At 38.3% G+C, this 144,179-nt stretch overlaps 1 protein-coding gene and 1 pseudogene across 4 annotated transcripts; both read right to left on the bottom strand.

Moving 5' to 3' along the window:
* Positions 1 to 22,150: 22,150 nt before the first annotated feature.
* PHF6 (PHD finger protein 6) lies at positions 22,151 to 78,319 on the bottom strand. 3 transcript variants are annotated; one of them, XM_003918301.4, is made up of 11 exons: positions 78,164 to 78,319; positions 73,867 to 74,050; positions 73,517 to 73,618; positions 58,415 to 58,548; positions 58,086 to 58,129; positions 38,259 to 38,425; positions 37,952 to 38,095; positions 36,796 to 36,900; positions 34,756 to 34,889; positions 25,628 to 25,757; positions 22,151 to 25,286 (listed from the first exon to the last, which is right to left on the bottom strand). In XM_003918301.4, the coding sequence occupies exons 2-10, from the start codon at positions 74,002 to 74,004 to the stop codon at positions 25,628 to 25,630; spliced, it is 1,098 nt and encodes a 365-aa protein (XP_003918350.1). In that variant the 5' UTR covers positions 74,005 to 74,050; positions 78,164 to 78,319; the 3' UTR covers positions 22,151 to 25,286. The 3 variants fall into 3 exon arrangements, with proteins under 3 accessions (XP_003918350.1, XP_009196541.1, XP_009196540.1); XM_009198277.3 differs by having other exon boundaries at positions 22,151 to 23,439; positions 38,259 to 38,428; positions 78,164 to 78,281; XM_009198276.3 differs by having other exon boundaries at positions 38,259 to 38,428; positions 78,164 to 78,281.
* A 39,672-nt stretch (positions 78,320 to 117,991) lies between these two features.
* Positions 117,992 to 118,550, bottom strand: LOC101021759 (annotated as a pseudogene). Its single transcript, XR_642187.3, has one exon. The product of XR_642187.3 is annotated as a 60S ribosomal protein L23a pseudogene (transcript).
* Between the last annotated feature and the right edge of the window lie 25,629 nt (positions 118,551 to 144,179).

Below are 144,179 nucleotides of genomic sequence, written 5' to 3' on the forward strand. Positions count from 1 at the left end.
CTCCCATAGCTTTTGTTTATCCTTCTTTCTAGTTTTTCCCCTTAGGCTTGTAAACAGACTCAAGTTTTTCCTATCCTAAAAATAAATAAGTAAACAAATAATTGAATAAATGAACATGTTTAAAGCCCTCCCTTGACGATGCATCTTCCTCTGGTTACAGCTAGCTTTTTAAGTTGTCCATACTTGCTCTATCCAATTCCTCATTTTCCATTTTCTCCTCAAACTATCTGTGATCTGTCTTCTGCACCCACCATTGTACAAAAACTGTTGGCAAAAGACACCATTGACTGCATGACTGCTTTCTTGCCAAATCCAGTGGACACTTTTTTGGCCTTATATAACTGTCCTTTCTATTGCATTTGATAAAATTTACCACTTTGATCTTGAATCTGTTTCTTTGGCTTCTGGAACGCCACCTTCCTGATCCTCCTTCTGAACTTCTCTATTTCTTCTTGCTCATGAGTTCTCACACTCGCTCGCTCTCAGACTTTTCAGTTTATCCTTCTTCAGTGTTGTTAACATCCAGTGTAAACGGGCCGGGTGCGGTGGCTCATGCCTGTAATCCCAGCACTTTGGGAGGCCGAGACAGGAAGATAAACTGAGGTCAGGAGTTCGAGACCAGCCTGGCCAACATGGTAAAGCCCCATCTCTACTAAAAATACAAAAAATTAGCCAGGCATGGTGGCACATGTCTGTAATCCCAGCTACTCAGGAGGCTGAGGCAGGAGAATTGCTTGAACCCAGGAGATGGAGGTTGCAGTGAGCCAAGATCGTGCCACTGCACTCCAACGTGGGTGACAGAGAGAGACTCTGTCTAAAAAAGAAAACAAAACAAACAAACAAAACAAATTTTCATGTGCTTCATTTTGGGCCAGAAATACAACAGTAGTAATGGTGTGCCTGTCCTTCACAGTGCTTCATATTAGGAGGCCCAAGATGTCAATTTATTTCATTAATGATGACGTTAATCTGGATTACTTTCTCAAGACAGCCTCTGCCAGATCTCTTCACTATAAACATACTATTTTTCCCTTTGTAATTAATATGAGGAATGACAGTTTGAAACTGTATAAATATTCTGTTCCTCATCAAACTTTGACCCACTAATTTTAGCATCCATTGATGAGTCTTTTTGTGTGTATACTTTTCAATTTAAGAAGTGAATTATAGGCCGGGCACAGTGGCTCATTCCTGTAATCCTAGCACTTTGGGAGGCCAAGGCAGGCAGATCATCTGAGGTCAGCAGTTTGAGACCAGCCTGGCCAACATGGTAAGGCTCCGTCTCTACTAAAAATACAAAAAATTAGCCAGGCATGGTGGCACATGTCTGTAATCCCAGCTACTCGGGAGGCTGAGGCAGGAGAATTGCTTGAACCCGGGAGGCAGAGGTTGCAGTGAGCTGAGATCATACCACTGCACAACTGCACTCCAGCCTGGGCGACAGAGTGAGACTCTGTCTCAAAAAAAAAAAAAAAAAAAAGGAAGAAGTGAACTGTAACAAAGTTGAATTCTGAAGCTGAGGTCATGAATTTGAGAGGAGAAATTGAGAAACAATGGAATGGACCATTTTTGTTTTTGTTGTTTTGTATTTTTTGGAATGCACCTTTAATCATTACATTTAGAATCCTTTACACCTGTAATCCCAATTACATGTAGAATCCTTTCTACATTTAGAACTCTACTGTGCACCAGGTAGTTTACTAGAAAGTATTTTAAATATTTTATTTTTACTTTTATTTTTTATTTTCCCATAAGTCTTTTGCACTCATATTTTTAATATTTGAAGCCAGAAGTTACTCCCTAATCTTTATATCTATGTTCACTGTTATTTTCCATGAAAATTCATTTTTTCCCATTTTATTTTGACAAATCATTGTATATATATTTATGGGGTGCAATGTGATGTTTTGATATATGTTTACATTATGGAATGATTAAACCGGTCTAACAAATCCATCAACTCACATGCTTCTCATTTCCATTGATGATTCTTGCCTGAAATAACTATTCCCGAAGTGTTTGTTGAATGTTGATTTTTCCATTATCATCATTCTTTCTTCACTTATTAGATGGGATGTTACTGCAATGAAGCGAATTCCCTTCTCCCCATGTATTTATTTATTTATTCATTTTTGAGATGGAGTCTCGTTCTTGTTGTCTAGACTCAAATGCAGTGGTGCAATCTCGGCTCATTGCAACCTCGGTCTTCTGGGTTCAAGCTATTCTCCTGCCTCAGCCTCCCGAGTAGCTGGGATTACAGGCATGCACCACCATGCCCGGCTAATTTTTATAATTTTAGTAGAGATGGGGTGTCACCATGTTGGCCAGGCTGGTCTCGAACTCCTGACCTCGTGATCTGCCCGCCTCGGCCTCCCAAAGTGCTGGGATTACAGGTCTCATTTATTTTTTTACGAAATTATTTACATCATCATGAACTCAGCGATTCTGATTTTATCCTATAGGGAATGATCCATTAGTAGTACTTAATACTTTGTTGCCCACGTTGTCTAATATTTGGCTACTGGGAGTCCCTTCATGTTGGCTCCTGTATCCTTTCAATATGTCCTCATCACTCTTTGAGCACTTAATTTCTGGCACCACAAGATATTCCAGGCTCATCTTTTACTTTTCCTGCCCTAGCCTTGGAATCAGCCATTTTTACAAAGAGCTCTGGGTTTTTTGTTTGTTTTTGTTTTTTTTTTCTGTTTAAATTATAAACGCTGATGCTATTATAAAAAATGGTGGCACACACTTTTTATTTTCTTTAATCAGAAAAATAAGCCCTGCGCTTCCGGGATGGAGGCCCCAGGTGAGCACCGGAGGAAGGGGCCTGGGTGGGCAGGGAGCAAGGGGACCAGGGGCCACAGCAGATGCTGCACCAGGAGCTCTGGTTTCTTATATTGGAGAATGGTATTATTAGAAACCAAGCTCTGGGCAGTAGTTATAACATTTAAATTATGATGTAAAAATTAACAGTGTCTTATAATAAGCTTTTTAAGAGTAACTGTATTTTTAAAACTAAGGTTAAAAGCTTAAATAATGCACCCTATCATTATTTAGTATGTGTATGTTGAAATTTGTATATTTAAATGTGTATATATTGAGGTATATTCAATAAATTCTTTTAGAAAAAGAGAAACATATGTACAATAAAGAAAACTAGTAGCTCATCAATAAAAATACTGAGACTGTATTGAATATACAGTTTTTTCTTGATGTAAGACAATAAAGAATTTCCTTTCTAAGGTGGTGGATATACCAATTACACTGATTTGATCTTTACAAATTATATGAATGGGCCAGGCACGGTAGCTCACGCCTGCAATCCCAGCACTTTGGGAGGCTGAGGCGGGTGGATCACCTGAGGTCAGGAGTTCGAGACCAGCTTGGCCAACACGGTGAAACCCCGTCTCAAAATACAAAAAATTAGCTGGGTGTGGTGGTGGGTACCTGTAATCCCAGCTACTCGGGAGACTGAGGCATGAGAATCGCTTGAACCTGGGAGGCAGAGGTTGCAGTGAGCCGAGATTGCCCCATTGCACTCTAGCCTGGGTGACAAGAGCGAAAACGCTGCCAAAAAAAAAAAAGAAAAAACAAACAAACAAACAAACAAAAAAACCCTCCAAAGAAAACAAATTATATGAACGTATTAAATTATCACATGAAGGCCAGGCACAGTGGCTCACACCTGTAATCCCAGCACTTTGGAAGGCTGAGGTGGGAGGACTGCTTGAGCCCAGGAGTTTGAGAGCAGGCTGGGAAACATAGCAAGACATCATCTCTGCAGAAAATAACAAATTAGCCGGGCGTGGTGGTGGGCACCTGTGGTCCCAGCTGCTTGGGTGGCTCAGGCAGAAGGATCACTTGAACTCAGGAGGTTGAGGCTGCAGTGAGCTATGATCCTGCCACTGTACTCCAGCCTAGGCAACAGAGTGAGACTCTATCTCAAAAACAACCAAAAAAAAATTATGACATGTACCCCGAAAATATGTACCTCTATTATGTATCAATTTTAAAAATTCCTGGTCAGGTGCAGTGGCTCATGCTTGTCGTCCTAGTACTTTGGGAGGCTGAGGCCAGAAGATCGCTTGAGGCCAGGAGTTCCAGACCAGCCTGGGCAACATAGAGAGACCCTGTCACTACAAAACAATTTTTTCTTTTTTTTTAAATTAGTGAAGCATGGTGGTGCACGCCTATAGTCCCAGTTACTTGGTAGGCTGAGTCAGGAAAATCGCTTGAGTCCAGGATGTCGAGGCTGCAGTGAGCTATGACTACACCACTGCACTCCAGCCTGGGTGACAGAGTGAGACTCTGTCAATCAGTCAATCAATTCGTAAAAAAAAAAAAAAAAAAAAATTACTGTCTTTTTTTTTCTTTTTTCCTTTGGAGGCAGGGCCTTGCTGTGTTGCCCATGCTGGTCTCAAACTCCTTGGCTCAAGCCATCCTCCCACCTCAGCCTTCTAAGTAGCTTGGACTACAGGGGCACACCACCTACCCCCAACAGAATTCACTTTCCACGTAGAAGGCTGAGAGGTTTTACCTCCCATAACTTAAATGTGTACTCTTTAAAAGGTCTGCATTCTGCCGAGAAGTCTAGGGAAAAAGAAAAATCTAAAACCTTAAAAAATTAAAAAAAAAAATTCTGCTAGTTTTCATGTTTACATGCTGCATTTGAGTGCTTCTGCTATAGACAACTATAGAAGAATCAGCAAACAAAACAATAGGGTTCCTAACTTCTAGAGGAGCTAAAATCCTTAAGGTTATGTTACCTTCTCTTGTGGTTTTCAGAAAGCATCGTCACTTTGGTTATTAATATAGATAAGGCTGTGGCTACTTGGAGTTCTCAGATATCTGTATTCTGATCAGACATCTCTTTTTCAGGATCAGGCCCCAAATTCAGAATAAAACTGACAAGGTATCTGTAGTATGAGAAATATATTTGGTCTTTGTCCCTAGTTCCTGACAGAGTACCCCAAACCCTTAGGATTTCCTACTGATAGGAATGACTTTTCTTATTCATGAGCCCCGCCCCCGCCACCCCGTTTTTCAGACAGTCTCACTCTGTCACCCAGTCTCACTCTGTTGCAGTGGTGCGATCTTGGCTCACTGCAACTTCCGCTTCCTGGGCTCATGGAATTCTCCTGCCTCAGCCTCCCAAGTATGGGACTACAGGTGTGCGCCAGTATGCTGGGCTAATTTTTGTATTTCTAGTGGAGACAAGGTTTCATCATGTTGTCCAGGCTGGTCTCGAACTCCTGACCTCAGGTGATCTGCCAGCCTCAGCCTCCCAAAGTGCTGAGATTATAGGCTTCAGCCACTGCGCCTGGCCTCATGAGCCCTTTTTGATCATACCTGAGTTTAGGCTAAAAGATGACTTTGCATAGAGCTCCTAGATAATCTCAGGATAAGGCTGGTCACCTGAAAGACCAAGTGATTAGAGGGTTGGAATTTTCAGCCCCACCCCTGGCAGGTGCAGAGGGGTGGGCTAGAGATCAAGCTCTACAAAAACTGAAAGATTTGATAAGCATCTGGGTTGCTGAACACGTGGAGGCACCAGAGGGTAGCACCAGTTGAGGGCATGGAGCTTCCATGCCCTTCCCTGACACCTTGCCCTGTGCACCTCTTCCATCTGGCTGTTCATTTGTACCCTTTGAAATATCCTGGTAAATGTTAAGTAATGCTTCACTGAGTTCTGTAAGCTGTCCTAGCAAATTAATTGAATGGGAACTCCCCAGTTTACAGCTGGTTGGTCAGAAGTAAAGGTCACAACCTGGGACTTGCAATTGGCGTCTGAAGTGGGGTGGGGGCAGTCTTGTGGGACTGAGCCCTTACCTTGTGGCATCTGATGCTATCTCCAGGTAGTGTCAGAATGGAACTGAACTGAATTATAGGGCATCTAGCTGGTGTTTGCTGCAGAATAGCTTGGTGTGTGGGGAAAACCCCAACATATCTTGTCACAGATGTGTTCTGTGCTGAGTAAGAGTAGAGAGTAGGAGAACAGGTTTTTTTTTTTTTTTTTCCTATTACAGTATCTTACACCCAAACCATCTTTTGCATTCTCCTAGATGGCTGCTTGCTTCCTCATCCTGTGACCCACAATGGCATCACAAGCAAAAATGGGGGTAGGACGTCTATTAGAAATAATTAGGGGCCAGGCCGGTGGCTCACGCCTGTAATCCCAGCACTTTGGGAGGCCGAGGCGGGCAGATCACTTGAGGGCAGGAGTTCGAGACCAGCCTGGCCAACATGGTGAAACCCATCTCTACTAAAAATACAAAAATTAGCTGGGTGTGGTGGCGTTGCCTGTAATCCCAGCTACTTGGCGGACTAAGGCAGAATAATTGCTTGAACCCAGGTGGAGGTTGCAGTGAACTGAGATTGTGCCACTGCACTCCAGCCTGAGTGATAGAACAAGATTCCATCTCAAAATAAATAAATAGGTATGATAGGTATGTGTGTGTATATCTATATCTATAGATATAGATATATATATATATATGTGTGTGTGTGTGTGTGTGTATATATATATATAGAGAGAGAGAGAGGGTCTCGCTGTGTCACCCAGGCTGGGATGCAGTGGGGTGATCATGGCTCACTGCAGCCTCCACCTCCTGGGCTCAAGTGATCCTCCCACCTCAGCCTCCTGAGTAGCTAGGACTATAGGCATGCCCCACCACACCCAGGTACTTTTAAAAAGATTTTTTTTTTTTTTTTTTTGTAGAGATGGGGTCTTGCTTTGTTGCCCAGGCTGGTCTCGAGATCCTGGACTCAAGCAATCCTCCTGCCTCGGCCTCCCAAAGTGTTAGGATTACAGGTGTGAGCCACTTCACCCGGCCGCTTCATTTTCTTTATGAACTCTATAGTAAACTTTTATATTTCAGGCTCACAATATAGGGAAAGCTGTCAAATAAAAAAAAAATTCAACTTTCTTTAGGTTAATTTTGTGTAGGTAAAATATTATAATGAAATTACATCTTTTCAAGCAGGGTAGGACAAACTCACTGTTCACATGTAAGGGCTAACAAAGTAACTTAACAAATCAACTTGTAAAGATTTGACTGCTAAGTTTAAAATACTTCTATTGTTTGCTACTGATTATAGTACACTCTGTACAGGACAGTTTCTAACACCCTGAAGATTTCACTAGGCCTTCTCTGTTCCCTTGTTCTTGCCCCCATTGTTATCATAGACTAAATAGTTACAGGTAGACCCATTCATTGCCTGCATTTGGATACTTTTGGTTACTATAAGCAAGGAGCCAGAACAATCTGGCCTTTCAGTAGGCAGTCTCTGCTTTCTCTTCACAATGGTCTAAATGTCCTTGCTAGAAAATTAGAGCTGTGCTGCCCAATATAGCAGCCACTAGCCACATACATGCTTATTTAAATCTAAGTTTAAATTAATTAAAATTAAAATGTTAAATTTGGTTCCTCAGTCCTACTGGCCACATTTTAAATGTTCAATAGACACTTGTAGCTAGTGGCTACTGCATCGGACAGCACAGACATAGAGCATTTTCATCATTGTGGAAAATCCTGTGCAGCAGCCCTGGGCCAGAGAGTCGGTCTTCTGGAAAGAATGAAAAAGAATAGTCTCAGAGCCTCAGGAGGAAGGACTATACTAGAAACAGGCTTCTCAGTGTAAGCTGATACTGCTACCAGGTGCATACAACTGACAGACCATTCCAGTGCACCTAAGACTCAGGATTTCCAGAACTATTTTAGCCTAGAGGCAGATGGCTTCATGAAGGTAGACTGCTACTAAAATTGGAAGACGAAGTAGGGCTGAGTAAATCAGTAACAGAAATCTAGCTGTGGTTGCCTGGGAATTGGTTTTTATGTTCTATTTTCTGACAGACATAGACAAAGCCCCCTTCTTGCTCCGCTTCTTTGTTGTTGTTTTGAGAGGGTCTCATTCTGTCGTCCAGGCTGGAGGGCAGCTGTACAATCACGGTTCACTGCAGTCTCTACCTCCCGGGCTCAAGCAATCCTTCCACCTCAGTCCCCCAAGTAGCTGGGACTACAGGTGTGCACCACTTACGCCCAGCTAATTTTTCTAATTTTTGTAGAGACGGGGTTTCACCACGTTACCTAAGCTGTTCTTTCTCAATTTCTAGCGCTCAGTTTCATAGTCTGTATCAATGCCACTGGGACGAACACATTCTCTCAAAAATTCATTACCAGTAGACCTCCAACGTAAACTTAAACTTCTAAACTAAAAGCACAATTCCTTCCTTGGTTGGCGTGATATTTCTGTTATCTGATTTTTGGAAGGGGTGCACTTAAAACTTCTGAGGGAGGACGTGAAGTGGGATAGGGAACGGGAGAGAACTGAGCAAGGACATGGTCTTAGATACAGTTTAGCCTTGGCGTCCACAGCGGGAAACATTTGCAGTAGTCCTGCTTGAAGCAGGGGCCAGGGATTTTGTATCCTAGAATCATTCGTTGGCTGTAAGGGGAGTATAGCTTCCTAGGTTCCCATCAGGCAAGGGCAGATAATCAGAGGTCGCAGGGGTAAGCTGCACTTGAAATAGATGTGGGATGGGGTGCTAGCTGGTGAAGAGAGCCGGGCAGGGCACCAATAGCATCTACTACACCCAGGTCCACAGGCTACATCAAATGGATACCACTGAACATAAGTCACCATGGATTATATTTGGAAATACCTTCATAATATAAGAAACCAGTTTAAAGGAATAATATCTGCATGAATATAATGCTAATAAAGAATATGTGCACTGTATAATTAAGATTATGCCTATTTTCCACCATTTTTAAGAAATTTATTTATTTATTTATTTATTTATTTAGAGACGGAGTTTCACTCTTGTTGCCCAGGCTAGAGTGCAGTGGCGCAAATTCGACTTGCTGCAACCTATGCATCCTGGGTTCAAGCGATTCTCTTGCCTCAGTCTCTCAAGTAGCTGGGATTACAGGTGTGTGCCACCACGCCCAGCTAATTTTTGTATTTTTAGTAGACACGGGGTTTCGCCATGTTGGCCAGGCTGGTCTCGAACTCCTGACCTCAGCTGATCTGCCCACCTTGGTCTCTCAAAGTGCTGGGATTACAGGCGTGAGCCACCGCGCCTGGCCCATTTGTTAGAAATTTTAAAAGCCTTGGCTGGGCTCAGTGGCTCATGCCTGTAATCTCAGCACTTTGGAAGGCCGAGGCTGGTAGATCATTTGAGGTCAGGAGTTCGACACCAGCCTTGCCACCATGGTGAAACACCATCTCCACTAGAAATACAAAAATTTGCCAGGCGTGGTGGCAGGCGCCTGTTATCCCAGCTACTTGGGAGGCTGAAGCAGAAGAATCACTTGAATCTGGGAGGCAGAGGTTTCAATGAGCCAAGATCATGCCACTGCACTCTAGCCTGGACAACAGAGCAAGATTCCATATATATAAAAAAAAGGGAAATTAAAAAACCTTTTAAAATAGTTTATTTTAATAGGTGAATCTAGATAAAACTATAAAAACTACATGATATAGAAATGTTTATACTTCCACTTTGTGTGTGGACTTTTAAAGGTTTAATACCTGACATCTTTTTCTTTTTCTTTTTTGGAGATGGAGTCTCACTCTGTGGCCCAGGCTGGAGTGCAGTGGCACAACCTCAGCTCACTGCAACCTCCGCCTCCTGGGTTCAAGCGATTCTCCTGCCTCAGCCTCCTGGGTAGCTGGGACTACAGGCACGTGCCACCATGCCTGGCTAATATTTGTATTTTTAGTAGAGATGGGGTTTTACCATGTTGGCCAGGCTGGTCACGAACTCCTGACCTCAAGTGATCCACCTGCCTTGGCCTCCCAAAGTGCTGGAATTATAGCCATAAGCCATCCCGCCGGGCCTCCTGACATCTTTTTCTAATGATTATTTAGCAATTGTCTTTTATCTGTTATTTTGATTGCATCTCCTAATATTCTTAAGTGTCTTTGGGAAGTTTAAGTTAGTATAAAACTAGAATAATGAGCATTTGATTTGATACAGTCTACCAGAATTGCCTGTAGTATATGCCTATATTCATACATATCTTTACATATATAAATTGTAATGTTACGACAAATAATATGTATATAGTAAATATAATGTGAATTTTCACCTCGATTTCAAACAAAACTCCAAGAACATGCATTTGCTCCTCCCACCATCTGCAGAGATTTCCATAACAATGGCAAACACTTAATAGCATTCACCATTGGAGAAATTTAAACACCGGATGTTTGAAGACAACCAGAGATGATTGTTTAAAATTGGTGGGGAAGGGGTGTTCAATAATAGTATTGTGATTGCATTTTTTAAAAGTATGCATCTTAGAGACATATAATGTTATATATGAGGATGAAATGATGTCTTTGGAATTAGCTTCAAAATAAACCATGGTGTGTGGGGACAGGGGATTAGGAGGAATGTACGAAACCAGATGGGAAATTAGTTCATAATTGTTGAAGCTGGGTAATGTGTTCATGGTAAAAACTTTCTGCAGGGCATTTAGTGATATGAATCAATGGACTTTAAAAAATATGTATAAAACTTTGGTGGCTGGCCATGGTGGCTCACGCCTGTAATCCCAGCACTTTGGGAGGCCAAGGCAGGTGGATCATTTGAAGTTAGGAGTTCGAGACCAGCCTGACCAACATGGTGAAACCCCGTCTCTACTAAAAATACAAAAATTAGCCAGGCGTGGTGGTACATGCCTGTAGTTCCAACTACTCAGGAGGTTGAGGCAGGAGAATCGCTTGAACCCGGGAGGCAGAGACTGCAGTGAGCAGAGATCATGACACTGCACTCCAGCCTGGGTGACAAAGTGAGACTCCGTCTCAAAACAACAACAACAACAACAACAACAAAACAAAACAAAACAAAAAAAACTCTTTGACTTGGGAATTTTCTGTTCTAGAAATTTATCTTAAGGGAAAAAATCAGACAAGGGCAACAAGCTCTATGTGCAAGAATGTTCATCTCACATTGTTTATTTTTAGATGTTTATTACCCATGTGTCCTATAAGAAAAAAAGAAGTGTTACTTCAGCAAAATGAAAAAGGAATCTAAGATAGATGAGGACAGGAGATACAAACAAAACCAAACAGTCACAAGTTAAGGGTGAAAACAGTGCAGAAGGTCAATTTCCTCTATTTTGAGTGCACTTCGGTGGAAAAGGTTGAGAATCATTCTGAGTACTGGGGAAGAAGAATGTACTCTCTAGCTCATCTGAACCAAATAGTTTGTACTCTTTCCTTCAGATGGCTCTTTAGGTTAAATATCCTGATGCCCTCCCTGAGGCTTATTCCTCTTATTCCTATTCCTTGAGTTTGCTCACCCTAGTTTTGAACCTTCTTCAGACTCCCTTGGAAAGAGCTGCTGTTTCTGCTGGTGTGTTTAACTTTTAAGCAAAATTGGAAAATTGTAATTCACCAACTTGTGACATTTTGCCCCATTTGCTTTATCTTTTCATATATACACACACATTTTTTCCTGAACCAGTTAAATTGTAGACATGATACCTCATTACTCCTAAATACTTCAGTATGTATTTTCTAATAAGGATATTCTCTTACATAACTACAGTACAATGATTAGAATCAAGAAACTAATACTGACACAGTATTATGTAATAGTCAATCCATATTTACATTTAGCCAATAGTCCCCAAAATGTCCTTCAGAGCAAGGGTTCCCCCCACCCCAAATCGGCATCCAATTCAGGATGAAGCATTACTTTTAGTTGTCATGTGTCTTCAGTCACCTTTAGTTTGGAACAGTTCCTTAGCCTTTCTTTGTTTCTCAGGAGATATATATATATATATGTATATGTGTAGATATATATATGTGTATATGTGTGTGTGTGTGTGTGTGTGTGTATATATATATATATATTTTTTTTTTTTTTTTTTTTTTTGGAGGGGGGGTTTCTCTTTGTTCTTCGGTGTGGTGTTGATGTCTTGAGGAGTACAGGCCAGTCGTTCTGTAGAATGTTTTTCAATCGGGAGTCTCGGCTATTTCTTGGTGATTAGATCAGCACTACTTGCAACAACAAAATGGCAACCGTAAAACCTGGAAAGAACCGTCCAATGATAGAGAAATGGTTAAGTAAACCATGATACATCCACAGAATGGACTATTATGCAGCCAATAAGAATGACAGAGTATAATCACCTGGGAAGACATTTCCAATTTTTAAGTGAAAAAAGTAGATTATAACTTAGTAGGTATGAACCTATTTTTTGTAGAAATGTCTGAAAGATTTTACAAAACATACAATTGTGGCCTATGGGTACTAGAATTACAGGAGATTTAAAATTTTTATTTTTACTTATCTGTATAATTTATGTGTAATAAACATCAATTCACCTGTTAATAGTGAAAAAAATACACTTAAAATCAGGCTAGCTTCTTGATTTTATATGTGAAGGATCATGGTGTGGAAAAGGGAATACAAATTTCTGTTAAAAAAAAAAAGAAAAAAAGGACTATTATGAACCAGCTAATTTCACTTACAATCACTTTATCTTCTATACTCCTTAAGACAATGCAGTGGTTTAAGGGATATCACTCCCATTTTGACAGACGGGGTGGTGGCTGAGGCTGAGAGAAGGGGAATGGTACCTTGCTCAGAGTTACCAGTTATGAGTGGCCAATCTAGTTTTCAAACCCAGGTGTTTCAGACCATAAAACCGTTATTTTTCTCCACCTCACATTGCTCCCGTGTAGCCCTTCTGAAAGGTAGGACTAGGAGAATCAACAGGTGGAACTTGCAAGAAGTTGATTTTTTTTTTTTTTTTTTTTTGAGACAGGGTCTTGCTCTGCTGCCCAGGCTGGAGTGCAGTGGTGTGATCATGGCTTACTGCAGCCTCGACCTCCCAGGCTTAAGCGATTCTCCCACCTCAGCCTCCCCAGTAGATGAGACTACAGGCACGTGCTGCCATTCTCCACTAATTTTTTTTTTTGAGATAGGATCTCGCTTTGTTTTCCAGGCAGGAATGCAGTGGCATGGTCTTGGCTCACTGCAGTCTCAACCTCCTGGGCTTAAGCAATCCTCCCACCTCAGCTGCCCAAGTAGCTGGGGCTACAGATGCATGCCACCACGCTTTGCTGATTTTTGTATTTCTTGTAGAGACATGGTTTTGCCATGTTGCCCAGGCTAATTTTTTAATTTTTTGTAGAGATGAGGCCTCACTATGTTGCCCATGCTGGTCTCAAATTCCTGGGCTCAAACGATCCTCCTGCCTCAGCCTCCCAAAGTGCTGGGATTACAGGCATAAGGAGGCAACTCTTTGAACAGCAGAATTGAAGAACTGTGAAATGGGCTGAACTCTACCTAGAAATGTTGCAGTAGAAGGCAGATGTCATTGAGGGACGTGGCAGAAAGGGCTCCTGGAGAAGAATGGCAGCACCATTTTTCAGCTGTCTGCTGCCTGACTCCATCTGGATATGGGGCTTGGAATCTTGACTAGAATTCTCTTTTGGTCTCACAACCTTTCATCTGGTGATTTTCACAGTTTCATAAGAAGGTATGTGTTTCAACTATTCTTTTCCTGACTAGACAATAATTACATATGTCTACATATGTACACAAATGCATTTTGGTTTCCCAGTGCGCCTTGAGCTTTGAGTTGTCTCTACCATGTGGCATTTTTCATAAGCAAATTGGTTAATCACCTCCATTACCCCTGGATGTTACTGGTCCCCAAACTCCCACTTTTCTCAATTCTCTTCTACCCTTTCACCTCCCTGTATAGTTCACCCCACCCTTCATCTAGACATTTTACCTTTGCCAAGGAAACAGCAGAATTTATGTAGATTCCTATTAAATCTCTGCGAGCAGGGAAGGGGGTGGGTAGATAGTCCATGGAGGGTCCCAGCCAGTGAACTTTGCAATGTTGGTTTTATTATTAAATGTGTTACTTCTATTGTTGGGTCACCTGCAAGAGCAGATTAGCAGAGGACCAAGTGACAGCACTTGGATTGTCAGGAACATTAAGTAGAGTCAAGATGTAAGAAAACTGGCTGGGCGCAGTAGCTCATGCCTGTAAACCCAGCACTTTGGGAGGCCGAGGCGAGAGGACTGCTTGAGCTCGAGTTTGAGACCAGTCTGGGCAACACACCAAAACCTCATCTCTACAAAAATTAAAAAAAAAAAAAAAAGCAGGCTGGGCGCGGTGGCTCACGCCTGTAATCCTAGCACTTTGGGATACTGAGGTGGGAGGATCACAAGGTCAGGAGTTCAAGACTAGCCTGGCCAATATGGTGAAACCTTGCCTCTACTAAAAATATAAAAATTAGCCAGGTGTGGTGGCGCGTGCCTGTAGTCCCAGCTACTCAGGAGGCTGAGGCAGGAGAATCACTTGAACCCAGGAGGTGGAGGTTGCAGCAAGCCGAGATCACACCATTACACTCCAGCCTGGGCGACAAGAGTGAGACTCTGTCTCAAAAAAAAAAAAAAAAAAAAAAGCTAGGTGTGGTGGTACATGCCTGTAGTCCTAGCTACTTGGGAGGCTGAATCAGGAGGATTGTTTGAGCCCAGGAAGTTGAGGCTGCAGTGAGCTGTGATTGTACACTGCACTCCAGCCTCGGTGACAAAGCAAAACCCTGTCTCAAAAAACAAAAACAAAAAAAAAGGACTGGAAAAACACCTATTGGTTTTCGCAACAGTCATTGGTAAACTTTGCTGGGGCAGTTTTTCTGTAGTTGAGAGAAATGAAGGTGGGGAGACAGAAGCGAGTGCAGTGGGTTGACGAACAAATAATAAAAATACAAAAATGGAGACATCAAGTGGTAACTTGACTTTCAAGAAAATTATATGAGGAGAGAAATGGGAATTATATGAGAAGAGGAGAAAAGCTAGACTTGGGAACACAGGTACAAGGGCCAATGTATTGGGGGATGGGAGAGTCTTGGGTCTATGCTCAACTTCGTTAATCCTCACAAGTCTGTGAGTGAAGTATGATTCCTACCTGCATTTTATTTATTTATTTATTTAGAGATATTTATTTATTTATTACTTTGAGCTCTGTCGCCCAGGTTGGAGTGCAGTGGTGCAGCATCCGCCTCCCTGGTTCAAGCAATTCTCCTGCCTCTGCCTCCCGAGTAGCTGGGATAACAGGCACTCACCACCATGCCTGGCTAATTTCTGTATTTTTAGTAGAGACAGGGTTTCACCATGTTGCCCCGGCTGGTCTCAAACTCCTGACCTCAAGTAATCCACCCACCTCAGCCTCCCAAAGTGCTGGGATTACAGGCATGAGCCACCGTGCCTGGCCCCCTGAATTATTTTCAAGGAAATCTCAAGATATCCCACCACTTTACAGTAAGTATTTCAGTATGTATATCTAAAAGATAAAGACTCTTATTTCTAGTGTTTTCCTCATGATCTTTAAAATCTCTACTACATCTATAGTAATGTTTTATTTTTAATATTGTTTATGCCTTCTCTTTCTTATTTCCTTTTAAAACTTTAAATTTTGATGTAAGGTCAAACTTACAAAAATGTTGCAACAGTAGTACAAAGAATTCCTGAGTACCCTTTACTCAGATTCACCAGTTTTAAAAAATCTTGTCCCACTTGCTTTATCATTTGCCTTCTCACTCTGTCTCTCTATTTGTATGTGTGTGTATATATATTTTTTCAGAACCATTTGTAAATTGGAGCTATTGTTCTCCTTGACCTGTATTTCAGTGTGTATTTTCTAACAAAGACATTCTTTTACACACCACAGTACAATCAGAAAATTTAGCCTTGATTTGTTACTACTATACTCCAATCTTGACAACTGTTTCAATACCATCCTTTATAGTTACTTTTTTCACAGTCCAGGATCACACATTGACTCCTGAACCAGGAAGAGTTCCCCAGACTTTGCCTTTCCTGACATTGGCATTTTTGACGTATATAGGCCAGTTGTTTGGTGGAATGTCCCTCAATTTGGGTTTGTCTGATGCTTCCCCATGAACAGACTCAGGTTATGCATTTTTGGAGGACTACCACAGAAATTATACTTGTTCTAAGAGTAGCACAGCAGGAGGTAAGTAGCGTCATTTTTTTCCCATTACTGATGTTCTTTCATTGTCCATTTACAGTAAGTGTCTTGCCATTGTAAAATCACTACTTTCTCCTTTGTAATTAACAATTTGTGGCTTAGTTCGGGGGTAAGTATCCTATTCCTCATCGAGCCTTCACCCACTAGTTTTAGCACCCATTGATGACTCTTGCCCAAATCAGTTATTACTACGATTACATGTGTGAGCCACCGTGCCTTGCCTCTATCTGCATTTTAAAGATGAGATAATGGAAGTGGAGAGAGGCTTAATAAATTAAGCAAGCTTACATGGAATTTGAACCTGGGCCACCAAAATCTAGAGTCTGCATGCTTATGTTTGTCATAGTTTCTAGGTACTATAATGGGAAAGACAAGTAGGTAAAAAGGATAGAAGACTGATGTGGAGAACCTGAGACCAAATGCCAAATATCTGCAGTGGCATCAGTCTGCACTGTTGTGGTGTTCTTTAGCAGGTCATCTTCCCCAGATATAAGAGTGGGGTGAATTCTAGGCATGGGGAGGTGAAATGAGAGAAGTGGGGAAGCTGAGGTCAGTGGTATCAAGATGTAATTAATGGACAGCTGGGCGCGGTGGCTCACGTCTGTAATCCCAGCACTTTGGGAGGCCAAGGCAGGCAGATCACCTGAGGTCAGGAGTTCGAGACCAGCCTGGCTAACATGGTGAAACCCTGCCTTGAATGAAAATACAAAATTAGCCAGGTGTGGTGGCGCACACCTGTAATCTCAGCTACTCGGGAGGCTGAGGGAGGAGAATGGCTTGAACTCAGGAGGTGGAGGTTGCAGTGAGCTGAGATTACATCATTGCACTGCAGCCTCGGCAACAAGAGTGAGACTCCATCTCAGAAAAAAAAAAAAAAAAGGTAGAAACCACACTAGCTTATCAGCAATAAGAATGGAGAGAATGGATCCAAAAGGCAGAGTGGTAGATTTTATGGAACTTAGCAAGTGGATGTGGAAATCCAAGTAGACCAATTGTAACCCTACTGACTGATGGTGTCATTAACAGATAAAATTTAGGTCAGGACAACCTAGTTTGGGACTCACATTTGGGTAGCCACCAGATTGGGTAGACATGTCCAGAAGAAGTGTTGAGACTTAGCATGAAGCTGCAGTGAGTGGAAGATAATCATGTGGAACACACAGGTGGCACCTGTAAGCAGATCGTGGTGATAGGGAAGAATAATCCAAGATGGCAAAGACCAGAACCAGGTGACACTTATGTTAGGGGTAGGGAGAAGAGTCAAAAAAGGAGTGGTCTTGAAGGGGTGGTACAGATACGGGAACTAAGAAAAGAGGGTTTCCCAGAGGGCATCAAGGGAAAAAAAGAATAAAGTTGTGACTGTTTGAAGTTTTGCATAAATCTTTCTAGGAAGTGGCCTATAAACTGTAGGGTGCATTTCCAAGTTTCATGCAATGGTGTGTCCCCAGTTATTAAATGCTCCAAAGACCACAGTAGAGGCTGCCTAAAGTTTTTCTCTCCTACCCTGCCTCTTTGCTAAGCAACATATGTTTTCTTTAACGCTTTTTTCTCCCCCGGCATCCCCAGCACACTGGCTAGCTGCCCTAAGCTGTTTGGGCACATGGAATAGGTTGAAGCGCTTAATAACAATTCTTCTAAGGGATGTCCAGAAAGAATGCTGTATTTGAGGATAATGCCAAAATTCCAGCTCTTTGATCTGTTAACTTTCAGAAACTGCTTATCTTTCGTGCTTGCTCTCTAACCAGGAACATATGAGAACAGGGTCCAAAGAATTATTGCTTCCTGGTAATACTAAATCAATACTAAATATAGAACATAAGCCTATTGGGCTTAAGGATCAGGAACGTTTGAAAATAAGCCTTTGTGTTAAATTGTCTGGCTAGCCTCTGAAATAAAAATAACAGCAGTCTCCATGATTGCTACAGTTCTAAGTTACAAACCTTTTTCAATAAAATTGTTGTTTGGCTAATGTTATAAATACTAATTAGCATCAAATGTGATTTTGAGAATTAGAAAAAACTAATTTTCATGTAGCATTAATTCATCCTTCACTACATTCAATTTATTCTTTATTTTAAAACTTCCATGCTGACTGACCAGCATAATTCAGTATCCATGTTATTTTTACCAATTTATTTTCAGACATGCAGGTAACTGTTGCTTGAAATTGCTAAATGATAAAAATAATAGCTCATTTTTGGCAAATGAGCTAAAAGCATCATGACAATTTTTCTGATTAGGCTTAGATTTTATTAATAAAAGGACAAAACAACTACTTGAAGTGAAAACTTCAGATGATTTCATCTTGTTTCACGTACTGACCACTTGTTAGGCACAGTCATAATTTTGGGAATAAGAATCATCACATGACAGATAAAGGTCATAGCAGTTCTTCAACAAAACAGTGCACAGCCCCTTCAGGTGTCCTGAACTGAGCTACATATGACTGTGGACACAGGACAGGTCCATCTGGAAACAATAGACAGTGATGAGCAATCTGTTACTTTTCAGAAAGCAGGAAGGGAAGTGATTCACCAGCTACTGCTGTTAATACATATGAAATAAAGTTTTCAATTTAGCCTTTTCACAAACGAAATGTAGTGCTCCATTTCCCGAAGATGATTCATATGTCACTTTCAGATATAGTCTATATGGGTTTTACAATACAATCAAACCCCATAGAATTTTCTGGAGTGTGTGTTTTTTTCTTAAAAAACACTTAAAGGCACCACACTTAAAAGCACTCTTCTGGAGTGGAGAAGTGGACACAGCTTAATCCCTAGAATGGATGGGTAATTTTTTTTTTTTTTGATATAGAGTCTTGCTCTGTTGCCCAGGTTGGCATGCCATGGAGCCAACACGGCTCACTGTAACCTTGACTCCCCAGGCTTAAGGGATCCTCCCACCTGAGCCTCCTGAACAGCTGAGACTACAGGCACATGCCACCACGTGCGGCTATTTTTTCTGTTTTTTTGTAGAGATGGGGTTCTCACTATGTTGCCCAGGCTGCTCTTGAACTCCTGGTAGATCTTCCCGCCTCAGCCTCCTAAAGTGCTGGGATTACAGATGTGAGCCAAAAAGGGCTGGCTGGCAACTTTTTTTTTTTTTTTTTTTGAGATGCAGTCTCACTCTGTCACCCAGGCTGGAGTGCAGTGGCGTGACCTCGGCTCTCTGCAAGCTCCGCCTCCTGGGTTCACACCATTCTCCTGCCTCAGCCTCCCAAGTGGCTGGGACTACAGGTGCCCGCCACCACGCCCGGCGAATTTTTTGTATTTTTAGTAGAGACGGGGTTTCACCGTGTTAGCCAGGATGGTCTCAATCTCCTGACCCCGTGATCCGCCCACCTTGGCCTCCTGAAGTGCTGGGATTACAGGCGTGAGCCACCGTGACCGGCCCTGGTTGGCAATTTTTATCAAAACTTTAAATGTACATACCCTTGACTTAGCAGTTCTACTTCTGGAAATTTATTCTAAGAAATTACTTGCATAAAGGATATATGTAAGGCTGGAGAGAACAATTCCAGTTCATCCATACACTGAAATACCATGGAGCTACTAAAAAAAAAAAAAAAAAAAAATTGAGAAATCTAGATGTACTGACACCTTGTAATATTGTTCAAGTAAAAAAGATGAGGTGCAGAACTGTAGGTACGATTCTATTTATGGTAAAAAATATTCTTTTTTTATGCATGATTCTATTTATGTAAAAGAAGTGTTTGTTACATATGTACAGAAGCATTTAGAAGACTATGTATCAAATACTTCTAGGGAGTAGGCTTGTACAGAAGGGGAGATTTTCACATTTTGCTTCATATACCTTTGCATTTTAATTTTATAAAATGGCTACATAGCACTTTAAAAATTGAGATAAAATTCACATAAAATCTACTCTTGCCGGGTGTGGTGGCTCACGACTGTAATCCAAGCACTTTGGGAGGCCGAGGCAGGTGTTCGAGGTAGGGAGTTCGAGACCAGCCTGACCAACATGGAGAAACCCCGTCTCTACTAAAAAAAAAAATACAAAATTCGCCGGGCGTGGTCACGCATGCCTGTAATCCCAGCTACTTGGGAGGCTGAGGCAGGAGAATCGCTTGAACCTGGGAGGCAGAGGTTGTGCTGAGCGGAGATCGTGCCATTGCACTCCAGCCTGGGCAACAAGAGTGAAACTCCATCTCAAAAAAAAATAATTAAAAAAAAAATCCACTCTTTTTAAAGGGTATAATTTATGATTTTTAGTACATTCACAAAGTCGTGCAGCCATTAACCACTACCTAATTCCACATTTCACCACCCCCAAAAAGAAACAGTATACCCCATAATAGTCATTCCTCATTCCCCCATGTTTGCAGTCCCTGGGAACCACTAATCTGTATTCCATCTCTATGGATTTGCCTCTCTGAACAATTCATATAAATGGAATCATACAATATGTGACCTCTGTGCCTGGCATGTTTTCCAGGCTCATACACATTGGCATATGTATCAGTAATTCATTCCTTTTTATGACTATATATTACTTTAATACAAAATCTGTAAACAGGTCTGATTTTTAAAATACTCAGAAACAACTTACCCTTCTGTACCAATTACTTTATAGAAACTCAACAAAAACTCTAAATCCAGTCTCCATATTAAAGTGTAGTTTCTGTCTCTCAACTCCTAATACTGTCTTCATTATCTAGTCTCTCAGGTTCCATTTAAAAGGTTACCCGCTCAAACAGTACTCTTGTTTTCATTGGAATATTATTGTTCACACAGTAGAGCTAGCTAGCTCTTTGCCCAGCTGCATTTTATTTTCCCTATCTCCCCACCACTGCCCGACCACTAGCATAAAAACCCACTTATAGCCACTGAGAGGTATAGGCAAAGGTATAATTTGGATGTTTATGGATCTGCTGTCTTTTGACAAGGATGCAGGTCTGGTTGACTGACTTCAGTACACTGACCATGTGTAGATCGTGTCTGCTATCGTGTAACACTTTCCAAATGCCACCATTAACTTATATAGTAATTGGTTATTTTATAGCTTTCATCTTCTGAATAAAAATCACAAATACATTTTTGCTTTACATCATTAATATTCAGTTACCTCATTATTTGAACAAGGCAGTATTATGTAACATTGGTTGATGTATAAAGCAGCATTTTGCCTACACAACTGAGGACTTAGTCTAATATATAAATATAAAAGGGATTGGGTTTTTCTCTTAAAAAGATAAACTAGCCATCTGCTGGCTAGAGAATTTTCCTAAGAAATTCTACCAGGTCCATCCTTTGGAGGAACTTTAGCAACTGCTGGCGACTGCAGTTGGAAAAACAAACAAACAACAAAAAAATAACAGCTTAAATTAGCTAAAGAATAGCACACAACTCCCCATCTCCATATTTTTATGGCAATTAAAATGAGACTTTAAAAATTGGTGGCAATTGAGACTTAATAATGGATTTTAAACACACACAGGCACATATGTGCCAGGCACTACTAGGTAACATTGGCAGTGAAGTACACCATCCTATCTTCCGGAGTTAATTAGAACATGTTACTTGATTTTTTCCCCCCACTCTGCAGGTTAGGAATTGTGTGTATGGAATGAGCATATCCTACTAATTACAACTTTGATTTCTGCCCGGGATGTGACAAACCTCAATATATAAGCACTGTACTAGAAGCACACTGTCCATGGTAATGGGAGTACATTTAAAGATATAAGGTAAAATCCCTTTATGACAATGACAAGGATATTAATCCTGTACCCATATAACCAATCTGATAAATTGTACTAGGAGTTTTGGTTTATTTTCAAAATAACCTTCTAACTAGGTTCCAGAGGATCTGATTTAAACTATGGGTATCTGAACCATGTAATAAAAAAACCAAGATGTAATGCAGTTTGATTGTACTTACAAGATTGCAGTTTCTCTTCATGATAAAACCTTTATATTGTGAAACTTTGAACTGAATTCAAATTCACATTTTTTTTTTCTCCCACATTTGTTTAATGAAAAGTTATTAAGCTAGGCATTTTACTCCGAAATAAAGCAAGATTAAAAGGAACACAATACTATTGCTGTTATCAAATAAGCTTCAGTATACACTTTCACAAAAAAGACAAACAAATATGAAAGTCATAAGTCATTTATTGAATGAATAGTATATGCAAGAATACCAATAAAAGGAAACTAATACTACAAACTACAATTTTGAAAATAAAGCCAATATAACAGGAACAAAATATACATAACATGAGAGGAATGTTTGATTTTTGACCCATAATGCATTCCTTATCTTTACAATTAACCTAAATGTCTGTTAGAACAAAACTGTATACCTTGGTCTAACTTCAGTGCTTTTTTTAAAAAGCAACAACACTCTAGAACACTTTTTCTTTTGCTTTGAGATATTTGAGATTCATACATTTGTTCAAGTACACAGATTCTGATTCAATAGCAGATCTACAGATCTTGTTATCTCTTAATATCTTGAGTAGCATGTACTTCTGAGCAAGTACTATCTGAAATTCCAAAACTGCTGATCCTTGAAATAAAATTTACCTCAGTTGTGGGTTTTTAATAACTTGAGATGAAAGTAAAATTCACCCCCTACCCCCCTCCCCGCCAGGAACAAAGAGCTCTTATTAAAAGTATAGAAACTCAAGTCTATCTTTCTACTCTAAAGAACATTTCCTACTAACATTTCTGGTAAGGCAATAAATGCTCCAGAATAATCTTCAATATACGCTTGCAAAGATTACACTGTTTAATATCAATAACAAAAAACAAAACAAAAAAAGAAAAAAGAAAGAAAAAAGACGCTTCAAAATTTCAGGCTAAAATATGCATAAAAGACAGTAACGGCAGTATTTTTTGAAATGATGTAAATGTTATATACTTATCAAATAATGTCATGCTTATTAAAACTACAGTTAAAGACTTAAGAGATGTACAGTAAATACACTGCTGAGGTCCATTTTTCTAAATATTAATACCACAATGTAATTACTACCCAGAAGATGATGATGCTACTTGGGAACATAAGTACTGTACAATTTTTACATTGTAAGGCACTTTTACTCAGCATGTGACGAAAACGTGATTAGAGAATCAAAACATTGGAGGTTTACAACCAAACATGATTTTTCATGTGAATTCAATTTACATTTGAATTTTTAATGCAAGATTGTTTAGCCAATCACACCACAGTGAGAAAAACAGGTAGTCAGCCACTTATCTAGCCAACCAAAAGGTAAAGTGCTATTCTGGTTGCTAGTGGCAGAAAAAGGGCTGAAGAAACCCATACAAAGTCATACATTTTACTACATAACAAATTCATCAACTGACAGCTATAGTATTTGAACTCCTTTATATAATTATTGACTGGCCATGATTACCCCTGGCACCTTCCATTTTTCCTAAAAAAAAAAAAAAATGATTACAGTAGTTGTTCAAAAATGAAGGAGCTCTGTTGTCCCATGGGTAAGTCTATGGCACACAATGTAAAAAATGATCTAGACACAGTGATTTAAGGATTTTAAAATAATGATTTTCAAGCTGTTGTAAGGAAAGAAAGTACAGATCCTTTGGGAGAAGTCACATAGCTTGGTAAACAAACAGCTAGATCTGTCCTTGCACTTCAAGTCATGAATTTTGAAAATCACATACACACAAAAACCCAATGGCATATTAAGAGCAAAAAGAGAAAACATACAGGGCAACCCACTACTAAAGCTAGTTTCCTTCTAAAAATAGTAAAAGATGGTTAAAATAAAAGCAAGCATTGAGTCCCTTGATTTAAGTAAATGTGTGAATACACACTTGACAAACATGACTTTAAGGGACTCACAGTTTTTTAAAAAAGCAGTCATTAAGCACAGTGTAATTTTCCACCTGTTACATTTTTAAAATGCTGCTCTATCAGATGTAGAATATTTCAATGTACAGTCAAGTTAACATGATTATTCCTTATTTAAAAATCTGCTTTATTGTGGTGGCTTAATAATTCAACTAGTCAAAATCCCTTCCCTTGGTATTGAGGTGCTATGGTAATATCAGGCAGACCACAACTAAAGTTATTTGGTTTTGCCATAAAGAAATGCATAAATGTGCTTCAGCAGGTAAGTGGAAGAAAATATCACTACCTAGAAATGCCAGTGTGAAAATCCTTTCTAAAAAGCTGGGTTCTTAGGCTTTCAAAACCAATTCTGACAATCGATAAAACACCACCAAGCCCTACAAGAAGAAAAGTAGGGCACAAAAGCCTATTTTATAGATAACCAAAGCAATGACTGAAAACATTAAAATATTAAATAAAGTTTCTAAAATAGTGGTCACAAAAGTAAAAATAAATACTGTTTTATGCAAAGACTTTTTTACTCTTACAGCACATGAGACCTCCTTACGTACTCTGCGCCAGTATGAGAAGTGTTCCACACAACAGGGCACTTGAGAGGAACACGTCTCGGACATGATGTCTGAAGTCCTTAGCAAGCGGTAACCCTTTCTTTCCATCTTAAAAACATTTAATTTGCTGTTGCCAAATGTTAGTTTAAACTTGAAGGACTCAATCATTTTGCCAGAAGTCCTCTGTATAACATGGAAAGAGAGGAGGTGTGCTGTCAAGAGAATTTTGGCAAAAGCACTGGAGCTCATAGCTTATAATTAGCAGTTGCCTGAGTCCATGCTGGTCAGTGAGAACAACTTTAACAGGAACCAAATGAAAAGCTTTAGCGTACTTCTTGGAAGAGATTTTTAGCATGTGCTGTTAAAGCCAAGAGAAAAAGGAGGTTCTCTTCATTTCTAGCCTCCATTACTTGAGTGTGAAAAAAAAATCCACAAATTACCATGTGCTGCCACCAGTGGCATGTTTGCATTGTAAAGGAAAATTTGCTTATGCTTTCCTTTGAGTATGGATCCACTAAACAAACTTAAACACTCTAAACAGCAGAACTATGTTCAGTCCAGAAATATAGCTTCCTTTGTTTCATCTGCTTTAACTGTTGACACTATACACAGGGTTAATAGTGTTTCAATTGCTTCCCAGAAACTGCAAACTATAGCTACGTAATATCAACATGTCAAACTCAGCCTTCTAGTGAAGGCTCATAAAACAAACAAGACATTTTTAGGCAGTTCAATGAAGGATCTAAGAGTTGGGCAGTAAAAAGTTACAAACCCTTTTTGATTTTAGAAAACAGTGAAAAAAGAATAGTAGTTATGGATGTCTTATTCATTCCCAGTTTTCTAACTCTGTCCCATGAACCTGTTTAAAAGATGATAAAAAAATGTAAAATATGATGCTTGAGGGGAACACAATCAATATAATGTTATTGAGGAGTGTGATTATCTTATTGATTTGACATTACAACTATACTTATTGATAAAGCAGATAGCTTGTTTTTATGGTTACAAAATCAGCTAGTTAAAAAAAAAACAAAAAAACAACTACTATGCAAGCCTACAAAATCCTCAGCATTTTAGTAACATGCTCTTAACTAAACATAATAGGATTAAAAAAATCTTACTGCATACCATTACGTCAACATGTATATATCAGTGTGTATTGTATCCTCACAACAGATCCCATATAATTAACTTTCATACCTAGTTTCCATTAAGTTGCTGCTGAGTTAGTTGTTGCTGATCAATTTCTACTTTTCCTCGGCTTTTACTCTCTCGTTCCTCATCTTCTTCATCTCTCTCATCATTTCCGCTATGATTTTTACAGTATAATCTACAACGATGAAAGACAAAAATCTCAAAATGCTTTGTCACTGTTGAACATTCCTACCAACATCAGTGGATGAGGCTAGTGCCCATTTAAAACATGGGTTTCCTCATCCACACTTTAAAAAATACTCCCCAATTAGTTACAGACCCATTTTTTTTTTTTTGAGACAGAGACTCACTCTGTCGCCCGGGCTGGAGTGCAGTGGCCGGATCTTAGCTCACTGCAAGCTCTGCCTCCTGGGTTTACGCTGCCTCAGCCTCCCGAGTAGCTGAGACTACAGGTGCCCTCCTAGTTTTTTGTATTTTTTTAGTAGAGACGGGGTTTCACCGTGTTAGCCAGGATGGTCTCGATCTCCTGACCTCGTGATCCGCCCGTCTCGGCCTCCCAAAGTGCTGGGATTACAGGCTTGAGCCACCGCGCCCGGCCACAGACCCATTTTTATCTAAAAGATAGGAAAACACACTATTATTGAGATAATAAAAGTTCATCTGAAACAAAATCTCTGGTTTAAGATGACAGTTATCATAAAGCAATTCCTCATTTTGCCCAATGAGATTAAAAGCAAAGTTTTGGCCAACTTAAAAATACCAACCTTCAGGTATACTGATGAAATAATCAAATTCTATAAATGTGTTTCATATATTTAATTTAAAATCACATTTCAGGAAATATATATTCTATCTATACTGCTGCCTTCTGCTCACATTTGATGAAACAATTTTACTCAAACTCTTCAAATGTCTTTTCATTATCAGCATCCTAGCCTTCACTGGAATACCTACATGAGTCATCTAACAGTTTTCCGGCACTGCATTTGGCTATGTCTCTTTTAATCTAGACTGGTCCTTCCACCTTCTTGTTTTTACATGACACTGACTCTTTAGGATGAGATCAGACCAGTCTGTCAACTGTAGCACATTCTGGACTTGTCTAATTGTGGTACTGTTTTATTTGGTTCTCTCTCGCCCTGTATTTCCTACACACTGGGAATAAGGTCTAAGGGCTTGGTCAGCTTCAGGTTCAGCTTTTCTTTTTCAGTCAAGACATTTTGTAGGCAATCCTGCATACTTCAGGAGGCATCTAATTTCAAAATATCCTGCTACTGGGTAACACTATGTTTGATCATTTGGTTAAAGTAGTGGTGATGGCCAGATTTCTCCATTGTAAAGGTAGGTTTTCCCCTTTAAATCTGGCAAGTTATCTCTGGAGTGACACTTTATCATGCTTGGTTCTAACCTTTTATTTGGGTATACAGACTGTATATTTAAAATTCATAAGTTTTTTTTTTTTTTTTTTTTGAGGCGGAGTCTCGCTCTGTCGCCCAGGCTGGAGTGCAGTGGCACGATCTCGGCTCACTGCAAGCTCCGCCTCTCGGGTTTACGCCATTCTCCTGCCTCAGCCTCCCGAGTAGCTGGGACTACAGGCGCCGCCACCTTGCCCGGCTAATTTTTTGTATTTTTAGTAGAGATGGGGTTTCACCGTGTTAGCCAGGATGGTCTCGATCTCCTGACCTCGTGATCCGCCCGTCTCGGCCTCCCAAAGTGCTGGGATTACAGGCTTGAGCCACCGCGCCCGGCCTAAAATTCATAAGTTTTTAATAAAAATCATAATATAGGTGATTTGGACAATCAAACAAGGGCAGGCTGATTTGAGCCCTTTTTTTCTTTTTGTATTATACTTTAAGTTCTAGGGTACATGTGCACAACGTGCAGGTTTGTTACATATGTATACATGTGCCATGTCGGTGTGCTGCACCTGTTAACTTGTCATTTACATTAGGTATATCTCCTAATGCTATCCTTCCCCCCTCCCCCCACCCTACGACAGGCCCTGGTGTGTGATGTTCCCCACCCTGTGTCCAAGTGTTCTCATTGTTCAATTCCCACCTATGAGTGGGAGGCGATTCCTCAGTTTTATGTCTATTATACATAAGACGACAATGGAAGAATGCTTAGAACATGTTCACTGGATGCCCTCTTGTGGTCAGCAATAGATAAAAGAAATCATCTAGGAATTCACATGTCTAGTTTAGATTACCTAAACTAGGTCTAATATTTGAGTAGAATAAAAGGCAGAGGTGGGGTTCAGGACACAGTGGACAACAATAACAACTGACTTTAATCTAGTTTTGTTCATTATTTTTCTTTTTAGTCTTAAAACATTTTCAATAACTTTCAAAGAGCTAGGGAGAATTTGTACACTTCAAATACTACACATTGGGAACTACCTTTTTACATTTTTAAATCATGAGTTTAAATATCAAGAGTGAGATTCCTACACAATAGCACCTACGAAGAATCTTCCCATAAAATATAACTTGAATCTAATTAAACTTCTGAACCAACTTTTAGTTTACAAGAAATGGGAGAGAGGGATGGAGACACAAGTTAAATGACATCATGAAATGGCAAAGAGACAAATCTAGAATGTGGGACTTAGGACAATTTATCGAGGCTCTTCAATAAATAAGGGGACAAGTATGTCCGTATTTAGACTTAAGAGACATATCAAATGCAATGGATGGACCTTGCATGTATCCAGATTTGAACAAATTAAGTCTAAAATGAGATTTTTTTTATACAACTGGGCAAATGTGAAAATGGATTGGGTATAAGATGATACTAAGAAATAATTGTTAATTTTACAAAGTGTGATAATGGAATAATAATTATATAATGACAAGAGATCTGAAATTTTGCTTTAATATATATACTTCAGGAAAATAAACAATTAGATAAAGCAACTGTGGCAATAACTTGGTAACTGCTGATATGAGGACTTGTTATACTATTCTGTTTTTGTTTACATTTGAAAATCATCTTTTTAATAGAAAGTTTCCTCTAAAAGGACAAGTGCTTTGTTATTGGAGCAACTTTTAATCATTTTACGGGATTAGTTTTTACTTGCAGAATATTTCCCATAGGCCCTTATATGGCCTTCACTAGTCTAGGTGCCAAGGTCACAGGTGTCAACTGGTCAAACAAGGTCCCTGCTGTCACAGAACTCCGTTTGTTTTTTTTTTTTTGAGACGGAGTCTCATTCTTTCGCCCAGGCTGGAGTACAGTGGCACCATCTGGGCTCACTGCAAGCTCCGCCTCCCGGTTCACACCATTCTCCTGTCTCAGCCTCCTGAGTAGCTGGGACTACCGGCGCCCACCACCATGCCTGGCTAACTTTTTGTATTTTTAGTAGAGATGGGGTTTCACCATGTTAGCCAGGATGGTCTCGATCTCCTGACCTCATGATCCACCCGCCTCGGCCTCCCAAAGTGCTGGGATTACAGGCATGAGCCACCGCGCCCGGCCAGAACTCCATTTTTTATGGTGGGAGGCTGACATTTTAAAAGAATCCATATTTAAATGGTTAAAAATACAATAAATACAATAAATACAGGATAAACATAAATAACAATTATTATGTACCCCTCCCTCGTCTTTCGAATAGGAATACAGTCAGGACCCAGAAAGGGCTGGTAAGGAAGAAAAGCCATAGTTAGGAGACAGGGAAGCCATTTCTTTTTTTTTTTTTTTTTTTTGAGATGGAGTCTCGCTCTGTCGCCCCAGGCTGGAGTGCAATGGCACGATCTCGGCTCACTGCAAGCTCCGCCTGCCTCAGCCTCCCGAGTAGCTGGGGACTACAGGCGCCCACCACTGCGCCTGGCAAATTTTTTGAAGTTTTAGTAGAGACAGGGTTTCACCGTGTCAGCCAGGATGGTCTCGATCTCCTGACCTCGTGATCCGCCTGCCTTGGCCTCCCAAAGTGCTGGGATTACAAGCGTGAGCCACCGCACCCGGCCAGGGAAGCCATTTCATTCAGAAATATTCCTCCCTGTATTTCCTCCTATTTGTCCCTTCTTCTCTTGCCAAACTACCCACCTATATGGGATCTCATTTGAACTCAATGGTCTCTATCTGGAATCTACATTACAAGTGGATTGCAGAAACAAATCTCAATAGGAAAAAAATAAAAGAGCAATTCAAATCATTATGGATCCAAGTACAAATATTTTTGTTTTGAGAGGGTCACTGAAATATGGTTGTCTAATAGCTAAAAAGCAAAAACAACCTAGACGTCTGAAAAAGGAACCAATAGAATAAACTGATATACCTATATAATGGAATACCATGCAATCATTAAAATAGATGTAGGCTGGGCACAGTGGCTCATGCTGTAATCCCAGCATTTTGGGAGGCTGGGGCGGGTGGATCGCTTGAGCCCAGGAGTTTGAGACCAGACTGGGCAACATGGTGAAATCTTGTCTGTACAAAAAAAATCAGCTGAGTATAATGGGGTGCCCTTGAGGTCCCAGCTACTTGGGAGGCTGAGGTGAGAGGACCACCTGAGCCTGGGAGGTTGAGGCTGCAATGGGTTGTAATCGCACCATTGCACTCCGGCCTAGGTGACAGAGTGAGAGTGTCTCAAAAAAAAAAAAAAAAAAAAACCCAAAAACCAAAAAAAACCAAGATGTAAAATTGATTAATGTCACACAAAAATGTCTCAGATAAGTGGAAAAGAGATTATAAAACGGCATAGATAAGAAAATCTTTTTTTTTAAGAAAGCAAAGGAATAAAAGGATGGCTGCCCCATAGGCAGAGCAGCAGAAAATCTTGTTTTTATAAATACATGCACATAATCACATAAACGTCTAAGAGAAAACATTCCAAAAGATTTAAAATTATTACCTCTGCGTGGTAGAATTAAAGTTGACATTAAGTATTTTTTCTCATCTATATTTCCATTTTTCTTCCAAAATGAAAATGGAAATATTTTCCATTTAAAACTATTATAATAAAAGCATCTAAAAGTTACATTTTAAATATAATAGTTCTCCATATAATCTGATTTTGGATATTTAAAATCAGACTGTTATTTTAAAATGTTAATGGCTACTTTAATAATAATATACTGCTCATGAAGATATTCAAACACTACAGAATCCTATCATGGAGAATATAAACTTGCCTCTTCTCCTCCATCCCTATGTAACTAATGAGAAGTAATATAACCATTAAGCTTGTTGAATACGTTTCTAGAGATTTTTCTACGTACACAAAAACATACACACACATATGTGGAAGGAGACCTTAAGGAGGGGTGAGCAGAAGGATGGTGATGTGGGTCTTTGACGACACTGAAAAATTGCCTACCACATCTGGATTGCTTTTCTCTGCATATCTTTTAGGTGAGAAAGCAACCCTCTCTCTTGTTAAGCTGCTATTTTTTTTTTCTGTTATATAAGGTAAACACAACCATTACAAGTGAAAATTATATCACATTTAGCCTTTCAAATGTCAAAAAATTTGGATTTGATCAAAATTATACCAAATTTATACATTTGGTGAGAATAGGTGTCTTTCGAAGCTGAGTTTTCTATCAAGGAACATAATACATTTCACCACTCATTTCAGTCCTTTGTAAAATGCAATTTTTGACCAGGTATGGTGGCTCACAGCTGTAATCCCAGCACTTTGGGAGGCGCAGGTGGGTGGATCACTTGTGTCCAGGAGTTTGAGACCAGCCTGGACAACATGGTGAAACCTTGTCTCTACAAAAAATAGCAAAAATTAGCCAGGCATGGTCACGTGTACCTGCAGCCCCAGCTACTCGGGAGGCTGAGGTGGGAGGATCACCTGAGCCCAGGAGGTCGAGGCTGCAGTGAGCCATGATCATGCAGTGGCACTCCAGCCTGAGTAACAGAGTGAGACCCTGTCTCCCCACCCACACCCCAAAACAAAGCTTTGTGTGTGTGCTTTTTTTTTTTTTTTTTTAAAGAGAAAAGAAATATTTTATTTCCAAACATGACTTGCTCTCTCAGATGCAGCTGTGTGTGCTTTGTTTAAATGGAAAAAATTCATCTTTAGTGTATGTGTGTTTGGCGGGGTATGGCAGACGATTTTCGTTTACATTTTCTAACTAGTTATTACTGGAATTGCTTTTTAAAAGTCATCTCACATTCAGCAATCTTACTGAGCTCTTACTAATTTTAATAAATTCAAAGTTGATTCCTTTGAATTTTCTTGGTAGACAATGATATAAGTAACAAATATTGATCATTTTATTACACACTTTTATTTATTTTTATTTGAAATGGAGTTTCGCTCTGTTACCCAGGCTGGAGTGCAGTGGGGCAATCTCTAGGCTGGTCTCAAACTCCTGACCTCGTGATCTGCCAGCCTCAGCCTCCCAAAGTGTTGGGATTACAGGCGTGAGCCACTGCGCCTGGCCTTATTTTTTAAGTTGAGACAGGGTCTCACTATGTTGCCCAGGCTGGTTTCTACTTCCAGGGCTCAAGCAATTCTCCAGTGTGGGCCTCCTGTGTAGCTGGGGCTACAGGCATGTGCCACTTTGCGTGGCTAATTTTTAAATGTTGTGTAGAGATGGGTCTTACTGTGTTGCCCAGGTTGGTCTCAAATTCCTGGCCTCAAGCAATCCTCTTGCTTCGGCCTCCCCAAGTGTGGGATTATAGACGTGAGCCACTGCACTGGGCCTCTTTCTTTTTGTCTTGCATCAGCTTAACCCTCTAGAAGAATGTTAAAAGTCATGCTAGTAGTTGGCATCTTTGTCTTCTTCCTAATCTGAATTAAAGTATAGTCTAATGGTTTTCAATTAGAGATGAACATAAGAATCACTTGGGGAGTCATAAAAGTGCATGGTTTGGGCCCCAACCCAGACCTACTAAATTTAAATCTCTACGGGTAGGGCTCAGGCATGAACATTTTAAAAGAGGGTCTTATCCACACCACAGTGATTCTGAGGCTCACTCCTGGTTAAGAACCATTGTTCCTTTACTTTAACAACAAATAAGCTATTTGCTGTTGTTTTTCTCATAAACACCTATTAAGATTCCTAGCTTACCAAGAGCACTTGTTACTTTAAAATTCAGAAACTGATGTTGAATGTTATCAAATGTCTTTTCACCATCTATAAGGAAGGTGATAAGATTTTTATTTACTCTACTAACAAATTATATTAATATATTTCCTAATTTTGAACAGTCTTTTTTCTTTCTATTTTTAAAATTATATAGAGACGAGAGTCTCGCTTTGTTGCCTGCACTGATCTGGAACTCCTGGCCTCAAGCAATCCTCCCACCTAAGCCTCCCAAAGTGTTGAGATTATAAGTGTGAGCCACTGTGCCCAGCCTGAACAGTCTTTCAATTCTTAGAATACAGACCTGGATTTGATTTACTAATATTTTATTTAAAATTTTTGTATATTTATAAAAGTGAGATTGTGGCTGGGCATGGCTCATGCCTGTAATCCTAGCACTTTGGGAGACTGAGGCAGGGAGATCACTTGAGCCCAGGAGTTTGAGACCAGTCTGGGCAACATAACAAGACCCCTCCTCAAAAAAAAAAATTAAAAAAATTAGCTTGGCTATAGTCCCAGCTACTTGGGAGGCTGAGGTGGGAGGATCACGTGAGGCCAGGAGGTCAAGGCTGTAGTGAGTCATGATCACACTACTGCACTCCAGCCTGGACAACAGAGTCAGATCCTGTCTCAAAGCAAAAAAAGGGAGACTGGTCTACAGTTGGTTTGTCTGTCTTTTAACGTATCTTTGTTAGGTTTGGTACCACAGTTACGTAAGCTTTACAGAATGAAGCAGTAAGTTTTCCATCTCTTGCTATGTGCTGGATCTCTTAAATAACATTGGGATTATTTGTTCCTTAAAGGCTTTATAGAACTCCCTTGAAAACATTTGTGCCTTGATTATTAAACAGAATTTGGCAAATTTTATTATATAGCATAGCACCTTATGTAAGCACCCAAATGGCTTGGTGACTGCTTGTGCACATTGTCTTTTACACAGAATACTAGACCCGGAAGTTATTGGTTTATTGCATTCTAGGCATGTGAGAGTAAGGAAGTGCTTTACAACTCTGGACAGCAAATAAAAACTTCAGGGGTCCCTGCCAACTTATACTCCAGTTGATTAAACAAATGGAACCATTACATTAACACCACCTAGCTCAAGGCAGCACAGGTAAGTGGAAGACCCATAAAAAAGAGGGTGACCCCCAAACCCAAATCTTCAAACTTTATTTTTTCACCATCTTCTCAAGAGAACCTTTTGCCTTCTATCTATCACATCCTATTCTAAGCTACCAATAATTCTCACCTGGACCACCAGCACTAGCCTCCTAACACATCTCCCCATTTCCACCTCTGCTTGTGTCTCACCCAGGGCACTTGCATATGTTGTTCTCTCTGCCCAGAATACCTCTCCCAACCAAGGCTCACCTTTGTCCTTAATATCTCAGCTTAAAGCTGAGCACTATTTCCTTCAGAAAATTCTTAAAGACTCCCCACTACAGACTAGGTTACCTCTTCCTTCTTACATGCTCCCATAACACTTTGTAACTTCTCTGGAACACTTATGCTGCTATGTTGTAATTGCATATTTGTCTGGCCACTTAAATAATAGGTCTCTCCCAATAGATTGTAAGCTTCTTGTTGCCCAGGCTGGAGTGCAATGGCACAATCTTGGCTCACTGCAACCTCTCCCTCCTGGGTTCAAGCGATTCTCCTGCCTCAGCCTCCCGAGTAGCTGGGATTACAGGTGCCTGCCACCACACCTGGGTAATTTTTGTATTTTAGTAGAGACGGGGTTTCACCATGTTGGTCAGGCTGGTCTCGAACTCCTGACCTCAGGTGATCCACCTGCCTTGGCCTCCCAAAGTGCTGGGATTACAGATGTGAGCCACCGCACCCGGCCCAGCATATGTAGTTTTGATCACTGTTATATGCCCAGCTTCAAGCACAATGGCTGGCACACAGGAAGCATAACTAACATTGGATGGATGAATGCTAATCCAGGGATATGTAGTCAGAGGAAAATGCCAATTGTAGTACTCATTCCTTACACAATGTGCTCAGTATTCTATTCTATACTTAACTAAATATCACCTAAGAATAGAGATTGAGTAAACTAATGTCATCTATTTCAGGACAGTTACTTACTAACATGTTTAGGGAAATAGACAATTGTTGTTTTCTTACTTGTAAATTCCTCGTGACATATTTTCAATGTATTTAGCTTTGTCTTGTACTCCACAGTGGTAATGGTAAGTCTTAACACAGGCTTTTATTTCACATCCAATAGTAGCACCAGGCTGACTGCAAAGTGTACATTTCTGTATAAGGAAAGAGAAATAATCGTAAGCAGTATTTCAAGAAAACAGCAGCCATTTTCTATTGAAAAAGAATACACTGAAATTATCACGTAGCATATAACTGAAATAACGCTGCAACTGAAACCATACTTTGATAAGCCCTCTAATATTGCCATCCCCTGATGTTTCTATTATTTAACATTTATAAACTGCTGGCTTGTTAGAAAAACTACTGACCATCCCAGGTCTGACATCTAAATGTAGGTAAGACTCTCCTCAATACTGCCAAATACACAAAAAAATGATGTTGTATATTTTAGTGGTTGGTTTCTTTCCCTCCCTAAGATCAGATCCTTTCCTATTATGATTAGGGGAAAGAATAAGAAACCAGAAAAGCAGTTCCCCCACAGAAGAATCACTACCAGTAGACAAAAGTGCAGAGGGCGACTAAAGGGGCTGAAATCTTTTCAAGACTTCTCAGTTTGGCCTAGATAAGCCTTGCCTGAAGAATGTTCGGAGATTAAAAGGTAACTGTTGAAAAAGGGGTTTCAAGTCAAATAAGTTTGAGAAAGGATAGGTTAAGCACATCACTTTATTGCAGGACTTCTCACAGCCTTTTCTCCAAGGGTGGGGGCACAGAGTAAACAGTTTTCAAGTTTACTGAAATCTAGATGCCCTTTTATCTCTGGAGGGGCGGGGGAACATCTTGATGAACTAACTTCCTTTAGGGCACACTTGGGGGAAATGCTAGGTTAGTGTTTACCCCAACCCTCAATGGTGCAGAGGTAAACAATAAGTTGGTAAGATAATTGAATTGCTATCTTAGTCACCTATTTGAACTTTAGCTGTATTATACAACACTGCTCTGAATAATACGATAAAGTGGTTTTTCCTTTTTTCAGTACCACAAGCTCTGTTATGAAAGTTTCCTTTTCAGCTGGATGCTCATGCCTGTAATCCTAGCACTTTGGGAAGCCAAGGCGGGTGGATTGCATGAGGTCAGGAGTTCATGAGAAGCCTGGCCAACATAATGAAACCCTGTCTCTACTAAAAATACAAAAATTATCCAGGTGTGGTGGTGCATGTTTGTAATCCCAGCTACTTGGGAAGCTGAAGCACGGGAATCACCTGAACCCGGGAGGCAGAGGTTACAGTGAGCCAAGATTGCGCCACCGCACCCCAGCCTGGGCGACAGAGTGAGACTCTGTCTCAAAACAACAACAACAAAGAAGGCCTATATGAAACAAGTGCCACAAATTTTGGTAATTGATGAAGCAAGATGATGGATAGATACGTGTTACTAGGCTTTCCAATTGTGGTATGTTTGAAAATTTCCCAACAAAAAATTTAAAAATTAATTTCTAGAGACAACTGATATTATTATAGCATTCATAAGCTATAAAGGAGTAAGTGATCAATAAAGATGCCAATATTTCTTAGAGCTACTTGTTGGTAATTCAGTATGTTTAACATGAGACTAAGGTGTGTTTTATATTATTTTATTTAAAAAAACTTTTAACGCTATGACAAACATTTTAAGAGGCAGTCCTGTGTATGTGTACTTTAAAAAGAAAGCCCTGAAAAAAATTTCCTTTAAGCAAGCTTACACAATGTAACATTTTAAACTTAAAAAAGTTTGTCACATTCATATCTTCATTTATTTTATTGTTAAAGGCTTGCAAATGCCTTGAAATGTATATAAATCTCAGTATAATCCTCTTAAGTAATGAAGTTACATAGAAAGAGAAATAAGTTTCAGTAACATCAACATCCTTTATTATATTACAAATAAGTCAATATACTTTGCTTTAACATATGAACTACTTTATATAAAATTTTCTGATGACTGGATAAATTTGGGATGTACTCTAAATTTAAAGCAGCAAGTCAAGTGTAATGTTGCATAACAAATATAAAAACTACAGACCATTCTTTTTCCTCGCTTAATCTCCTGAAGTACAGTTTTAATATCAAAGTCTCCAAATTCTGCTCTTGAGGTTGTTGTGAGCTGGACTGTGCCAGAAGAAAACAACTAGAGAAGAAAAATGCAGGAACATTAACATTCAGAATCCTTATGAGGAAAACATTAAATGTGATAACAAGTGTGTTATATTTAATTTCTGAAGAAAGATAATCTTTCCTTAATAATCAAGTATCTGCTCAAATATTTTTAATATATTTACATGTCTGATTAAAATACAGCCAAAATTATGGACATTGAAATAAAAATGAAGATTGCCAGTGTGAAGCCAAGATTAAATCGCTTCAAGCAATGAAAATTTCAACAATGTCACTCTATTCTCAACTATTTTACATTTCCACAAAGTTTTAAAAAACAGTTTAAATTGGCAAATTTCAACCATAGATGCAGATCAGAATCACTTGGGGGATTTTGTTTTTCAAACTAGACACATATGAGATCTATTCCACAGGGTTCCTAGATGCACATATTTTGGAAAAAGCTCACCAGGTAAATATGATATGTACTCTGGTTAAGAACCTGTGACATAAATAATGTAATTTTAAAAACCTTATCAATGGGATGAGTCATTCAATACACTCTAAGTCAAAGATATTTATGTATACTGTAAGTCAGGCATGGATCTAAGGATGTCAAGATAAAAACTTATTCTTATCTTCAAGGAATTTAAGAGTCTGTTAGGGAAGATAAGTTCATAAATGAATAACTGTAATACAGTGTGTTAAGTACAACAGAGATAATTATTAGGTTATAGTAAAAGTCTAAAATATATTTCATGACATGCTTATAAAGACAAAATTTTTACAGTTATGAAATAATTAATTACAGATTATCCTAACTACAGTAACTATAATTAGAATTACTTCAAATCCTACTAAAACATAAAGGCTATAATTTAATAAAATCTAAATTTTATTAAGATTTGGGATTACAAGATATACTATTCATAACTCTAAAATACTAATACTTGTGGGGGAAGTTTTTTGGTTACTAGCTAAATGATTTTTAAAAAATCACTTGGGCTTTTAGATCACAGGGGAAACAAAGAAAAACAAACAAACAAACAAAAAAACAAAATTGGGCTTAAAAGAACCATGGTTACCATGCACTTATAATGGGCAGCTGCCTTCTTGGCATTAAATATATGCAGTTTTCCTCGTGCTTCATTTTCTTCCTCCCCTACATGGCAAAATCCACATTTAGGCCTGGTGTCACTAGGGCTGCTTCTGTGTGGAGACCTATCTCTCTGCAAATGTAAAAGAAAAAAAGAACTTAAAAAAAAATCATGAAAATATGCTATCAGTATTTCAAGCTTATTTAACATTTCAAATGATGAACTTCACCTATAGTTTAAATGAAATATTCATGGTGCAACAAAAAGTAAGAATCCAACAGTTTTTTTTACTTACATAGGAACTACTTTCCATTTCGTCTGTTCCATGGGAGGATGTGGACCTGGTATCTTCTGACAGTCCTTTAAAATTAGTTTTTCTTGGCCTTCCTTTGCGACTTTTCTTTTTACTTTTAGGTGATGAGGGCTCCAGTTCGTGTTCATTAAAACTTTCCTCTAAATCAGCTGCTTAAAAATGAACAAAAACCTTTTATGGACCAATCTCAAAATAAGTATTAGTTCATGGGTCTTTAGGACATATGTTTCTTCTTAGAATGAAACTGTCTCCAGAAATGAGGAGAAATGGTCTGCAGTATGCTCAATATAGCAACCCAATGTTTCAGATAAATACAATAAAAATCAAATACAAATAGTTTAGTAAATTAATTTTTAGAGTTTGCTTTTGTATTTTTTTTTTTTTTTTACCATAGGTTTCAAAGAGTTTGTAAAAGTAGAACACTTACCTAGAAAATACACTTATTGTAACTTGGAAAACTAAATGAAAATAAAGTAGATATATTTGTGCTATCCAATGTGGTAGCCACTAGCAACATGTGGCTTAAAAAAATTAAGTCAGTTATAATTAAACACAATTAAAACTTCAGTCTCATAGTCACACTGACTGCACTGCAAGAGCTTATTAGCTATATGTGGCTAGTTGCAACTGTATTAGACAGCACATATACAGTGTCACTGTCACAAAAAAAGTTCTATTGGATAACATTGGTCTAGATTACTCTTCAAACTATCATGAAAACTGAATGAATAAATTCAACAAGGAAGTCATTTACAATTGAACTAATGGATCAAGTAATTAAACAAATATTAAGTACAAAAAGAATTTCTAATACAAGCAGTAAAAGAAGTATGTTGCTAGTTAGTTGCATATGCTTTAATGAATTAAGCAAAACTTACGCAGAAATTTGAGAACTGCATTTCTCAGTAATCTGAAAAGAATTTCTACCATAATGAAAGGTGTTTCATCAGTAGTTTACTATAAATATTTTATTTATTGAGGGCCTCTGTATAAGATAATGTATTAATATTTAGTGTTTAAAAGGGTAATAAAAACCAAATGTTCACTTGCCATAAGGTCAAACTATGGAAAGTTTTAGGTATGGCTCTAATATCTTCACCATTTTTTCCTTTACCATGTTATTGATTATAATTCTAGAGACTAATTTCTCAATGAGAAACCATATCAACTCCTATGCTCAGATGTTAATATCTTTCCTACTACTTTGAAGGTTGTTTATTAGAAACGAAAGTACATTTATTATAAGAAAAGGGCAATTCAGTTGGTATACCTGAATATATATAAACTAAGGGAACTACAAGTATTAGGTTGTTTGCAAAACAGTTAATAACAATATACATGAGTGCAACTTCACAGAGCTGTGGTAGGACCTGAGGGAGTTAAGGGGAAAAGGTAAAAGTTATTGGATAGTGTTTTATAGGCAACAACATAAATTCATGTGAATAACTTCCTGTGAAGACAGAGAAGTCAATTAAAGATGTTTTCTCTCCTCAACACAATAGCAAATTTCATGTCAGAATATACTACTTAATTTAAATATTCAAACTGACAATCTTTAATACAGGGAATTTCACTAAAAGCTGTCAGAATCACTTGCACTTGGCTGGACACGGTGGCTCACACCTGTAATCCCAGCACTTTGGGAGACCGAGGCAGACAGATCACGAGGTCAGGAGTTCAAGACCAGCCTGGCCAATATGGTGAAACCCCATCTCTACTAAAAATACAAAAAATTAGCTGGGCGTGGTGGTACGCGCCTGTAGTCCCACCTAATTGGGAGGCTGAGGCAGAAGAATCACTTGAACCCGGGAGGCAGAGGTTGCACTGAGCCAAGATTGTGCCACTGCACGTCCAGCCTGGGTGACAAAGCAAGACTCCATCTCAAAAAAGAATTCTTGCACTTGCCAAATATTAAAATTTCTCAAAATGAAAAATCGTAACCGTTTCAATCATTCTAAGACATCTATGTGTATGTATATATAAAACATTCAGTTTTATACATATGTATACACATATAATATATTCAGTTATCTATTATGAAAATAAGCATCACTAACACCATACATAACACTATTAAATAACATTTAATAGTTGTTTAACAAATAACATTAATAAACAAATAAGATGTTTAATAAATAACATTATTAAACATCTATAAAAATTACTTAAGAACTGATTCCATTATCAAGCCAACATGATTAGTTTCCCACATGGCATATTTGTTCTAAATATGAAATCATTCCACAAAAATTTTTAACAACTTTAACATCAATAGTAAAAGTCACGAAAAATTCATATATTTAACTATATTAGACTTTCGAACTTCTGAAAAGTATAAATTAAAAAGTGATAAATTTGGGCCGGGTGCGGTGGCTCACGCCTGTAATCCCAGCACTTTGGGAGGCCAAGGTGGGCAGATCACCTGAGATTGGGAGTTCGAGACTCTCCTGACTAACATGGAGAAACCTGTATCTACTAAAAATACAAAACTAGCTGGGCATGGTGGCGCATGCCAGTAATCCCAGCTACTCGGGAGGCAGAGACGGAAAATGGCATGAACCCGGGAGCCAGAGCTTGCAGTGAGCCAAGAGCACACCACTGCACTCCAGCCTGGGCGACAAAGTGAGACTCCGTCTCAAAAAAAAAAAAAAAAAAAAAAAGTGGCAAATTAAAAGGCAGACAATAAACTGGAAAAAGGCCGGGCATGGTGGCCAAGGTGGTTGGATCACTTGAGGTCAGGAGTTCGAGACCAGCCTGGCCAACAAGGTGAAAACCCATCTCTACTAAAACTCCAAAAAAAAATTAGCTGGGTATGGTGTCGTGTGCCTGTTAACCCAGCTACTAGGGAGGCTGAGGCAGGAGAATCACTTGAACTCAGGAGGCAGAGGTTGCAGTGAGCCGAGATCATGCCACTGTACTCCAGCCTGGGTGACAAAGCAAGACTCTGTCTCAAAAATAAAATAAAATAAAATAAAATAAAATAAAATAAAATAAAACTGGAAAAATATCTGCTTCTGCTGTACCTCTGACAAAGAATTAGTATCGTTATGACATGATAAACTCATACAAGATTAAGACCCAAATGGAAAAATAGATCAAGGATATAATCAGATAATTCTCAGAATATAAGTAGTTAATAAGCACATTTTAAAAATATTTAACTTCTCCAGAACCAAAGTGCAAATTAAGTGATATATCATTTTCACCTATCAAAACAGCAGACTTTAAATAGTTATTAAAAGCTAAAATAAAAACCACAATGAGATACCATCTCACATCAGTCAGGATGGCTATTATTAAAGAGTCAAAAAACAATAGATGCTAGTGAGGCTGTGGAGAAAAGGGAACGTTTATACACTGTTGGTGGGAATGTAAATTAGCTCAGCCACTGGGGAAAGCAGTTTGGAAATTTCTCAAAGAACATAAAACGGAACTACTATTTGACCCAACACCACCATTACTGGGTATATATTCAAAAGGAAACAAATCATTCCACCAAAAAGACACATGCACTGGTATGTTCACCACAGCACTATTCATAATAGCAAAGACAAGGAATCAACCTAGGTGTCCATCAACAGCGGACTGGATAAAGAAAATGTGGTTTGGAGTGGAATGCCCTGCTACATGGAATACCCTGTAGCCATAATAAAGAATGCAATAATGTCCTTTGTGGCAATAAGGATATAGCAGGAACAGAAAACCAAATACAACATGCTCTCACTTATAAGTGGGAGCTAAACACTGGGTTCTCATGGACATGGAGATGGCAGTAATAGAAACTGGGGACTACTAGAGGGAGGAGAGAGGGACAAGGGCAAGGGTTGAAAAACTAACTATTGGGTACTATGCCCAGTACCTGGGTAATGGCATCATTCATACGCCAAACCTCAGTATCACATAATATACTCAGGTAACAAACCTGAGCGTGTACTCCCTGAATCTGAAATACAAGTTAAAAAAAAAAAGGTACAATAAACCCAACAAAATATGTGTTAGAAAGAAAATATAAAACAAGTGCCCCTAAATGGAGAGAGAGACTATGTTTCTGAATGAACATGATAGACAGAAAATCAGCTCTCACTAATCTGACTTTATGAAATGAAACTTAAAGTTGATTCTGTGGTCTTCTGGAAAATGGACAAGAATACACAAGATGAAAAAAAGAATACACAAGAGTATCTTTTTGAAAAGAAGATATCAAAATATACTATAAAGCAATAGCAGTTAAACCACTGGCACAAGAATAGACACATACCAGTGGAAGAGAATCTCCAAGTTTGAAAACAGACGCACATGCACATGAAAATTGAAAGTATGGTAATGGCGGCATTTCAGGTGAGTAGAAAAGACATAACAGCACAACTGGCTATCCATCTTTTAAAAACGGATACATCATACTATATGAAAAAGTTCAGATGGATTAAAAATCTAATTGTAAAGTAAACTATTAATACAATAGGAGAAAATAGAGGAGAATTTTAAAAAATAATCTTGGATCAGGACATGTAAGAAGCCCTAAAGGAAAAGACTGGGAGATTTGACTAAAAATTAGTAACTTTTGTACAGCTAAAGGCACCATAAACTAAGTTAAAAGAAATACATTGGGCCCGGCGCGGTGGCTCAGGCCTGTAACCCCGGTGCTTTGGGAGGCCGAGGTGGGCAGATCACCTGAGGTCAGGAGTTTGAGGCCAGCCTGGCCAACATGGCGAAACCCTGTCTCTACTAAGAATACAAAAATTAGCTGGGCGTGGTGGCAGGGTGCCTGTAATCCCAGCTATTCAGTAGGCTGAGGCAGGAGAATCGCCTGAACTTGGGAGGCGGAGGTTACAGTGAGCCAATATCGCGCCACTGCACTCCAGCCTGGTGACAAGAGCGAAACTCTGTCTAAAAAAAAAATAATAATAAATAAATAAATTGGAAGATCATTTGCATATAGTGACAGAATATCTATATTATAGAGAACACCTGCATATCAATTTTAAAAAGACAAACTCTAAGAGAAAAATGCACAAAGAACAGGAAAACGCAATTCACAAAAGAAATATAAATGACAAGAAAACATGAACAGATGCCCAACCTCACCAGTGAAAATGGAAATTAAAATTAAATGAAATAATCAGACAAAAAGACTTATACCTAGCACAGGTATGGGAATTTGACGCTGTTGGTGGGAACATAAACTGGGTAAACAGTTTCAGAAGCAACGTGACAGTACTCACTCCCCACGTTAAATGCATAGACCCTTTGACTTGGCAATCCCATTTCTAAGACTTTTATCTCATAGAGTCACTCGTATAAGTACATAAGTATATTACGTATAAGGGAAGGTGTTGCAGTATTATTTGTAATCATGAAAAAACAGATATAACCAATTTTATTAATAGATAAATCCTTAGGCCTGGGCACAGTGGCTCACGCCTATAATCTCAGCACTTTGGGAGGCCAAGGCGGGTGGACTGTTTGAGGTCAGGAGTTCAAGACCAGCCTGACCAACATGGTGAAACCCTGTCTCTACTAAAAATACAAAAATTAGCTGGGTGTGGTGGTGCACGCCTGTAATCCCAGCTACTCAGGAGGCTGAGGCAGAAGAATCACTTGAACCCAGGAGGCGGTGGTTGCAGTGAGCTGAGATCACGCCATAGCACTCCAGCCTGGGAGCCAGAGCAAGTCTCAAAAAAAAAAAAAAAAAAGTGAAAATCTTCTTTTCACCTTCTACTTCCACCTGCTCTGTGCTTCCAGCTGGCTCCTCAGGCTCCCTAACCTGCCTCCCTCCCTAACCTCCTGACCTCCCACCAAGGAAAGCACTGTTAACTGCTTCTTTTCTCAACCTCAGTGTGTAAGAATCTGGGTTTGAATCTTGGATCTTCCACATACTGTGTATCTTTGGACCTGAAACCTACCTCAGGGTGTTCTTAAATTAATTACATGAATTCCTGCATGTAAAGTACTTAAAACAGTGCCTGGCATATAAGACGCTTTCAGTAAATGCTATTATTTTCTCTGCATATGCACGTTTTTAAAATGGTATTCTAAGCACACTATTCTGCATCTTGCTTTTTCTGCTTAATATAGCTTGACAACTTTCCATGTCAGTATATAGGAATTTACCTCCTTCCATGTAAGAGCTAATAGTAATCCATCATATTTAACCAGCCCCCTATGGTTATGACTTGTAAGTTTTCAGTGTTTTTGCTGTTACAAATGTGATGAACATCTTTCTCCATTTATCTTTGCTCACTTGTACAGTATCTTAACAGCTTTCATTTGTAAATATGTGTGTATAAGTTGGAAATAGAATAGTAAGAGCTAACATCTGAGCTTTCGAGTTTTCACTATACCAGATACGCTATGTGGTTTATATGCATTATCTCATTTGAGCCTCACAATCACTCCACAAAGTTGTAACGGTCATCTTCCCAACCCCCTCTTCACCCCCCACCACCCTGTTTTACAGATAAGGAAGTTTAGAAAGGTTAAGTAATTTTGCCCAAGGTCACAAAGCTAGAGAATGGCAGAGCTGGGACAAATACGTATATGTCAGTGAATAACTACAAGGATGCTCTTAAAATAGTAATATTCATTGTCATGGAAATACACATTTCCATATGCTCCTGGATGTTAGAAAAAGAACAGTTATGCTTATGTATGCACATAATTGGTCTGGAAGGAAACACAAGAAACTCACAGATAGTAGTGTTTGCTTTTAGCAGAAGAATTCAGAAAAGGATACAAGGGCACAGGTGACAGGAAAGCCTGATTTTTGTACAATGTTCATGTACCTATTCAAAATAAATACGATAAAAGGTAAAATTTTACACTTGTATTCACAACTGCAATTTCTAAAAATCCAGGCTGATAAAGTAGGTGACAAAACAGGGTTGTCCTCCTTCTCAAGCCACCAAACATTCCCAGCCTCTTATCAGCACAGCTTGCAGATGTCTGTGTCACTTTAGAATGGCCAGGCCCCTCTCTATTACCCTTCAGCTCTTTTCTGGCCCCTATGGGGAGGGGAATGCCCAACTTACCAGGACACCAACTCTCTTCCTAGTACTGCAAAGCCCTGTCTGTCCCTTTCCTGATTCTCTTCTCTTAGTAACCAATGTTTTCCTCATTTTACAACTTCCTGGTTTACGCTCCACCTTCCTCCTCCTAAGTTCTCCCATCAGTTAACAGTGTGAAGTAGAAAGGATAACTGGACAGAACGTCTGAAATTGCCACTTACTAGGTCTTAACTTGGTTAAGTTACTTACCATTCACAAGTGTCCTCATGTGTCAAATGGGACTAATGTTAATACCTTTCTTACAAGGCTGCTTGAAGAAATTACTTGTGAAAAATGCTTTGTAAACTATAAAATTATATTTGTTAGTTAATACTCTTGGCATATCTTGTGTAGTCTGTAAGCTCTTTGTCCACATGGGGACTCTTTCTTAAATTCCCCAAGGTGCTCACACCTTGCAGGCACTCAATAAATGCTTGTCAGAGTTAAAAAAAGAAACAAACAAAAAGGACAGGCATTAAGATTGAGGCAAGCATCACCACCTCTGCTTTGAATCTTCATAGTTGCTGCAAAAGGAAAACTGGAGGACATTCGTCCTGCTTTTTCCAGTGTAAACATGATGTGCATTTACTCTGGAAGTGCGGAGTCATTTGTGAACTCAGTTTCCTGCTTTTTCAGGAAAGGTATCAGGTAAATGATTTATATACATATATATATGTATATAATATATATACACATACACATGCATATACAAACACATGCACATATACATACACATGGATATACAAATGTGTAGCATACACCCAAAATATATTATTAATTAAGTGTGCTAAAATGAAATCTGATGCCTGGGATTACTTCAAAATAATCCAGACGAAGAAAGTGAGTGGGGGGTAAAGATGAAACGTTATGCTGTTATTTCTACTTTTGCTTAAGTTTGAAATTTCCTATAATGAAAGTTTGTACAATGTGCTAAATCAAACATGGGCATACACAATGCCTAACACAGTACTCTGCACATGGGTGAATCAGAAAGAATATGGAGTAGGCCAGGCACAGTTGCTCACGCCTATAATCCCAGGACTTTGGGAGGCTGAGGCGGGTAGATCACCTGAGGTCAAGAGTTCGAGACCAGCCTGGCCAACGTAGCAAAACCCTGCCTCTACTAAAAATACAAAAATTATCCGGGCATGGTGGTGGGCGCCTGTAATCCCAGCTACTTGGCTGAGGTGGGAGGATCGCTTGAACCTGGGAGGTGGAGGCTGCAGTGAGCCGAGATCGCACCACTGCACTCCAGCCTGGGTGACAGAATGAGACAAACAAACAAAAAAAGAATATGGAGTCAGTTTTACACGGTGCAAAGACCACAATATGAATACACTACTAAAATTTTCCAGGTTAAAGTACAAAGAATTTAAATTCCATTGTCATCTAAGGAAGAGCACATGAAAAGATGGTGATAAAAGCAGGTGGAAGTTTAAAGGAATAATAACGATATAGAACACAGTATTTACAGACATCTTCAAGATATCGTGGGTTTGCTTCCAGACTACCACAGTAAAGCAAGTATCGCAGTAAAGCAAATCACACGAATGTTTTCGCTTCCCAGTGCATTTAAAAGTTATGTTTACACTATATTGTAGTCTACTAAGTGTATAATAGCATTATGTATATAAAAAGGTATGTACCTTCATTAAAAATACTTTATTGCTAAAAAAAAAAATGCTAACAATCATCTGAGCTTTCCAGTAAGTTGTAATCTTTTTGCTGGTGAAGGGTCTTGCCTTGATGCTGTTGGCTGCTAACTGATCAAGGTGGTGGATGGCTGAAGGATGGGGTGGCTGTGAAAATTCCTTAAATTAAGACAACACTGAAGTTTGCCACACGGATGGACTCTTTCTTTTATGAAATATTTCTCTATAGAATGAGATGCTGTTTGATAGCATTTTACCCACAGGAAAAATTCTTTCAAAATTAGAATCAATCCTCTCAAACCCTGCCACTGCTTTATCAACCATGTTTACAGAATATTCTAAATACTATGTTGTCGTTTCAACAATGTTCACAGCATCATCACCAGAAGTACACTCTGTCTCAAGAAACTACTTTCTTTGCTCATCCATAAGAAGCAAACTCCTCATCTGTTAAAGTTTGATCATGAGATTACAGCAATCCAGTCCCATCTTCAGGCTCCACTTCTAATTCTAGTTCTCTTACTATTTCTACCACATCTGCAGTGACTTCCTCCACCGAAGTCCTACACCTCTCAAAGTCATCCGTGAGGGTTGGAATAAACTTCTTCCAAATTCCTGTTAACGTCAATATTTTGACCTCTGTCCTTGAATCACAAATGTTCTCAATGGCATCCAGAATGATGAATCCTTTCCAGAAGGTTTTTAATTGCCTTGCCCAGATTCATCATAGAAATCACTATGTATGGCAGCTACAGCCTTATGAAATGTATTTCTTAAATAATAAGACTTGAAAGTCCAAAGTACTCCTTGGTCCATGGGCTCTATGGACTGCAGAATTAATGCTGTACTAGCATGACACGAAGACAACATTCATCTCCTTGTAGATCTCTGTCAGAGCTCTTGGATGACCAGATGCATTGTCAATAAGCAGTAATATTTTGAAAGGAATCTTTTTCTCTGACCAGTAGGTATCAAGAGTGGGCTTAAAATATTCAGTAAACCATGCTATAAACAGATGTGCTATCATTCATTTATAGAGCATAAACAGAGTAGATTTATTGTAATTCTGAGGGCCCTAGGATTTTTTAAATGGTAAATGAGGATTAGCTTTAAAGTCACCAGCTGCATTAGCCCCTAACAAGACTCAGTCTGTACTTTGAAGCTTTGAGTCCAGGCATTGACGTCTCTCTAGCTACGAATGTCCTAGATGGCATCTTCCTCCAATACAAGGCTGTTTCATTGATATTAAAAATCTGTTGTTTTGTGTAGGCAACTTCACCAATGATCTTAGCTAGATCCTCTGTATAACTCACTATATTTCTACATCAGCACTTGCTGCTTTCACCTTGCACCTTTATTGTTATGGAGACTTCTTTCCTTAAATCTGATGAACCAACCTCTGCTAGCTTCAAATTTTTCTTCTGTAGATTCCTTACCTCTCTCAGCCTTCATAGAATTGAAGAATCAGAGGCTTGCTCTAGATTAGGCTTTGGCTTAAGGGAATGTTGTGGCTGGTTTATCTTCTATCCAGACCACCAAAACTTTCCCCATATCAGCAATAGGGCTGTTTCACTTTCTTATCATTTGTGTGTTCCCCGGAATAGCACTTTTAACTTCCTCCAAGAACTTTTTTTTTTGCATTCACAACTTGGTTGTTTGGTACAAGAGGCCTAGCTTTTGGCCTGTCTCAGCTTTCAACATGCCTTCCTCACTAAGCTTAATAATTTCAGCTTTGAATTTAAAGTGAGAAAAGTACAACTCTCCCTTTTACTTAAACACTTAAGAGGCCATTAGAGGGTTATTAATTGGTCTAATTTCAATACTGTTATGTCTTAGAGAATAGGGAAGCCCAAAAAGAGGGAGAGAGATGGAGAATGGTTGGTTGGGTAGGCAGCCAGAACACACATCACATTTATCAATTAAGTTCACTGTCTTACATGGGCACGGTTCATGATGTCCCAAAACAATTTGCAATAGCAATATCAAAGATTATTGATCATAGATCACCAAAACGGATAAAAAAAATGAAAAGGTTTGAAATATTGTGAGAATTGCCAAAATGTGACAGAAACAAAGTGAGTACATCCTGTCAGAAAAAATGATGCCAACAGACTTGTTCAATGCAACGTTGCCACAAATCTTCAATTTGTAAAAAATGCAGTATCTGTGAAGCACAAAAAACTGAAGTGCAATAAAGTAAGGTATGCCTGTACTGAGCCATTGTTTAGAGTTGTACACACATTATTTTTCATTTAATCCTTAGAATAATCCTATGAGGTAGGTTTAAAAAAAACAAAACAAAACAAATTTTACAGATGCAATATCTAACGCTCTCCTCTGAGAGAGATCAAGTAATTTGCCCCAGATCATGTGCCTAGGATGTGGCAGAGCTAAGATTCAAATACAGACCTTATTTCAAAGCCAATACTCTTAACCAGTATATAATACTGCTTCCCAGTACTTCATAAGTCTATTCAGTGCTACTCAACTTAAAAGGTTTTTAAAGAGCTTAATACCAACATCGAAATCTCCCTATATTTCTATTTAATAAAAGTAATGCAAACTGTGGCCAGGTGCAGTGGCTCACGCCTGTAATCCCACCACTTTGGGAGGCCAAGGCGGGTGGATCACGAGGTCAGGAGATTGAGACCATCCTGGCCAACATGGTGAAACCCTGCCTCTACTAAAAATAGAAAAATTAGCTGGGCGCGGTGGCGCTTGCCTGTAATCCCAGCTACTCGGGAGGCTGAGGCAGGACAATCACTTGAACCAGGGAGGCAGAGGTTGCTGTGAGCTGAGATCGTGCCACTGTACTCTAGCCTGGGCAACAGAATGAGACTCTGTCTCAACCAAATGAACAAACAAAAAACAAACAAAACACTAAGTAAATATTAAAGCAGGTAAAGGCTGCAAATCTACATAAATTATAACATTTTTAAGATACTTTTAACATAACTATGGTGACCCTATTTCCTGAAACATAAACTGAGTTATATCATTTGACAAGCAATTTCTAATATAAAGTTTCAGAACTGTCCATTAGGGAATCCACCAGGTTCTTGAATAAAATATAGACTATAGCCTCCAAGGTTAGGCACAAAAGATTCCTTTACACCATCTCAGAAAGCACGGGATTTTGTGGGTCACTGTAGTTCTAACACTTATCACCACTTTATCTTTTCAAGTAATTTCAGACTTATAAAAAAAGTTGTCATAAAAATTCCTGTATACCCTTCACTCAGATTCTAAAAATAATATTTTACCACATTTGCTTTATCATTCATTCTCTCTCAATATCCATACACATTTTTTCCTGAAAGGTTTAAGAGTAAAATGCAGCCATGATGTCACCACTGTATTTTAATGTTTGTTACATATCTGTCACTAAATTATGCCCTCCCCAACTCCCCCAAAACTAAAATTTGTCTCATTTGATACATGAGGACACTTCACCTTGTGAATAAGTTAAACAAGTTAAGACCTCGTGGGGCAGTTTCAGACTTTCTGTCCAGATATCCTTTCTGTCCAGATATCCTTTCTACTTCACACTGTTAAATGATGTGAGAACTTAGGAGGAGGAAGATGGAGCATAAACTAGGAAGAAGGTAAGATGAGGAAAATAGTGGTTAAGAAGAGAAGACAATCAGTAAAGGGACAGACAGGGCTTTATAATACTAGGAAGAGTGTTGGTGTACTGGTAAATTGGGCATTACTCTCCCCAATTTACCACACTCAAAAACCTTATAATCACATAAAATGGTTCTATTTCTGACATCCCTATGTCACACTCTGGGACCACAAATGCTTGTTTTCCTAAGTACTTTCATTCTCATTGTTCTTCAACCCTATTAGGACCTCCAGTCCATTGATGACTTCTTGTTTCTTGTTCTCCTGCCATCACTTCCCTCCCTATCTCGCTCAAACTGCTCTCTTGCAAATATCTGAAACTCCCATATCCCTTTACTTCATTAAACTCACTTGGCAAGATCCCAATTTTTATTTACCCTACTAGCCACTTTATCTATGCACATACAGGATCCTGAATTACTGGTGGAAAAGTCACATCACTTGACTGATGGGAATCACTGCATAAACTCATAGGTACTAACCTCAACAGCGCCCTTAACCTATTCTGGAAACCTTACATTTCTCCAAGCAAACTTCCTCTCCCCGTCTTCAGAGCTATTCTTTCAAATAGTTCTCTTTCCTCCAGCTTCCAACCCTCACACCTTTCGCTACATTCTCCTTCACAGAGAAGACAGACCAGATAGGAGCCACTTATCCTCTTTGTTCCCTCCTACTACAGTGGAAATGCCCTCTTATCACAGGCCAGTTGTTTTGCTTGTGTGCTGAATCCTTTTTCCTTTACCTTCAATCTCTTCCTACCCAAAGCATCCTTTCTCATAAGTGTCTATCAATCAATTAATTCTCCTCCTTAAAAAAAAAAAAGCCAAAGGCTGGGAGTGGTGGCTCACACTTGTAATCCCAGCACTTTGAAAGGCTGAGGTGGAGGACTGCTTGAACCCAGGTGTTTGAGACCAGCCTGGGCAATGTGGCAAAACCCCATTTCTACAAAAAAGACGACGCTCTTCCGATCAATAAAATTAGCCAGGTGTGGTGGCACATGCCTGTAGTTCTAGCTACTCAGGAGGCTGAGGTGGGAGGATCACTTGAGCCTGGGAGGCTGAGGCTGCAGTGAGCCATGATTGAGCCACTGGACTCCAGCCTGTGTGATAGAGTGAGACTCTGTCTCAAAATAATAAATAAAAATAAAAGGCAATTAAGTGAAAGAGGCCAATCTGAAAAAAGCTATACACTGTATGATTCCAACCATGACATCCTGGAAAAGGCAAAGCTATGGAGACAGTAAAAGTATCAGTGGTTGCCAGAGGTTTGGGAGGGAAAAGGGATGAACAGGTGGAGCACAGGGGATTTTCAGGGCAATGAAATGATTCTGTATGATACTGTAATGGTAGGTACATGTCATCATATACATGTCAAAACCCATAGCATGTACCACACCAAGAGTGCACTAACTTAAACTATGGACTTTGGGTGATAATGATGTGCCAATATCACCCAGTCTGGTGTGGGATGTTAATAGTGGGTAGGCTGTGTGTGTGTGTGTGTGTGTGTGTTAGGGGTTGGGGAACAGGAGATATATGGGAACTCTGTACTTTCTGCTCAATTTTGCTATGAACCTAAAACTGTTCTAAAAATAAAGTCTATTAATCAAGGGAAAAAAGCCACCCTTTAACTTCCTTCTAACTATTCCCCTCCCCTTTACAAGCAAACTTATTAGGAGGCTTACCTGTGTTACTCTTAACATCCTACACCAGAGTGGTACATTTGTTACAATGGATGAACCAATATAGGCATATCATTATTACCTGAAGTCCACAGTTTACATTAGGGTACTCTTAGTGTGGTACATTCTATGAATTTTGACATGTATGTAACATGCCATGTCACAAATCTCCAATTTCTCACTTCCCATTTGCCGAGGTGCATATCAATATGGCTTTTGCCCCTATTACTTTACCCAAACTATTTTCTAAGGTCACCCATGGCTCCGTTGTCACTGAATCCAATGGATGCTTTTTCAACAGTCTACCAAGTTGACCATTTGGTTCCTTCAGGAACTACTCTCTTCCTTCCTTTGGTTTCCAGGATGTAACACTAATCTGACTTTCCTCCTCCCTCTCTAGCCATTGTTTCTCTCTCCCTTTGCAGGCCCATCCTTCCATACCCAGCCTTTAATTGTTAAAAGTTCCTCAAGGCTCAGTCCTAAGCCCTTTCCTCTTCTGAACTCTCTCCTTAGGGGATTTTTACTCCACTCACAAAGATGCAATTATTTATACTCTCACTTGGCAAATTTCTATCTCTAGCCAAGGTCTCTATTCTGAGAACAAGAACCATATAATCAATCCATCTGCTTCTCTGATATCCCCACTTAACTAGCTCATAGGTATCTTTTTTTTTTTTTTTTTTGGAGACGGAGTCTCACTCTGTCACCCAGGCTGGAGTGCAGTGGCCGCATCTCAGCTCACTGCAAGCTCCACCTCCTGGGTCTACACTATTCTCCTGCCTCAGCCTCCCGAGTAGCTGGGACTACAGGCGCCCGCCACCTTGCCCGGCTAGTTTTTTGTATTTTTTAGTAGAGACGGGGTTTCACCGTGTTAGCCAGGATGGTCTCGATCTCCTGACCTCGTGATCCACCCATCTCGGCCTCCCAAAGTGCTGGGAGTACAGGCTTGAGCCACCGCGCCCGGCCAATAGGTATCTTAAACTTGATCTTTCAAACTTAAGTCATCAACTTTCCCCAAAAGCTTACTTCACCTCTCCTGTTATCTAAGCAAATGGCAACATCAGTCACCCATTTGCATATGCCAGAAACCTTGGAGTCATCTCTAATATCTCTTTTCCCTCATCTCTATACTGGATGCACCTGCTAAGTGCTATCAATTCTATCTTCAAACACTCTTCCTAAATTTGTCTACTTCTGCTCAACCCCGTAATTACAACTCTAGTCCAAGCCTGCTATCATTACTAAACAGGATTCCTACAACAAGCCATTCTGTTTGCTTAAAACCCTCAATTACCTCTTGCTGTTCTTAGGATGATATTCAAAATCCCTACCAATCTGGCCCATGTATTCTCCTCCCAACCTCATGTGCCACTCTACCTATCATTTTTGTTTGTTGGAGTAAGAGACAGAGTCTCACTCTGTTGCCTAGGCTGGAGTGCAGTGGCGTGATCGTAGCTCACTGCAGCCTTGAAATTCTGGGCTCAAGTAATCCTCCTGCCTCAGCCTCCTGAGTAGCTGGGACTATAGGTGCACAGAACCATGCTCAGCTAATTTTTAAATTTTTTGTAGAGAGAGGGTCTCGCTATGTTGTCCAGGCTGGTCTTAAACTCCTGGCCGTAAGCCATCTCCTCACTGGAGCCTCCCAAAATGCTGGGATTACAGGCATGAACCACCATGCCTGCCCCGATCTATCTTTTACTTACATAGCTTTCTATCAATTCCTTGGAAGTATCAAGTTCCTTCCTGTCTAAGTTTTCAAAGATCCTGTTCCTTCTGCATAATCCTCTTTAGTCTTTTAAGACTTAATTTAAAAGAAATTTTCTCACAGGTCCCCCCAAACATTTGCTCATGGCACTCTAATTTCTCATTCATATGATTTATTACAATTGTAACCTATTACTTGTGCAACTATTTATTTAGTGTACATCTCTCACATTAGACTTCAAGCCCTTTGGGGCAGAGACCCATCTAATTTATCCCTATCTCCCCAATTACCTAACAGGCCTGGCAAATAGTAGCTGAAATATATTTACCAGCTTGTATATAATTCCAGAGGGACTGTGTCCTCAGTTAACTGTCACCATTGATAGGGGAGATATTTTGCATCAGAAATGCTTTCCTTTTATTTTGGAGACTGAGTCTTGTTCTGTCACCCAGACTGGAGTGCAAATGGCGTAATCTCGGCTCACTGCAACCTCCGCCTCCTGGGTTCAAGCAATTCTCCCGCTTCAGCCTCCTGAGTTGCTGGGATTACAGGTGTGCGCCACCACACCCAGCTAATTTTTGTATTTTTAGTAGAGACGGGGTTTCACCATGTTGGCCAGGCTGGTCTCGAACTCCTGACCTCAGGTGATCCACTAGCCTTGTCGTCCCAAAGTGCTGGGATTACAGGAGTGAGCCACTGCGCCAGCCCAGAAATGCTTTCTTGTATGTTTGGAATGATTTTATAGGCAGCTTATCTAAGCCCATCACCACTAACAGGTAAATACATATAGTTCCTGGGATGGGCATTCTAATAACCTAGTGACATAATGATAGTTAAAAACTCCATATAGATTTTAAATTGCTTTTCAAATTCACAGTCCACTTTTTCTGAAGCAAAACGGATGACATAGGTTTTAGGTATTTAATATTCAATAATATTTTATTTGTGATGGGAAAATTGAATTGCTATATTATGCAATTATTCTCAAATTTAGTATTTCAAAAGAGCTCATTTTATATAAAGCTAACATGGCAGACTGAATGATATATTAATAGCATTTATCATATCAAGTATTAGCAAAGTAAGTATTGAGCCACAGATGGCAAATGACCAAGACATTACCATAGATATTCATTCCTCTTTGCTCTGGAGACTAGTGCAGCACAATTCTTAAAAGACAGTCCCTGAAATACAATCCTATAACCTCCCATCATAAATCACGATCATAAAGGAGAACATATGTTTCCCATTAGAACAATGGAATAATTGGAAGTTCTGTTTCTGACAAAGCACTCAAAATCAACTAAATTTGAGATAGATCAATGTGATAAAAGCCAGAAATCAATAAACATAAAGCTTTAATACTTTATAGAATTATTCTTTCAAGGTCCACAATGTGAATATAAATACACTATATATAAAAATGATACAAACCCCCGCCCACTGTTCTACAGACGTACACATCGAATCCCAAATTCAAATTAATTGTATCACAAATCTGAAGTTATAATAATGCTGCCAGTTACATTAAAAGAAAAGTTGTCTTGAAAAGTATGAATTTAGATCTCTCACTATTAAGTTTCACAGTGCTAAAACATGGCCAAAATTATTCTCTTTTATATAGTTTGCAGTGACTTCTCCCTACCACTAGATGGTACTATCAGCTTCAGAAATTCAGGGAATAAAATGGGAGCTGTTTATATTAATCAGTATATATTAATCATCCTTAATTATCTCAAATATCCTGTCTCAGTGTGCTCATACTTGTATTCATCAGATCATGAGTCTCAATCCTCAGCTTAACATACAGCATAACATAGTCTCAATCCTCAGCTTAACATACAGCATAACATTGTCTAAATCCTCAGCTTAACTTGGATTGTTTGAAATGGGGATGGATACCCCATTCTCCATGATGTGCTTATTTAACATTGCATGCCTGTATCAAAATATCTCATGTACCCCATAAATACATACACCTACTCTGTACTCACAAAAATTAAAAATTGATTAAGAAAAAACCATACAGGGCCACTATAATCTTAAAGAGTATGAAATAAATGTACTGTTAAAATCTGAAATAATTAAAGGTGGAAAAGCATACTCAATCTTTCACAAAGGATTTTCCAATTCAATTCTAGAATTCAGTGAGGAGAAAACAGAAGAAAAGCATTATTAAGGTTTTTTGCGTCATATTTTATCACCTCGAAAAACATTGTTATTATTTATCCAGTTTGTTTACCTTAAAGACTAGATTTTGCTAATGACTGTGTTTTTAACCAATACTTTAAAGTATTTGGACTAATCTCAAGTCCAGAAGTGGAAACAATATTGTTTTGTATTACAAAAGCCAAGATCTAGAGATCAAAAAGGGCCACCAATTTTAACATGCGAATATCAATAATTAGGTAAATCTTTATAAAAGAAACAACTTCCTAAAACAACAGTGCTCAAACCATTATAATTCTAAGCAACATATTCTCAAAAGCAAACAAAAATTTTAAAGATTTCTAATCTAAATGAAGGAATAGAACAATTGCAGATTACATCTAAGCCATTTTATATTGCTAGTAAAAGTATCAAAACCATCTGTTTGAAAATGTTTGAAACAAGTCAGAACTCAGTATCAGAGTTTTCCCATACTTTTTACAGACCAAGTACAACTTGGCTAACTACATATAAACATGACTAACCTGGTTTTATATAAATTTAAGTAGAAACAAACTATAAAATAATGTTTAAAGTTTGTATTTTAAATTTGGTTACTTATTAACACATTCGCATTTTTTTAAGTACTACAAATGTGAATAAAAATTTAACAGAAAGCCTGGTGATCACAAAATGTACTACTATTACCAAGTTCACATCATTTATAATATGACAGTAGCAAGGATCCCAATTAGCATCCTTAAAGAAACACACAGCTGACCAGGCACAGTGGCTCATGCCTGTAATTCCAGCACTTTGGGAGGCCGAGGAGAGTGGATCACCTGAGGTCAGGAGTTCAAGCCCAGCCTGGCCAACATGGCGAAATCCCGTCTCTTCTAAAAATACAAAAATTAGCAGAGTGTAGTGGTGGGTGCCTGTAATCCCAGCTACTCAGGAGGCCGAGGCGGGAGAATCGCCTGAACCCAGGAGGCAGAGGCTGCAGTGATCCGAGATTGCGCCACTGCACTCTGGGCAACACAGCAAGATTCCGTCTCAAAAAAAGAAAGAAAACAGAAAAGAAACGAGGCCAGGTGCGGTGGCTCACGCCTGTAATCCCAGCACTTTGGGAGGCCGAGGTGGGCGGATCACGAGGTCAGGAGATCAAGACCATTCTGGCTAACACAGTGAAACCCCGTCTCCACTAAAAATACAAAAAATTAGCCAGGCGTGGTGGCAGGCGCCTGTCGTCCCAGCTACTCGGAAGGCTGAGGCAGGAGAATGGTGTGAACCTAGGAGGCGGAGCTTGCAGTGAGCCGAGATTGCACCACTGCACTCCAGCCTGGGCAACAGAGTGAGACTCCATCTCAAAAAAAAAAAGAAACGAAACATGCAGCCACCAGCGTAATTTCTTACTAAAGATAGATTTTCAACATATACTTTACAAGGACTTTGGGGTAAAAGTTTTCTTACAAGTTCAGATCTTGGCTGGGCGCGATGGCTCACGCCTGTAATCCCAGCACTTTGGGAGGCTGAGGCAGGTGGATCACGAGGTCAGGAGTTCAAGAGCAGCCTGGCCAACATGGTGAAACCCTGTCTCTACTAAATATACAAAAATAAGCTGGCATGATGGCATGCGTCTGTAATCCCAGCTACTCAGGAGGCTGAGGCAGGAGAATTGCTCGAAACTGGAAGGCTGAGGTTGCAGTAAGCTGAGATCACGCCACTGCACTCCAGCCTGGGTGACAGAGCAAGACTTCGTTTCAGAAAAAAAAAAAAGTTCAGATCTTTTTACTATGCACATTAGTTTATCCTAACACTTTTCTCAATTCTTCTAAATGTACTGAATGTTGAGATATATCTTATGGTTAAAATTGATATAGTACAATTCACTAATTTGTACTCAAATTTCTTCTTGAAACTGAAAAGTGGCTGAAATGTGGCTAAATGATGTACCTTCGGAGTTATGTGCAGTTTTCTTGTGTTTTCGGCAATAGACCCTATAAAAAATGAAGAAATCAAAAATTAGTAAGCAGACTAAATTAAACTCACTTTTCAAGTTAAGAAAATGAGCAGTACACTTCACCCCCATTCACTAGCTGGATTCAAAAAATATTATTAAACTTTCTGTACTATTTCTCTAAGTATTAAATTTCTTATCAAAAACACCCTTTATGATGACGATGAAATGCTTTGAAATGGGAAAAATTTTTACAAAAGCCCAAAGAAAGTATAATTATTAAAAAAAAGAAAAAAAAAAACTTAAAGAGAAGTTAAATAATTACATGTAAATTCCTTGTGAAGGTTTCTCTCGTATTTGAGCTTTATCATGCAATGCACAGTGGTAGTGGTATGTCCTGTGACATGTTTTCACATCACAACCAATTGTTGCTCCAGGACAATGGCACAAAGAACACATCTAAGGCAAAACGACAAAATATTATTATTAGTATGTGACTTTCTAAGGCTGTATATCAGATTAGAGGCATATCAATTTCTGTCAAGGAAACAAACTGGTTATTGAAAAGTTTTGTAATTAATGCTATTTTTCTTGTTTTCTCTCCTTAGAATAACCGGAATAAAACTCTTCTGGGGTATTTTGTTCCCACGTTAAACACTGACAAAATTAACAGAATATTATTAATGTCTATTATTTCATTATGGTCAAGAGAAAATTTGAAATACTGTAATTCAGGAATGTGAGCTGTATGTAACATTATAAAAGAGAACTTTTTATGCAATCCAGATCTTCCTGGGTATAAGTAACTGGAAAAAATGTCTCATACCAGAAAAAAATGTTTCTCTTAAAATTTCCACTTAATTGCTAGGCATGGTGGCTCATGCCTGTAATCCCAGCACTTTAGGAGGCAGAGGCGGGCGGATCACAAGGTCAGGAGTTCAAGACCAGCCTGGCCAATATGGTGAAACCCCAACTCTACTAAAAATACAAAAAATTAGCTGGGCGTGGTAGCGCACGTCTGTAACCCCAGCTACTTGGGAGGCTGAAGCAGAACTGCTTGAACCCAGGAGGTGGAGGTTGCAGTGAGCCAAGATCGCACCACTATACTCCAGCCTGGGCAACAGAGCGAGACTCCGTCTTAAAAAAAAAAAAAAGAAATTCCACTTAATTAATGAGACTCTGTGGGAAAAAAATCTCACATAACTTACTATTTGAAAACCTGGTAAAATCCATTTAAAGTGAGGGAAGGAGAGAGGATAAAAGAATTAGGTAGTGTTTTTAATACCTTGAGCTCTGAGACTATTTTATGATGTCAAGTTGATTATATTGTGAAAATATGCACGGTACTTCAGTTTAATCTATGTCACTTACCTCTTGCATTACGAATTCAGGTAAACATATAACAGATGCTTTCAATGTATTTTATTATACCTTACCTTTTGAATTTAATGGATAATTCATATTGATTAACTAGCTCATACTCTACATTTAGGAAAAAAGTTATCTTTAAAAAGTTATGTAACAATGACTTTCAGTGGTTTTGATTAACATATCATAATGTACTGTACCAAGTGAACATTTATAATGAGGCCATTTAACTGTAGATGACATGCCCAAATAGATTCACAACAAGCTAAATCTAAAAAACTGTTCATTTGTTACTTGGTTGCTGGACATCTTGTTCTAAAGTGTTCTCATCCCTCTTTTTATTAATTTGAACATGAAGAACACTTAGCATTCCTAACTTTTGGATTACTCGGCCTCTAAGCAATATTGGTGTATCAAGAGGCTAATATAAATTCCAATAAAATTTCTTACATTTCTCTAAGCAAGTCAAACACTCACACTCTCATTCAAGCTATCATTTAAAAAATATTCATATATAAGTCAGAAACAGTCTTGCTACAGCTGTTTCCCAGAAAACATGAGGGTCAGTGCCCACTATTGATACAAGAAATACCCCTTTCTTCCTTAAATAAATACAGAAACTTCAAAGTACTACTGTAAAAAGAAATACTATGCCAAATTATCACGAAGGCAAAGCTTTTGCATGGCTTATAAATTCTTAAGGAGGTAGAGCATTTGAACTGTTGCTTAATTACAAAGTTCTATTATATTAAAGAAATTTTAGAAGACACAAAAGAGCACAAAGAAAATTTTTAAATCACTCATACTCACCAAGCAGAGATGCCTCACAGTATTACAATGCTTACGTGAAACGTAATTCTACACATGCTATTTTGCAATCTATTTTTTTAAAGCATCAAACACTATCCCACTTCACTAAGAACTTTAGGGAAAGTAGTTTATCTTGAAACTTACATCTAAAACAGGTTTAGATGGGTACATTTTGAAAAAAAATTATTAAATTCAATTAGCAAGCAAAACTGAAAGGAGAGGTGCCATTTAAAATACTATATTGAGCTCAACATTGACAAGATACAGTTAAGATGGGCACTCTTGTATACAGCTGGAAATTGGTACATACTCTCTAGAATGCAATTTGCCTGATTTAACAAGGTTTTTTTTTAAAATTTGTATTCTCTAAGCCAGTAATTTTACTCTATAAATCTAGTCTAAAAATTAATCAGACTCAAGCAATTAATGCACAAGCACATTCACTGTAGAATTATTTAGAACAGTCTAAAATGTAAAACCACCTATCAACAACTGAAAAACGTTTAGGGTCGGGTGCAGTGGCTCATGCCTGTAATCCCAGCACTTTGGGAGGCTAAGGCAGGCACATCACCTGAAGTTGGGAGTTTGAGACCAGCCCGACCAACACGGAGAAACCCCGTCTCAACTAAAAATACAAAATTAGCCGGGTGTGGTGGTGCATGCCTGTAATCCCAGCTACTCGGGAGCTTGAGGCAGGAGAATCGGTTGAACCCAGAAGGCGAAGGTTGCGGTGAACCGAGATTGCACCACTGCACTCCAGCCTGGGCAAAAAGAGTGAAAGTCCATCTCAAAAAAAAAAGAAAAGAAAAAAAAAAAGAAAGAAAGAAAAGAAAAAGAAAAAGAAAAATGTTTAAATAAATTATACACACGAGAAAATGTTCTACAGCCATTCTTTTCAAATAAATTGGAATGGCACAGGAAGATCTATGTGTAATGTTAAGTTAAAAAAATGAGGCAGAATACAAAACTATGTGAATTATGAACCCAACTATGTTTATAACATAGATTCTTTAAAACAGGTAGAAGTAAAAACAGCAAAATGCTAAGTGGCTATCTCTGGGTGGCTGGTTTTCTTTATAATGCCCTGTATTTTGATTTTTCTACAATGGGCAAAAGTACTTTCATATGCAAAAATATTATTTAAAAAACAAATTAGGAAAACTCTAGTAAATGCTTTCAATACCCATCTCTCAGTCTGGTGAGAATAAGATGGGAACCAAAAACCCAAAATATACCAAAATAGTTTTTGGCTGGTTATAAATTTAAATCTGCCCAAAGTAACTGGTTTTAAGCTGCTATGGTGAAACAAATGCATTTTGCAAATAACCAGTTAATTATAGCAACTCAATACAGATAATTTTTTTAAAGCTTACTTTACTTTTATAGTCAGTTTCACTCAAGAAAGAGAAGAAAGAGGAAGACATATCAATAAAAAATATTTTCAGAGTGGAAACTTCTTTACAAGGTTAGGAGTTGGAATTTTGCTAAATTAGAATTCACAAGACCTATTTTATGCAGCATTCACATATAAGCAGTCGAATTTCCGGCAAGGTGCTAACAAAATAGCAAAAATTATCCATAATATAACCAAAATACAATGTTTACATTTGCTTGCTTACCTATGAATACAAAAAGGGAAAATTATCTTAGTCTACCATGCTATATTCCAACCTCTAAAACAATCCTTTATCTCTAAACTCCTATGGGACTTAACAGATACATATATATATAAACTGTTCATTTTGGCGCTTATCATTTTACTCCATTATATGGCTAATTATCTTTATAAATACATAAATTTTATCAATCAATTCATTCTAGACAGAATTTATTTTTGAAGACTAACACTGTGCCTTACAAAGTAGTGCTCAGTAAGTATGTCACTGCAAACATACTCTATTATTGAAGATTTTAATCTTACGGCATATTTTTTCTCATTCATGTTTCTAATACCTGCAGATTTAACATAATTATCTTCAGCTACTTCTAAAAATATTTAAACATTCTGATCTAGGACTGGGAATGGTGAAACTGGGGAGATCAATCCAGTTGGAGGAGCACAGAATCAATAGCGGCAAGAATGTTTCAGAGAAAAGATTAGCCCCACTAGAAACAAGGTTGAGAACTAAGATGAGATAAAAAGAAAAATTAAAGGAGCTGAGAAACCAGATAGGTGGCTAGTCCAGTTTAAAAAATGTTATAGGAAATAAAAATAAAACAGAGGTGTTCCCTAGAAAAATGTGAAATAACTGGAAAATGGGGACCCCTCTACCACAAGGCACCTGGTTGGTTATACCCTAATAATGGCTCCAGTATCTCCCTTTACACAAAACATTTGCTCTCCAATTTACCACAGTCCCTACTGGGGCTTCAGCAAAATGACTGTCAACTGCCATGTACCATCATGCTTACACAGTATCCATGGTTTCCTTAAACGTGGGAAAATGAAAGTTAACCTGACAGAAACGTGTTTTTCAAGAACAATGGAAGATCTCTCCCCCAATACCCCCAAAAAAGGCCTGCTCCGTGTATCAAACATTCTGTTGAGGGCTAATTCCTGCCCCCATCATAGGCATACATGTTAATTCTCAGCTTATCCTGCTTGTATCCTGATTTCAAGTTCTTGATTTAGATAGAGGTGAAAATTTCTTCATTAACAATGATTTTTCTTTTACTCTCCTATTCAGTTTGCTACCTAGTCGACCTAGCAAACCTTAGTAATTAATTACCAGCTTCAAATTAGGGATACTGGAAAAAGAGGCCCTGTCTTATTACAGATATTTGCACGGCATCTCTATAAGCTACACTAACTTAAGGTTAAATTGTGCAACATAAGCAGAGTCTCAAGGAGCTGACCCACTGATGAAAGAGGAACTAAGTCACGCATGAGAGGAGACACAAGGAACTAAATGGACTGAGACTTAGCTAATGTCGGGTAGGAGCCAGAGGCTGGGACATACCTGCTCCTCAGTCAACTTAACTAGGACAGGACTGAAATTCAGTTTGCAAAAAGAAGTCTTGAAGAGCACAAGGCAAAATACTGCTTTCTCAGTAACTATAGGGGAGTAAAATGAAAATGAGATTGTCAACTTCTACGATAGGCTCTTGGGGAAAAGCTGGAACCTAATGGTCAGACAGAGCCATAGGGAACTGAGGGAGGAAAGGCTGCCTGCAACTTAGCTTTGTCCAGCTTCATCGCCCTATAATATGTCTGTCAGTAACTGACTACCAGTGTATAGACAGACATTCTCACAGCCAAGCAGTCAACTGTTCTCAAGAAATCTGCTCCAAGAAAACTGCTACGAATGCACAGACAAGGCAAAGGAGGGTACAAAAAGAGGTCACGTTCTTGAGCCTGTAGGCAAAGAAAAAAAAAATGCCAAAAGCTCTTGGAGTAGGGAACACTGTACCGAGGATATTTTCACAGGAGATATGAGCCAAGAACAAAGTGAGAGCAGCTTACCTTACGCAGGTGCTTGACTTTTGGTTTTGTTTTTAATAACAGATAATATTACCCCCAATAAATACTAGAAAGTGACAGTACAGTTGGGGCAAGTTTTCAGAGATGCACCCAAAAATGCTCCTTAACTCCAGCTTCATTGCTTTATTTATAGTAATACCTCACATATCCAAATAACTAGACAACAGAATGGCTCTGGCTCTGAATTATCTGGTTAACTGCTGTTTTAGTTTTTATTTGTTAAATTTATGTGTTAAAAATTCCTTAAAAAGTGCCACTTCATGGGAGGGTGGAATATGAACTTAAAACTGTTTGTATGATCCTTTAGTTACTATTTGTTAAAAACAGCATTTTGAAGGAGGTCTCATAAAAACACAAACTTAACACTACTTTTAAGGTTTAAATGGAAAGCCAGAAAACAACAGTGAAATCTGAAAGCTGTCAGTCATTGAAAAGTGACAAGTTGCTTGAAAAACAGATTAGGATCTTAAATTCCAGGTACTTCTAAAAAATAGGGCCACTGAAAAGTACTTGTTAAATTTTTACTAGATTTAACAGGCTAAATCTAAGCAGTTACTGAATAGGTTATTTCAGATGTCTTGGAAATGGGAGGGAAATGAACTAAGCCTTAACCTCATCTCCTGTCCTTGCTCAGAATAACACACTCCAACTCTACCCAACTTTCTGCATCATGACCGACGAGGAATATAAATTCTCTTATTGGAGTTTCTGAAGTTTCTTTTTGTGTATTGAAAGATTCAGACAGACATTTTCTGAGCTCAGATTTTGATGTCCAAGCTTTTCTCAGGTATGGGTTTTTCCAGCTGAGGGTACTCTAAACTGCTATGCCGCTTGCTGTATTTAGTCTGTGAAGAACACCTCGTCCACATCTATGCTCAAATAAGTATCGAGATAGCCCCCAAAACCAAGAATATGTTTTGTTTATATTATTGGTTTTGGATCTCCTCCATTAGCAAAAATAAATGAGGATTTTCTAATGAAATTACTTGACAGTATTCCCAATTGCCAAAAAGTATTAAATGGAGGCAAATAAAAAAATTGTGTATTAAAAAAAATTTATTCAGTAATAGCCAAAGACCCAATTTTCTCCACCACTACACTTCCAAGTTTCTTTTTGACCTTACATTCATTCTCCTTTATCACCTCAAAAGTAAAGCAAAGTTCATTTTAATATAAATGACTGGTAAAATATCTGCATACATGAAAATTAATCTGCATGCCATAATTGGAGCTTTTAAAAAAATTCACATTTATATGAATATATTCACAATGCATGTACACTAAGGTACACAGATGACAATGAGGCCACTGAACAAATCTTCAGGAAGAAAATTTACCTCTTTTCCTCCCTACAGAAGGCATCCTGTGGGCCTAATCCATGGGATTTACAAACTTTATTTGTAAATATTTTTATTTACTTTTTTTTACAATTAAAGTAAAAATATTTTTATTTACAAAAAACTTTGTTTTTTGTAAATAAAAAGTTTAATTAAAACACAGCCACGCTCATTTCTTTGTGTATTGTCTGTGATTTCAACTGAGACTACATAGCTTGCGAAACCTTAAATATTGTCTGGTCCTTTACAGAAAGTTTGCCAACCCCTGACCCAAGGCAATGGTCCATAACCAGCATTGTTCATCAAAAATCACCTGGGAGGCCGGGCATGGTGGCTCACGCCTGTAATCCCAGCACTTTGGGAGGCCAAGGCGGGCGGATCACGAGGTCAGGAGATCGAGACCATCCTGGCCAACATGGTGAAACCCCCAACCCCATCTCTACTAAAAATACAAAAATTAGCTGGGCGTGCTGGTGCATGCCTGTAATCCCAGTTACTCAGGAGGCTGAGGCAGGAGAATCGCTTGAACCAGGGAGATGGAGGTTGCAGTAAGCCAAGATCACACAACTGCACTCCACCCTGGCGACAGAGTGAGACTCCGTCTAAAAAAAAAAAAAAAAAAAAAAATCTGGGAATCTTTTTCAAAAGATACCTGTCTGCAGCACAACCCTCACCCATGCCCCTTTTCTGATTTAGTAGAGTTGGTTAGGTACCACTGCTCTAAGGATTTAGTAGCACCAAGAGTCATCTAGAATCTTCAGCTTCTGTGATTGCAGAAAGCAAAGTGGCAGCATTCTATACAATGTGGGTATTCCATTTTGCCCCTACTGAATGCTAAGTAAATCACACAATCTACTATAAATAGCACTGGCATTTAATACTTATTTAATATCTTTTGACCACTTCCTCCTCCTTGAAACTCTTCATCTTTGACTTCCATAGCTTCCCTCTCCTGGAGGAACACATTTCAACTCTCATTTTCTATGGAGTCTTCTGACTTCTCATAATTTATTGTGATCCTCTTTCCCAGCTCTCCTGTGTCATTCTTTACATACTTCTAAGGCTAAACCATATTTATTCATGTTTACATTCAAAGTACCTAGCATTGTGCTGGTAGAAAGTGGGCACTCAAGTATTTGATAAACAGGTAAATTCTAAACTCCATATTGTATGGGAACTTGACTAATACCCAAGGAAACAATAAACACAAAACTATACTGAGGGAGCGAAGGCTGAAGAAACATGAAAACTCTCATGTTTGAGGCACACACAGCTCTCTATACTCTCTGGAAAAAAATAACCTGATTTTTCCCTCTAAATTACTCTCCTCCCTTTTCAAACCGCTCAAGTTGCAAACAACACTAAAACACTAATTAACCAAAACAGAAGAATTTTGTGCTACACCATGACTTCCCTAGTCAATTTATACCTAGCCTGTTATTAAGGCTTCACACTATTATCCAGCTGAAGCCCTTTCTATCTTCAAAGTCCACCAACAATGAGTGCCCACTCATTTATTAGAACACTATTGAGCACAAAGAAGACATCAAGCACCATATGAAGAGTTTTCTATGCATTATCCCCATGTCATGCTAGGCTGGGCAAAGAGAATACAGTCTTACTCTCACAGAGTCAACAATACAGTGGAGAAGAAAGGCTTGCACATGTGTATCAAATACAATGCATACTGTGTTATGCTATATGACAGAAACAAAGTGTGAAGCTTGAGCTGGATCTCAAAAAGAGATAGAACTTTTAAGAGGCAGCTAGGAAGAAAAAAGAGCCGCAAGCAGAGGTGAAAATCAGTATGTGCACCGCAATGGGGTCAGAGACAGGATGCCTGGAAAACCCAGAGGAGAGAGAATGAGATAAGGATGGAAAAAGTGGGTTAAGACAAGACTTCTGAATGGCAGGCTGAGGCCTCTGGACATTGTATTGTATGCAGTAAGAAATCATGAAAGGTTTCCAGTTAGGGAGTGGCATTAGCTTTTAAAAGCAGAGATCAGGTAACTATCAGTAGTATGCTGGAAGGGTGGGAGGAGCAAGACTGGACATAGGGTAGCATTAAGAAAGAAAAGGCAGACATCCCACAAATAGGACTGACATGACTGATATGGAAGAAGGAAGAGTTGATGGTAAAGGATTCAGAAAGAGACTCAGGTTTGGGGAGGGGCGGGTGATGAACTGGTTTAGACAGGTTGAGTTTAACATACCTGCAGAACATCTATGTAGAGTAGACAAATATGCTGCCATCATTATACTTCATTCTTCACAGTGACTATTGTGTATCACCTGTCTCCTGAAAAATCCTGCTTTTACCCTTCCCCATCCCTTCCTATCTGAGTTGAAATTCCTCTCTAATGCTGGAAGACCCTGCAATCATCCCACCTTACTCAACTGGGATGGGTCTCAAAGACCTATTCTGGTATGGCTAACGTATTAATATTTCCTAGACTCATTCCATTTTTTAAATCTTACCAGCTCTAGGAAGCAGTCTGAACTATCTCAACAGGTAAGACTCCTCCCAGACAGAAGACACCCTGTTCTTTAAAATGCTAAGTACTACACTGGTACTGAATAAATAACAAAGTGAAGACTATGTGGAAATCGTCTTTTTATTTTCAGAGGCTACAAATATATGTGGAGGGTAATATCACAATATTCTTACATAGGATGTGTATAGGGTTTTTGTCCTAAAAATTAACAAGATATTACTACTTAATAGAACATATTAATAGGAGTCTGATTATGTCCTAAATTCAGTACTATTTCCATCTTTATTAGAAAACTGCTAAGCTGTAATCATTGTTTCTTTAAATGCGATTTTGGAGTGTAGCTTAAAAGACAGTCTAGCGTAACCTGGTGATTAGGAGTTCTGGCTTGGGAGTCAACTGACCCTGGATTCAAATCCCAGCTCTGCCACTTACTAGCTACAGTCAGGTTACTTAACTCATCTGAGCCTCAATTTCCTCACATGTAAGATGAGAATACTTCCCTATCTCACAACATGATTATAAGCATTAAAAAGGATCATATAATTTAAAAACTTAGCACAGTCCCTAGCACACGTTAAGTGTCTAACAAATGTTAGCTATTTCTACTACTAGAAAAAGCAGGAAAACTGTTCAGAGGATTTCATAAGACATGAGTAAAATTTAGTTTGAAAACAGGGAACGTTTAGGAGTGACCTGAGGACAGTCATCAAGTATATAAAGGATTTTTTAATAAGAAAAAAAAAAAAACCCAAATATTTATTTAATGGAAGGAGACAGATCTAAAATGGCTTTAAATTAAGAGAAATACTTAATTTATACAGAAGGATGAATTTCTCAACTCTGAGGAGTGTTATATATTACTGGTCTTGTTTCAGGTTACTTGGGTAGAATCACAATTTTTTGATATATTTAAGAACAGGGCAAATTTTTCTTTTTTTTTTTTTTTTAAAGAGAGGACCTCACTCTATCACCTAGGCTAGATGGATATAGTGGCACAATCATAGCTCACCACAGCCTTGAACTCCTGAGCTTATGCAATCCTCCCACCTCAGCCTCTTGAGTAGCTAGGTCTACAGGAACACACCACATTTCAAAATTTTTATATTTTTTTGTAGAGATAGGGGTCTCGCTTTGTTGTCCAGGCTGGTCTTCAACTCCTGGCCTCAAGCAATCCTCCCAGTCGGCCTCCCAAAGCACTGGGATTACAAGTGTCAGCCAATCCTCAGGCCAAAGATCTTATCTTGAGTGGCTTGTAGGAAATCTTGCATAGGGGTAAGAAAGGTGAACTAAATGGCCTTCTGAACTCTTTTCTCTTCTTGTAATCTGTGATCTAATCTGACACCGGTACCAATTAGAATAGCAGCTATCTGCAGAGGCAGGCGGATCACCTGAGGTCAGGAATTTGAGATTGGCCTGCCCAACATGGTGAAACCCTATCTCTTCTAAAAATACAAAAAATTAGCTGGGCATGGTGGTAGGTGCCTATAATCGCAGCCACTTGGGAAGCTGAGGCAGGGGAATTGCTTGAACCTGGGAGGAGGAGTTGCAGTTAGCTGAGATCACGTCACTGCACTCCAGCCTGGGCAACAAGAGCGAAACTCCATCAAAAAAAAAAAAAAAAAAAAGCTATCCAATGTAGATACCCTTAGTAATCTCACCAGCTAGCTTCATCCAGAAACAGTAAATTCTTCAAATATCCTTCTCTCAAGTATCTCCTTAAACAAATTCAAAAAAGCAGTGATAACTCATAATTTTACTTGGAAATTTGCATTTCTTGGCTAGATGACTGGAGAGTAAGAATAGATGGTACAGATGTGGTATCTCCATATGGCTTCAGTAGAAACTGGGAATCATACTGGAAAAATATATATCTGTCTAAACTGAAAAAACAGGGCATCAAATCATAAAAGCCTTAGTATTCTGGCAAATTTTTCCTGGTCCATCTTGGTGCTATATAATGAAAGATGGTGTCAAGGAGATGAAAATGTTCATGCAGAATGGCTTTCCGCCTTTGATCCTTGTGGCTGACATGAACTTTGGAAAATTGCTTGTGGCAGCAAGAACATAAAAACCATACACACGCACCTCCTGCTCTACTGAGCCCTCTCATCCTCAACTCTGACCCACCTGGCTGTTGATACATACACTTTAACCTCAAGCCCTAGCCTCCTTATCTCTGTTCTTTTCTTTGGGGCAAGCAAGCAACTTTGGAGTCAACACCAGGTACAGACTGAAATTTGTCTTGAAAGCACAGAGGGGTCAGTACTCCAGTTTTCGATGATTTTCAATGAGTGTTCATGACTTACTTTTCACCTAGAAATCCAGATGAACAGGAGCCAGAGCAAACAGGCTCACAGGCTCACAGGATAAAATGCCTTCAAAAGTCAATTAGAGGCCGGGCATGGTGGCGCATGCCTGTAATCCCAGCACTTTGGGAGATCGAGGTGGGTGGATCACCTGAGGTCAGGAGTTCGCGACCAGCCTGACTAACATGGTGAAATCCTGTCTCTACTAAATACATAAAAATTAGCTGGGCATGGTGGTGCATGCCTGTAATCCAAGCTACTTGGGAGGCTGAGACAGGAGAATTGCTTATACGTAGGAGGTGGAGGTTGCAGTGAGCCAAGATCGCGCCATTGCACTCCAGCCTGGGCAACAAGAGAAAAACTCCGTCTCAAAAAAAAAAAAGTCGGCCGGGCGCGGTGGCTCAAGCCTGTAATCCCAGCACTTTGGGAGGCCGAGGCGGGTGGATCACGAGGTCAGGAGATCGAGACCATCCTGGCTAACATGGTGAAACCCCGTCTCTACTAAAAATACAAAAAACTAGCCGGGCGTGGTGGCGGGCGCCTGTAGTCCCAGCTACTCGGAGGCTGAGGCGGGAGAATGGCGTGAACCTGGGAGGCGGAGCTTGCAGTGGGGCGATCTCGCCTCACTCCACCACCGCCACCGGAGGAACAAGAGGAGCGCCTCGGTACAAAAAAAAAAAAAAAAAAAAAAAAAAAGTCAATCAGGGAAGCTGATTACCTAGTTTATACTAGTTTATATGTAGTTTATCTAGTTACATAAAGCTTTTCACTCTTTTTTTTCCCCCTCCTATTTGATTGATAGCCCTTTTATTGCTTAGACAAACTGACACAGGGAATAGTAGAGAATAAAACCTAAATCTAGAATTTTGGTTACCTGATAGCACATCACGTAAAAATGATATAATGAAAGCAGCAAAACTGAAGGCTAAAAGGAGTTTCAAAAATTATTTCAAACCTAAACGTATAAATGTTACACTCCTATCCCCTATATAAGTTGTTTAAACTGTGACATTCTAAGGGAAGGAAACGGAGCAAAAGTTCTTCCCTTCTGCCAGTATTCCTCAGTGCTCATGCCTGTAATCCCAGCACTTTGGGAGGCCGAGGCAGAGAGATGGTCTGAAGTCAGTTCAAGACCAGCATGAGCAACGTGGCGACACCCTGTCTCTATTAAAAATAAAAAACATTTTAAAAATTAGCCAGGCATGGTGACACACACCTGTAGTCCCAGCTACTCGGAAGGCTGAGGCAGGAGAATTGCTTGAACACAGCGGAGGTTGCAGTGAGCCAAGATCACACCACTGCACTCCAGCCTGGGCAACAGAGCAAGACTCCATCTCAAAAACAAACAAGCAAACAAACAAAAACAATAACTATAAGTGGTGGCTACTATTTATCAAGTCCTAATCATGTGCCCAGCACCACCTTAAATCCTATATACTTCCTCTTTTAATTCTGGCAATAATTCTGGGAGGCAAGTACTGTCATTATCTATCCCCTTTTGCAGGTGAGGAAAACATGGCCTGGAGAAGTAAATAACTTACTCAGGATCACTTAGCTAGTAAAGGACAGAGCTGGGATTCAAACTCAAATCTGTTACTAAAGCGTGTGTTCTCAATTCCCAGTCTTGTTCCATTCCCTAGATCAAGGAACAAGTTTCATTATTTATAACACACTACACTTGGGGAAAAAATTATCTCCCTACACTATAACACTAAAAATTAATCAAAACAATTTATAATAGTAAAACTCGTACAAAGTTCTGATGCTTCAACAAATAGGTCCAAATATATTAAATCTCCATTGAACTTAGCAATATTGACAGATGTGTGCTGTTGCTTCACATAACATGTAACACTAGGCATTGCATTTGTTAATAATGTTTCAACATTAGGGACCAAAACTGCTTTTGTTCTGACTATAGGAGCTGTGTCAAGTGACAAAATGCTAACGAGTCAAGATACAGAAATATTTTCCAGGGATATTCATAATGTCAAGCAATAAATAAAGGGGTAATAAGGTTTACAGCACAATCACTTTCAAGTAAGTATCATTCTTTTTTATATCTGCATTTGTTTTAAGGACTAGGAAATAAAAACATAGTGCTATAGTTCTCAGAAATCAGCACAGTAACATGAAGAAACCTAAAACCATCAAATAAAATTCACATTTAAAAAACAGGGCTTTCTAGGCTGGGCACGGAGGCTCACGCCTGTAATCCCAGCACTTTGGGAGGCCAAAGTGGGCAAATCACCTAAGGTCTACAGTTCAAGACCAGCCTGACCAACATGGTGAAACACCGTCTCTACTAAAAATACAAAATTCGCCAGACATGGTGGCGCATGCCTGTAATCCCAGCTGCTTGGGAGGCTGAGGCAGGAGAATCACTTGAACCAAGGAGGCAGAGGTTGCCATGAGCCAAGACTGCGCCACTGCATTCCAGCCTAGGCAACAAGAGTGAAACTGTCTCAAAAAAAAAAGATAGAAAAAAGAAAAACAAAACAAAACAGAGCTTTCTATTACTATCTACGGTTTTTAGGATGGGGAAGATAAACATTTTCATAATTAAGGTCTCACTACAACAAAATTGGTCTGACCTCTGAATTCTCATTTGTACTAATACTGATACTAGGATTTGAGACTATCCTAAAGCAAATCTCAAATGTCATCTTTGAACCCATATTTCTTCATATTGCTTTTTATGTAAAACTATTAATAGAAGACTACTTTTCAAAACATATCATTCCTGATCATCAAAATGATAGCCCCCCCTTCCCATTACCATTTCATCCAAAAACTACCATCTCAGAGTCTTTGTGAAATAAGAGGTTACGTAGTAACTACAAACACAGTTATATGTTTGGCAAAACCTATCTTTTAAAAAATGAAACTGGAGAGCAAAGCTATTAAAGGTACATTTATGGATGTAATTTTAATAAAGGGTTCAAATGAGAAAAATAAAAATAAATCTTCCCATTAATTGTTTCAAAGTAAACCATAATGTGTCATAAGTACCAACTGAGATGACACTACTATTCCAATAGAGCAATGTAATATCTTACTAATATGGTTATTGGTAGTGAAGACAATTACAGGAACATTACTCTAACACAGCTTCAGAAAAGCTCCTGTGAAATTCACTGAAAGTTATCCAAAGTCATAAATGTCGTGTTATACAGCTGAACTACAATAAAATACTTCATTCGGCAAGAGCTAACACTTTCCTGTTGAGAGGCTACTGTCATCTTCATTTGTAATGACCATAATAACTTTATGATGGAGATGAAAACATATCAGAATTATGAAAAATAAACTTGCATGAAGACTTTAACACAATATATACTCGAATTAACCAAACTGCTTGTTTTCTAAGTAAACAGCCTCCAAAAAGATTTTAATTCTCTTTGAAAAGCAAAAAAAAATTGAATAGTATAAATATTGACTCATTCCTTTTTGTTGAGTGGTAAATAAGATAAACCCGGCCTTGGATTTTGCTGGCTCAGGAAAAAAAAAAAAAAGCCTGCAATTTAAAATTATACTCAGTTAATAATGCAATACACTCTAAAATAAGCAATTTCCTCTTTAATGAGTTTAAATAATTTTTATTCTCAAGAGGCAGAAATAACAACTTACCAGCTTCGTGCCTCTTTTAATTTCCTTTTGGACATCTTCAATAGAAAATCCACCAAGACTTTCATTATCAGAGTGTGATGATACCAAAGCAGATGAAAAGAGCTATAAATTACATTAAAAAAAAATCAAGGTTCATATATAAATTAATTACAGTAAAACAGTAAATAAGATGTTAAATTTAAATGGTAATTTTCTAGTAAAAATGGCATAGCATCAGTGATAAACCATTTCTTAAAATTTAACTGAGTTTTCTTTGGTTTTTTTTTTTTTTTTAGTATTCAGGAACATTCATGTGTTATTAAGATTCTCATGAATCGGTTCAAGGTCTCTGTTACTGCCGGTATACTTACCATGCACTTATGGTGCGCTGCCACCTTCTGGTTTTCAGATATTAGTAACTGTCCACATTCCTTGTCTCTATTTGACTTACAAAAGCCACATTTGCGCTGTCTTGTAGGCCCTTTTTTCTGTTCAACTGAGCTTGACATGATTTTTAAATTGCCTTTAGAATGCCACTTTAAGCCTCAAGAAATGCTACAGAGAATAAGAAGGGCAACAATGTTACTTTTATTTTAAAATCAGTTTATACATATTCATTAAAGCTGTTCAAAATTTGACCTAGGTTTTAATATACACATTTTAAAATATTTATTTAGTACAGACAAATTAAGCCCCTTGAAGCCCCAAGAAATGCTACAGAGAATAAGAAAGGTAACAAAGTTCATTTCGTTTTAAAATCAGTTTATACATATTCAAGTAAGTTGTTTAATGTTTGACCTAGGTTTTAATACATACATTTTTAAATGGTTATTTAGTATACATAAATTAACATTAAAATCTAAGATGCCTCCATAATCAATACAGACAGACAGATACACAGACAGATAGCTAAATGAAATTTAGAGTAACTGAGAAAAATCAAACCGCTCCCAAATTGGAGGATATGTGAAATAACTGACACTATTTCTGTGCGGATAAAAATGTACAATGTATAATATTATCACCTGCTGGCATAATTAATGTAAAATATTTTTCGTGTGTAGCTAGGTGCCCTTTCAAGGAGATAAAGAATTATACCTCTTAAGAACAGGGCAAAAGCTACTAAGGAAACTTCAGAATACTCCGTGGGAACAGAATTCTACAACTGAACAATTTCTCAAAGTTCACATATTGATAAAACAATAAAAGTAAAATGAATTTACCTAACTACGACTTTGGTGCACTTTAAAAATTATTTCTGAGTTAAAAAAAAATCAGGTATATGTCTTTAATAAATTAATTTTTGCTATTCTATTCCATTTTCAAGTAAATAAAAAGTTAAGCTTCTAACAGTCTATTTAAAAATGCAAACTTTAAGACCCAATTATTTATAAAACAACCATATTATATGACTCTAAGATTTACTCCAAGCCTGCTTATCAATTAAAGTCACAAACTGATAGTGGTTTTCTAAATGTAGTAACTTCCATACTTAAATTAGTAATATTGTGTAAAGGAAGAAATTTTTTTCTGCATGAGCCTTAAATTTGGTCACATTATAATTATAGGTAGTACAGGGTAGTCAAAAAAAAGGGAAGGAAAGCTGTAACATGAAAGGTTTCAGATTTAGATCATCAATCTTAATATGGATTCCTCAGAAGAAATTTAAAACCAGTTACTTGATTTGTATAGTTTTCCCAAATCAACAGGACTAAGCAGTTCAAGATCCAGGTTGCCACAACACACATCACAATCAAGAAAAATCTCAAACTTTTGTCTTAAAATTAATTTGCTAAATTCTTTCCATTTGTCTATACATTTGAACAGTTTCATAACACTATGTTAAAAAAAATTTTTCTAACACTACATTGCAGCTTTCCGAGAAGCATTAGTTCACCAACAAGAACAGTAGCAGTTGTATGCTAGGAAGGTAATATCTACAAACTATTCAGTGCTTTTCAATATAAAATTCAGATAATCAAAATCTAACCTGAAGCTACAAAGAAAACATGTCTTCTCATCCATTTATGTCTAGAATTTTCTTTTAAACACAACTTCAAAGGCCCTGACAGTCTCTGCTTTGATAGGTTTAACAAACTCTTAATGCTATCTATAATTTTAAATATCTCAGTCTTCCAAATGGCAACGGATACTTTACCATAGTACTGTATTCATAGCACTGGCTATAAACCGTGAAACTGATTGAAAACAGGCAGCAAATACTTTTAGGATTAAAGAAAAAAAAAAAGGACATAACAGAGAAACAAAAGAAACAAAAGGGAAGTGTGTTTGCATTTGCTCAGGCAAGTATGTGTTCGGTTGCTTTATCAAGAATATAGCTGCCTAAATTTTTAGAATCAACTATGCAAAATACCAAAATCCATAAACAGCATCAGAATTTGCTATTATATTTGAGTTCTAAATTAGTTTCTTTACTACTATGCAATGAATAGTAGGCACTCTGAAATCACCATAATAATGTATTCAGCATTACTCCCGGTCATCCTGGCCAGCTGAAAGGATGGCACAGTATAAATCAAATCCCGTACAGACATCTTTAATGTGTAATTTCCAAACAATCCTAGCACTGGCTATAAAACTGGCTTAAGATAAAGAAAATTTCTAGAATGGAAAAAATCACTTCGTATTCTTAAAATTAATTCCGAAATGGCATCCCCAAAATTCTATCTATATTGAATTCTGCCTCTTCCAATTTATAAACAGGCTAATTCCTCATTCTAATTTTGAGAACCTGCTTTTCTAGATATCAAAGACCCCAAAATCTAAAAGAGAAAAAAGGTACACTTTATTTTGCATTCAAAAATATTCTAGTGTATTTTTCTCTGTAATCAGTTTAAATTTAATTTGTAAAGTAACAAGAGCCACAAAAAAAGTGCACCAAACCAATTAAAAACTTTCCCCAATGTGCAATTACTAAATGGATTTTTCCACTAAAATTCAAATAATACATCTGTGCATATCTTGGTAATTTTTTTAGTCTCCTTGTAAAACATGAAGTGGAGAACATCATGGAAACAATGACTCCTAGCAAAAAATGTCTTTATCATAAAAGTACAGATTTTTATCTAATGTTGTCACATTTGTGGTCTCTACTTAAGTAGAATAAGGGCATTCCAAGGACCAATACTAAGGGGTTCATAATGATCCACAGCTATATGGCATTTTAATTTTAGTCTAAAAGGTTTTTCAGGCCATGCAGAGATCAAAGTTTGATGCTTTCACGCAACAATGAAGCCTTTTCTTTAAAAGAAACATCGCATTATGGAAAACACTACAAAGCAGAAATAGAGAGGCAACAATAACAGCGTGTAATACATAATTTAAATGCCTGGAAAAAAAAAATAAAAGCTAGATTAGTTAAGCTTAAGCAATCAATGCATTTCTGATTTTCCAAGATGCTGTGAAGCACCAAGGTAGAAACAACCTGAAACATCAGAGAGAGCATTCAAGAACCAACTCCAGAGCTCATTCAATGCCTGGTATCTGAAAAAGCATTTTCACAGAAAAACAAACAAAACAACAAAAACTGCAGTTCCGGAAGATTAAAACATTCCACGCGACAGCAAGTTGAAATATACAAATCAAAATAGATAACAAACGTGATTCCCCAAAGAAGCAGTATTTCTAACAGGAAAGTTACAGTGGACAGAAATAAACGAATAAGATATACCGGAAGGGCACCTGAATTTGGTTGCACGATATTATTACATGCTTCGCACTGCTTTTTGCGGTTATTCAAAAGGAAACTAAAGGAATTTTCCAGTTGTTTCAAACCCAAGGGTAGAGAAATAATTTGAACAGTATAAATAAGACCTGACATTACGTAGTAAGGCGATGAAAATAAAAGGTTTTCTAAAAACAAAAGATTTTCTAACTTCCACGCAGAATATCAAAATGAACAGAAATTGGAAAAGAATATCGTGGTGTTCATCCATATAATGAAAGACAGTACACATAAAGTACCAGATCCTCTCCGTTATTTATTCCCCCAATACACACTAGACTCCAAGATCTCCCTCTAATCAAGCGCTAAAGTCACAAAACTATCTTCCTCTAAAACACTTCAGCAGGTTCCTTTCCGTCGTAAAGTCAGGGTCCCCTAAACGTCCTTTTCCAATCCTCCCGAATCCAGGAAAATATCATCCTACCACTTTCTTTATGCCCCCTCCCCCAAGAGTTAGCCCTCTCACAGTCTTCGTTGTAAGCTTCCCCTTATACCCCAGTTTCACCCCTAATTCCCCCCACCCCGGAGTTTTTCCTCATTCCGTAAGGCTAGCTCTTTTGCCATCCTAACAATCTTCCTCTTACTCTTCCCAAACTGGGAGTCTCCCTCCTTCCCAAATATGTTCTAAGCAACGGCAAAAACTAAAAATTCCCAGTTTTTTCCCTCCTCAAATGTTGCGCCCCCTCCCCCGAAGTCTAGGCGTAAGCCTAACCTCTCCTTCTGCACCTCCAAGGCACTTTCTCAGCAGCCTCTCCGCCAAGCGTCTACAATGAGCGGCGCTTCTGGGGTCCCTGACAATAAAGCGAGACCACCAAGAGTCCCCTTTAACAACGGGCAGGGGCGGCGGCCTGGCCACCGCCATCCTCCTTGTCTTCTCCCGCCGGGCAGAGAATGGGGGGCCCCAGGGTTCCGTGGGGACTCACCGGCAGGGCCCAGAGGCGGACGGCAGGAGAGAAGCGCCAATGAGGGTAAAGAGAAAGAAGTCGGTCTCGGTTCTCCGGCAGTGCCTGAGAGCGGGGCTCTGTCGCCGGAGGTTGTTTCCTTTCATTCGAGGAGAGACGGGCTCGCGGAGCGCCCTTACGTCGCCCCCCTCGCACGCACACGACCCACAGAGCGTTGATACGTCCCGAGCGCGCCGCGGGCCCTGATTGGCCGCAGAGAGGGGGCCGCTGAAGCCGCAGAGACACAGCGCATGTGCAGAAACCACCCCCTGTACGGCTCGAGGCGGCAGGCCCCGCCTCCTGTTCGCGCGCGGACCTTCTATTCTCCGCTCCGCCGCTCCGCCAAGTGTTTGGGGGCAGGATCCGAGGAGATAAAGAGATTCAAAGATATCGCTGTGGGTTGGGCGGAGAAGGGGCAGGGTTGGGACTGGAAACCGTTGGACAGGGGCCCTGGGTAACCAGTTCACAACAGTGATTCACGTAGACAGGCCTTATCCCTTGCACTTGTTCACCGAGGCCTTTTCACATCCATTATTTCATTGTACTCTCATGGCATCTCTTTCAGGTCCTCCGTTCATTTTATTGCCAGGAAAGACTGAGAAGCTCGTAGTCGAGTCAGCCTGCCTGCATTTCAATCCTTGGGCGAATCGTTTTAACCTTTATACCTTTTTTTTTTTTGGTCTTTAAAATGAGGATAAAAATAGTGCCTCACGGGTTTGTGGTAAGGAAGAGATGAAATAATGCAACTAAAGCGTGTTATTAGCATCCCTGGCATATAATAGACTCTCCATAAATGCTGGGATTATCATAATCAGAAATGATAAGGTGATTTTCTTTATAATCTACACATGTAAACCAGACACCTAGACGAGTGCTTTCCTCTTTGGTGTATTGGAGCCATGCTTGGGTTTGAACTCCAGCTCCGCCACTTCTAGCTGTATGACCTTGATTGCTTTGTATTACCTCTCAGTCCCTCAGTTTCATCCTGTCCAAAATGGAGATCATAATGGTATTTGTCTCAAAAGGTAGTTGTGAGAAATGAGATAATACATGTAAATCACACAGAATAATGCCTAGGCATATAGTATGCCCTATGTAAGTGTTAGCTTTTGTTATTTGCTATGGGCTTCACAGACTTTAACAACAACAACAACAACAAAAGCCTTAACAAACTAGTGAAATTTTAAAGATGCTCTTCAAGAGCCATTTTTCCTGTAGTGGGGGTGGATTTCCACTGTTTTGATCCAGTGCTGTTTCTATACTGTTCCGTCAGTCTTTTTACTTTTCTCTGCAATGTCAACTTTAAAGTGTAATTTCCCAAGCAAACAGTGACCATGGTGGTGTGACGTTGAACTCTTCAAATAGGTACCTAATAAGGGTGGACAAATCAGCCATTTAGCTGCAAGGAACCCTTAGCCCTTTTACCCAAGGCCCTGTGCTGTGAAAGGGAGTGGCTAAAGATTTGCATAAGAAGATCCAGAATGTGTATTCCAAACATTTATGGTGTACAAAAAGACAGGTTTCCCAGCATCATTTTCTACCAGCTTTACACACTTACTGATGCCAGGATGAGACTGACAAAATACAATGCCTAGGCAGTATGCCATCTTTTTAAGTCCCCGCCCCAAATCCCCACATTTTGCTATCTTTTATTCCTTATTCATTATTTCATCCATGCATTCATTTCAACAAACTTTGATTCAATAAACACTTGCAAAACTACTAAGTTCCAAACACAATGGAGACCTAGATCAATACAACTCAAACCTTGCCCTTGAGCTCATGGTCAAAAAGAAGAGACAGCAAGCAGACATATACAGTATGATGTGATAAATGCTATATTAGAGACGTGTGGCTGGTACAGACATCTTCTGCCTATTATGTACAAAGCACTATGCTGAGGTACGACACAACAGTGACTAAGACACAGCCCTTGCCTTCAATTGTTTACAGTCTACCAAGAAAAAGATAAATAGTTACAATAGGAGATAAACTACACTAAGTGCCTTAAAAGGTGGAAAGGAAGTGCAGAGAGAGTTCAGGAGAGGGAGATATCAGTGACTCCAGTTACTTCCAGGCCCCAAGTCTGGTAGCCAGTCCCAATTAGCATGACTGATAGATGCAGCCTGTTATTTCAAGGTCTACAGAAAGGAATCGGATTGTGATAACATGCCCTTAATGCCTGGGGATATAGCATGAGATCTAGTCATCTCTTACTGATTCACCAATACACTCTTACCAACACTCTTCCAGTTTTTTTCTTCAGGCTCAAGATCTCACTTTTTCCACCTCATTCTCAGCAAAGGCATTAACTTCATGACTTATTTAGCAAAGGGCCATCTGAGCTAAGCTACTTTATCTTATACACCTACCCTCTCATGCTGCCTTCAAGACTCAGAGAAAGAGCTGTCCCGCTTGCTTTCTAAAGCTTTTCAAAGCTGTGCTTTTAATTACATCTTTTCCATGCTCTGGAGAATCCGATTCCCTACTTATTACCTGCTCCAGCAGCATCTACTGCCCTGCTCTCATTTGCCTTCAAACTATGGGATTCATCTCCTTTCACTGCCAGACTGCAATTGCTCCTTTGCCTCCAATTGCTCTCCAACCATTCATTCAGCAGGCATTTACAGACATCTTCTGTATGCCAGGTATTATGCCAGACCCTGGAGATTTGAAAAGGAACAAGATATGGCTTCTTATCAAAACACCAAATTGTATACATTAAATATGTACAATTCTTATTTGTCCATTAGATCTCAATAAAGCTGGTGGGGGGCAAACAGATGAAAAAAAAAAAAGGGGGGCACAGCTTCTGCCTTCAATAAATTCTCAGTCTAATAAGGAAGAAAAACAGGTGAACAGAATTTTAGTATAATAGGTGAACTGCTATAATAGAATTATCTACCACAGGGATTGGTGGACTCAGTCCAAGAAATACATACTGGGAGGCAATGTTTTTAGTTGGGTCTCGAAGGACAGGTCAGGGCCCAGAAAAGTCTGTATTTTACATCACAACTTTACAAAAAATATACTCCAAGGCCACAGTTGATCTTTTTGCCAAATTCAACAGCTTTTCTCTATCTTCTTTTTTTTTTTTTTTAATTGAGACAAGGTCTTGCTCTGTAGGTTGGAATACAGTGGCATGATCACAGCTCACTGAAGCTTCGACCTCCTGTGCTCAGGTGATCCTCCTACCTCAGCCTCCTGAATAGCTGGGACTAAGGTGCGCAACACCACGCCCAGTTAACTTTTGTACTTTTTTTTGTAGAGACGGGGTTTTGCCATGTTGCCCAGGCTGGTCTGTCTTCATTCTTGATATCTCTGTTACATTTGACATTTTTGGTCATCTACTTGTTCTTAAACTTTCACCTCCCTTGGCTCATAACAACAATGCCCTGACTCTGGCTCTCTGGCTGCTCTTTTTTTCTTTCATAGGTTTCTCTTCTTCTTACTTTATAATATTAACATAAGGCTGACTCTTCCCCAGATACAGTCTTAGACCTATTCCAGGTCTAGTAGTTCTTAAACTTTGGAAGTGAGAAATACCCGGAGAGCTTGTTATAAGTGCAGATTTTTTGGCACTGCCCCCTGGAAATTCTGAAGGTTTGGATCCAAGAATCTGCCTCTTTAAACTACCCAGGTATTCTGATGTAGATCTGTTAAGGACTAAGCATTAAGAAACCCCCCCTTTTTTTTTTTTTTTAAAGAATTGAGACAGCCCCTTGACTTTCACTACCCTGTAAACCAATGCTTAGCAACCGCATCTGCTCTGCTTAGATCAGCCCTGCTCTTGACTTCAAATCACGAACTCCAGTACATGCAAATCATCCTCTTCAGCAACTAGGAAGTGACTCCTTTGCCCATTTTCAGTGTTTCTGTATAAGATACCGCTAGCATTTCTGCTCCTCCTTAAACCAACAACTAAATTCACCTACATGTGACCTCCTGATTATAATCAACACCAGTAGATCACTCATGTATTCATTAAATACATCTTGATCACCTACTATGTGTTAGATTAAAAATTGATATGATTCATTTTGGTGTAGTTGGGGAGATGGGCTTGAATCATGTAATCGCATAAACAAATGTAAACTTGCAAACATGACAAATGCAAAAAGAAAATGAAGTATTATGTATTTGCATTTTGTATATTGAATACATTTTGTATTTCTTATTCTTTATTTTTCAAGTGGATGGATTAAGCATTTTAAATGTTCCTGTGGGGGGAAAAAAGCTATTTATTTGTATGAAATGCTGCATAAGATTCAGATGTCCTGAGTACTAATCACTGGCCTGCCACTAACTAGCAGAGGTTACTTGGGCAATTCATTTGCTGCACTTAGCTTTAATTTACACATCAATTAAATGAGAATTGCGAGGTTGTTATGAGACACAAGAGAGATAATGATGATTGTGAATGTTCTTGTCCCAACAAATATGAAAGATGGTTTTTAAAAATATATCCCTTCACTGTCATATCATCTGATTGATCTACCTACTAGTGTTGGTTTCCAGCGTCTACTTAGTTTTTGTTGCTTATTTTTTAATTTTCACTTACTGTATTGGTGAGGCTTTATAGCATTCTTTTTTTTTTTTTTCTTTTTTGTTCTTTTTTGAGACAGAGTTTTGCTCTTGTTGCCCAGACTGGAGTGCAATGGCACGTTCTCGGCTCACTGCAACTTCTGCCTGCCAAGTTCAAGCCATTCTCCTGCCTCAGCCTCCTGAATAGCTGGGATTACAGGCGCCTGCCACCATGCCTGGCTAATTTTTGTATTTTTAGTAGAGACGGGGTTTCACCATGTTGGTCAGGGTGGTCTCGAACTCCTGACTTCAGATGATTCACCTGCCTCGGGCTTCTAAAGTGCTGGTATCACAGGCATGAGCCACTGTGTCCAGTCAACGTTCTTAATTCTATCCAGCCGATGGAAATACTCAGGCAACTAACTGAGGAGCTGGGGACTCTGATGGACTTTGTTGTTGATATCTCTTCCTTGTTTAGCAATTTGAGGCTGGGTATGGTATAGACACAGCTCAGGAAACTAGCAACTGTGGCAGGGGAAATGCTTAGAGACACAGCAACATCTCTACAACATTGTTTATTGAGTGCTGAATAAACACAGAAGCTGAACTTAATTTAATATGTTGATGGCAATATTGCAGAAGTAACTAAACTTCACAGTACTGGTGCAATCATGAGTCATTTCAAAAGGAGTTAACTCTGACTGCAGACAATGTATCAGGCACTGCACTCGGTACTTTGTGTATATGGTCTTATTAGATCCTTACAATAGCACTGAGAAGCAGGGAATATTATTAGTCCCATTTCACAGAGGAAGAAACTGTTGAGCAATTAAGTAACTTGCTCAAATTCAAACAACCAGGAAGAGGAAAGACCATGTTTCAGGGCTACATTTGTTTTAGCTCCAGAGCACAAGCTCTTAATCACTGTGCTGTACTACCTCTTATTTACTTGCTCATGTGTTTATTATCTGTCTCCCGACTAGAATGAAGCTCTATTGGAGCAGGAGCTTTGTTTTGTTGTGTTCGCTGCTCTATCCTCAGCCCATAGAACTCTGTGCCTGGTTAATAGTAGGCACTTAGTAAATATCTACTGAAGTAAGGCCCTGGAGAGAGAAGGAGAATCTAATGAAGAATGGGGAGAAGTGGAACTGAAATGGAATGAAATCATTTCATGAATTTGCTTATAATTTAGCAGCCTGATTCCTACCCCAGCGACTCTGGCATATGTGTGAAATGGAGCCCAGCAACTATATATTTAAAACAAGCTCCCCAGGTGAGATCGTGATATACACAAATATATGAGAACCACTGACCTGCAGCCATCAAAGTGAAAAAAGAAAAAAATAATAACATGGCTGTCTCATCAGTTACATTGAAATGTCCAAGAGACTTCATTCTGATTAATATCATTCTTAGGCATGTATTTTAGTGAGGACCCGCACGAAAAACTAGCTTTACCACTAGCTTCTCCAGTGAGCCTGAGAACCTTTGTTCCTGTAACCAACAGCCCTATTTTGATTGTTGATTAAATAACATGATCAGACAGATATACACTACTCTCAAATATTATAATAATAAGTCTAAAAGGTAGAGTAATTCCATATGGATAAGATTTGTGGGAAGCTAATATTCACAATAGGACATAATTCAGACAGAAAGGCAAAGAATCAAATGGCCTGGACACAAATCCTGGTTTCAGGTTAACTTCTCAGTGTCTTCATTGTCTCATTTGTAAACTAAGGATGCTAGGAGTACCTTTCTCAAGGAGTTTTATAAGGATTGTGTGAGAAACTTACCACAATTTTTGGCTCATAGAGCTCAATAAAAGTTAGCTACAAGAGCTAGTTTATAATCAGCGATACCGAGTGGTTTTTATCTTATTTTACTTAGGAATAGCTAAGTTAATTGTCTCCAGTTTTCCTGATAAGGAGAATAGGAGACAAAGGTCTTTGTTTCTTTTTGGGTTTTTGTTGTTGTTGTTGCTGCTGTTTGTTTATTTGTTTTGAGATGGAGTGTTGCCCTGATGTCCAGACTGGAGTGCAATGGCTCAATCTCGGCTCACTGCAACCTCCGCCTCCCAGGTTCAAGCGATTCTTCTGCCTCAGCCTCCTGAGTAGCTGGGATTACAGGCGCCTGCCACCACACCCAGATAATTTTTGTATTTTTTAGTGGAGACAGGGTTTCATCATATTGGTCAGGCTGGTCTCGAACTCCCGACCTCATAATCCACCCATCTCAGCCTCCCAAAGTGCTGGGATTACAGGCGTGAGCCACCACGCCCCGACTGGGTCTTTGTTTTTTATTCATGCTGTTCTTGCTTCCTAGAACTCCTCTTGCAACATTCTTGGATTAGCTGAGACCTAGTGGCCTTGAAGATTCAGTTCACATGTCAGCGTCCAAAAAGCCTTGACCTTATCCTTTGATTAGGTGAAGCCGCCCTCCTCTTTGCTTCCATAGCGCTCTGGCCAGACCTCTATTTCATCACTTACTGTATTATATTTAAATTAAAAGTATTTCATCTGTCTCTCCCACTAGATCTTTGGGAGAAGGGACCATGTCTTATTCTTTTTATATCCCTGGGAGATATCCCTAGCACACTGCCTGTACAATAAATATTTGCTGAACTTTCTCAGATGAACATGTGAGAGATCCGATGGTTACTACTCTTGGAAGAGCTTGTCCTATCTAAGATAGCTGTCCGTACTCTGGGCCTTGGCTCCTGTTCCTCCCTGTTGCCCTTACAGTCATGCAATACAATTTAGCACTTAATTATATATCGTATAACATATATTATTCTCTAATTGCTTCATATGTTAATCCAGCACTTATTTCCTCTTCCTTCAGGCACTAAGAAGTGATTATAAATTGAAAGTGGATGATCCAGCTGTAAGCCACACCCAGCTGTCACTCAACTCTGCTTACTGAATGCCCCAGTACTATGAATACAACTATTAGTCACCAGAGGTGAGGTGAATGCAGATGAAAAAGTAGCATGATTTAAAACTACTGCCTGCAGCAGTACGTTCACACAGTAGGCACTCAAGAAATATCTGTTGAATGAATACATGATTTTATAAAAAGAGCAGTGCACTTGGTTAGGCTAGAGATCGGGAGCCCTGGCTTCTACTCAGATTTCTATCACTTCATTTTGAACTTGGAAAGTCATTTCTTGTTTCTGGGACATGCTTTTATATTCTGTAAAATATGAAGGAAAACCAGAAGATCTTTAAAGTCTCTTTCAAGTTTGTTTTCTATTTTTATTTTTATTTTATTTTATTTTTTGAGACAGGGTTTCACTTTTGTTGCCCAGGCTAGAGTGCAATGGCGCGATCTTATCTCACTGCAACATCCACCTCCCAGATTCAAGCCATTCTCCTGCCTCAGCCTCCCAAGTAGCTGGGATTATAGGTGCCCACCACCACACCCGGCTAATTTTTTGTATTTTTAGTAGAGATGGGGTTTCACCATGTTGGCCAGCCTCCTGACCTTAGGTGATCCACCAGCCTTGGCCTCCCAAAGTGCTGGGATTCCAGGCGTGAGCAACCGTGCCCGACCCTCTTTCAAGTTTAATATACAATTCTTCCTCCAAATAGTTTGAAAATTCCTCAAGTAAGCACAGATATATGTCTTATGTACATCTTCATAGCACCTAGCACAGTGCTGCACACACAAGCGGATTTGATAAATACCTAAAAAGTTAGAACCATCACGCTCCATAGTCACCTATAACCAACATTAAAATGAAACAAAATAACCAAGGGACACTAAACTCTACTGTGAAACATACCTTATCTCTAAAAATGAGCCCTAAGGGAAAAATAGGAGAAAACCTGAAAATCTCTTCTAATTGTTGCATTTCAAAATCTTTAAGATATTTGTGATTTAAAATCCTAACTTAGCTTCCAGTTTACAATCAAGTTATTTCATTAATCGAAGTAAAAATTGAGTGCAGACAGAGTAACAATCGCAGCTTAATCTTAGGCCCTCTTTTCTCTCTTCTTGGTAATCATTCACACTCATCACATTATTTACCATGTTCATTACCACTGGGACTGATGACACACTCATTTATCTCTCCAGCCAATATCTCTCTAGCCAACATTTTTCCCCTCAATTCTAGGATCATATATCCAACTGCTTATTTGAAATTGCTTAGTTATCTCAAAGGCATCTCAAACAATGTATCTAAAAGAGAACTCATGATCTTCTCCCTGGTACTGGCCCACTGTTTCCCAACTCAGTGACTACACTTCTATCCACTCAGTTCTGCAGGCCAAAGACCAAGGAATTATTCTTGACACTGCCCTCTACTTCACTCCCCACATTCATCTCCACTTCATCATTAATCATGGCAATTTTGCTTTTTTTGTTTTTGATATGGAATTTCGCTCTTGTCACCCAGGCTGGAATGCAATGGCACTATCTCAGCTTACTGCAGCCTCTGCCTCCCAGGTTCAAGCGATTCTCCTGCCTCAGCCTCCTGAGTAGCTGAAGTTACAGGTGCCTGCCACCACGCCTGGTTAATATTTGTGTGTGTGTATTTTTAGTAGAGGGGTTTCATCATGCTGGCCAGGTTGGTCTCGAACTCCTGACCTCAGGTGATCTGCCCATGTTGGCCTCTCAAAGCGCTGGGATTACAGGCTGAGACACTGTGCCCAGCCTGCAATTTTGCTTCTTAACTGTCTCTTGAGTCAGTGTATTTTTCATTATCTCCAGTATCTCTACAATCTCTAATCTGGACCATTCTACTACCTTACTAACTAGTTTATCCTAGTTTGATTATTCTCTCCTCCACATTCCTTCAAATGTCATTAATTCATTTAGTCATCAAAAAATATTTATTGAGTGCCTACTATGTATCAAGTACATGGAATACAGCAGTGAACAAAACAGACAAAAATCTCTATTTTCATTGGGTTTACATTTTAATGAGACAGAGACACACTAAAAATAATATGTAAAGTACATAATAGTGTCAGAGATTCACTTCCAGCATGATGAATTAAGGAAGTTAACAGATCTCCAAAAGCAACTACTATAAAGCTGGACAAAAACATCAAAAACAATTATTTCAGTGCTCTGGAAAGCTACTAAAGGCATAATAGGGTGACCAATCATCCTGACTTCCTTGGTACTATCCCAGTTTTAGTGCTAAAAATCCTGTATTCCAGGAAAGCCCTCCCCAGAATGCAAAAAAGTCTCATTTTTCAGCAATGGTTGCTCAAGTTTTAGGGCAAAGGTACCAAATCCGTACCCGGTCTCCCAAAATAAGGGTTGAAAGCAATACTGTTTTTAGTGTCAAGTAGATATGGCATAGATGCCCATAGTCACTGTCACTGTTTTTTGTTTGTTTGTTTGTTTTGTTTTCTTTTGAGATGGAGTCTCACTCTGTTGCCCAGGCTAGAGTGCAATGGTGTGATCTCGGCTCACTGCAGCCTCCGCCTCCCTGGTTCAAGCGATTCTCCTGCCTCAGCCTCCTGAGTAGCTGAGATTACAGGTGCGCACCACCATGCCCGGCTAATTTTTGAATTTTTACTAGAGATGGGGTTTCACCATGTTAACCAGTCTGGTCTCGACCTCCTGACCTCAGATGATCCACCCGCCTCAGCCTCCCAAAGTGCTGGGATTACAGGCATAAGTCACTGCGCCCGGTCCTGTTACTGTTTTTAACCCTGACCACTCATGATGGCAACCATGATTTGCAGTTCACAATAATGGATGATCCATTGTTGCATCACTCCAAGGGATGCAACTTAAGTGTGCAATTTCTGAGCATTGCAATCATGAACAGTTAACATTGTATCTTTGACTTTGCCTGTGGATTACGTGGTGTGATTTGTATGGAGATAGGGCTACTTTGATTTTTAACATTATAAATATGCTAACCATGTGTTCTAAGTGCTCAGATAAAAGGAGAATGATTACAATACTAACCCCAGCTTGACCCAGAAATTACCAAAAAAGAAGACTAAATGACCATATTGTTTTAATAATAGATAGAAGGACACATGCAACTTGCATTAGGGAGGTAAACAACCAAAACAGAGCATACTGGGCAATAAGCAGAAAACAAGTTGGGACTAGGCACGGCAGAGATGGATATGAAAGAACGTATGGAAACTGAATCTCACAGTCCAGGGTGAGATGGATAAGTACTATAAACCAATGAAAAGTTTTTGATCTTCCCCAAAGACACTAATGTTAACTCAAAATTGATGGCCACTGATTTAACCTAAATATGCCACATGCAGAAATATGTATCATTGTATCATTCATACATGAAACTGAATAAAGTTACATTTCCTGTTTAAGAGATTGCAACTTAAATGTCCTGTGGGTGAACAAAAGGGAAAATCTGGGTATGAGATGTGCTTCCCTCATACAGTGTAGCACTGATTTTGTCAGATTTTACCAGAAATCAAGCTTTGTACAGTAGTATATCAAGCGACTTGTCAAATCACTGTTTCTCCTACATTTTAGGTACTTTGATTTGAAAAATGGAATTTCAAATCACCTTCTTGATTTCTATGATGATCAAAATTAAATTGCAGAAAATATAAAACAAAAAAGATTGTTGATATCTTGTCTAAAAACAAACTAAACTTTGCTCATCTATTTGCATATTCAGCAGACAGTACAAATGTAAATTTTGGAAATCAGACAGCTTTAGAACGCCAAATAAAATGTCACCAGAAAAGAACAGTCAAATTAAATAAAACTTTCTCAGTTTCCTTACCAAACCACTAACTTATTTGGAATTCAATTTTGATTTCACAATTACAAGTTATTTCTGTAATTTAAAGCCATTTTCTCTAAGAAAGAGAGGGTTAACTTATGATGGCATCCAATATGGTTTGCAGTGTTTAAAAATGATGGACATTCTAGACATGAATAAACCTATATGATTAATTTATAGACGCTGAAAACCTGATTGACAAACAGCTGGTTTACCAAAAGCAGCCTGACACTATAAAGTGAATGAACATTTTTCAGGAGCTGGGAACTAATTCCTACAAGTCTAAAAACCTGATGTTTTTGCTTAATAAAATATATATATTCCATGCTCAAACACTTCTGAGAGGACATTTTAGCTTTTACATTTAAGTCTTTGATAAATTTGTTTTAATTTTTGTACATACTGGGAGGTAGGGGTTCAATTTCATTCTTTTGCATGTGGATATCTAGTCGTCCTTGCACCATTTGTTGAAAACACCATTCTCTCCCCTGTTGAATTGTCTTGGCACCCTTGTTGAAATCAGTGGACCATAAATGTGAGAGTTTATTTCTGGACTCTCAATACTATTCTATTGATCGATATTTTAGCCTCATGCCAGTACCACACTATCTTCATTACTATAGTTGTGTAGTTAGTTTTGAAATAAGAAAGTGTGAATCCTCCAACTTTGTTCTTTTTCAAGATTGTTTTGGCTATTCTGGGTCCTTTGAATTTACAGATGAATTTTAGGATCAGCATATCAAAATCTGCAACAAAGCAAGCTGGGATTTTTATAAAACATGGCATTGAATCTGTAGATCAATTTGGGGATTATTGCCATCTTAACAATAATAAGTCTTCTGATCCATGATCGTATGCTTTTTCGTTTTTTAGGTCTTTAATTTCTTTTTTGTTTTTCTGAGATAGGGTCTCACTCTGTCATGCAGTCTGGAATGTAGTAAAAGAGGTTTGTACCACTACACTCAGCTAATTAATTTTTTTTTTTTTTTGAGATGGAGTCTTGCTCTGTTGCCCAGGCTGGAGTGCAGTGGCACGATCTTGGCTCACTGCAAGCTCCGCCTCCCAGGTTCATGCCATTCTCTTGCCTCAGCCTCCCAAGTAGCTGGGACTACAGGCGCCCACCACCACATCTGGCTAATTTTTTTTTTTTTTTTTTTTTTGTATTTTTAGTAGAGACGGGTTTTCACCGTCTTAGCCAGATGGTCTCAATCTCCTGACCTTGTGATCCACCCACCTCGGCCTCCCAAAGTGCTGGGATTACAGGCGTGAGCCACTGCACCCAGCCCCCCTTTTTTTTTTTTGACACAGAGTCTTGCTCTGTCACCCAGGCTGGAGTGCAGTGGTATGATCTTGGCTCACAGCAACCTCTGCCTCTAGGATCCAAGCAATTCTCCTGCCTCAGCCTTCCGAGTAGCTGGGATTACAGGCATGTGCCACCATGCTCTGCTAATTTTTGTATTTTTAGTAGAGATGGGATTTCACCATGTTGGCTAGGCTGGTCTCAAATGCCTGACCTCAAGTGATCCACCCATCCCGGCCTCCCAAAGGATTACAAGCATGAACCACCACGCCTGGCCTAAAATTTTTTATAAAGACGAGGTCTCACTATGTTGCCCAGGCTGGTCTCAAACTTCTGAGCTCAAGTGATCCTCCCACCTGGGACTTTCAAAGTGCTAGGATTACAGTTGTGAACCGCTGCATGTGGCCTTAATTTCTTTTGACACTTTTTTGTAGTTTTCAGTGTACAAGTCTGCTCTTCTTTTGTTAAATTTACTCCTATGTATTTTATTCTTCTTGATGCTATGGTAAATTGAACAATCTAAAAATTTTTATTTTCAATTTGTTCATGACTAGTATATAGAAATCCTGTTGAGTTTTGTATGTTGGTCTCGTATCCCCAACCTCACTGAACTCACTTAAAAGTTCTAGCATTTGTAGTATATTCCTCAAGATTTTCTACATACTAGATTATGTGACTTGCAAATAGAGACAGGTTTACTTCTTCATTTCCAATCCGGATGCCTTTTTCTCCTTTGCCAAAACTCTCACTAAAACCTCTAATATAATGTTGAATAAAAGTGTTGAGATGAGACAAGCAAGTTTTGTTTCTCATCTTAGGTGGAAAGTTTTCGATCTTTCACTATTAAGAGTCATGTTACAATAGCTATGGGTTTTTCACAGTTGTCCTTTATGAGGTTGAGAAAGTTTCTTTAATTCTTAGTTTGTTTAGTTCTTTTATCATTGAGGTGGTGAATTTTGTCAAATACTTTGTCTACATCTATTGAGATGATCATGTGGTTTTTGTCCTTTATTCTATTGATATGGTGTATTACATTAATTGATTTTGGGTATTAAAACAGTCTTGTAATCCTGGGACGAATCCCACTTGGTCATGGTGTATAATCCTTTTTAAATGTTGCTGGATTACTTTCCTAGTATTTTGTTGAGGATTTGTGTTTCTATTTTCTTTTCTTTTCTTTTCTTTTTTCTTTTTTGAGACAGAGTCTCGCTCTGTCGCCCAGGCTGGAGTGCAGTGGCCGGATCTCAGCTCACTGCAAGCTCCGCCTCCCGGGTTTACGCCATTCTCCTGCCCCAGCCCCCCGAGTAGCTGGGACTACAAGCGCCTGCCACCTCGCCCGGCTAGTTTTTTGTATTTTTTTTTTTTTAGTAGAGACGGGGTTTCACCTTGTTAGCCAGGATGGTCTCCATCTCCTGACCTCGTGATCCGCCCTTCTCAGCCTCCCAAAGTGCTGGGATTACAGGCTTGAGCCACCGCGCCCGGCCTGTTTCTATTTTCATAAGGAATTTTTGGTCTTTCGTTTCCTTTACTCGCTATGACTTTGTCTGGTTTTGGTGTCAGAGTAATACTGCCTTATAAAATCAGTTAGGAAGTATTCCCTCCTTTTTTATTTTTTGGAAGAATTTGTAAAGGACTGGTATTCATTCTTTAATTATTTGGTAGAATTTACCAGTGCAGCCTCTTTTTTTTTTTTGAGACAAGTTTTGCTCTTGTTGCCCAGGCTGGAATGCAATGGCACCATCTTGGCTCACAGCAACTCCTCTTTCTGGGTTCAAGCAATTCTCCTGCCTCAGCCTCCTCAGTAGCTGGAATTACAGGTGTGCACCACCATGCCTGGCTAATTTTGTATTTTTAGTAGTGACGGGGTTTCTCCATGTTGGTCAGGCTGGTCTCAAACTCCCGACCTCAGGTGATCTGCCTGCCTCGGCCTCCCGAAGTGCTGGGATTACAGGCGTGAGCCACTGCGCGCGGCCCAGTGCAGCCTTTTTTTGTGAATACTTTTAAAATTGCTAATTTAATCTGTTTACTAATTATAGGTCTATTCAGATTTTCTCTTACATCAGTTATAGTTTGTGTCTTCTTAGTAATTTGTCCATTCCATCTAAGTTATCTAATTTGTTGGTATACAGTTGTTCATAGTACTCCCTTATAATCCTTTTTCTATTGAAAAGTTGGTAGTAATGTCCTCTCTTTCATTCTTGCTTTTAGTGAATTGACTTTTCTTTCTTTTTTTTTCCCCCCTTGGCCAGTCTTGCTAAATGTTTTCAATATTCTTACTCTTTTCAAAGAACTGATTTTTTGTTTCATTGATTTTCTCTATTTTTTTCTATTCTTTATTTCATTCATTTCCATCCTAATCTTTATTATTTTCTTCTACTTGCTTTGAATTTAGTTTACTCTTCTTTTCTACTTTCTGACAGTGGAAGATTAAGCTATTGATCTGAATCTTTTTTTAACGTAGGTGGTTATAGCTACAAATAATACGTTAGCTGCATTTCATAAATTTTAATATGTTGTGTCTACATTTTCATTTATCTCAGAGTATTTTGTAATTTTGTGATTTCTTCTTTGGCTCATTATTTAGGAATGTGTGATTTAATTCCCACAAATTTATGAATTTCTCTATTTCTCTATGTCATTAATGTCTACTAATTTTACTCCATATTGATCAGAAAACACACTTTGTGTGGTTTTAATATTTTAAAATGTATTAAGGCTTGTTTTATTGCCCAACACATGGTCTATCCTGGAAAATGTTCCATGTGCACTTGAAAAAAATGCATGTGCTTTTGTTGTTTGGTGTGTTCTCTCCATATACATCTGTTAGCTGTAGTTGGTTTATAGTGTTTTCCAAGACTTTCATTTTCTTTTGATCTTTTGCCTAATTTTTCTATCCATTATTATCATTATTATTTTTTGAGATGGAGTCTTGCTCTGTCACCCAGGCTGGAGTGCAGTGGCATGATCTCGGCTCACTGCAACCTCCGCCTCCTGCATTCAGGCGATTCTCATGCCTCAGCCTCCTGAGAATCTGGGACTACAGGTGTGTGCCACAACACTTGGCTACTTTTTGTACTTTTAATAGAGACAGGGTTTCACCACGTTGGCAAGGCTGGTCTTGAAATCCTGATCTCAAGTGATCCGCCTGCCTTGGCCTCCCAAAGTGCTGGGATTACCAGCAGTGAGCCACCTCACCCAGCTGACTATCTATTATTGAAAGTGGGGTACAAGTCTCCAGTTATTATTGTTGATCTATTTAATTTCTTCCTTTACATCTTGTTTTTTGCTTCTTGTATCATTTTGGGGCTCTGTTGTTAAGTGCATATAAGTTTATACTTGGTGTATGTTTTTGATGGGTCAACTCTTTTATTTATATAAATATCCTTTGTCAATAGTAATGACTTTTGTCTGATATTAGTATACCCCCTCCAGCTTTCTTACGGTTGCTGTTTGCATGATCTCTGTTCATCCTTTGACTTTTAGCCTATTAGTATCTTTGAATCTAAAGTGTATCTCCTCCAGTAGACAGCATATAGTTGGATCTTGTTTTATTTTGTCCAGTCTGACATTCTATGCCTTTGGATCAGATTCTTTAGTCCATCTATTTTAAATTTTATTATTGATATAGTTGGATTTACATTGCGATTTCACATTTTGTTTTCTATATATCCCATGTCCTTTCTATCCCTGTATTCCTTCTTTACTGCTTTCTTTTGCACAACATGAATATTTTCTAGCATAACTATTTCATTCCTTTGATGATCTTTTTCACTGTATTTTTTGGGTTTTTTTATTTTTTATTTTTATTTTTTTAGTGGTTGCTCTAGGGCTTCTTGTGTACATCTCAACTTATCAGAATTTACTTCACATTTATACCGGCTTAATTCCAGTGACATGTATAATAAGCATTAATCCTATATAGCTCTATTCTCTCTTCCCCCTTTTTGCTGTTGTTATACATATTACATGTATGTGTGTTCCAAACCCAAATATAGAGTTATAGTTGTTAGAATATGTAATTTTGGCTGAGCGCAGTGGCTCACACCTGTAATCCCAGCACTTTGGGAGGCCGAGGAGGGTGGATCACCCGAGGTCAGAAGTTTGAGACCAATCTAGCCAACATGGCAAAACCCTGTTTCTACTAAAAATACAAAAATTAGCTGGGTGTGGTGGTGCACGCCTGTAATCTCAGTTACTCAGGAGGTTGAGGTAGGAGAACCGCTTGAACCCGGGAGACGGAGGTTGCAGTGAGTCGAGATTGTGCCACTGCATTCCAGCCTGGGAGACAGAGCGAGACTCCATCTCAAAAAAAAAAAAAAAAAAAAAAAAAAAAAAAAAAAAAAAAAAAAAAGAATATACAATTTTGTGTCTACTAACGAAGCTGAGGAAAGAAAACAGGTATATATTAATGAAGTTTACTTTCTTATTTACCATTTCTGGTTCTCTCCATTTGATCCTGTGGATTTGAGTTACCACTTAGCATCATTTTTTTACTCTAATACAACTTGCTCCCACCCACCTCTGTTGTGCTCTTATTGTCAAATATATGCCATTTTTATGTTATAGGTACAACAATATAATTGTACACATATTGTTTAATAAAATGATTTTTAAATTAAGAGAAGAAATGAGATGAAATATGCATTGATACTGTCTCTTATAATTACATATTTATAAAATTACCTTTATTGGTGCCTTTGTTTTTTCAAGTAGATTCAAATTACCATCTGGGATCACTTACATTCAGCCTGAAGAACTTCCTTTAGTATTTCTTGTAAAGTAAGCCTGCTAGACCATATCCTGGGTCATAAAACAAAACACATTTGGTAGAATTGAGATTTTCTTTGACTGTAATGAAGAACTAAAGTAGAAATCAATTCCAGAAAGATACAAACAAAAGAAAAAAACTCTCCAAGCTCTTAAAAATTCAGCAGCAGATTTCTATACAATCGATGAGTCAAAGTGGAAATTTGAAAGTAAATTTGAAATTATCTTGAACGAATTAAAATGAAAAGACAACATATCAAACTCTGTTGGATGTAGCTAAAGCAGTGCTAAAAGGGAAATGCCTGTTTAGATTGCTTGCCCATTTTTCTACCTGATTGCCCTATTCTTAATTATCTGCAGGAATTCTTTTTTAAAAATTTTATTTATTTATTTATTTATTTATTTATTTAGAGACAGAGTCTTACTCTGTCACCAAGGCTGGAGTGCAGTGGTGTGATCATAATTCACTGCAGCCTCAGATGGGGCTCAGGGGATCCTCCTGCCTTTCGAGTAGCTGGGACTATAGGTGCATGCCACCATGCCAAGTTAATTTTTCAAATTTTTTTGTAGAGATAGGATCTCAGTATGTTGCCCAGGCTGATCTTGAACTTCTGGCCTCAAACAATCTTCCTGCCCCAGGCTGCCAAAGTGCTGGAATTACAAGCATGAGCCACCGCGCCCAGCCAATTTACAGAAATTCCATATGTATTTTGAATAGAAGTAAGCCGTTTGTCAGCTATCTAATTTACAAATATAGTTTCCCACTCTGTGTCTTACTTTTTATTATCTTAATAGCATCCCATAATAAAAATAATTTATTGAATTTAATTTAGTCCACTTTATCAGCTCTTCTTTTATGGTTAATGCCTTGTTTTGTTTTGTTTGTGTGTGTGTTTTGTTTTTTTTTTTTTTGAGATGGAATCTCCCTCTGTCACCCAGGCTGGAGTGCAGTGGTGTAATCTCGGCTCACTGCAACCTCAGGTTCCCAGGTTCAAGCAATTGTCCTGACTCAGTCTCGCGAGTAGCTGGGATTACAGGCGTTCACCACTACACCCAGATAATTTTTGTATTTTTAGTAGAGACGGGGTTTCACCATGTTGGCCATGCTGGTCTCGAACTATTGACCTCAGGTGATCCGCCCACCTTAGCTTTCCAAAGGGCTGGGATTACAGGTGTGAGCCATCATGACCAGCCAGTTAGTGCCTTTTGTTCCATTTATTTATTTATTTATTTATTTATTTTTCTTTAAGTCCATTTAAAGAAATCATTGCTTTTGCTAAGGTCGTAAAGATATTCTCCTTTGCTTTCTTGTAGAAGTTTTATTGATTTACTGTTCTCATTTAGATCCACAATACATCTGAAAATTATATGTATTACATATATCTGTGTGTGTGTATATATATACACACATATATATATATAGTGTGAAGTAAGAGATCAAGATTTATTAATTATTGTATACAGGAATACCCAGTACATTTAACACCATTTACTAAAAAGATCGTTTTGCCCCATTTTATTTATTATCACCTTTATCATAAATCAGATGGCTATATATATGTGAATGTGTTTCTGGCCATTTTCTTTTCCATTAATCTATTTGTCTTTTTGTGTGCAAATACCACACTGTTTTAATTACTACAGGTTTACAATAGGTCTTGATGTGTTACAGTGTAAGTCGTCCAGCATTGTTCTTCAAGATCATCTTGGCTATTTGGCTGTTTGCATTTCCACATAAATATTAGAATCAATGTGTTAATTTCTTAATGAAATCAAAACAACCTATTGAGATTCTGATTGCCATTGCACTGAGTTTATAGATCCATTTGGGAATAATTGACATCTTCATCTTATTGATTCTTATACTCCATCAACATGGTATATATGGTATATTCCTCTGTTTTTAAAGTCATTATTCGAAAAAGATACTTGCACGTGCATGTTTATAGCAGCACAATTCACAATGGCAAAATTGTGAAACCAACCCAGATGCCCATCAATCAATGAATGGATAAAAAAATTCTGATATATATATATGTGTATATATATATGATAACATATATATGTGTATATATATGATAACATATATATATGATAGCATATATATATGAAGGAATACTATGCAGCCATAAAAGGGAATGAATTAACAGCATTTGGAATGACCTGGATGAGATTAGAGACTATTATTCTAAGTGAAGTAACTCAAGAATGGAAAACCAAACATTGTATGTTCTTTCTGATATGTGGCAGCTAAGCTATGAGGACACAAAGGCATAAGAATGATACAGTGGACTTTGGGGACTTGGGGGAAGAGGGGGAGGGGAGTGAGGGATAAAAGACAACAAATATGGTGCAGTGTATACTGCTTGGGTGATGGGTGCACCAGGTTCTCACAAACCTCCACTAAAGAACTCACTTATGTAACCAAATACCACCCATACCACAATAACTTATGGAAAAATAAAATTAAAAAATAAAATACTTTTATATAAATTTGCTCATTAATTATATAATTATATAAATTATATAAATTTGCTCATTAATTTTAATAGATTTTCTGTAGATTCTTCTGGATATTCTTTGTGCACAATCATATTGTCTACAAATACTAGTTTTATTTCTTTCCTATCATGTACTCTTTATTTATTGCTTTTTCCTCTCTTATAAAATACTTTTAAAATGAAATTTTAATGAATTTTCTCAATATTTTGTTTTTAGTATAAAGCTCTTGGATATCCTTTGTTAGATTTTTTTCCCCTAATTATTTGATTTTTTGATACTATTGTAAATGGTATCTTAAAAATTTCGGCCGGGTGTGGTGGCTCACACCTGCAGTCCCAGCACTTTGGGAGGCTGAGGTGGGTGGATTACCTGAGGTCAGGAGTTCAAGACCAGCCTGGCCAACATGGCAAAACCCCATCTCTACTAAAAATACAAACATTAGCTGGGCGTGGTGGAGGGTGCCTGTAATCCCAGCTACTTGGGAGGCTGAGGCAGGGAGAATTGCTTGAACCTAGGAGGAGGAGGTTGCAGTGAGCCAAGATTGTGCCACTGTACTCCAGCCTGGGTGACAGAGCGAGACTCCATCTCAAAAAAACAATGTTTTTTTCATTTTATATTTATTTAATGCTGACATATAGAAGTATACTTGATCTGTTTTTAAAAGATAAACCTATCTAGCAGCCTTGCTAAATTTGCTCATTAATTTTAATAGATTTTCTGTAGATTCTTCTGGATTTTCTTTGTGCACAATCATATTGTCTACAAATACTAGTTTTATTTCTTTCCTATCATGTACTCTTTATTTATTGCTTTTTCCTGTCTTATTGCACTGGCTAGGACACCAAGTTTAATGTTGAGCAGAAGTGGTAGTAACACTTTCCCATTCCAGATCTCAGGAAACAATGTTCGAATAATTCATCATTAAAGAAAATGTGGTACATTCAAACCATGGAATACTATGCAGCCATAAAAAAGAATGAGATCATGTATTTTGCAGGAACATGGATGGAGCTGGAGGCCATTATCCTTAGCAAACTAATACAGAAACAGAAAACCAAATACTGCATGTTCTCACTTAAAGTGGGAGCTAAATGATAAGAACTTATGAACACAAAGAAGGAAACAGTAGACACTGGGGTCTACTTGAGGAGAGAGGGTGGGAGGAGGGAGATGAGCAGTAAAGATAACTATTGGGTACTGGGCTTAATACCTGGGTGAGTAAATAATATGTACACCAAACCTCCATGACACACATTTACCTGTGCAACAAACCTTCACATGTACCCCCAAACCTAAAATATATGTTTAAAAAATTAAAACATAAATAAAAATTCATCCTTAAGTGATGTTTAATGTTGATTTTTTGTAGATATACTTTATAAGATTAAAAGCATTCCTTTCTATTGCTAATTTGCTATGAGTATTTTTTCTAATCATGAATGAATGTTGTATTTAAAATTTGTTTGGCATCTATCAAGATGGTCATAAGATTTATTCCTTTTTCTGTTTATATTGTAAATATATTTATTCATTTTAAAATGTTAACTTTTACATTCCCAGAATAAATTCATCTCGTTTCTGATATATTATTCTTTGTATGTAGCTCTTGGTTTCTTTGGCAATATTGTATTTAGGAATTTTGAATCTATGCTCATGAGATAATTTTCTGTAATTTCCTTTTCTTATAATCCTTGTCAAGTTTTGAGGAAAATGTCATTTTGGCCTCATAAAAATAATTTAAATGTGTTCATTTTTTTCTATTCTCTGAAAATGCTTGTGAAGATTAACTTTCTTTTTTCCCTTAGATTTCTAGAAGCATTCACTTGTACAGCCATCCAGGTTCTGGGGTTTTCTTTGGGAAGGTGCCTAATAAGGTGGTTCAATTTCTGTAATGGATAACTAGATTTCCTATTTTTTCTTGTGTCAATATCTTAGTTCATTCCTGCTGCTATAACAAAATACCTTAGACTGGATAATTTATAAACAACAGAAACTTATTTTTCACAGTTCTGGAAGATGGGAAGTCCAAGATCAAGGCACCAGCAGATTTTTTGATTCTTTTTTGTTTTTTCTTTTTTTTTTGTTTTTCTGTTTTTTTGGAATTTTATCAATGAATGGGTTACTGGTTTATTAATATTTAAACATTTTCCTTAGGCAAACCTTAAAGCAATTGCCATTAAGTATAGGCTTTAGGAATAACCTGCTCCTGGATACAAGAAATATAATTGTTGTCTGGGACAGTAGCATTATTTTTCTAAATTGTTATTATACTTTAAGTTCTAGGGTACATGTGCACACCGTGCAGGTTTGTTACATATGTATACATGTGCCATGTTGGTGTGCTGCACCCATTAACTTGTCATTTCCATTAGGTATATCTCCTAATGCTATCCCTCCCCCATCCCCCATCCCCACAATAGGCCCCGGTGTGTGATATCCAAGAGAACTTCCCCAAACTAGTAAGGCAGGCCAACATTCAAATTCAGGAAATACAGTGTTCTTTTTTGTTTTTTTCATTTTTATTAATTCATTTTCACAGACATCACCCATTAGAGCAGATCTGACATCTGGTGAAGGCTTGCTCTTTACTTCCTAGATGGCAAGATCTTGTTGCGGTGTCCTCACATGGTGGAAGAGATGAAAGGGCTAGACAACTCTCTGAAGCCTCTTTTATATAATCATTAATCTCATTCATGTGGGCTCTGCCCTCCATGTGTTAATCATATCCTAAAGGCCCCATCTCTCAATACTATCACACTGGCAATTGTTTCAACATATGAATTTTGGGGAACACATTCAGACTATAGCAGTCACTTGTGGTAAGTTTTGTGACTTTTTTTTTTTTTTTTTTTAGATGAAGTCTTGCAATGTTGCTCAGGTTGGACTTAAACTCTTGTACTCAGCAATCCTCCTTCCTCAACCTCCTGAGTAGCTGGGACTACAGGTGTGCACCACCATACCCAGCTTTAAGTTATGTTTCTTGAGCAATTCATTATTTCATACAAATTATCAAGTTTATTGGCCTTAAATTTTGTTCATTATATTCTGATATTATTTTTTCATGTTTATAGGACCTATAGTGATGTAGGCTTTTTTATTCTCATATTGGTGATTGGTGTTTTTTCTCTTTTTCTTTGATTAATCTTTCTAGAGGGCTATAAAACTTATTATCCTTTTCAGAAAACCAATTTTGTCTTTATTGATTTTTTTCGATTGCATGTTAGTTTTTTAGTTAATTAATTATTTTACTTTATCATTTCATTCTTTCTTCTTTTTTGGTATCTATTTGCTATTCTTTTTCTAGCTTCTTGAGATGGAAAACTAGATTACTGGTTTTCAGCTTTTCTTCTTTTCTAATGTATGCATTTGAGGCTATAAATGACCTTTTATGCATTGCTTGATTCTGGAAGTTTTGAAATGTTGTATGCTCATAATCATTCAGTTAAAATGTTCTCAAATTTCCATTGTGATTTACCGTCTGACCCATTTGTTATTTAGAAGTATGTTGCTTACTTTCCACATAGTTGAGAATCCCCCTTCCTTCCTACCTTCCTTCCTGCCTTTCCTTTTTTTTTTTTTTTTTTTTTTGAGACAGGGTCTCACACTGTCGCTCAGGCTGGAGTGCAGTGGCATGATTTCTGCTCCTGCAACCTCTCCCTCCTGGGCTCAAGTGACTCTCCCACCTCAGCCTCCTGAGTAGCTGGCACTACAGGTGTGCACCATCACACCCAGCTAATTTTTGTATTTTGGGATTTTGGGTAGAGATGGAGTTTTGCCATGTTGCCCAGGCTGGTCTTGAACTCCTGAACTCAAGCGATCTGCCTGCCTCACTCTCCCAAAGTGCTGGGATTACAGGCGTGAGCCAAAGTGCCCGGTCAATAATTTCCTAGTCACCTTTGTGTTATGGATTTCTGGCTTGCTTTTATGGTGGTGAGAGAATATACTCTGAATAATTTGAATCCTTTGAAATTTGTTGATACTCACTTTAGGACCTAGTATATGGTCAATTTTGGTAAATGTTACATTTGTATTTGAAAATAATGCATATTCTGTCGTTGAGTAGAGTGTTTATGTGTGTGTGTGTGTGTCGTGTGTGTGTGTGTGTGTATAACAAAATTAACAAACCTCCCTCTCTATCTCTCATTCCATATACAGTCATGTGCTATTAGGTGATTTTGTCGTTGTGTGAACATTATAGAGTATACTTACACAAACCTAGATGGTATAGCCTACTATATACTTAGGCTATAGTGTATAAACTATTGCTCCTAGGCTACAAATCTGTACAGCATTTTACTGTACTGAATACTGTAGGCAATTGTAACACAATGGTGAGTATCTGTATATCTAAACATAGAAAAGGTACAGTAAAAAAACAAACAAACAAAAAACAGTTTAGGTCCGGCGCAGTGGCTCATGCCTGTAATCCCAGCACTTTGGGAGGCGGAGGCGGGCAGATCACCTGAGGTCAGGAGTTTAAGACCAGCCTGACCATCATGGAGAAACCCCATCTCTACTAAAAACAAAATTTACTAAAAATACAAAATTAGCTGGGCATGGTGGCGCATCCCTGTAATCCCACCTACTCGGGAGGCTGAGGCAGGAGAATTGCTTAAAACCCAAGAGGCGGAGGTCGCAGTGAGCCAAGATTGCACCACTGCACTCCAGCCTGGGTGTCAAGAGCAAAACTCCATCTCAAAAAAAAAAAAAAAAGTTTAAAAGAAAAAATGACACAACATCCATGGCGCTTACCGTGGATGGAGTTTGCAGGATTGGAAGTTGCTCTAGGTGATTCTGTGAGTGAGTGGTGTGTAAATGTGAAGGTCAAGGACATTACCGTACACCACTGTAGACTTTGTAAACACTATACATTGAGGCTACACTAAATTTATTTTATTTTATTTTATTTTTATTTATTTATTGAGACGGAGTTTGCCCAGGTTGGAGTGCAGAGGCGCAATCTCGGCTCACTGCAATCTCCGGTTCCTGGGTTCAAGCGTTTCTCCAGCCTCAGCCTCCCGGGTAGCTGGGATTATAGGTGCCTGCCACCACGTCCGGCTAATCTTGTATTTTTAGTAGAGACAGGGTTTAATCATATTGGTCAGGCTGGTCTTGAACTCCTGACCTCAGGTGATCCACTCACCTCAGCCTTCCAAAGTGTTGGGATTACAGGCATGAGCCATCATGCCTGGCCTTACTAAATTTATTTTTAAAAAGTAATTGTGCTGCGATGTTATGATGGCTATGCTGTCACTAGACAACAGGAAAGTTTCAGCTAGTTCCGTTATAACCTCATGGGATCACCGTCATACTTCATTGTTGATCAAAATGTTGTCATGTAGCACATGGCTCGCTCTATATATACTTATATATATATAAAATGAGGGAGAAAAAGAGAGAGAAGATGGTTAATTTTGTTATTTAAATCTTTTATCTTTTTTTTTCTTTTTTTTTTTGAGATGGAGTCTCACTCTTTCGCCCAGGCTGGAGTGCAGTGGCGCCATCTCGGCTCACTGCAAGCTCCGCCTCTCGGGTTCACGGCATTCTCCTGCCTCAGCCTCCTGAGTAGCTGGGACTACAGGCGCCTGTCACCACGCCTGGCTAATTTTTTTGTATTTTTAGTAGAGACGGGGTTTCACCATGTTAGCCAGGATGGTCTTGATCTCCTGACCTCATGATCCACCTGCCTCGGCCTCCCAAAGTGCTGGGATCATAGGCCTGAGCCTCCGTGTCCGGCCTTATCTTCTTAATAATTTTTTGTTTCCTTGTTCTATCATCTACTAAAAAGCATTTATTTGTGTTTTTTTTTTTTTTTTTTTAGGATTTTATTAGAGTTTATTTTTTATTTTTATTTTTTATTATTATACTTTAAGTTCTAGGGTACATGTGCACAACGTGCAGGTTTGTTACATATGTATACTTATGCCATGTTGGTGTGCTGCACCCATCAACTCATCAGCACCCATCAACTCACAAACAAATTTACAAGAAAAAAACAAACAAGCCCATCAAAAAGTGGGCAAAGGATATGAACAGACATTTCTCAAAAGAAGACATTCATACAGCCAACAGACACATGAAAAAATGCTCATCATCACTGGCCATCAGAGAAATGCAAATCAAAACCACAATGAGATACCATCTCACACCAGTTAGAATGGCAATCATTAAAAAGTCAGGAAACAACAGGTGCTGGAGAGGATGTGGAGAAATAGGAACACTTTTACCCTGTTGGTGGGATTGTAAACTAGTTCAACCATTATGGAAAACAGTATGGCAATTCCTCAAGGATCTAGAACTAGAAGTGCCATATGACACAGCCATCCCATTACTGGGTATATACCCAAAGGATTATAAATCATGCTGCTATAAAGACACATGCACACGTATGTTCATTGTGGCACTATTCACAATAGCAAAGACTTGGAACTAACCCAAATGTCCATCAGTGACAGACTGGATTAAGAAAATGTGGCACATATACACCATGGAATACTATACAGCCATAAAAAAAGCATTTATTTAAACTTTCTATGATAGTTGTGGATTTGTCTATTTCTCCTTTAGTTCCATTAATTTTTGCTTTATGTCTGTTATGGGTGCATGTAGCTTTAAAATGTGCTATATTTCCCTGGTGGATTGATTCTTTTATCACCATAAAATATTATTCTCTATCTCTAGTCATGTTTTGTCTGATATTATACATAGTACAACAGTATCAGCTTTCTTGTGGTTAGTACTTGCAGGATATATCTTTCTCCATTCTTTTACTTTCAACCTTATATTTAAGGTGTATCTTCTGTAAGCTGTATGTAGTTGGGTTTTATCTTTATCCAGTCTAACAATTTTGATTGTTTCGTATATTTAATCCATTCACTTGAAATTAGTTTTATTATTTATTTTTATTGGTTTTTTTTTGAGACAGATTCTCTTTCTGTCACCCATGTTGGGTGACACAGTGGTGCAAACACAGCTCACTGCAGCCTTGACCTCCTGTGCTCAAATGATCCTCTCACCTCAGCCTTCTGAGTAGCTGAGACCACAGGCACATGGCACCATGCCTGGTTAAATTTTTTTTTTTTTTTTTTTTGTAGAGATATGTTCCCACCGTGTTGCCCAGGCTGTTCTCGAACTGCTAGGCTTAAGTGATCCTCCCGCTTTGGCCTCCCAAAGTGGTGAGATTACAGGCGTGAGCCTCCGCATCTGGCCTTTTGTTTTTCATTTTTTAGAAACGGTCTTACTCTGTTGCCCAAGCTGGAGTGCAATGGTGCCATCACTGGTCACTGTAACCTCGAACTCCTGGGATCAAGTGGTCCTCTTGCCTCAGTCTCCTGAGTAGCTGGGACTACAGGTGCGCACCATCACCCCTGGCTAATTTTTTAGTTGTTGTTGTTGTTGTTGTTGTGTGTGTGTGTGCGCGTAGAAACAGGGTCTCACTATGTTGCCCAGGCTGGTCTTGAACTCCTGACTTCAAGTGATCCTCCCACCTCAACCTCCCAAAGCCCTGGGTTTATAGGTGTGAGCCATCACACCTAGCCCCCATTCACTTTTAAAACAGCTTTATTGAGATACAATTCATACGCCACTCAACTCACCCATTTAAAGTGTATAATTCAATGGCTTTTAGTATAGTCACTGAGTTATGCAAGCATCACCACAATCAACATTAGAACATTTTCATCACCAGTCATTTACTTTTAATTAGCAATATATTTGGGGTTTTTAACTCCTACGTATTTTTCTTTTTCTTTTCTTTTCTTTTTTTTTTTTTTTTTTTGAGACGGAGTCTCGCTCTGTCGCCCAGGCTGGAGTGCAGTGGCTCGATTTCGCTCACCGCAAGCTCCGACTCCTGGGTTCACGCCATTCTCCCGCATCAACCTCCCAAGTAGCTGGGACTACAGGCATCCGCCACCACGCCCGGCTAATTTTTTTGTGTTTTTAGTAGAGACGGGGTTTCACCATGTTAGCCAGGATGGTCTGAATCCTCTGACCTCATGATCCGCCTGTCTCAGCCTCCCAAAGTGCTGGGATTGCAGGCGTGAGCAACTGTGCCCGGCCAACTCCCACATATTTTTCTATTTGATCATACTATTTTATGTTTCCTTCACTTTTCTTTTTCATTTTCTTTTAGATTAATCTTTTATTGTTGTTATTCAAGTTTTCTATTCTATTAGCTTGGTTGGTTGTACTTTTTTTTTTTTTTTTTTTTTTTTACTTTTTAGTGGTTACCTTAGAGATTACACATGCATCTTTGACTTACTGGGGCCTAATACTAATTATTTTTTCCCACTTTCCCAATAATATTTTAATCCAAAAGCTCTTTAACTCCAATTACACCCTCATTTTCCATTATTGTGTTCACTGTTAAAAAAGAAAGAAAGAAGTTGACACATACACTTGCAAATTTCAGAGGTAGGACTAGGTTCAGATATGGCTGGATCCAGAAACTTAAATCCAATATCAATCTCTCTCCATCTATCATATCTGCTTTCTTCTGTTCTGGATTCATTTCAGATAAGCCATCTCACTGTTACATTAAGATAGCTTGGAATCTCAAGGCTTACATCCTGCTGTTTAGCAACCCCAATGAAAAAAGAATGCTTACATCACGATACTTTTGATTAATTTTAGGGCTGGTACTTGCTGGTTCTTATGGCATCATCTTTGGTCATATACCCCTCACTTAACCAGTCATCATGGTATTTTATTGGCCAGGTCAGTATTGCATGCCCAACCCTGAAATTAGGGATTGGGATGAACCCCATCCAAATTCCATAGTGTTATCACGCATTTTAATTCTATGAAAGTTTACTATTACTGCTATCTACAATCAAATTGATTTCTTTTTACCCACATGTTTATCTGTCCATTGCTCCTCATTCATTCCTGCATTTTTTATTGTCTATCTGGGATTAATTCCCTTTTGCTTGAAGAACTCCACTCAGTTCAGGCTAGCTAACTATAAATTCATTCAGATTTTGTTTGCCCAAAATGTCTTTATGGTACCTTTATTTTTAAAGAGTATTTTCACTGGTTATGGACTTGTGATTTTGCAGTCATTTTTCACACTGTAACAGTGCCATTACTTTGTGTTTCCTCTACCATTGTTTCTGTTGAGAAATCATGTTTTAAAAATAATGTTTTGGCCGGGCGCAGTGGGTCACACCTGTAATCCCAGTACTTTGGGAGGCTGAGGTGGGCGAATCACCTGAGGTCAGAAGTTCGAGACCAGCCTGGCCAACATGGTGAAACCATGTTTAGTAGACTCTACTAAACCACCATGTTTAGTAGAGTCTACTAAAAATACAAAAATTAGCCAGGCGTGATGGCGGGTACCTGTAATCCCAGCTACTCAGGAGGCTGAGGCAGGAGAATTGCTTGAACCTGGAAGGTGGAGGTTGCAGTGAGCTGAGATTGCACCATTGCACTCTAGCCTAGGCAACAAGAGCAAAACTCTGTCTCAAAAATAAATAAATAAATAAAATAAATAAAAAGTTTTATTTGCAAAATGTGTGACTAAAATGGCGTGGTGCTTACACTGTTTTATGTACCACCACTTTAGAACTGACACTTTTCACTCCAAATGTGTTATTAGTTACAAATGCACTCAACATTTAATATCCATATTTTTATAAAAAGTCTTATATAGTACATTGCTTTAGCATTCTGTGGCAATACGCTTCCATTTATAGAAATTTTAATTTACAAATCTACTTTTTCAAGTTCTTCAAAGTGAAAGTCTTTAAGTATATATCTCTATATGCACTGTGTTTGTGTGTGTGTGTGTGCATTACTGAGGCTTTTCAGAAACATCTTCTTTTGACCTCAGTCTTAACTTGCCCAAAAGCAACATTATCTAGCATTGTGTTCTCAACTTTCTACATCCTAACTGTTCCAATCATCCAGGATCAAAACTTTGAAATTATTTTGGAATCCTTCTTTTTCTCCATCTATTTCTTTTGATTTTGATTTTGATTTTTTTTTTAGACAGGGTCTTGCTCTGTCACCCAGGTTGAAGTACAGTGACTCAATCTCGGCTCACTGCAACCTCCATTTCCCGAGCTCAAGTAATTCTCCCACCTCAGCCTCCAGAGTGGCTGGGAATACAGGCATGCACCACCACACTTGGCTAATTTTTAAAAAATATAGTGAGACTGCTAGTTAGAATGGCGATCATTAAAAAGTCAGAACACAACAGATGCTGGAGAGGATGTGGAGAAATAGGAACACTTTTACACTGTTGGTGGGAGTGTAAATTAGTTCAACCATTGTGGAAGACAGTGTGGCGATTCCTCAAGGATTTAGAACCAGAAATACCATTTGACCCAGCAACCCCATTACTGGGTATATACCCAAAGGATTATAAATCATTCTACTATAAAGACACATGCACATGTATGTTTATTGTGGCACTGTTCACAATAGCAAAGACTTGGAACCGACCCAAATGCCCATCAATGATAGACTGGATAAAGAAAATGTGGCACATATACACCATGGTATACTATGCAGCCATAAAAAAGGATGAGTTCATGTCCTTTGCAGGGACATGGATGAAGCTGGAAACCATCATTCTCAGCAAACTAACACAAGAACAGAAAATCAAACACTGCATGTTCTCACTCATAAGTGGGAGTTGAACAATGAGAACACATGGACACAGGGAGGGGAAGATCACACACCAGGGCCTGTTGGGAGGTAGAGGGGTAGGGGAGGGATAGCATTGGGAGAGATACCTAATGTAGATGACGGGTTGATGGGTACAGCAAACTACCATGGCACGTGTATACCTATGTAACAAACCTGCACGTTCTGCACAGGTACCCCAGTACTTAAAGTACAATAATAATAAAAAAAAAACATAGTGAGACAAGATCTCACTACATCGCTCAGTCTGGTGTCAAACTCCTGGGCTCAAGCAATTCTCCCACCTCAGCCTCCCAAAGTGCTGGGATTATAGGAGTGAGTCCTCATGCCCGGCCCCTCTATCTCTTTATATTGTATCAAAGAATAAAGGGAACAGGCAACATAATTGGATCAGGAGAGATGCTTATGTTTCAACTATTTATACTGAAGTGTATAGAATAACACTGCATAGTAAAGCAAACTAGACAAAAAATGTGAATGTAAATCCATATTTCTAATAGTCTTCTTGATAATTAGAAAGACTTTTGGGCCAGGCATGGTGGCTCACGCCTGTAATCCCAGGACTTTGGGAGGCTGAGGCAGGAGGATTGCTTGAGGCCATGATTTCAAGACAAGCCTGGCCAACATGGTGAAACCCCGTCTCTGCTAAAAATTAAAAAAATCAGCCAGGCATGGTTGTGCCCACCTATAATCACAGCTACTTGAGAGGCTGAGGCAGGAGAATTACTTGAACCTGGGAGGTGGAGGTTGCAGTGAGCCTGTATCATGCCACTGTACTCCAGCCTGGGCAACAGAGTGAAACTTTTGTTTCAAAAAAAAAAAAAAACAAAACAAAAAACCAAAAACTTTTAGCTGACTTTTTCATATCTAATTACAGTATTTCAGTCTTCACCAGGAAATAGAGATGAAGAAGCGCTTATACTGGGAGAATGAGAAACATTTGCTTTGCCATTTTCTCATTTGTTTGTGCTTACGTTATTAGCATTCATTTCAATTCACTGGTTCTTTTCTTTAAGATGGAGTCTCACGCTGTTGCCCAGGCTGGAGTGCAGTGGTGCAATCTCAGCTCACTGCAACCTCTGCCTCCCGCGTTCAAGTGATTCTTCTGTCCCAACCTCCAGAGTAGCTGGGACTATAGGCCCACACCACCTTGCCCAGCTCACTTTTGTATTTTTAGTAGAGAAAGGGTTTTGCCATGTTGGCCAGACTGGTCTTGAACTCCTGACCTCAAGTGATCAGCCCAAATTGGCCTCCCAAAGTGCTGGGATTACAGGTACGAGCCACTGCACCCACCCTCTATGGGTTCTTTTTAAAGGTCTGTTCAAATCATTTTTACATTGTATTAGGATTGGTTTAGCTAAAATTAGACAATATACATGAATACATTTAACCATTGTCTTTGTCTGTTCACAGTTCTGGAGTCTGGGACTCCTAGATCAAGGTATGGGCAGGTTCAGTGTCTGTTAAAGGACTGATCTGCATTTCCAAGATGGTGCCTTGTTGTTGCATCCTCTGGAGGCGAGGAAATCTGTATCCTCTCATGGTGGAAGGTGGAAGGGCAAAAGAATGCTCCCTTCAATGTCAAGCCCTTTCATAAGGGTGCTAATCCCATTCATAAGAGCAGAGCCTCGTGACTTAATCACTTCCCAAAGGCTACACCTCTTACTATTGTTGCATTGAGAATTAAGTTTCAACATGAATTTTGGAGGGGACGCCATCTTTGAACCATAGCAATCCTCCACAGGTAAATTGCAAAAACCAAGGCGTGTGGTAGAGTACTACTGGCAAGCCGTTTGCTTTGTGGAACTCTCCCTCTTACTCAAGAATCCTCTAGGCCTTGTGTGTGATCATCTGATACATGGATTTGGGAAAGTTTTGATGTCGATATGCACATTAAACATTAGTAAAGCTGACTTTCAAAATTTTATTTGAATTAGAAGAAATATAGGTAGAAGTTCTAGTGTTTTCTTATAGCACAAACGGAACATCTTGAATCTCCTCTGGGTGTATTATATATTCTGAGGATCATTACTATCCACTCTGCTGTAATGATGACCCATAAATAGGGGAGCAGAATCTCACCACAGATGGTCGGACAAAATGACAGTCTGCTTTCCACTCACTTTTTCCTATCCCAACTCTAAAGTCCTTGGTGCAGAGAAGAGGGCAGAGAGAGCAAGAGAGAAGGAAACTCCCTACTCTCTTCTAGACCCCTGTTGGAAACTCTTTCCTGCCCTATGAAAAGAGTGCTTTGAATGGAATCAAAGAGTGAAGCTTAGAAATCAGCATGATTGAATCTTAATTATTAAACTGAAACAGTGTTACTAAAGGAGACTGGAAACTTGTGGGAAAGGACTGAGATGCCTTTGAGGCAAGTGCAAAGTGGAGAAGAAAGGAAAGTTCAAAATACAGCGGAATGGTAACTACATTAAAAGACAAAATCACAGGGAAATACAGTTTGGGACTCCAGAGGCATTCATGTGCAAGTACAAAGATCACAAAGTGAAGAAACCAAGGAATAAACTGAGTCAGGCTAATGGAAGGAGGCATGGAAGTGGTGCCACTGTGGGGTATAACACAGATCTTTCATATGGACTGTGTGAACAGACTTGCCAAGGGCCACGGCCAGCCTGGCATAGGCAAGTGGTGGGGGTCATCTAACAATCCAAGCACAAACTTCCAGGTCAGGTACCTATTGAATTGGATCTTGGCTCTGCCACTCTAAGCATGTCGCTTAACTTCTTTAAGCCTCAGTTTCCCGAGTTGTAGAGTGGAATTATAATAGCTCATGTTTTATAGGGCTGCTGTTCAGAGTAAATAAGGGTAAATTGGCACATAGTGAATGCTCTAATAAATGGTAGTTAGAGTCATCATGATCACCATCATACTCTTCATCATCAGATGGTGGAAGTTGCTTCTCTTTCTGAAGAAAGTGAAGCATCTGGTCAACTGTTTACTTACTCTGCTGAAAATTTTACATCCCAAAACAAGATATTGGGAGGCTGTGCATGTGTGGGGGTAAGGGATATATGGGAAATCTCTTTACCTTCCCCTTAATTTTGCTGTGAATCTAAAACCGCTCTTAAAAAATAGGCTGGCTGGGCGGGGTGGCTCACGCCTGTAATCCCAGCACTTTGGGATGCCAAGGTGGGTGGATCACCTTAGGTCAGGAGTTCAAGACCAGCCTGGCCAACACGGTGAAACCCTGTATTTACTAAAGCTACAAAAGAAATATCAGCTGGGCATAGTGGCTCATGACTGTGATCCCAGCTACTCAGGAGGCTGAGGCAGGAGAATTGCTTGAACCCTGGAGGCAGAGGTTGCAGTGAGCTGAGACTGCACCTTTGCACTCCAGCCTGGGCAACAAGAACCAAACTCCATCTCAAAAAAAAAAAAAAAAAAAATCTTTAAAAAAGAACAAAAAAGAAGATATTGGCTGCCTTCATAGACATCCTATATCATAATATCTACTGTGCTAAAAGTATTTCTTACATAATTGCCACGCTAACACTAACAGGTGGATTCCGTCTACATTTTACAGATGAGAAGCATCACCGAGGTTTAGAGAAGATAACCAACTTGCTCAAAGTCACACAGCTCATTAGAGGCAGAACCATGCTGTTTCTGTCATACCGCAATGCCTCCCACTGAGTATGTGCCTCACTCTGAAGAACCTGTTGATAATATGGAAGTGTTGATAGCACTGAAAGAAAGTGACTGTGTTGACAGTTGGAGTTGTAATGAGAAGAACTAAAGGCATAATCATAAATGTATCCCTGATTTTAAGTGAGTTGATTTTAAAATGCTAAAAGGTGGAATGGAGAAGTCAGTTTTAAAACTTATTTTGCTTTTTTGAAGATAATTTGTCCTTTTTCTTTGGGCCACTTTTAAGATTTTGTCTTTGCTCTTCAACAGTTTTACAATGATCTGCCTATGTGTATCTTTTTGTATATGTGTATTTATTCTGTATGTGGTTCACAGAATTTCTTGGACATCTTTACTCAGTTTAGAGAAATATTCATCCATTTTCTCGTCAAAATTACTTCTGCCCCATTTGTTCTTTTTCCTCTCCTTCTGGGCCTTAAATTACATGTATATTAGACATTTGCAATGTGTCCCACATGTTTGTTTGTTCTTTTTTAAATTTTTATTCTTTTTTCTCTCTGCTTTGCTTTGACTTGGGCGCTCTGCATTTAACTGTCTTCCAGGTCACCAATTCTGTCTTCTCCCAGGTGTATGTTGTTGTTAAATGCTTATATTTAGTTCTTAATTTCAAATACTGATTTTCAATTCTAGAATTTTATTTTATTTTACTTTATTTTTTGAGACAGAGTTTCACTCTTGTTGCCCAGGCTGGAGTGCAATAGCGCAATCTCGGCTCACCGCAACCTCTGCCTCCCAGGTTCAAGCGATTCTCCTGCCTCAGCCTCCCGAGTAACTGGGATTACAGGCATGCACCACCATGCCCGGCTTTTTTTTTTTTTTTTTTTTTTCATATTTTTAGTCGAGATAGGATTTCTCCATGTTGGTCAGGCTGGTCTTAAACTCCTGACCTCAGGTGATCTGCCTGCCTCGGCCTCCCAAAGTGCTGGGATTACAGGTGTGAGCCACCTTGCCCGGCTATTTGATTATTTTTTTATAGATTCCAATTCTCTGGTGAAATTCTCCAACTTACTATCTATTTTATCCATTTTCTCTGTTTTCTTCAACACATCAATAATCTTTACTTTAAAGTTTTTGTTAACTCAAATTTCTGGATTCCCTACGGGTCCATTTCTATAGTTTTGTTTCTTGTGGCATACCTAGTAATGTTTAATTAAATGCTGGACATTGTATCTAAACATTGTAGAAACTCTGAATCCTGATCATGTTCTTTTCCTTCAGAAAGTGTTCATCCTTTTCTTAGAGCTTTCCTCTGCTAGACAGATAGAATGAGTGATCAATCATCTTATCCTCATCTGATTGAAGAATTGTGGAGAAGAGAAATCTCTTGCAGGAGTGGAAGAAGGCAAAGGAGCCTGGAGGAATATATGAGGTTGGTGCAAAAGGAACTGTGGTTTTTGCCATTTAAAAGTAATGACAAAAACTGCAATACCTTTTTCACCAATCTAATATAAAGTCGTTGGAAGTAGACAACATTGTGATGAATCCTTGCTCTGGTGCTCAATCATCTTATCCAAGTCAGGGGCTTAGCTAGTTAAGGTTGGTTGCAGTTTGGTAATGTTTGGGCTGGTTTGGTTCTCACTTGTTCCCAGAGCAGACTCCTCCAGGGCCTGCAATGCTTACCAGGGCTCTCCCCTTGGAGAGTTTTTAATGCTGCTCTTTGCCTCCTCAGCAACAGGAGACTAGAAAACTCTGCTTTGATTTTCAGAGATTTTTCTCTTAAGTTTTTAGCCTCCTACCCCATATAGCATCTTCTTCGCTGGTCTTGACACTTCCATTGTTCATATCCCCACACAATTCATTCTCCACTCTGCTTTCAGATTGGCTAGAAAATAAGATGTTCATTTCATGCTACTTCCCTGCTTCAAATCATCAAACACTTCCTATAACTTCCAGGATAAAGTCCAATCACCTTAGCATAGTTTATGTATAGTTTACGAGGTTTTGCACTATTGTGATCTACATACTTTTTCCATCTCCAACAAATGTACTCCTCTGCTTTCATCCTATATTTCAGCCACACCACATTATTCATATTCTCTGAAGTCATCCAACTCTCTTTTACTTCTTGGCCTTTGAACATTTTGGCCCTTCTAGTGTGAATTGTTTTCCCTGACCTCTCCTCCAAGCCTCACAATAATCCTTTAAAATTCACTTCACGTGTTATTTCCTGGAAGATTTCCATGGTCCTGCCTTACCTCCCTTCACTTGTCCTACAATGCACCTTTAATAGGGTTAAGATTAGGTTTCCCTCCTCTAAGGTTTCACAGAACTCAGTGGTTTACCCTTATCATAGCACTTTTTCCATTGTAATACAAGTGTCTTCTCAACTGTTTTTCCCACTAGATATAAACTCCATGAGGACAGGAACGGTGCTCATCATGCTAACCACCATACTCTCAGTGCCTAACCCATATGGTACTCAGTTAACATTTACTAACTGAAAAAAAAATGAGTGAATGAAAACAAAAAGGGAAGGACATATAAGCAAAAGCAAATACATAAAGGGTGGCATAACTAATTTTGAATAGTGACAAGGAGCTCTAAAAGATCTGAAACTTACAATAAATGCTGCAAACTGAAAAAGACTCTTAGGAAATTTATATTCAGAGCAGCAGGAGGAGGAATATTAGGAAAGATATATACCTAGTGCTTCGAGCTGATGATGCAGTTTGATAGATGACATAGAGAAGGATCTAATTTTTCAACTCTTATTGTGTTCCTTTCTTTGCTGATTGAAGAATTGTGGAGAAAAGAAATACTTTACAGGAGGGAAAGTAGGCAAAAGAGCTTCGAGGAATATGTGAAGTCATTGGAAGTAGACAACAATGTGATGAATCCTGGCTCTGACTCTTACTACTATGTGACTTTGGTTAAGTCACATAAATAACTCTCTGAGACCCAGTTTTTCCCACATGTAAAACGACGCATATCTAACATGTAAAATAATGATTTGAATGATGAATGCTGGGTGCTTGATACTTAATATACTACAGAGTATTTTCGTCCAAAGACATGTTTGATGTTGACACAAGTAAGATTCTAGCAAGCATTATTTAAAATGCTTTTGAGTACCTGGATAGAAAAGGGACCAACTGGAATTATATATATGTATATATGTGTGTGTGTGTGTATATATATATATAATTTCATTTCTCTCTTTGGCAGGGTAATTTAGGCAGATTTGACTGGATTACCAAACTGCTTGATCATATAACATAGGTATAGTGCACTGGACTTCAGTAAGGCATTTGACAAGGGCTGTTTGACAAGTGAACAAATATGGGTTGACTGGCTTTTAAAAAATGTTAAAATACACGAAACATGAAATTTACCATTTTAACACATACAATTCAGTGGCATTAAGTACAGTCATAATTTTGTGAAACCATCACCAGTCTCCATTTCCAGAACTTTTTCATCGATCCAAACAGAAAATCTGTACCCATTAAACAATAACTTATTATTTCCTCCTTCCCCTCACTCCTGGTAACCTCTATTCTACATTCTGTCTCTATGAATTTGACTAACCTAGGTATGTCATATAAGTGGAATCATACAATATGTGTCTTTTTGTGATTGGCTTATTTCACGTGGCATGTTTTCAAGGTTCATTCATATTATAGCATGTATCAGAATTTCATACATTTTCTAAGACTGAATTTTTTTGTATGCATATATCACATTTTGCCTATGCATTCATCCGTTGATGGATACTTGGGTTGCTTCTACTTTTCAGCTATTGTGAATAATGAATGGGTTGACTGTTTAACCAATCTGGTGAATTGGCAACTGGCTGAATGATTGTACTCAAAGGGTGATGATGAAAGTGAAAGTGAAATGATGGTACCCTTGAAGGAAGTTTCCAGTGGTTTGCCACAGGGGTCTTCCTGCAGACTTTTTCTGCCCATCAGTTTTCTCAAGAAGATATAGAAGGTATGATTAGCTAATTTGTTTTGCAGTCAACACAAACATGGAGGAATGATAACTGTATTAGTCAGCAAGATTCAAAGTCAAAGAGATTGATGAGTTAGAGAGACTGACTGAATCAAGAGACAAGAATTTCGCAGGGGAAAAATACAAGTTCATGTACTTGCGTTCAAAAAACCAACGGCATGAGTACAGTTTGAGAATGCTATCCCTTTAAAAGAGTAAGCTGAATGTGTGCCAATAGTGTTTAAGTGTCCCTTCAGACATTAATCTGATGTTAGGTTATGTTAGTAGAAATGTAATATCGAAAATGGAGGTGCTGGTCATACTTTACTCTGTTCCACACTTCTGGTGTTGGTGTTCATTTTCCAGTTACACTTTTAAAAACAGAGAATAGTGTAATATGAGCTTTATTGTCATTACCCTGCCCTACATCAAATTCCAGTTTCATTATCTTTTTTTTTTTTTTTTTTAGATGGAATCTTGCTCTGTCCCCCAGGCTAGAGTGCAGTGGTGCGATCTTGGCTCACTGCAACCTCCACCTCCCGGGTTCAAGTGATTCTCCTGCCTCAGCCTCCTGAGTAGCTGGGATCATAGGAGCCTGCCACTGTGCCCAGCTAATTGTTGTATTTTTAGTAGAGACGGGGTTTCACCATCTTGGCCAGGCTGGACTCAAACTCCTGACCTCGCGATCCACCTGCCTCGGACTCCCAAAGTGCTGGCATTACAGGTGTGAGCCACCGTGCCCGGCCCAGTTTCGTTATTTCTAAATCTATGACTTTAGGCATGTGACTTAACCTCTTGATGTCTCAGTTTCCTCACTTGTAAAATAAAGATAATAATATGGTTGCTGTGAAGATTAAATCAAGTAACACATAGTAAGTACTTCATAAATATTAGTTTTTGAAATTATGTAGACAAGATGAAATATATTCAAAGAAGAGTAACCACTTATTGACTCATTCTACAAATATTTATTAACCACCACCACTCTCATAGGAGGAACACACGAAGAAACTAAGGGTGTTCAACCTAGTGATGCCATGTTGTGGAGGATATGAAAGCTGTCTTCAAATATTTGAGGAAGAGGCATTAATCTCTTTCTGAATGAGTTCATAAAATAGAACTAGAATTAATTGGTGGAAGCCAAGGTTTTAAATCAATGTGAGAAAACTGGAATTGGCTTTATTAACTGTTGTTGTAGGTGTCTAAGCAGAGGCTAGACAAATAGTTTGTGATGGTGTTATAAAGGATATTTTAGCATCAGATGGGTGATTTGAGTAGATAATCTTTAAGGTTCCTTAATTATTCCAGACTTGAAAAGTCTATAATGATATGAAAATGCTTTCCTCTTTCCTACCCTAGAGACTGCATAAGGTCTATTCACCTTCTACCTTCCAATTTCTTCACCAAACCTCATTTGGACCTAAACAAAAGCAGGTTGACCTAGGAAACTTTAGTTTCTTTTTCAGCTATTTAGTTTACAAGAGACTCTTTTGTAATCACATCAGAGACCCCAGCCTCTACTCTAATTCCTTTATATCGTTACAGAGAAAAATAGTGGGCCAGACTTCCTGGTTACAGAAGGCTGAGGAAAGTCTGATGAATAATATAACAAAATTTTGAAATGTTCCTAAGTGCTTCTTAAAGCAAATATCATTTGAGGGAGAAAAGTAAACTCAAAATTTTAATCTTAGATTCAGGAGTGACATCTGAGAACAAAATGTAAAGTTTGGTTGAGTTTTTTTTTTTTTTATGTTGAAAAGATATATATATATATTTAGAATTAGGCAGCTGGACTCAGTTTAGATGATCCCAATTTTGTTGGCAACATCCAAAGCGTCATAATCAGGAGCCAGTCGAACATACGCCTTTTTCTCTCCATCAGGCCGAATCAGGGTGTTGACCTTGGCCACATCAATGTCATAGAGCTTCTTCACAGCCTGTTTAATCTGGTGCTTGTTGGCTTTAACATCCACAATGAACACAAGTGTGTTGTTGTCTTCTATCTTCTTCATGGCAGACTCAGTGGTCAGCGGAAACTTGATGATAGCATAGTGGTCAAGCTTGTTTCTCCTGGGGGCGCTCTTCCGAGGATATTTGGGCTGCCTCGGGAGTCGCAGTGTCTTGGGCCGCCGGAAGGTGGGTGACGTGCGGATCTTCTTTTTTTTGTGGCTGTGGACACCTTTCAACACTGCCTTCTTGGCCTTTAAAGCCTTCGCTTTGGCTTCGGCTTTAGGAGGGGCAGGAGCTTCCTTCTTCGCTTTCGGTGCCATCTTGTTGTCTGGTTGAGTTTTTAATGGAGTTCACAATGAATAATAAAGCTTTGTACTTTCATAGACTTTTATTGACTAGTGCTTAGGAGTTCACAGACTGTAACTGCTATAATGAGAAAGCTTGAATCAGGGAAGTTTGACTCAGTAAATGACCTAAACATCCTCTTTTTTTTTGATCATTTTAAATAAAATGTGAAACAGAACGAACCAGAAAAGAAAGTTTCATAGAAAAATGTATCATACTTTATTTTCTATTACTTACTTAAAAAGTAAGTCTACCTGCTATTGTTTAAATATGGCTTGTTCCCTACAAAAAATAAAGTATGATACACCTCCCGTTAGGCCCCACCTCTTAAAGGTCCCACTTGCCAACATTGCCACACTGGGGCCAAGCCTTAATATGAATTTTGGTGGGAACAAAAAGCTTATACATCAGGGTGCTTCTCTGCACAATGGCATTGAGCAGATAGAACTGAGTCCATCATCCCATCCAGATTCATACAGTTACATTTGAGAGAGCCTTATAACAGAGTTCTGGGGCAAAGTTAATCCTAACCGACGTAGACTTCTTACTCTGAGAACCTATCTTTGTAGCCACATTTTATAGTGCCAATGAAGACATGCCAGCAAGTGTTTCATGTACAACTGGCATTAGAGCACCAGGTCAATTTGATGGTGGTGGTAGGCACTATTATTTTATATCCAGGTAAAAGGCCAATTAAAAAACTGCCACTGGGGATAAAAATCAAAGACACAACATATCAGAACTGAGTTTTGAGCAACCTGGTATTCCAAAATATGTGAATATTTTCAGAAACCAATGTTAAATTGTCCCCATGTTTCCCAGCTATGGAGATATTTAATACATTTGTTCAAATCCAATTACTCAATCCACATAGTGCTGAGGCCATCCTGCAGGGTGCATATCAAAAAATATGAACTTAGGGTGATATAGATGAGTATAGATGACAACAATGTTATGCAAGTCAAACTTGGAAGGTCAGAATAAGCATATCTATTCTGAGATAATTCGTTGTTATTTTAGAGTGTATTCATTCTACTTATAGAAAAAGTTAACTGTAAAACAGCCTCAGGCAAATCCTTCTGGAGATATTCCAGAAGAAGGCATTGTTATCATAGGAGATGACAGCTTCTTTTGTGTTATTGCCCCTGAAGACCTCCCAGTGAGACAAAATATGGAGGTAGAAGACCATGATATTGATACTGACTCTGTATAGGCATAGGCTGATACATGTGTTTGTGTCTTAGTTTTTAACAAGTAGTTTAAAAAGTGAAAACAATTTTAAATATAAAAAAGCTTACAGAGTGAGAATATAAAGAAAATATTTTGTACACTTGTACAATGAGCTTGTGTTTTAAGCTGTGTTAATACAAAAGAGTTCAAAAGTTAAAAAAGTTTATCAAGTAAGCTTTATAAACATTCACAGTAAGCTAAGGTTAATTTGTTATAAAAGCAAGAACATTTCAAAAATAACTGTAGTATAGTCTAAGTGTACAGTGTTTATAAAGTCTACAGTAGTGTACGATAATGTTCTAGGCCTTCACATTCACTCACCATTTACTCACTGACATGCTCAGAACAACTTCTAGTCCTATAAGCTTCATTTATGGTAAGTGCTCTATATAGATGCACCATTTTTTGTCTTTTATACCATATATAAATATATTTTGAGACAGGGTCTCATTCTGTTGCCCAGGTTGGAGTGCAGTGGCATGATCTTGGCTCACTGTAATGTCGACCTCCTGGGCTCAAGCTATCCTCCCACCTCAGCCTCCTGAGTAGCTGGGACTACAGATGCGTGACACCATGCCTGGCTAATTTCTGCATTTATTTGTAGAGAGAGGTTTTTGTCATGTTGCCCAGGCTGTTCTCGAACTCCTGAACTTAAGTGATCTGCCCTCCTCAGGCTTCCAAAGTGCTGCGATTACAGGTGTGCACCACCTGCCCCCAGCCATATTCTTACTGTTTAGAAATGTTTTTCTATGATTAGATATGTTTAGATACATGCATACTTACTATTGTGTTACAATTTTCTATAGTACTCAGTATAGTAACATGCTGTACAGGTTTGTAGCCTAGGAGCAATAGGCTATACCATACAGCCTAGATGTGTAGTGTGCTATACTATTTAGGCTTGTGTAAGTATACTATGATGTTCTCACAATGACAAAATTGCCTAATGACACATTTTTCAGAATGTATCCCATTGTTAAGTAATGCATGATTGTATAGGCACAAAATATATAAATAACTAGGTAATTGAAATGAATCTATGACATAGATTACTCTTACACACATGAAAAAGAGGTTGAGTGGTAATGAACTTGCTTAGCTTTTGTTTGGGAAAGCATTTATCTCTTCATTTTTGAAGGACAATTTTTCTTAATTCTTCCAAAAAATTGAAGAGGAGGGAGCAGTTTCAAACTCAATTTATAAGGCCAGCCTTACCCTGATATCAAAAATGGAAAATTACATGCCAATATCTCAGATGAACATAAATGCAAGAATCCTGAATAAAATACTAGCAAATTGAGAGGCCAAGATGGGCAGATTACTTGAGCTCAGGATTTCGAGACCAGCCTGGGTAACACCGCGAAACCCTGTCTTTGCAAAAAATACAAAAAATTAGCCAGGCATGGTGGCATGCACCTGTAGTTCCAGCTACTTGGAGGGCTGAGGTGGGAGGATTGCTTGAGTCAGGAGGTTGAAGCTGCAGTGAGAGGCACTCCAGCCTAGGTGACAAAGTGATACCCTGTCTCAAAAAACAAATAAACAAACAAACAGAAAACCCTAGCTAATTGAATTAAACAGCATATTAAAGGGTTATAGACAATGGCTAGCTGAGATTTATCCCTGGAAAACAAGGCTAGATCAACATGGGAAAATCAATAAATAAATGTGATATCACATTAACAGAATGAAAGACAAAAACCATATGATCATCTCAATAGATGCAGAAAAATCATTTGACAAAATTCAACATCCTTTCATGATAAAAATTCTCAACAAATTAGATATAGAAAGAATGTACCTGAACACAATAAAGGTCACATATGACAAACCCACCAGTAACACTACATTCAATGTTAAAAAACTGGAAGATTTTCCTCTAAAATCAGAAGCAAGACAAGGATGTCTCCTTTTACTACTTTACTCTCTATAGTACTGGAAGTCCTACAAGAGCAATTAGACCAGAAAAAAAACACATCTGAATTTGAAAGAAGGAGATTAAATTGTTCCTGCTTATAGACAACAGGGTGATATATACAGAAAACCATAAAGACTCCACCAACAAAATCATTTGAACTAATAAACAAATTCAGTAAAGTTGCAACCTACAAAATCAGCGTACAAAAATCAGTATGATTTTGTGTGATTTTGACTAATGAGGAACTAGCCAAAAAAGAAATCAAGAAAATGATCCCATTTGCAATAGCTACCAAAAAATAAAATACTTAGGAATAATTTTAATTATAGAGATGAAAGACCTGTATTCTGAATACTATGAAACATTGATGAAAATGAAGAAGATCCAAAAAACAATATGAAATGTGTTTGTGGATTGGAAGAATTAATATTGTTAAAATGTTCATTCTAGCCAACATGATCTATAGATTCAATGCAATCCCTACCAAAACTCCAATGACATTTTTCACAGAAATAGAAAAACAATCCTAAAATTCACATGAAACCACAAAAAACCCAGAGTAGCCAAAGCAATCTTGAGCAAAAAGACTAAAACTGGTGACATCACATTACCTGACTTCAAAATACACTGCAAAGTGATAGCAATAAAACAGCATGGTACTGACATAAAGCAGACACATTGACCAGTGGAACAGAATAGAGAGTCCAAAAATAAACCCACACATTTACAACCAATTGATTTTTTTTATTTTTATACTTTAAGTTCTAGGGTACATGTGCACAATGTGCAGGTTTGTTACATATATATACATGTGCCATGTTGGTGTGCTGCATCCATTAACTCGTCATTTACATTAGGTATATCTCCTAATGCTATCCCTCCCCACTCCCCTCACCCCACAAGAGGCCCCAGTGTGTGATATTACCCTCCTTGTGTCCATGTGTCCTCATTGTTCAATTCCCACCTATGAGAGAGAACATGTGGTGTTTGTTTTTCTGTCCTTGTGATAGTTTGCTCAGAATGATAGTTTCCGGCTTCATCCATGTCCCTACAAAGGACATGAACTCATCCTTTTTTATAGCTGCATAGTATTCCATGGTGAATATGTGCCACAGTTTCTTAATCCAGTCTATCATTGATGGACATTTGGGTTAGTTCCAAGTCTTTGCGATTGTGAACAGTGCTGCAATAAACATACATGTGCATGTGTCTTTATAGCAGCATGATTTATAATCCTTTGGGTATATACCCAGTAATGGGATGACTGGATCTAATGGTATTTCTAGTTCTAGATCCTTGAGGAATCACCACACTGTCTTCCACAATGGTTGAACTAGTTTACAGTCCCACCAACAGTGCAAAAGTGTTCCTATTTCTCCACATCCTCTCCAGCACCTGTTGTTTCCTGACTTTTTAATGATCCTCATTCTAACTGGTGTGAGATGGTATCTCATTGTGGTTTTGATTTGCATTTCTCTGATGGCCAGTGATGATGAGCATTTTTTCATGTGTCTGTTGGCTGCATAAATGTCTTCTTTTGAGAAGTGTCTGTTCATATCCTTTGCCCAATTTTTGATGGGGTTGTTTGATTTTTTTTTTTGTAAATTTGTTTAAGTTCGTTGTAGATTCTGGATATTAGCCCTTTGTCAGATGGGTAGATTACAAAAATTTTCTCCCATTCTGTAGGTTGTCTGTTCACTCTGATGGCAGTTTCTTTTGCTGTGCAGAGGCTCTTTAGTTTAATTAAATCCCATTTGTCAATTTTGGCTTTTGTTGCCATTGCTTTTGGTGTTTTAGTCATGAAGTCCTTGCCCATGCCTATGTCCTGAATGGTATTGCCTAGGTTTTCTTCTAGGGTTTTGATGTTTTTAGGTCTAACATTTAAGTCTTTAATTCATCTTAAATTAATTTTTGTATAAGGTGTAAGGAAGGGATCCAATTTCAGCTTTCTACACATGGCTAGCCAGTTTTCCCAGCACCATTTATTAAATAGGGAATCATTTCCCCATTTCTTGTTTTTGTCAGGTTTGTCAAAGATCAGATGGTTGTATATGTGTGGTGTTATTTCTGAGGCTTCTATTCTGTTCCATTGGTCTATATCTCTGTTTTGGTACCAGTACCATGCTGTTTTGGTTACTGTAGCCTTGTAGTATAGTTTGAAGTCAGGTAGCGTGATGCCTCCAGCTTTGTCCTTTTTGCTTAGGATTGTCTTGGCAATTGGGCTCTTTTTTGGTTCCATATGAACTTTAAAGTAGGCTTTTCCAATTCTGTGAAGAAAGTCATTAGTAGCTTAATGGGGATGGCATTGAATCTATAAATTACCTTGGGTGGTATGGCCATTTTCACGAGATTGATTCTTCCTATCCATGAGCATGGAATGTTCTTCCATTTGTTTGTGTCCTCTTTTATTTTGTTGAGCAGTGGTTTGTAGTTCTCCTTAAAGAGGTCCTTTACATCCCTTGTAAGTTGGATTCATAGGTATTTTATTCTCTTTGAAGCAATTGTGAATGGGAGTTCACTCATGATTTGGCTGTTTGTCTGTTATTGGTGTATAGGAATGCTTGTGATTTTTGCACATTGGTTTTGTATCCTGACACTTTGCTGAAGTTGCTTATCAGCTTAAGGAGATTTTGGGCTGAGATGATGGGGTTTTCTAAATATACAATCATGTCATCTGCAAACAGGGACAATTTGACTTCCTCTTTTCCTAATTGAATACCCTTTATTTCTTTCTCCTGCCTGATTGCCCTGGTCAGAACTTCCAACGCTATGTTGAATAGGAGTGGTGAGAGAGGGCATCCCTGTCTTGTGCCAGTTTTCAAAGGGAATGCTTCCAGTTTTTGCCCATTCAGTATGATATTGGCTGTGGGTTTGTCATAAATAGCTCTTACTATTTTGAGATATGTCCCATCAATACCTAGTTTATTGAGAGTTTTTAGCACGAAAGGCTGTTGAATTTTGTCGAAGGCCTTTTCCGCACCTGAGATAATCATGTGGTTTTTGTCTTTGGTTCTGTTTATATGCTGCATTACGTTTATTGATTTGCATATGTTGAACCAGGCTTGCATCCCAGGGATGAAGCCAACTTGATCATGGTGGATAAGCTCTTGGATGTGCTGCTGGATTCGGTTTGCCATTATTTTATTGAGGAGTTTTGCATCGATGTTCATCAGGGATATTGGGCTAAAATTCTCTTTTTTTTATTGTGTCTCTGCCAGGCTTTGGTATCAGGATGATGCTGGCCTCATAAAATGAGTTATGGAGGAGTCCCTCTTTTTCTATTGATTGGAATAATTTCAGAAGGAATGGTACCAGCTCCTCTTTTTACCTCTGGTAGAATTCAGCTGTGAATCCGTCTGGTCCTGGGCTTTTTTTGGTTGGTAGGCTATTAATTATTGCCTCAATTTCAGAGCCTATTATTGGTCTATTCAGGGATTCAACTTCTTCCTGGTTTAGTCTTGGGTGGGTGTATGTGTCCAGGAATTTATCCATTTCTTCTAGACTTTCTAGTTTATTTGCGTAGAGGTGTTTGTAGTATTCTCTGATGGTAGTTTGTATTTCTGTGGGATCGGTGGTGATATCCCCTTTATCATTTTTTATTGCATCTATTTGATTCTTCTCTCTTTTCTTCTTTATTAGTCTTGCTAGTGGTCTATCAATTTTGCTGATCTTTTCAAAAAACCAGCTCCTGGGTTCATTGATTTTTTGAAGGGTTTTTTGTCTCTCTATCTCCTTCAGTTCTGCTCTGATCTTACTTATTTCTTGCCTTCTGCTAGCTTTTGAATGTGTTTGCTCTTGCTTCTCTAGTTCTTTTAATTGTGATGTCAGGGTGTCAATTTTAGATCTTTCCTGCTTTCTCTTGTGGGCATTTAGTACTTTAAATTTTCCTGTACACACTGCTTTAAATGTGTCCCAGAGATTCTGGTATGTTGTGTCTTTGTTCTCATTGGTTTCAAAGAACATCTTTATTTCTGCCTTCATTTCGTGATGTACCCAGTAGTCATTCAGAAGAAGGTTGCTCAGTTTCCATGTAATGGAGCAGTTTTGAGTGAGTTTCTTAATCCTGAGTTCTAATTTGATTGCACTGTGGTCTGAGAGACAGTTTATTGTAATTTCTGTTCTTTTACATTTGCTGAGGAGTGCTTTACTTCCAACTATGTGGTCAATTTTGGAATAAGTGTGATGTGGTGCTAAGAAGAATGTATATTCTGTTGATTTGGGGTGGGAAGTTCTGTAGATGTCTATTAGGTCCCACTTGGTGCAGAGCTGAGTTCAATTCCTGGATATCCTTGTTAACTTTCTGTCTCACTGATCTGTCTAATGTTGACAGTGGGGTGTTAAAGTCTCCCATTACTATTGTGTGGGAGTCTAAGTCTCTTTGTAGGTCTCTAAGGACTTGCTTTATGAATCTGGGTTCTCCTGTATTGGGTGCATATGTATTTAGGATAGTTAGCTCTTCTTGTTGAATTGATCCCTTTACCATTATGTAATGGCCTTCTTTGTCTCTTTTGATCTTTGTTGGTTTAAAGTCTGTTTTATCAGAGACTAGGATTACAACCCCTGCTGTTTTTGTTTTCCATTTGCTTGGCAGATCTTCCTCCATCTCTCTATTTTGAGCCTATGTATGTCTCTGCATGTGAGATGGGTCTCCTGAATACAGCACACTGATGGTCTTGACTCTTTATCCAATTTGCCAGTCTGTGTCTTTTAATTGGAGCATTTAGCCCATTTACATTTAAGGTTAATATTGTTATGTGTGAATTTGATACTGTCATTATGATGCTAGCTGGTTATTTTTCTCGTTAGTTGATGCAGTTTCTTCCTAGCATCAATGATCTTTACTATTTGACATGTTTTTGCAGTGCCCGGTAGTAGTTGTTTCTTTCCATGTTTAGTGCTTCCTTCAGGAGCTCTTGTAAGGCAGGCCTGGTGGTGACAAAATCTCTCAGCATTTGCTTGTCTGTAAAGGATTTTATTTCTCCTTCACTTATGAAGCTTAGTTTGGCTGGATATGAAATTCTGGGTTGAAAATTCTTTTCTTTAAGAATGTTGAATATTGGCCCCCACTCTCTTCTGGCTTGTAGAGTTTCTGCTGAGAGATCCACTGTTAGTCTGATGGACTTCCCTTTGTGAGTAACCCAACCTTTCTCTCTGGCTGCCGTTAACATTTTTTCCTTCATTTCAACTTTGGTGAGTCTGACAATTATGTGTCTTGGAGTTGCTCTTTTTGAGGGGTATCTTTGTGGCGTTCTCTGTATTTCCTGAATTTGAATGTTGGCCTGCCTTGCTAGGTTGGGGAAAATCTCCTGGATAATATCCTGAAGAGTGTTTTCCAACTTGGTTCCATTCTCCCCATCACTTTCAGGTACACTAATCAGACATAGGTTTGGTCTTTTCAAATAGTTCCATATTTCTTGGAGGCTTTGTTTGTTTCTTTTTACTCTTTTTTCTCTAAACTTCTCTTCTCACTTCATTTCATTCATTAGATCTTCAATCACTGATACCCTTTCTTCCACTTGATCGAATCGGCTACTGAAACTTGTGCATGTGTCACGTAGTTCTTGTCCCATGATTTTCAGCTCCATCAGGTCATTTAAGGTCTTCTCTATGCTGTTTATTCTAGTTAGCCATTCATCTAATCTTTTTTCAAGGTTTTTAGGTTCTTTGCGATAGGTTCAAACATCCTCCTTTAGCTTGGAGAAGTTTGTTATTACCGATCGTCTAAAGCCTTCTTCTCTCAACTCATCAAAGTCATTCTCCATCCAGCCTTGTTCCATTACTGGCAAGGAGCTGCATTCCTTTGGAGGAGAAGAGGCACTCTGGTTTTTAGAATTTTCAGCTTTTCTGCTCTGGTTTATTCCCATCTTTGTGGTTTTATCTACCTTTGGTCTTTGATGATGGTGACGTACAAATGGGGTTTTGGTGTGGATGTCCTTTCTGTTTGTTAGTTTTCCTTCTAATAGTCAGGACCCTCAGCTGCAGGTCTGTTAGAGTTTGCTAGAGGTCCACTCCAGACCCTGTTTGCCTGGGTATCACCAGCAGAGGCTGCAGAACAGCAAATATTGCAAACGGCAGATGTTGCTGCCTGATCCTTCCTCTGGAAGCTTTGTCTCAGAGGGGCACCTGGCTGTATGAGGTGTCAGTCGGCCCCTACTGGGGGGTGCATCCCAGTTAGGTTACTCGGGGTTTAGGGACCCACTTGAGGAGGCAGTCTGTCCATTCTCAGATCTCAAATTCCATGCTGGGAGAACTACTACTCTCTTCAAAGGTGTCAGACAGGGATGTTTAAGTCTGCAGAAGTTTCTGCTGCCTTTTGTTCAGCTATGCCTTGCCCCTACAGGTGGAGTCTACAGAGGCAGGCAGGCCTCCTTGAGCTGCAGTGGGTTCCACCCAGTTTGAGCTTCCCAGCCACTTTGTTTACCTACTCAAGCCTCAGCAATGGTGGATGCCCCTCCCCCAGCCTCACTGCTGCCTTGCAGTTCAATCTCAGACTGCTGTGCCAGCAGTGAGCGAGGTTCTGTGGGCATGGGGCCCTCCAAGCCAGGCGTGGGATATAATCTCCTGGTTTGCTAAGACTGTTGGAAAAGTGCAGTATTAGGGTGGAAGTGTTCCGATATTCCAGGTACCATCTCTCACTGCTTCCCTTGGCTAGGAAAGGGAATTCCCCAACCCCTTGTGCTTCCCAGGTGAGGCAATACCCCACCCTGCTTCAGCTCATGCTCCATGGGTTGCACCCACTGTCCGACAAGCCACAGTGAGATGAACCTAGTACCTCAGTTGGAAATGCAGAAATCACTCGTCTTCTGTGTCACTCACACTGGGAGCTGTAGACTGGAGCTGTTCCTATTCGGCCATCTTGGAACCTCTCCCTTGCCAATTGATGTTTTACAAAGATGCCAAGAACCCACAATGAAAAAAAGTCTCTTTAATAAATGGTGTTAGGGAAACTGGATATCCACATGCCAAAGAATGAACTTGGACACTTATCTCACACCACACAAAAAATCAACTCAAAATGGATTAAAGACTTAAACATAAGACTTGAAACTATAAAACTCATGGGAGAAAACTTAGGGGAAAGGCTACAACACTGGTCTAGATAATGACTTTTTGATATGACCCCAAAAGCACAGGAAACAAAAGCAAAACTGGACAAATGGAATGACATTAAACTAAAAAGCTTCTTCACAGCAAATAAAATAATCAACAGAGTGAAGAGACAACTTATGAAAATATTTCAGAACTACATAGTTGCATGATTGCCCAACACTGTGAATGTAATAAATGCAACTAAATCATACACTTTAAAATGGCTAATTTTAAATTGTATGAATTTTACCTCAATGAAAAAGAATGAGCACAAAGAAAAAATAATAATAATAAAATGGAAGACATAAACCCTAGCACATTAATCTTTATTAAATGTAAATGTAAGTACATCTATTTAAAGTCACAGATTGGCAGAGTGGATAAATTAACAGGGCTCAACTCTATGCTCTCTATAAAAACTCACTTCAAATGTACTGATATAAGGAGATTGAAAGTAAAAGAATAGAAAAGATATATCATGCAAACATCAATCAAAATAAAGCAGGAGTGGCTATATTAAAGTCAGATAAGGTAGACAGACCTCAGAACAAATATTACCAGATATAAGGAGGGACATCGCATAATGACAAAAGGGTTAACACACAAGAAGACACCTTGCTCCTAAATGTGTACATCACAGAGCAGAGCTTCAAAATATATGAAGCAAAAACTGGTAGATCTGAAAGAAAAAACAGATAAATCCATAATTATAGTTGGGGATGTTAATAACCCCTCTCAGCAATAGATAGAACTATTAGATAGTAAATCAGCATGTATACAGAACAGAGAGACACCATTGTGGTAGGCAGAATAATATCTCCCCTAAAGATATCCATGTTTTAATCCCCAGAACCTGTATGTTTCTTACATTACATGGCAAAGGAAAATTATGTAGCTGATGGAATTAAGGTTGCTTGTCTACTGGCTTTAAAATAGGGAGTTAGTTCTTGATTACCTGAGCAGGCTAAGTGTAATCACAGTGATCCTTAAATGTGGAGGAGGGAGGCAGAAGTGGAAGTCAGAGTGATATAAAGTGAAAAAACTCAACCCACAACAGGTTTTGAAGATGGAATACAAGAATCATGAGCTGAGAAATGTGGGCAGCCTCTCAAAGCTGGAAAGGGCAGGGTAATGGATTTTCCCCTAGAGTCTCCAGAAAGGAATGCAGCCCTGCTGACAAACTGTTTTTTAGCCCAGTGAGACCCATTTTAGACTTCTGAATGACAGAACTGTAAAATAATGAATTTGTGTTGTTTTCAGCTATTAAGCCAGTAATAATTAGTTACAGCAGCCATAGAAAACTAATACAACCATTAATCAACTGAATCTAACACTCTGCCTAACAACAGCAAAACGTACATACTTTCCAAAAGTACATGGTGTGTTGACTAAAACAGACCATATCCTGAGCCATAAAACACACCTCTAAAAATTTAAATGAATGGACATCATGTGTAGATTGTTTTCTGACCATAATGTTTTCACACTAGAAATCGGTAACAGAGAAATAAAAGGAAAATCTCCAAACACTGGCAATTAAACAGCACTCATGCAAATAATCTAATGGCTCAAATAAGTCTCAAAGAACATCAAAACCACATTGAACTGAATGAAAATGAAAATGCAACATATTAAAATTTGTGGGATGCAGCTAAGGCAGTTCTGAGAGAGAAATTTGTAGCATTATAGAAAAAAGAAAGAAAGCTCTAGAAGCAACAACTTAAGCTGTTGCCTCAATAACCTGGAAAAGTAGAGCAAAATAAACCCAAAGCAAGCAGAAAGCAGAACATAGTAAAGATAAGAGCAGGCCGGGTGTGGTGGCTTACGCCTGTAATCCCAGCACTTTGGGAGGCTTAGATGGGCAGATCACGAGGTCAGGAGATTGAGACCATCCTGGCCAACATGGTGAAACCGCATCTCTACTGAAAATACAAAAATTAGCTGGGAGTGGTGGCACGTACCTGTAATCCCAGCTATTCGGGAGGCTGAGGCAGGAGAATCGCTTGAACCCGGGAGCCGGAGGTTGCAGTGAGCCGAGATGGCGCCACTGCACTCCAGCCTGGCGACAGAGGGAGACTTTGTCTCAAAAAAAAAAAAAAAAAAAAAAAAAAAAAAAAAAAAAGATAAGAGCAGAAATCCTCAACTAAATATTAGCAAATCGAATCCAGCAACATGTAAAAAGAATTATATACTACAACCAAGTGGGGTTCATTCCAGAAATGCAATACTTGTTCAATATTCAAAAATCAGTGTAATCTACCATATTAACAGGCTAGAGAAAAAAAAAAACCACATGATCATATTAACTGATTCAGAAAAAGCATTTGACAAAATTCAATACTCATTCCTGATCAAAACTCTTGCCTAACTAAGAATAGAGGAGAATATCCTCGACGTGATAAAAAACATTTACAGAAAACCTACAGCTAACATCTTACTTTATGATGAAATACTGAATGCTATTCCCCTAGAACAAGAACACGGCAAGGATGTCTATGCTCATCACTTATTCATCATATACCAGAAGTCCTAGACAGTACAAGAAGGCAAGAAAAAGAAATAAAAGACATACAAATTAGAAAAGAGGAAATAGGCTTGGTGCAGTGGCTCACGCCTGTAATCCCAGCACTTTGGAAGGACGAGGCGGGTGGATCATGGAGTCAGGAAATCGACACCATCCTGGCTAAGACAGTGAAATCCCATCTCTACTGAAAATACAAAAAATTAGCCTGGCATGGTGGCACGCACCTGTAGTCCCAGTTACTCAGGAGGCTGAGGCAGGAGAATTGCTTGAACCCGGGAGGGGGAGGTTGCAGTGAGCCAAGATCACGCCACTGCATTCCAGCCTGCGCAACAGAGTGAGGCTCTGTCAAAAAAAAAAAAAAAAAAAAAAAAAAGGAAATTTTCCCTTATTTGCAAATGTTTTATTGTCTAAATATAAAATCCTAATGAATTTACCAGAAAGCACTGAGATCTTACATGCAAAGTACTTCACATGCACAAGATCACTAGACACATGATAAACACATAAATATCAATTGTATTTTTGTATTCTAGCAGTGAACAAGTGGAATCAGAATTGAAAATACAATACCATTTACAATTATCAAATTAAATAAAATACTTAGGTATAATTCTAACAAAACACATTTAAGATCTGTGTGCTGAAAACTATGAATAAGCAAATAAGCACATGAAAAATGCTCAACATCATTATCCACTAGAGAAATGCAAATTAAAACCACAATTAAATAGTATTACATATATATCAGAATGGCTAAAATAAAACATACTGACATTAGCAAATGCTGGTGAAGATGTAGAGAAACTGGACTTCTCATACATTGCTGCTGAGAATCTAAAATGGTGCAGTCACTTTGGAAAATAGTTGGACAGTTTCTTATAAAATTAAACATACACTTGACATACAACCTAGCAATTACATTCCTGCGCATTTACCCCAGAGAAGTGAAAATTTATGTCCACATAAGTGAACATGAGAGAGGTTTTTGGTTCAAGATGCTTGACTAGAGACATCCAACACTTGTTCTCTCCAGAAAGAAGAACCAAAATTACAAATAGATAATTACACCTTGAATAGAACATCTTGGAGAGAACACTAGAATCCAATAGAAAAGTCACGAGAAATACCTGAGGCACAGAAGGAAGCTTTGTTCTTTTTGCTTATAATTGCCTTGGCTATTCAGGCTCTTTTTGGTTCCATATGAATTTTAAAGTAGTTTTTTCTAGCTCTTTGAAGAATGTCAATGGTAGTTTAATAGGAATAACATTGAATCTATAAATTGCTTTGGGCTGTATGGTCGTTTAAATGATACTGATTTTTCCTATCCGTGAGCATGGAAGGTTTTTCCATTTGTTTGTGTTATCTCTGATTTCTTTGAGCAGTGTTTTATAGTTTTCCTCGTAGAGATCTTTCACTCCCTGTTTAGTTGTATTCCTAGGTATTTTATTCTTTTTTGTGGTTATTAGGAATTGGATTGCATCCTTGATTTGGCTCTCAGCTTGCATGTTGTTGGTATGTAGGAATGCTTCTGATTTTTGTGCATTGATTTTGTACCCTGAGACTCTGCTGAAGTTGTTTATCAAATCAAGGAGCTTTGGGGCTGAGGATATGGAGTTTTCTAGATACAGGATCATGTCATCTGCAAACAGGGATAGCTTGACTTCCTCTCTTCCTATTTGGATGCCCTTTATTTTTTTATCTTGCCTGATTGCCCTGGCCAGGACATCCAATACTACATTCAATAGGAGTGGTGAGAGACAGCATCCTTGTCTTGTGCCTGTTTTCAAGGGGAATGCTTCCAGCTTTTGCCCAGGATGAATGGGTTTTTTAAATGATCCAACTATGTGCTGCCTACAAAAAATGCACTTTGCCTGTAAATACATATATATAAATGGAAGGTAAAGGGAAGGGAAAAGATATTCCATGAAAACAGAAGCCAAAAGCAATCGGGGTAGCTATACTTATATCAGATAAAACAGACCTTAAGTAAAAAACAGTAAAACAAAAGATACAAAGAAGGTCATTATATAATAATAAAGTGATCAATCCAGCAAGAGAATATAACAATTCTAAAATATATTCACCCAACACTGAGCACCTAGATTCCTAAGGTAAATATTACTGGATCTAAAGAAAGGGATAAACTTCAACAGAAGAATAGTGGGGGACTTCAACACCCCACTCTCAGCATTAGACAGATGATCTAGACAGAGAATCAAAAGAGAAACATTGGATTTAAACTGGACTTTAGACTGAATGGACGTAACAGACATTTATGGAACATTTTATCAAACAACTATAGAATACACATTCTTCTCATCAGCATATGGAATGTTCTCCAAAGTTGATCATGTGTTTGATCACAAAAGAAGTCTCAACAAATTTGTAAAAAGTTGAAATCATATCAAGTGTCTTTTCAGACCACAGGAGAATAAAAGTAGAAATCAATACCAAGAAGAACCTTGAAACTATAAAATACATGGAAATTAAACAACATGCTTCTGAGCAATTTTTCAGTCAATAAATAAAGTGATAAATCAGAAAACTTCTTAAAACAAATGAAAATGGAAATACAACATACCCAAATTTATAGAACACAGCGAAAGCAGTGCTAAAAGGGAAGTTTATAGCAATACACGCCTACATTTTAAAAAAAAGATTCAAAATAAGCAATCTAACAATGGACCTCAAGGAATTAGAAAAGCAAGAGCAAACCAAGCCCAAAGGTAGCAAAAGAAAAGAAATAATAAAGATAAGAGCAGAACTAAATGAAATAGAGACTTAAAAAAAATACAAAGGATCAATGAAATGAAAGTTTGTTCTTCAAAAAGATAAAATTGATAAACTACTAGCTAAATTAACCAGGAAAACAAGAGAGAAGACCCAAATAAACAAAATCAGAAATAAAAAAAGGGGATATTACAACTGATACCACAAAAAACACAAACAATCGTCAGAGACTATTGTAAACAACTATATGCCAACAAACTGGAAAATCTAGAGGAAATGGATAAATTCCTAGAAACATACAAACTACCAAGATTGAATCAGGAAGAAATAGAAAACCTGAACAGAGCAATAATGAGTACTGAGGTTGAATCCATAACAAAAAGTCTCCTAACAATAAAAAGCCAAGGACCAAATAGATTCACTGCTGAACTTGTATAAAGAACTAATACCAATCCTTCTCAAACTATTCAAAAAAATTGAAGAGAAGAGAATTCTCCCTAACTAATTCTATGAGGCCAACATAACCCTTATAACAAAACCAGACAAAGGTACAACATAAAACTACAGACAATGTCCCTGATGAACATAGATGCAAAATCCTCAACAAAATACTAACAAACCAAATCCAACAGCATATGAAAAAGATAATACACCTTAATCAAGTAAGGTTTTTTTTTTTTTTTTAATTATACTTTAAGTTCTGAGATACATGCGCAGAACGTGCAGGTTTGTTATATAGGTATACACGTGCCATGGTAGTTTGCTGCACCCATCAACCTGTCATCTACATTAAGTATTTCTCCTAATGCTATCCCTCCCCTACTCCCAACCCCCAGACAGGCCCTGGTATGTGATGTTCCCCTTCCTGTGTCCACGTGTTCTCATTGTTCAACTTCCACTTATGAGTGAGAAGATGTGGTGTTTGATTTTTTGTTCCTGTGTTAGTTTGTTGAGAATGATGGTTTCTAGCTTCATCCATGTCCCTCTAAAGGCCACAAACTCATCCTTTTTTACGGCTGCATAGTATTCCATGGTGTATATGTGCCACATTTTCTTTATTCAGTCTATCATTGATGGGCATTTGGGTTGGTTCCAAGTCTTTACTATTGTGAATTGTGCTGCAATAAATACATGTGTGCATGTGTCTTTATAGCAGAATGATTTATAATCATTTGGGTATATACCCAGCAATGGGATTGATCAAGTAAGATTTTTACCAGGGATGCAAGGATGCTTCAATATATACAAATCAAAAAACATGATACATCACATCAACAGAATGAAGGAAAAAAGCCATATGATAATCTCAATAAACAAACAAAAAGCATTTGACAAAATTCAACACCCCTTCATGATTAAAGAAAAAAACTCTGGACAAACTAGGCATACAAATATCATACCTCAAAATAATTAAGGCCATATATGACATATCTATAGCTAATATCATCATATTTATTTGAGAAAAGGTGAAAACCTTTTCTCTAAGAACTGGAACAAGACAAGGGTGCCCACTTTCACCACTCCTATTCAACATTGTACTGGAAGTCTTAGCCAGAGCAATCAGGCAAGAAAAAGGCATCCAAATTGGGAAAGAGGAAGTTAGATTGTTCCACTTTGCAGATGACCTGATCTTATATCTAGAAAACCAAAAGACTCCACCAAAAACTCTTAGAACTGATCAACAGATTCAGTAAAACTGCAGGATACAAAATCAACATACAATAATCAGTAGTATTTCTATACACTAGTAATGAAATAGACAACAAAGAAATAAAGAAGGCAATCCCATTTACAATAGCTACAAAAAATAAAATACCTAGGAAAAAATTTAACCAAAGAGATAAAAGATCCCTACAAGGAAAACTACAAGACACTGATGAAAGAAATTGAAGATGACATAAACAAATGAGAAGACATCCCATGCTCGTGGATCATAAGAATTAGTATTGTTAAAATGACCATAGTGCCCAAAGCAATCTACAGATTCGTTGTAATTCTTACCAACATACCAATGTCATTTTTCATGAAAATAGAAAAAACAATCCTAAAATGCACATGGAATCAAAAAAGAGCCCAAATAGCCAAAGCAATCCTAAGCAAAAGCAAAACAAACAAACAAACAAAACCCCAAAACACAAAAAACTCACAAAAAACAAAGGTGGATGCATCACACTACCTGACTTCAAAATATATTACAAGACTATGGTAATCAAGACAACACGGTATTAGTATAAAAATAGACACATAGACCAATGGAACAGAATAGAGAACCCATAAGTAAATCCACATATTTATAGCCAACTAATTTTTGACAGGGGCATCAAGAACATACACTGGGGAAAGGACAACCCTCTTCAATAAGTGATGCTGGGAAAATTGGATATCCACATGCAAAAGAATGAAACTAGACCCCTATCTCTCACCATATACAAAAATCAAATCAAGATGGATTAAAGACTTAAACATAAGACCCCGAACTATGAAACCACTAGGAGAAAATGTATGGAAAATACTTCAGGATATTGGTCTAGGCAAAGATTTTATGGCTAGGGCCTTAAAAGCACAGATAATTTTTAAAAAGGGACAGATGGGAGTATATTAAACTGATAACTTCTGCATAGCAAAAGAAACAATAGAGTGAAGAGATAACCTGTTGAGTGGGTGAAAATATTTGCAAACTATTAATCTGACAAGGGAATAATATCCAGAACAAGGAAATCAAGCAAGTGAACAATAAAATAACAAAAAATCCTACTGAAAAGTGGGCAAAGAACATGAATGGATAATTCTATAAAGGAGACATACAGGTCAGGCAGAGTGGCTCACATCTGTAATCCCAACACTTTGGGAGGTAGAGGATTGTTTGAGGCCTGGAGTTTGAGGCTGCAGCGAGCTATGATCATGCAACTGCTTTCCAGCCTTGGTGACACAGCAAGACCCTGTCAAAAAGAAGAAGAAGAAGAAGGAGGGGGAGGGGGAGGAGGAGGAGGAGGAGGAGGAGCAGGAAAAGGAGAAGGAAAAGGAGAAGGAGAAGGAGAAGGAGAAGGAGAAGGAGGAAAGAATACATACAACTGGCCAACAGGCATATTAAAAAATGTTCATCACTAATCATCAGGGAAATACAAATCAAAAACCACAATGAACTATTATCTTTCTCCAGTTAGAATGGCTATTATTATAAAGACAAAAAATAACAGATGCTGGCAAGGATGTGGAGAAAAGGGAACTCTTGTACACTGTTGGTGGGAATGTAAATTAGTTCAATCACTATGGAAAACAGTATGGAGATTTCTCAAAAAAACTAAAAAAGGAACTACCATATGATCTGGCAATCCCACTACTGGTGTCTATCCAAAAGAACAGAAATCAGTATAGCAAAGGGATACCTGCACTCAATTGTTTATTGCAGTATTATTCACAATAGCAAAGGTATGGAACCAACCTAAGTGTCCGTCAATGGACGAATGGATAAAGAAAATGTGTTATATATACACAATGGAATACTATTATATCCAGCCATAAAAAGAATGAAATTGTGTCATTTGCAGCAACATGGTTGGAACTGGAGGACATTATGTTGAGTGAAATAAGCCAGGCACAGAAAGACAAATATTGCACATTCTCATGCACATGTGGGAGCTATAAAAATTGATCTCATTGAGGTAGAGAATAGAATGATAGTTACGGGAGGCTGGGAAGAGTGTGTGGGTGGGAGGCGATAAAGAGAAGTTGATTAATGGTTACAAACATACAGGCAGATATACACTATTCTACGTGTATTAGATTAAATGAGTTAATATTGTTGAGAACTAGGCTTCTCATTTTAAGAAGGGAGATAAAATCATACAATGGGCGAAGGCAGGAAGTACCTTGTAGGGTTGTAATGGAATTGAAAGTACCACTATACACTTATAATTTCTCTGAAATTAAGGAAAAAAATGAACGTGAACTAGAAAGTATTAAATATATATATGTATATAGATGTATATGTCTCTACATAGATGCATAGATAGAGACAGATTCTATTATACTAGAAAGTATACCTATGGAGAGAGACGAGGGGGAGGGAGAGAGAGAAAATTCTATAAAATTACTGATTAGGAAATGATCCCTTAAAGGTTGTTTTAAAAATAACCCATAATTTGACTAAGTGCTCCTGCTTTTATTATTTATTTATTCATTCATTCATTTTTAAAATTAAAACATCCTTTCATTTTTGAAACCATACATGGTTTCATACTCTTGTGTTAGGAGCCTATTGGGTAACATAATTTGTTTTGGAGTCAGTCTCTGTTTAAATCCCAGCTTTCCCACTTATTAGCTATATGGTCTCAATCTAATTATTACATCTCTCTGGCCACTGGATACTTCATCTGTAAAATGATACACACACATGCTTCACAGATAATTCTGTGAGGAAATGTACATAGAGTGCCCAACAGAATCTGGCTTATTATAGATGCTCAGTATCTGACAGGTAGTACTATTATTATTGCATGTAATTATTATTATGAGGTGACACAAGTAACATATTTATTATACATTGTTTCTTCTGCAAATAAGAAAATACATAGGGGTTAGTGCTCAATTCAGTTACCCAGATCAGACAATGATATAGCTTGTCTGTTCTCATGACACGTATTGGTACACATTCTGGGAAATCATAACTAAAATGTCAAAATATTTTAAAATTGTAGCACTTGCTATAACTCTTTCCATTGGAGTGGAGTTCAGCATAAGAAACATCTATTTTGGACTTTTAATCAGGATGGTTTAGTTACTGATGGAGCAATAGGTTGTTGCTATGAGGCCTAATGTATCCTTCACAAGGTAAAGCGTGGCAGCTCTGGTGCAGTAAAGGGACCAGAATCAGCAGACTTGTGTTTGAATTCTGGAACTGCCTTTTCTTATTGTGAGGCAAATGGGCAAATCACTTAAGTTCTTTAAATATTAGTTCCCTCATCTGTAAGGTCTGGATAATTTTGTGTATTCACAAGATTGTTGTGAGGATCAGATGAAAAGAGATGTGAACACTTTTTTAATCAGTGAGATGCTACACAAGTGCAACATATCAGATGCTATTATATATTTTATGGCACAAACCTCAAAGATGAGAGAACAAAATGATCCGGTGTGCTTTGACTTGGTTTTATCAGCTATGATTTTGTTACTCACTGACTGACAATAATATTCTCTGTAGCTATTCAAAAATAGACTTATAGAAGACAACAATTCAGTTCATAAAATGTAGAGTAATTTTGCCATGTACTGTGTATGCGTCCATTGTTTAACCTCTTCCTGGGAAGCATGTTAAAGACAAAATTTTTGGTAAGAAGATAATTAATGTTAGAAGAAAAGCCCCACAAACAAAATCTAAGATTTTTGTGAATTGGTTGGAAGGCAACTTACTTATAAACAAAATGAATTTAGCCAAATCAGTATACATTTTTTCAGGCTCCAGAATTATTGACACCATCTGTTAGCATCTAATCCAGAAATGGTACTACAGTCTATATTGTTGGCTTACATTTCAAGTTTTTTTCTGTATCTTTTAAGACTATCTCACAGTGCCAAGACATCTAGTTGTAAAATCTAAAACTGTACTTATCAACCTTGAAAAAAATTTTTTAGTGTGGTAAAATAGAGTGACTATAGTTAACAATAATATATTGTGTATTTAAAAATAACCAACAGGGTGGAATTGGAATGTTCCTACCAAAAAGAAATGATAAATGCTTAAGGTGATGGATACACCAATTACCCTGATTTGATCATTACACATTGCATGCTTGCATCAAAACATCACATGTACTCCATAAATATATACAACTATTATGTACCCATAATAATTTTTTTTAAAAGCGTATTGGGAGCACACTGTCTAAATGAGAATTATGAGGACCATTGAGGATACAGTAATATAAATTTAAGATATAAAATTGTTATGCAATTTTAAAGACTCAACTCTTTGAAACGTGGATTAGAATTTCTATTATAATTCTGTAATGCTTAATTAAATCATGATTGTGATATCAAAAATATACCTCACATATGATTTAAATGCCTACTTTTTTTACATTGATAACAAAAATGAACGTCATTTAATAAAAAAAAGTAACATAAAAAATTTCTTGGCTGTGCTAAGAACTTCTAGGTTGACAATTTTTTAGTTCTTACAACAACCCTGTGATAACCTCTTAAATTTTTAAGTATATAATACAGTTTTTTAAACTATAGGCACAATGTTATATAGCAGATCCCTAGAAATTATCATCTCGCATAACCGGAATTTTATACCCATTGAACACCCACTCCCTATTTCCCACTCTCTCAGCCTCTGGTAACCACCATTCTACTCTCTGCTTCTATGTGTTTGACTGTTTTAGATACCTCATACAAGTGGAATCATGCATACAAATTGTATATGTTTATTGTATACAATATGATGTTTTGAAATATGCATATATTGTGGAAGAGCTAAATTGAGTTAATTAACATATGCATTATCTCATATACTTACCATTTTTTATAGTAAGAACAATTAAAATCTACTCTCTTAGTGATTTTCAGGAATTCAATATATTGTTATTAATTATAGTCACCATGTTGTACCATAGATCTCTTGTTTCTCCAATCTAAAATAAATTTTGTACTTTTGACCAACACCTGCCCAACCTCCCACCCCCAGCATCTAATATCCACCATTCTACTTTCTGCTTCTATGAGTTCAACAATTTTAGACTCCACATATAAGTGAGCTCATGCAGTATTTGTCTTTCTGTGCTTGACTGATTTCACTTAAAATAATGTCCTCCAGCCAGCACTTTGGGAGGCTGAGGCGGGTGAAATACGACGTCAGGAGTTCCAGACCAGCCTGGCCAACATGGTGAAACCCCGTCTCTACTAAAAATACAAAAAAATTAGCTGGGCATGGTGGCAGGTGCCTGTAATCCCAGCTACTCGGGAGGCTGAAGCAGGAGTATCTCTTGAACCCAGGAGGCCAAGGTTGCAGTGAGCCTATATCGCGCCATTCCACTCCAGCCCGGGTGACAGTGCGAGACTCCGTCTTAATAATAATAATAATAATAATAATAATAATAATAATAATAATCATAATGTCCTCCAGGTCCATCCATGTTGTTGCCAATGATGGGATTTCCTTCTTTTTTAAGGCTGAAGAGTATTCCATTGCACGTATATATGTACCACATTTTCTTTATCCATTCATCCATTGATGGGCACTTAAGTTGATTCCATCTCTTGGCTATTGTGAATAATGTTGCAATAAACATGTGAGTGCAGATATCGAGTCCGCATACTGATTTCATTTCCTTCGGCTATATACCCAGTAGAGATATTGCTGAATTGTTTGGTAGTTTTATTTTTAATTTTCTGAAAAACCTCCATACTGTTTTCCATAATGGATGTACTAATTTACATTCCCAACAACAGTGTGCAAGGGTTCCCTTTTCCCCATATCCTCATCAACACTTATCTTTTGTATTTTTGATGATAGCTATTTTAACAAGTGTGAGGTGATACCTCATTGTGATTTTAATTTGCATTTTCCTTGCAAGATGGGTGAAGTTGAACATTTTTTAATGTACCTGTTGGCCATTTGTATGTCTTCTTTTGAGAAATGTCTATTTAGGTCCTTTGCCCATTTTTAAATATGGTTATTTGATTTATTGCTATTGAGTTGTTTGAGTTCCTTATATATTTTGGATATTAATCCCTTATTAGTTATATGACTTGCAAATATTTTCTCCCATTCCATAGGTTGTCTCTTCACTCGATTGATTATTTTCTTTGTGGTATGGAAGCTTTTTAATTTGATGCAATTCTATTTGTCTACTTTTGTTTTTGTGGCCTATGCTTTTGGGATCATAGCCAAAAATCATTGTGTAGACCAATGTTGTGGAGTTTTCCACCTGTTTTCTTCAAACGACTTTTACAGCTTCAGAGCTTACGTTTAAGTCTTTAATCAATTTTGAGTTTGTTTTTGTATATGATGTAAGTGCCCAAGTTCTTTCTTCTGCATGGTGTATATCCAGTTTTCCTAACATCATTTATTACAGAGAATTGTTTTTTCCTCATTGTGTGTTCTCGGCATCTTTGTCAAAAATCAAATGGCTGTAAATGTATGGGTTTATTTTTGGGCTCTCCATTCTGTTCCACTGGTCAATGTGTCTGTTTTTATACCAGTACTAAGCTGTTTTGATTAATATAGCTTTGTAATGTATTTTGAAGTCAGGTAGTGAGATGTCACCAGTTTTGTTCTTTTTGCTCAAGATTGCTTTGGTTATTCGGGGTCTTTTGTGGTTTCATACAAACTTTAGAATTTTTTTCTGTTTCTGTGTAAAATGTCATTGGAATTTTGATAGTGATTGCATTGAATCTGTAAATCATATTGGGTAGTATGGACATTTTAACAAAATCAATTCTTCCATTCCATGAACACAGGATACCTTTCCATTTTTTAAATCTTCTTCAGTGTTTTCATTAATGTTTCATAGTTTTCAGCATACAGGTCTTAGATTTCTATAATTAAATTTATTCATAAGTGTTTTATCTTTGTAGTTATTGCAAATGGGATTGTTTTCTTGATTTCTTTTTTGGATAGCTGTTCATTGGTATATGGAAATGCTACTTATTTTTGTATGCTGATTTTGTGTCTTAAAACTTTATCGTATTTATCAGTTTGAACTTTTTTTGGTAGAGTCCTTGGGATTTTCTATATATATGATCATGTTGTCAAGAACAAGGACAATTTAACATCTTTCTTTCCAATTTGGATGCCTTTTATTCTGGCCTAATTGCCCTGGCTAGTACTTCTATTATTATAGAGAATAGAGTGGTAAAGAGGGGCAGTCTTGTCTTGTTCCTGACCTTAGAAGAGCTCTCAACTTTTTATCTTTGTGTATGATGTTAGCTGTGGGTTTGTTATATATGGCCTTTATTGTGTTGAAGTACATCTCTTTTATATATAATTTGTTAAGAGTTGTTTTAAATCATAAAAACGTGTTGAATTTCGTCAAATTTTTTTTCTGCATCTATTTAGATAATCATGTTTTTAATCCTCTATTCTATTTATGTGGTGTATCACATTTCTAAATTTGCATATGAGGAACCATCCTTGCATCCTAGGGATAAATTCCACTTGATAATGGTGAATGATCCTTTTAATGTGCTTTGAATTTCGTTTGCTACTATTTTGTTGAGAATTTTCGCATCCTTATTCCTCAGTGATATTGACCTATAATTTTCTTTGTTGTAGTGTCCTCGTCTGGCATTGGTTATCAGTGTAATACTGGCCTCTTAAAGCGAGTTTGCAAGTGCTCCCTCCTCTTCAGTTTTTTTTTTTTTTTTTTGAAAGAGTTTGAGAATGGTACTAATCAGGCATGAAGCCATCTGGCCCTGGGCTTTCTTTAATCAGCAACTTATCATTACTGGTTCAATTTCCTATTCATATTGGTCTGGTCAGATTTTCTATTTCTTCATGATTCAGTCTTGTTAAATTGTATGTGTCTAGGAATTTATTAATTTCTTCTAGGTTATCCAATTTGTTGGGGTATAATTGTTCACAAGAATTTCTTATTATTCTTTTTTTATTTCTAGAATATCAGCTGTAATATCTCCTCTTTTATTTCTGATTTTATTTGAGTCTTCTCTCAATTTATATACCACCATTACAGTATTAGAGTATTTTGAGTATGACTATGTATTACTTATACAATTAAATTTTGTACTTTTATGTTTTCATGTTACTTATTAGTGTCTTTGTCTTTCTGCTTGAAGAATTTCCTTTCTCATTTCTTGTAAGATAGGTCTGGTGGTGATGAGCTCCTCAGCTTTTGGTTTTCTGGGGAATGCTTTATCTCTCCTTTATTTCTGAAGGACAGTTTTGCCAGGTAGAGTAGTTTTGGCTGGCAGGTTTTTTTTTTTTTTTTTTTTTCCTGCACTTTCAGTATATTATCCCACTATTTCCTGGTTTTTGCTGATAAACCAGCTGATAGATGTATTATGGCTCCCTTATATGTAATATGTTTCTTAATTCTTGACACTTTCCTAATTTGTTGTTTGATTATTGATAGTTTAATTATGATGTGCCTTGATGAACTTCTCTTTGTGTTGAATTTT

Source organism: Papio anubis, chromosome X, assembly GCF_008728515.1.
Source record: "Papio anubis isolate 15944 chromosome X, Panubis1.0, whole genome shotgun sequence".
NCBI classification, from domain to species: Eukaryota; Metazoa; Chordata; class Mammalia; order Primates; family Cercopithecidae; genus Papio; species Papio anubis.

What these genes read in the sequence shown, in the direction of transcription:
- PHF6 (XM_009198277.3), bottom strand. Translation starts at nt 74,004, where the DNA reads ATGTCAAGCTCAGTTGAACAGAAAAAAGGGCCTACAAGACAGCGCAAA. An exon ending in CAGCGCACCATAAGTGCATG is followed by an intron (nt 73,619 to 73,866) that starts GTAAGTATACCG and finishes TGTAATTTATAG; the next exon opens with CTCTTTTCATCTGCTTTGGT. An exon ending in AAATGGAAAGTAGTTCCTAT is followed by an intron (nt 38,096 to 38,258) that starts GTAAGTAAAAAA and finishes TTACATTTGCAG; the next exon opens with AGAGATAGGTCTCCACACAG.